We start from the raw sequence: 107,165 nt of genomic DNA, 5'->3' as shown, positions 1-107,165 counted from the left end.
GGCCAAATGATTAAAAAAAAAAGCCCTCTTTTCTTTAAATCCATAACATTCTGCCTGAGCCGCATGTAAGGTGTTGTTCAGGAAATTGATAAATGTTATTAATTCAGGTTTTGCTTCCACCGGACCCTCCTTCCAGCTCTTTCTGGCCGGGAGAGCCCGGCACTGCCCAGTAGAACCACCAACGGCCCCACGGCACGGATGGGGACGGCACCCTGGTATTTCCGTGGACAAAGAACAACCCAGACTCATTCCAAATATATATATTTTTTCTTTTTTAGGGCAATAAATGCCCTGTTGAAGGCCGAGGAGGTGTCTGCCTGTGTGTTAAGCCTCAGGAGGAGGGTGGGGTGGCTCTGGTGCTGTCCCCTGCTCTGTGGAGGTGCCCGGAGGAGGCAGCACCAACTCCAACAGCTCCCACCTCCATGGCCCAGGGACCACAGAGCTCCCAGGCTCCGCTGGAGTTTCTGAATTCCCAGGACTGACCAGTAAAATAAGTAGAAATCCCACTTTTAAAGATAGGGTGGGTAAAGGGGAGCTGTGAGACCTTCCCAGTGCAGCTCATTTCCCCCACCTCAGGTGCTCTGGGTCTGGTTTTGCTCAGGAGCTCCCAGTTGGGATTCAGCTGCTCCTCACCCTCACGGCAGCACCAGGACGGGAACGAGCAACTTCCTTCACTTCCCTCGGCCAAACCCAGACACCAACAAGGGACGGACACAGAAATCCAGTGGAAACGTGCGTTTGTGGTTCCTATTTTTAATTCAATCCCTTACAGCACCCTAACCCGTTTCTGCCAGACACCAAAGGGACTTTTCTTAAGAAAACCTGACCATGGCTTCCTAACACAACTCATCGCCGCACAACCGTATCAAGATACCTCAACAAGGCCAGATCTTTTGAAGGCATCTCCACTATGTTCCAAACCCCACCAAGCTGTTGTTCCAAGCAGGACACACTGGCACCTCCAGCGTTACCGTCAACATCTGGGGAAGCAGAAATACAAACGAGCGTTCACCAGAGACCTGGCGGCCACGAGTCCTCCAAAAGGACGTAGTGACACCAGGTTAAACAGCAGCAGAGACCTCCTGATTGGTTTGTTAAGCCATACAATCATTTTTTAAATAGATAAAGCCGAAATAACATTTTCCATACTGCTACATTTAACAGACAGAAGAGGACACAGCAGAGATTTATACATATTGTCCCAAAACGTGGGGGAGGAAGAGATGGTGAAGTTTCAGTACCGTACGCATCCATCTTCCCTTCCTCCAAAACACTACGATGAACTGAAGCTGGAAGAGCATTTGCCTCGGGGGTGAGGTGCAAATCCTTCCTACAGACCAGCCCAGAGCTGACAGTCGAGGCATACGGCACCTCGCTGAATCACACAGCCAGAAATACAATGCAAATGGCAAAAAAAAAATGCAAATGATAAAAAAAAAACCCACCGTGGGCCCTGCAGATATTACCCAAGGGATATTTTTAGGGGCTGGGGAGGAGATGCTGAGGAGTTACCTCCGGAGAAGCGGTGCCAGCTTTCCGTGAGCCGCAGGCAGGGTGAGGGGTGCCGTGATCCTCCATCTCCTGGAGCCCCATTTTTGACCCAAGTTTGCCCTGGGGGGTGCTGGGGTGTCCCTGGTTGCCATGTGGCCACCACCACCTCGGGACAGAGCTGGATCTACATGAGCTTTTCCACCACCCCACCAAAACCCCCTTTACAGCCTCATGAGGCTGGTGCTCCAGCACTTCATACCAGCAAACAACATGGATTTGGGGACAAGACCCTGACATTTCAACCCCCAGCCCTCCCACCTCAGTGGGACGAACAGCCAGAAGGCAAATGCCTCAGGAGAAGACGGAGGAGGGACAAGGGAGCGACATCAAAGCAGAGTAAGTTTGGAGGACTATTGCCAAGAAACCAACAGTACCTGGAGCTGCAGATCCACCACGCAAACACGTCTGACCTTCACCTGCTCCAGCTCACCTCCATCCATGGGGAAAGAGAAGCCCCTTGGTGACGCTGAGCCCCTGCCATGGACCTGCCCGGCCACCCCTGCACCAGCAAGCACAGGACAAAGCAAGGACCTGGAGCGAAACAGGAGCAGAAAGTGGCATCAGGTGTGTGATTCGGGCAGCAGAACAGCTGGGTGGGTCTAACGGCCCCTTCCCAGCCTCGAACAAAAGAATTAATGTGCTTCTCTGCTCTGAAAGAGAAAATCTGCTACAGCTGTCACACAAAAGAAAAGATCTTAAAAATGTTTAGGAATACAGTTCCCAGAAAACTGCACTTCCAAAATTAAAGGGAAACTGTTTGTTGACCCTCATGTTCCCAGCTTTGGAGGCTGCTTTGTTCCAAAGATGCTCCTCAGGCTCCCAGACGCTTTAACAATGCTCACGGAAGTGTTTGTCTGGCAGGTGGAGATGTTCTGCTGTTCCCCAGGAAAGGAGGGACATTTCTGCTGAAGAACAGGGCTCAGAGGTGACCGGGCAACTACTGCAAACAATATTCATAACCAAGCTGAGAAAGCGCCAGAAGTGAGTGAAGAAAACCCACAGCTGCGGCATGGCAGGAGGGGGGGGGTTTCCTTGTCCCTATGGTCTGGTCAGCCAGGTTGAGCAGATAGAAACCATCTGTGCCACCACCAAGGAAAATGGGACCTCATGACTCATCTGATGATATACCTCTGCTGTGGGGACAGGCTGAGAGAGATGGGGGGGTTCAGCCTGGAGAAGAGAAGGCTCCAGGGAGACCTTAGAGCCCCTTCCAGTCCCTAAAGGGGCTCCAGGAAAGCTGGGGAGGGACTCTGGATCAGGGAGGGGAGCCCTAGGAGGAGGGGGAAGGGTTTGACACTGAAAGAGGGGAGATTGAGCTGAGATCTGGGGAAGAACTTCTTTGCTGTGAGGGTGGTGAGAGCCTGGCCCAGGTTGCCCAGAGAAGCTGTGGCTGCCCCATCCCTGGAGGGGTTCAAGGCCAGGTTGGAGGGGGCTTGGAGCAACCTGGTCTGGTGGGAGGTGTCCCTGCCCAGGGCAGGGGGGTGGCACTGGGTGGGCTTTAAGGTCCCTTCCAATCTATACCACTCTGTGATTCTATGATATGGGATTAGGTGAATTTGGGACCAAAAGATGAGCTACAGGGCAATACGTGTCCGAGAGAGCAGAGCTTCACCAGCAGACTCCAAGCGGCCTTTAAACAAAGCAATCGTGAAGAACCTGCTCACCTTTGGCGTGTTCCCTGCGGAGCAGAACGCTGTTCAGAGTACAGCCACATGCACGTTTTTAGTATTTCCGTAGCTCCACGTGTTCAGCCCCCGGGGACGATTTGCAGACGCTCACCGAGGGCTCACTCCAGCTCCGGATGAGAGAGGCAGAGACAAACGGATCCAATTAGCACGGCAGACCGGCATCAGCATTCCACAGGTGTCCATCTGGAAACACAAATTTCACCCTTTTAAACAAGAAAAAAATGTTTCCACAATGTTTTGGCCTCAAACGTCTCGCTCCCCACCTCCCAGTTCCACCCCATTGCATCCAACAACCTCCTCCCTCTCCTGGGGGCTCTCAGACACGGGGCAGGGGGGCAGTTCTTGTGTTTGAGGACCTCACCTCTTAGCTATAGAGAAATTTTTTAGGTTGAAACCTAAAGATAAATCAAAACAAATTACTATTCCACCAGGAAAAGCAGAGTCAAATTGCCGCACAATTTTTTATCTAAATAATGTTTAAATTTAAAAAAAGGGGGGTGGGGAACTAATTACATCTTTGTGTGGAAGCTCATAAATCACATAATTACAATGGGAACCTCTGCATCTTTCCACCAGACTAAAAGCAGACTACACAAGTTCTTATCTCATTACTGTTTAATTAAGAATTATGTTTGAGCATCTTCTTTTTAATTATCCCGGAGCCCAGATGACTTCTAATCTCTTTTTTTTACCCAAAATGAGGGAGGGTGCGGTCCAAAACGGGCACTAATGAATTTACAGTTTATTCTTTTGGGAACTTTAATAAAATTACTCCACGTAAAAGATTAACAGTGATAAAGTGAACTTCCAAAGAGAACATTTGGTTCCTTTCAATTACCATCACCCGACTGTCAGGGGCTTGTAAGGAGGATGCTGAAGTGTTACTTTTTGGGGCAGGGATGGGAATTTTGAGGTAGAAGAGAGAAAGCGGAATCCCTGTGAATCCCCACGAATCCCCGCAGAGCTCCAGGCCTGTGGCCATCCCTGCCCCCCAAGCACAGCCCCATGGGGGGCAGCAGAAGCCCCCCTGCCCGCACATGGCCCCAGCCCTGCGAAGAGTGAGAAGACTTGGGAATGGCTTCTTGCCCATCAGATGAAAAAAAATCAGATCCTAACACAACACTTCATCCTGCACTGAAATCAAAAATCTTAATCAACATCCAAAGAGAAAAATCTCAGGATTGCTGTATTATTTTTTTTTTTTGCTGGATAAATCCATTTATCAAGGCTGCAGGTGCTTCACGTCCATCTACACTAGACCGGGTACTCATGACAACCGCGTCGGAGGCCGTGGGATTCCTCCAGCTCCTAAAACGCTCCGGTTCCCTCCTCTTAACTTCAGGGTGAAAATTTTCCCCATAAAACACTTTGCCACCGGGGGTCTCCGTGCTCAGGGCCACCCTCAGCCCCGCCGAGGAGCAGCACCCCAGGTAAGGAGTTGCAAAGAGCACACCTAGATTTGGTTTTTTTAAACCAAACCCACAGCGAACACCTTTTAATTCAATTGGTTGAATCGACACGGAGAGATTATTAGTTTTCAGTAAGATTTGATTCAATTAATTAGCCTGAAAATATCAGCACAGCCAGGCAAGCAAAGAAAACCAGAGATAAATCCCTGCCATAGCACTGCTTCATCTTTTAAAGGCAATTAACTCTTAGTTATTAGCTTTTAATTAGGGAATAATAATGACACCATTAATACAGTTTATTATACTTGTCAGCAGACAGCTGTTCCAAACAGATTTTATTATCAGATCTTGGCGGGTTTTGTCTGCGCCCGTGTCCGTGGGGGGGGAGGCAGGTCCTTCTGCCCCCGGCCCCTTCCCGAGGAGGGGTACGGAGAAACCTCAGCCCCGTCCCGGACTCCAAAGCAGCCTTAGATAATGTGCAGGGATTTTATTTTTTTCTTTTTTTCTTTTTTTTTTCTCTAAAAAAACCCCATCTAAAAATGGTTTCTCTCTCGGAGAATTCTGGTGGCGGCGGGATCCAGCCTTGACGGCGCGTTTGATGTCTCTCTGGTGGTGATTCTCCTGCCTTTCCTGGGGGGGACACACGCTGGATGGGCACCAAGGCTGGTTTCACACCTCGGCTCCTAACATCTGGGACGGCACCCGACTCGTGAAACATTCACCGTGCCAAAAAAAATTCCCTGTTTTCTTTTGTTTCCTCCTGAGCTTATCCACCTCTTCGGAAGCGCAGCGAACGTTTCGAGCCCAGCAGAGACGATTTGGAAGCAAATAATCACTTTAAAGAAATTAAGCATTCCGAATAAGTTTACCCATTCATAATCTCATTCCATCCCACTGCTGGGTGCGTGGCTCTGCGAGAAGGCAGCTGCGAAGGGTGGCAGAAATACCATGTAATACCCTTTCTTCTTGCCCCAAATTTACCCTGAAGATGTAAACTTCAAATCCTTCTGTAAGAGCAACCGCTGCCGCATCAGCAGAGGCAAACCGCCGCCGGTTTTCATTGATGCTTTATTATTTCTTTGTCTTCTGCCTCACTAAAATAAAATATCCAGAAGGCTCGTAATTACACGCGCTGCAAACGACATGTTCTCATTATTTTCACCGTCATCCTTTTTCACCGTGTCCCAACCGGAGCTGCGATGTCTCCCCAACGGAGACTGCAAACCGGGGCACGAGCCTGCCTGAACTCCGCTTTATTATTCCTAGATCATAGACCCTTAATCCCAATGGGGTGTGCAGGATGCCACTGTAGTACAAAATACAAAAATGTCATGCAAGAAATGTCCCTGATTTACTTCGGAGTTAATAAATCATGAAAACACTGAAATAAAAAAAAAAAAAAAAAGAAAAAAACAAGTGCAAAATGTTGTGCTGGGTTCCACTACCTTGATTTTAATATTATTTTTTCCCTCGCTCTGGACTGGAGGAAGCCCCAAGGGAAACAGCAGGAGCTTGGAGGAGGTCCTCAGCACCTTCCTCCTCCTCACCCGACACGGTGCAGTCAAGTCCCGAGGAAAGGAATTAACCTGGTGTGGGAATAAAGCAGTGGGAAGAATCTATTTGCAATTTTCCACAGGGAAGCAGAGAGCAGTGAAATTGAAAGCAAGGCCGGTCAAAAGAAGAAACTTCCCCTACTGACAACTAAGACGGAGACGGATGGGGGGGTTATAACCGTCCCCCCACAGCCCTAGGACCCGAGGCACAGGAGAGGGAGATGCTGTACCCACGGCAATGGCAGGACGAGGGTTGGTGGCAGCGAATGGCACGGGGACCCGGCCGCTCTCGGGGAGCCAGCCCAGCCCGGGCTCGGGGGGGGCCTCCCAGGACCCGGTTTAATTCTCATTTTCATCCCTGTGCTGACAGGGGCTTCGGTGCTGGGGGCGTTCTGCACATCGGCACACAGCTCCCAAACACCGGAGCTCCCCGTTCCGTCCCACCGGTGACTAAGCCTGAATATTTTAGGAGAAGCTGTTTTAGAGATCTTGGTGCAACTATAAAAACTTCTCAGCTGAGGGGTTTTTTTTGTGCTCAGCTGTAGCCTGGTAGAAGTCAGGAGAGGAAAACCAACAGAGAAATCGAATTTCATCAAACTTTGTCTCCGAAATCCATCTGATGCCTGAGATCGCGAGATACTTCAATGCTACTTCCCTCATGTAGCAATAAACAGCTCGAGATGAGGGTTCTAAGGGGACTATAGTTGGTGCTCTGGTAGCACTAGCACTGCTGAGAGCTTGTGGCAATTAGCCTTTAATTTAAGTGCCACCGTTTGAGGTCGCACAGCCATGCTGGGAGGGCAGAGCCTCAGCCCAAGTCCCCTGAGGAGGATGGGTTTCTCTTGTTCTTCAGCGAGGAACGTCCAACAGACGCCACCAAAAGGGATCTCCCAAGAGCTGGGTGGCAGGAGGGAATTAACCTACCCGTGATCGGAGCTGTGCAGCGCATCTTCCTGTGGGTCCCACACACCTTTCCCTCTCCTGGTGGGTCTCTCTCACCTTTCTCTGTGGGTCCCACACACCTTCCCGGTGGTCCCAGGCTCAGCCTAGAAGTGGTCCCTGCCCTGTGTAGATCCAGGGGGTCCACGCACACGTGGGTGTCCCCAGCGGGAACACGACACATCCAAGGCAGGGGCGAATCTGCGGGGAGGAGCAAACGACAAGACCAGTTAGTGTTTTCCCTTTCTCAATTCCAACAGGGGACAGGGGAAGACAACTTGGCCGTGGCTCCGGGGCCAGCCTCGGTGAGGGGAAGACAGCCCCGGCCCCCGGTGCGACCCCCCGCTCCCCGCGTCAGTCTTGAGCCGGGGGATTAATTTCCAATTTTACTGCTGCTCTTTTATGGGAGAGACAGCTCCGAAAGGCACAAATTCTCTCCCCAACAATGGACCTGTCACAATGACAATTATACTTAATAGCGGCGGCTCAGCCGTGCCTTTCGGGGGGGGCCGATTACGGCAGTAAATAGAAGCACATTAGAGAGGTGACAAGAGTGACAGGCTGTACTCACACTGGGAAAGGCCCAACCACGCTGTGGTCTCCACAAAAGACACCCAAGGGGATGTTCCCTTTTATCGGGCTTTTTTTTTGAGGGGGAGAAGTAGGAGCAGGAGGTTAAAAACCCTCTGGTCTAGGACCCGGAGGAGCCGAGAGAGCCCGGGCTGCGAAGGGAAGCGCGTAAGGAAAAACCCGGTGTGCCAGAGGAAATAGGTTAGTGCTTTGTTTCCCCTCTTTGCAGTCAATCACCTGCTGGGGAGTGAAATATTGCAGCAATTCTAGCCCTGCGATAACGAGACAGGAGGTTTGGTCTTAGCGCTTAAAGAGGAAATCTTTTAAATTAAAACATAAAATGAAGTCCGAAGCCAAGGGAAACACCTACAAGCGTAAACGGCAGTGGGGTCGGGAGGGTGGATGGCGGGGTTCCCTTCCCAGCTTTATCACAGGGTTTTTGGGAAATCTCTGGGTTTCAAAATAAAAAAAAAAAATGAGGTTCAGTGCAGCCGCTGCAGTGAGTCCGGAGCCGGTGCCACCGCGGAGACCATCGCACCTGCAGGGACTCAGCCGCCCCGAAACACCACCATGGGATGGGCTGGGGGATGCGTGTGAACGCCGGGTTTTAGGCCCTCGGGCGTGAGCATCGACATCTCAATCCCAGCTAGAAAAAAATAATAAGCGAAGACATCTCTTACTACCGAGAAAAAAACGCAGAGAAATTAATTTGGGCAAAACAGACCAGGTCCTTCATTTGAGAATGTCACAGAAGTGAGAGAAATCATAGGGTTTAACAAGCAGCCAATTGTCTAAGCTCTGAAGCAGTAAAAAAAAAATGTTACGATAAATTGTTCCTATAAAGCAGAAACGTCCCCAAGCAGTGGGGTCTCACACAAACAGTTGCAGTCGGGCAGATTTTTCACTACGAGCTGACAAAAATCTCACGCTAATCACCCAGCGCGGGACACAAAGCTACTGGATTGCAGTGTTAATTCCATGTTATATCTGAATCCCAGATTAATCAGATGCACCACTTCTTCTTCAGCCCAAATATTCTCTACTGGCTCCACGCTATTAAGATTAAAAAAAAAAAAAAAAAGGGGGAAATAAACCTCAGCTCTAAGTGGAGACACGAGGAAATGGAACTTGCACAACAGCCCTTCTCCCCATCTCATTGCTTCTCCACGTAGAAAATTGTCCAGTGACCCTTCTGTACCTACAATCAACTCGGATTTGATCTTTCTGGGCAGGCAGATGAATCCCTACTATTCTAAACGGCAGCAGCATCTTGGCTTGTATCATGGGTAACTGACCATTCGTTCCTAATCAAAGAAAATTTGCTGTGTTTTCGAGAGATGGCTCCGTTAAATGAAGCGGATGAGCAGTGGATCTGTCCATTTATTTATTTTTAAACCCTGATCTGGGGCACAGGGGAGGGTATCGCTCCCGCTTCGGAGACAGCTTGGCTACGAGCTCATTTGCTGGGGGATATTAGCAGCTGGCATCTGAAATGGCAAGGCTAGGGTATAGAGGTAAGCCAAAGTCAACGGGGCTGAAACACAGCCAAATTCTTATTTATTCCACAGGAAAAGTGGCTAAGCCGTGGCCGCTGTGTAATTCCAAACAATATTTGCACAGTGACCTTTACATTTCCCCTCTTGGAAACAAAAAAAATTAATTGTTTTGCTCCTCTAATGCAGAATAAATAACTCCCAGTGATTTTCTATTGGCGTGCAAGTAAACCAAGTAGTTATCTCTTTCTGCTATCAAAGCTGCCAAATAATTCTAGCTCCACGTCTCCAACTCATTCCAGTCTTGGTGTTTTGCCAAAGTTGGTTCGTTGGGGTGGTTCTTTGTGTGTGTGTATGTGTGTGTGTGGGAGTGCAGTTGTTCACAGGACGGAAGCAAGAAGGGTGACCCAAATGTGGGACTGGCAATTGGGAACCCACAGGAATTCTTTCCCAGCGCTTCTCCTGGGATCTCAAATCATTTGTTCAGTCTTTATTCCTGTTGGCAAACTCAAGGAGCGCCGGCAGGTATCGCCTGCGTTAGGTGCTCTGAAGCAGAGACTGTTTAAATTTCACAGGGTTAAACTCATTGGCAAGGTCTCCTCGTTAACCTGTAACGAGATCAAAGGACGAATTGTCCTCCAAGCCCAAGAAACTGATGCCACGGGAATGAACAAGGGTCAGGAGAGGTGCTCGTCAGGCGGCTGCTCCGTGTGTCCCGCAGACGGAGCCGGGCGAGCGCCCCGGGAAGCAGCCGGGATGTGTCAGAGAAGGAGAGAGGGTGGAAATAGCCGTGGGCAGCGGCTCTCACACCTACCTGGGGAGAGGGACGGCTCCGGGGCTCGGCAGGTTCCTCACAGACAGCGCTGCTCCGTGCTTTTATCCGTCAAAGTACAATCCCGTGCCTGAAAAAGCTCTTCAACAACCCTGCGCTCCTTCCAACTTGGTCTTTGTGCAGGTCAGGACTTTGCAACCATTTAGTTATTTCAAAAAGGGTGTAAAAAGTTTATTAGCCCGCATTTAGCTATAGGTAGGGCAGGGAGAAGGAGCCCAAACAAGAAAAGGAACAAGGACTTGCCCACTGCAGCACCAGCAGAGGAACCTACTGCAGGAAAGGTTTCACCGGATGCTGGGAAGAAAGCCGAGCCAGAGGGAGAATGGCCATAAGCAACGTGAGGATCTACCACCGTCTTCCTCTGAGCCCTCAGTCGAATGGTGCCCACCACCACAGAGGACATGCCCTCACGAGAAATTCCACTAGTTGGCCTCAAATTGTAATTAAACTAAAACAGCAGGCCCAGGTTCAAAGCAAAGTTTAGTTTAAACCATAAGTTAAAACTCCCCAGATTTAAACACTCCAACCACAACAAGGGCATTCTTCCAGAAGGGAATTGCACCTGTTTAATGAATAGTTTTATTAAACTGGTGCAATTTGTTCAAGTTGAAGGAGAACCACTGATGAAGAACTAATATGAACAGCGAGGGAAGAGGAACGGAGAAAAATCCCCACAGAATAACCTCAAGAAATAGAAGTTCTGCAAAACTGGCCAAAGCACAGATGTCTACAGCATGTGACAAGGTTTTTCCATCATCTGCTCTTTCCCTAAACTGAACAGTCACAGAAGTAAAGCAAAAAGGAAAGGAGCAAGTACAGCAAAGCTCACTCCCTTGCCTGGAAGCCCATGATGTCCTCCCACGTGCCGGCAGCGAAGCTGGAAGCCAGAAGGAGAGGCCACGGGTGAGGAAGCCACAAAACACCACGTGGGAACGTGGTGATGGAGACCCGCGCGGTGGAGATCTGCAGAAACGTGTTTGCAAGAAGAATTGTTTCAGTAGGACTAGAACTTACGGCAAGTCGTCCAGAGTGAGAGAACCACGAGGCAGAAAAGGACAGTGGCAGACATCTACCCAAGCTTTTTTGGAAGTTGGGGTTGTCCAGTCAGTCCGACCACTCAATAGCCTCACCCCAGTCAACACTGCTATTTCAGTTTTCTAAATAATCTTGTCCTTTACAAAGAAAAAATAAAAGGAATTATCTCCCCCATTTCTTCTCACTGAGCTCAAGATCTTTCTCCAACCAGAGAAGGAGTTAATGAATCTCCATCCACTGTTCCTCTCTCCAGGCACACGGCCTCTGCTGGCCTCAGAGTCAGAATAAGCAGCCTGTTGATCCCCATCCTCTTGTTGCTGCCAGCAATTATCACAAAATGACTTTATTGCGCATGTGACAGTTGGTGACACTGACTCAGGGAGTTTTATCAGCTTCTGTGCTACAGGTTTCAAAACATCTGCTTGCATGAAGGCACCCTGCTGTTCGCCAGCCCAAGATCTGCGAGGCGGCGAGGAGGAACCGCAGTCCTTTGCGCGAGACAAAGCATCACGTATGGATGTCTGGTCCCTACCGTGGCAACCCAGGTCTGCTACGGCTGAGCCCTACGCAAAGCAGGGCAGGAGGGAGGGGACAGCAGGTACCAGAGCAGGAACGTGCTGTGCGGGGCCGGAGGAGAACAAAGGGGCAGGACCCTCCAGAGGATGGAGCTGCAAACGGAGAACGTGGAAAAGCAAAAGGAGGAAACCCAACCATGCTTTAGTGAGAGATGCAGCTGGGCTGCACGGGTTTGAGAGACACACGGACCTTCTCTCCAGGGATAAGACAGAGGTGGGAAGAGGTTAATGAGTTGTGCTCACCTACAGCCTTTCATCCAGCCCCAAACTGTACTCAGGCAGAGGAACGTGTCGGAAGCAAAGAGCGCTTCACTCCAGCCGTTGTATTATTCACACCATCTCCCTGAGGACTCCCTGGGCAGAGCGTCATTTCCGATAACCCTACCCCATCTATATCCCGGAGCAGCAATCCCAGCCAGTCTCCTGGGGGGGGTTGGGTGGAAATGTCTCTCCCACCCCGCGAGGCTGCGACGGAGCGAGAGAAGGGTTTGATCCCTGCCTTTTGATCACTGATCCAGGCAGTTACTTGGAAGTATGTTCTGCTTCTTAAGACTTATCTTTAAAATTATATTAGTTCTTATTACAGCACCGCAGCAGGCCTTAAATTCCAAGGTAAGCTTTGTGTGGGTGTAAATTCCAACTGACTTCGTATCAGCAGCTTCTTCCCACCGGTGCCATTCCTCAGATTACCTCAAGAAAAACTATTAAATTGCAAAGGACTGGAAGTTGGAGATTTCTTTTCTTTCACATGATCTGCAGCACTAGCCTCATCCTGCAACAACTGGAGAGAAGTATCGGGGCTCAGGATGGGAAATGAAGGCGTTTAAATGCAGGGTTGGGAAGATGCTACTTTAAGAGGTTCAATGTCAGCACGACCTCCAAGGGCTGGGAAGAAAGGTGACTGGAAGGCGACTGGGAGGCTACGAAGCGGACTCCAAAAAGGCAGGAGCAAACTGGTGATTTGAAAGAGAAAGGATTTTAGAACCACCTCTGGCTGTTCAGCAACCACGGTTCTCACGAACGAGCCGGTCAGAGCAAATCCCGGACCTTGGACAAAAACGCACTGCAAGGTTGGTTCTTAATTTTGGTGCAACGACAGACCTTTTCTCCTGCACGGATAGCAGAGAGGAAGGACAGGACCACGCTCTTCTTCCTCAGCCTCAGCTTCTCTTGGCTCAGTTTTACCAGCTCTACCAACCCGACCTGGGAGCCGCCTTCTCCTGCAGTACAAAAGACTTTAAACTTAGAAATGAAGAGACTTCAACCCCCCGAAAAGTGTAATTCTGAAGTGCTCAACAGCCTTTAATTCATTATGAACCTAGAGGCAGAGAAAAAAAAAATACGCAAAGAACACATCACATCCTTAATCTAGGGGGAGAAAAAAAGAAATCATTATTTTTATCGCACATAATCAGACACTTACAAATATATTTCACCGGAGGAAGGGGAGGGGAGGAATGTGCATTTCCTATTTCCTTTTCAATGCACAGAGGCCATCGACATGGTCATTAGAGATAATCTGCACAAGTCATTCCTAAACCAAAAAGAGGGATTTAAAATTAAAAAACAAAACGGGGGAACCCCTGCAACAAGGAAGGGCATTCTACAGTTCCAGGTTCACGTTAAAACATAACTCAGCATCTGAATACGGGGTGAGGAAACACACTTTGTTTTTACAATATAAATAGTATTTTAAAAAGGTACTACATATGAATACAGTAACGGTGCTATTTCAGTCAGGATTTTAACATGCAGAGGAAATTCCCCGTTGCTCACAGCCACTCATCCCATCCCACCCTTCCCCTCCCACCTCCAAAAAAAAATCCTCTGCTGTTTAAATTCTCTTTCAATTGTTTTAAATATTTCTCTTGTGGCCTGGCAACATTCTCATTTCTTTTGTACAAGCAAGTTTTCTACTAAATCATGTCTTAACCGACAGGAGACAGCTATGTAGGAGTAACAACCGAGGCTTTTAAGAACCTTGCCAATTTTTAAAACTTTTATTAGTCTCAGTTTGTTTTTATTCTTGGAGACATCTATTGAAAACGTCAAAAACTCAGAAATAAAAAAAAAACAAACAAACCCTGTTTCAAACGTCTTACAAACACGCACGCGTGCGCACGCACACAGACACCCACACACCGAGAAAATAACCCGTAGCAGAGGCAGTAAGGAACCAAGGGAACTCCAGTTCTCCCGAGGGAGAACAAACCCCAAAATAATAAAAAAAAAAATAAATAAAAAAAAAATTCCTTTATTCTATCTCCACTCTTTCACTAGGACAGTTTAATACCCATCAAGTCTCTTAAGATGCTAATCTACCATCTGCTAGCGCACAAATCCTTCCCACTTATTCCCTTAAAGATCCAGCCACAGCCTTGCTTAAAAACCTCTCCGCAGAACAGCGGCCACCTTCCAAAGGGGCTTAAAAAAAAAAGCAACAAAACTCAAAAAACTACAAAAATTGTCTCTTTCTGTCCAGTAATTTCAGGGAATTAAGTGGGAAAGATTCTGTGCGGCATTCTGGACAGCTCTGCTCTCTGAGCCCGGCTTCTGCCCGGCCGAGGAGCGGAGGAGGGGATGGAGTCGGGATGTGCCCTGGCTCCCTGCACCCGGACACGGTGGGAGCCGCGGCCCCAGCCCAGCTCCGCTCTAGGGCCACCTTCTCCTTCCCCCCCCCTCCCCGCCCCCGAAAGGGATCGAGGTCCTCCAAAGAGACTTTCCAGTGACTTCAGCAGGGTTGGGGCTCAGGCTCTGGTCACAGAACACTGCTCCGTAACAGCTCTTCCGCCGGAGGTGATTTTTGAAGCGTTCAAGTGGGAGCTGCCCACTCAACGCTGCAGGATTTATTTTTGCCTTTAATGCTCGTTCAATTCTCAGTGAACTGAGTCCAATCAAATGAAGGGCTTGAATTCCTCTTCCCCAGGAGTATCTCAAAGGCTCAGTCTTTACTTAAGTAAAGGATGTCACAACAATCAAAGACGTTTGGGGAATTTCTTCTTTAATAAGATAAAAGAAAAACATACAAACACCTCCCAGGCTTCTGTCATGGAATGATTCTCACAACTGTAAGGAGCACAACTCAAAAAAAAAAAAAAAAAAAAAATAAAAAGGAGACAAAGAAAAGAAAAAGGTTCCTATGGGAGACATGCCAGAGAGCATCTACCAGAGAGCCAGAGTGATCCCTCCACGCTCCAGGCTGCGGCGGGGAAGGGGGACGGCTCGTAAAGGAACTAACACAAGAAGCAGCAACAGAACACTTGCCAAAACCGGGTGGGATATTGGAACTGAAAGCCATGCTGATATTTTTAACTAGAAAGCAACCGTGATGGCAAAGATGGGGAAGGAAGACGACAAGAATGACCAAAATCTGGCCATTTCTTCCCTAAGTCCCTTCCTGGTGACATGGCAGAAACGCACACATCTATCACAGGTCTTTAAGAGAACTAACGGTAAGAAACATCTCAGCTACGAAACATTTCTTTCCCCATCTTCCCCAGCTTACAAAGAAGATAGTGTTTCTTTACAAAAAAAAAAAAAAGAACCCAGAACTTTCCAGGACATCTGCTCTTGTTCTCTCACTCCCCGCTGTAACACCAGTCACATTTCATCTGGGGGGCGAGGAGGGGAGGATTTTGTTTATTTTCTGGTTTAAAGCCATAATCTAGAAAAATGTTTTGTGGAAACTTTTGTTTTCCTATTTTTGTTTGCTTTTTTTTTTTAATAATGCTCATTTATAGAAAACTTCACAAAGGTGACATCTATGTACAGAAAACACAATTCCAAAGGCTGCTTCAGTAGTCAATGTAATAGCACCTTGAAAGACAAAAGAGTTTGACATATTTTTAAAAAGTCATTTTGTCAACTGTTAACCCTTTCCAAGCCTCACCAAAAAAGGAGCCAGCCACAAAGCTCTGTTAGTACAAACTCCTCCAAAGTCTCCGCGTGAAACGCTGCCTAAAGGTTTCTCAAGCTCCCTACTCTATGGGTCAGCAAGGTCTGGCAAAGGAGAGGTAGCGTCGCAGCCAGACGGGGGGTTTCTCGCAGCTCAAACCAAGAGTAGATGAAAAGAATTCACAGCAGGCTATTGCACAAGGATGGTCTTCTATTCCACAGTTTCCTGGTTGTTTTTTTTTTTTTTTTTCCCACAGGCTTGAAAAGGGTTAATTCAATTTTTTTTTTTTTTTTTTTTTTTTCCTTTTTTAATTAATCCTGGTTAAAACATGTTGCTCTGAGTTCCAGGCTGGTACTGTGTCTGCAACAGGCTCTCCATAAAGGCCAAGTAATCTGGGTTTTGTCCGTATTCTTCAGGATTTCTTGAATTCCCCAGCCGGGGGCGCTTGGCTGGTCTCACCTCATCTCCCGAAAATACATCTTCCTGAGGGGCCCCAGTGCTGAGGGACTGCGGGAGACACGAAAGAGCAATCGTTAGAGGTAGGTACGGCAGGAGAACGGGGGAGCACACTGTGGAACAGGGCGAGCGAGTCAACAACTGGCTTCAGAGCATCGCTGTAGGAAAAGCCAACTCCGAAACATGCAAAGCTCACAGCTGAAATTAAAAATACTGGGCTTCTGAAACCAAACTGGAGGGAGAAACCCTCGAGTCGCCTTCCTTCTGTTTCAGAATATCTCTCACTTCAGCTCCTGCCTCGCTGGGTCTCTGTTTACTCCTACCCTCCTCTGCCTCTTCAGGTTATTCATTCCTAGGAGAAGGCACGGAGGAAACTGGGGCTTCCCTAATGCCTTTAAAAACCAGACCCAAAGAAAGCATTTGGGGATCACTGTGCAAACAACTGCTCCTGGTCGTCCTGCTCTCGCACTCTCAAATGAGATGCATTTCTTGGTAGAAATTATTATCTCCTATCGCTTTGTTCCTTTGTTCTGCTGTTCTGCACTAAAGCTCCGGGAGCATCCTCTCCACCGAGCACGCTCTAACGCTCCTGGCAGCAGAAAGTACCCGAGAAAAGCTGAAGCTTTCAACCAGACTTGAAATTTTTTATTCACTTTCCAGCTGGAAATTCACTTTATTCACTTTCTCTGGAACTGTTATAAAGCCTGATGTCTCCGCTGCTGAGAATACATTTTTTTCCGACTTCTGTATTTCAAGGCTCCAATACATTGTCTGTATTATTAGATAAGCTTAAATAAACTGCTTGTGCAATTAAACAAACTATTGTGCACATCCTAGAAATTAATTCTAGGGTGCTTCTTTGCCACTGTAAGTCTTTCAAGGATAACAAGGTAAATTATTAACCTCTAAAATTTATGCCATGAGGTCTTATTGAGATAAAACAACCTCAAACAAGATGGAGAAGCGCTTCAGAGCTACCTTACAGAAAGCATTTTGTAAGTGGGTTTTTGGGTAAGACCCTTGAAGATTTTTATGCAGCAGCAAACGACAGTCTCCTCCAAACTGTCATCGGTTCTTCCGCAGACCTGCCCATCACCAGGCAGGTTTTGAGCCTGCGCATCTCACACTCCTGGTGTGGCCACGGATTCACAGGGTCGGTGAATCAGGGGTTTAACGTGGCACAGCACTTCAAATATCCTTAAGGGAAGGCTTTTGTCTTGCGAAAGAGACGGAAGCCCACAACCTTCTCCCAGGGTAACTCTGTGGATCATGGTTGCCATAAGAGACATTTAGAATGAAGAGGAAAACTGTATATTCTCCATTTGCGTACAAACCAGACTCATCATTTGTTTAAACGAGATGGCTTTAAAGGTTAAAGCACCAGGTTTGAAAACACCCAGCAAGTCTGGAACTATGAAATAAAGCTATGAAATAAATCCCTCATATTTTCTAGGCTCGGTAATTCCATTGTACGCAGTTAAAGACAGCCTGATCTTTTAGATTAAGAGCTTTATAGGTAAGAGCTATGTTCTAAATCTCCTATTTGGTGAGAAACAGGGGTTTCATCCATGTTGCTAATCGGTTCTCCAGAAACCACTTAGCTGTGGACTGATTCACCTCCTTCTGATGAAAGGCAGCATTCAGGCAGGACGGCAGGCCGTATAACTAAATTCATATGGTGTAAAATGAGATGAACATAATCTTTTAACCAGAGAAACCAAAAGTCAGATCTGAACATGTGAAAGGGAAAAATCATTTCTACGCTTCTCAAGCACTTACATCAAGGATTTCTTCTACTCTACATATTTTGTGAATGACGAGTGGTTTTACAGCCACATAAAGTGGAGGCTGCATTCACCTAATGCCTGAACAACACGCTCAGAGAACACGAGCGCTGCGACCACAGCCATTCTGATACCCACCAGGCGAGACTTCACTCTCTTGGGAAGCTCTTCCTCCAAGGTATAAATATCCCCACGCTTTACCATCAGCTGGGAACCATCTTCAAACTCGACCTATAGAGCAGGCAGAAGAGGAAATAAGAACTTGGCCTCTACATTTGCAGAAACTCTACAGTCCATTCCCCGACTGTGCCACGTATGGTCCCTTCATGGGAACGCCAAGGAAGCATCAAGGGCCAGCTCAGAATACCAGAATAATGTGGGGTTGGCAGGGACCTCTGGACATCATCTCCAACCCCATGCCACAGCAGGGTCACCCAGAGCAGGTCCCACAGGAATGTGTCCGGGGGGGTGTTTGAACATCTCCAGAGAAGGAGACTCCACCACCTCTCTGGGCAGCCTCTTCCAGGGCTCTGCCACCCTCAAAGTGAAGAAGTTCCTCCGCATGTTTAGGTGGAACTTCCCATCTTCAAGTTTGTGACCGTCACCTCTTGTCCTGTGCCTGGGCACCACTGAAAGAAGACTGGCCCATCCTCCTGACACCCACCCTTGAAGTATTTATAGGTGTTGATCAGATCCCCCCTCAGTCTGCTCTTCTCCAGACTGAAAAGACCCAAGTCCCTCAGCCTTTCCTCATCAGAGAGATGCTCCAAGCCCCTCATCATCTTTGTAGCCCTCTGCTGTACCCTCTCCAGCAGTTCCCTGTCCTTCTTGAACTGGGGGGCCCAGAACTGGACCCAGTGCTCCAGATGGGGCCTCCCCAGGGCAGAGCAGAGGGGGAGGATGACTTCCCTCCACCTGCTGGCCACACTCTTCTTGATGCACCCCAGGATGCCATTGGCCTTCTTGGCCACAAGGGCACATTGCTGGCTCATGGGCATCCTATTGTCCACCAGGTCTCCCAGGTCTTTTCCCCACGGACGATCCCTGTCCTTGGCACTGCAGGTCCCTAGGACCCCTGTAGAATGGAGCTTTTTGAAAATCCCTGAAGCGTGGTAAAGATGCTGAACCCAAAAAGTGCTGCTCAGGCCCCCCTGTCCTATCAGGCCCACGCAGGTCCACTCAGTGCTCCCATGGATCCTAAAATGTCTCTAATGCAGCTGGAGCTCCATGTCTGTACTACAGTCAAAGCACTAGAGATTTCTACTGATTTTTGATTCAAACCCTGAAAAAAAAGCAGCTTTTCACCTACAACAAAAGGCAGCCCTGTATGCAGGCAATATGGTAATAAGAATTTCTTTCATCTTAAACAAAGCATTTTCACACGTCACAAGGAAACAACTCCAACTACTAAAATACATTTGTATTTTAACAAGCAGAAATAGTCAGCCAGGTACAAAACCCGGTGGTAACTCCTTGCGTCAAACCTTTTCTGCTCTGATTGTGTCATGAATTATGCATCGGCTCTTACAGGAATGTTTATTCATGGCAACGTGCATCTAAAAATGTTAAAACTATTAAAAGTTTTTAAAAGATTCTCATTTCCTTTGCTCAAGACTTATTCTGGATAATGTAGGAGGACACAGACCACGGCTTAATAGGGGATGGCAGGTTCAGAGTGGACAAATGCAGGAGGAGGAAAGCATCTATGCTCAAACTCCTCCTCCCACGCCGCCCGGGTCTTGCAGTCCATCATTTAAATTCCAAATTAGCGATATGGGTTATATATCAGTATGAACACACATTGGAGTAAATTAAAAGACAGTCATTTGGGCTCAATTTTTTAAAAAATATACACCTCTAATCTTAGCACACAAAATACAGACTTAGAGATGTGAACTGGGGAGCTACTGCAAAATAAAACAAGTTTAAAATGCAAAAGCTAATCCAGGCTGTCTTCCTGTGAACACACTTATTTCATGACAAACCTGTGTTTTTAAATATAATCCTATTCCAAAACAGATAAAAGAGATGCAGCAGAAGTACTGAAAAAGTACGTAGGGAACCAACGTGGAAAGCTTTTCAGGCTGTTTTCCCCATGGAGAAGAGCCTTCCATACAGATAACTGCATGATTTGAAAAACACAGACTCCTCACGCATATTTTTCTGTCATCGGGCACCACCAGAGGAATAGCCTGTTTCAAATTATCCTACCTTTGAGAAATCAATGACAATTTCCTATCCTGTGATTAAAGTGGAAAGCATGCATAACAATAGATCTTTACGGAACTATATATTGTACTTATTCCTAACCAGGGTCAGCTCAGATCTCATCTCCTCTGAAGCAGTTAACACCCATTAGACACACCACAAAGACTGTTAATTGACAAAGTGGATTATTGGGCTTCACACACAGGTGTGAAACACTCCGTGTGGAAAGGACAGAAACCAGAACCCCATTTCAAACAAATACACGACACAGGACTTCCTTTGCCTTTTGTCCAGGGGCATTAATAGCTTAAAAATAACAAATATTTGCAAATTTCAGCGTGTATTTTTCAAAACGATGTGCACAAAGTATGCTTCCCGAAGGACTACAATCTTCCAACTTCTTGGTACCATTTTAAAAGGATTTAGTTAAATGAATGTACTGCATTTTATGGAACCTTCTGTGCTGAAGTCCTAACACTGTGTACCAGGTTAAATCTTCCTTTACTGACTATTAGAACCTTCCACAAACAAAAATCCCAGATGTGGAACAGACTCAAAGACCCAAAAAAACCCCAAATGGCTTCTGTTTTTTCTCACCTTAAACCCAGAGATGGTAAGAGTGTATGAGACCAGAGATTGGAGGTTTCCAGTTCCTCCCACAGCAGCAGCAGGACATCACTCCCACATGATGCTGCTCCACAAGGCACCTTGCCATGACCAGAGGATTATTTTTTCCCCACCTTGAAGTAGTCTCCTGACCCATAGCTTCCCTTAATTCCTCTAAAAGCGTTGAGGAAAGTTGTAATTACCGACTCATGGGGAACTACAGATAACGAGCTCGGCTCCAGCCATAGGAGAGCCAGTTCGAGTAGGTCACTTCTGACCCAAGTCAGATCTGAGCTATGAGGAAAAGGGCAAATTTATTTTGTATTTTAAAAGCAGATACAGTCTAGACATACATCTATCCATAAATCCACATTCTGCCACAGAAAATGTTACCCTGATCCTACTGCTTTAATTTCAGAAGGCAAATTCTCCCTTGATGACCAGAGCGGGCACTCAAGACCAGTGCGCTATGCAACTGGGGCAACCATCAGACACGTTGACGTGAGGTCCGTGGGTCCTCTTTCATACTCACCTGGTAAATCTGACTGATCTGGGCTGCAATAAACTTGGCCTTATAGACGATTCCGTCCGTCCACTGCAGCTGCACCAACTCGCCCTCCGGAGGGGGTCCCATCTGGATGCAGTCTCTGCTCTGAGGACACAGAGTGGAAGACGTCAGTCAGTCAATGCGGACAAAGCTCAGAACCAAAGAGGTACCTTAAAATCACTGCTCAAGGAAGTTGCTACACAACACTATCACTAACTATAAGGGATTTTCCGCGTTTGTGATTAATTTCAGTCATCTCAAACAAAGCCATTAACCAGTGACAGAGCAGAAATAAACACCTGCGCCTCCTTCTGGTGCCAGTACCCGCTTCTAGGAAATTTCTCATTACAAAACCTGAAATATCAACAAATATCAACAAAACCAAGTGGGGTGATCTGCTCTGTTTCACACGGTGAATCAGTGGCACAATCAGGAAGGGAATGCAGGAGCTGACAAGTCAGCCTCTTCCAGACATTCCTTCTATTAAGTGAATTCCTTATTTTGAAGCAGAAGTGCTTACAGACAACCTGCTTCCCCCATGAATCACACTTGCTGGTTGCAAAATAAGAGATTATTCAACCACAAAACAAGTAAGATGCAACTTCAAACAAACATGGCTTTCTGTTCCGTCATCTGCGTACAGCAAAATCCCATCTCTGTAAAGGACTGAAAAAATGAAATGAGATAATGTCATAAACAAGGAGAGTAACGAAGAGCAGCGTGAGTTCTTCTATGCAAGCAGGAATTTTACTTTTTAAATTTATTCTTTTTTAAGTTTTACTTTCTTGTTCCACCTCAAGCTGCACAGAAGAGGAAAGCATGCGTTATGCTTTGTACTCATCTCTAAGGGTAATAGTCTCCACAGAGAGCTGCTTACAATAATGCTTTCTGGGTAAACGTTGTCACTGTATGAACCATCGTCAAAGTTTACTTCGTAGAAGGTCTGCGTTGTCATGCCGATGACTTTACATCTGTAGTAGAGTCCATTCCGGTTCTTCGTGATCACAGTCTGTCCGAGAGTCACCTCCCTTCGAAACGGAATCTGTGTTGTGGAGAAAAGGGAATAATTCACAATTTTCAATCATAGAAGCTATCCCAAAAATACAGGCACAGAGAAACCGCTCTACGCAAAAAAAAAACCCCACAAAACAAACAAAAAAACCCAACCCAAACCTAAAAAACATACATTCTGGTTGGCTGCTTTGTGTTTGAAGCAAGTGATGGACACGACATAGGGCCAGTCGTCGGGCTCCATGGGGACGCCGGCTGCGTGCGCGCAGGTGACGTGGAAGGAGGTGGAGCAGTGCTCGTAGGAGCACTGGATGCAGGCGCCGGACACCTTCTTCATCCGCTTCCGGCAGTACACACATTTCTGAAACAAAACCCGGATCAGTGTTACACAGGCAGTTGCAGCGGCTGTAATGCACCGTACGGCACCGTCACCCGACCGGGAGAAGTCTCTGTCATTGGTGTCCAGGGCCCAGGAGCCCCTGCAGAAACGGTGACATTTCCTGCTGAGAAGACAAGGCCAGTTCTTCCAGAGTTGCCCATTTACTCCTGCCTGGACTCACTCATAATGCAGGAAACTACAGCAGATACTAATTTACCATTCCCTTGGTTCAAGGCCAGGTTGGACGGGGCTTTGAGCAACCTGCTCTGGTGGGAGGTGTCCCTGCCCAGGGCAGGGGGTGGCACTGGATGGGCTTTAAGGTCCCTTCCAACCCAAACCAGTCTGTGATTCCATGATTCTATGCCGTCATCTGCCAGTGGCTCAGCCCTCCAGACCCAGGGTGGACACCGAAATCCAGTTTGTGCCTCTGTTCTCTGGCCAGGGGGGGTGTGAGAAAGAGGGGGTGACACCAGCCACACGTGACAGCGTTATTAGGGAACTGCTCCAATTCGATACTGCTCCTCCTCAGACACACCGAACGTCCCTGTGTTAATTCAAACAGCAGCCAGGTCGTCACAGCTACACTGCTAGAAAATAATGTTTTCCTTTTTTGAAAGAACAGAACGCCGAGTAACTGTGTAATAATTTGCTCTATTATATTTAATGGAACATTATACCTATTACCTCTAACAGAATATAATTTTATATAATGGAGCAAAAATATTGCATGTTTATTTTACACACAGAAATATATCAACCCTAAATGTTTCGCTGGTGTGCATGTCAGATTAGCTATCGGAGTTAACTCAGTCACTGTTTTGCAAATCAAAGAAATAAACACATTGTACCAAACACCAGAATTAATGGGGGAAATAAAAAGTTATGAAATCTTTTGGTATTTTTTAAACTTTTTCAAAGCAGATGCAGTTATTAGGCTAATCCAATCAGACAGCACTTTGAGGGGACAGGCAATCAACTACGATCCCAATCTAATGAAATTTAAGTCGGACACTTGCGTAATGTTCCCAGGGCACTATTTGGAAGCACCGTTCTTAGCTTTTAACATTCCAAGTCGAGGGAACATGTCACTGAGCGATGGCAGCTGCTTCACCTTATCTGAGCCTTGGATAAGGCAAACAGGGGGGAAATTAATATCACACATGAGAAGAACACGCGTTTTACTTGTTAGAATGAATGGCTCGTACAAATAAAATCCTGAGAGATATTATATGCCCATGAATCTGACTGTACAGCTCCATAATTTATTTATTACAAAGGAATAACTTCCACGCATAAGGAGGAAGAGAGGAAACAGTCACCGTTAGTGCCGTTTCCAGATGCCCGTCTCCAAACCCCACCGCACCGTCCTTCCCGGTCCACCCACTCAGTGACACACGTCTCCTACAGACATACTAGAAATGACAGATTCTTTTTCTTTCTGTGGTCTCTGATATCAAACAGAGCCTTTCTCCCCTCCTTCACTCCTCGTGGCCTCTCCTTTCCCTCGCTCCCGTGAAAGCGCTGCTCGGGGTACACCACATTACAGAACACACGACCTAAATTTTAAGATCCGTATGTATTGCTGCATCCCACGGGATTAGGAATGTAACATAAGCTGCCCGAGATCACACAATAAGCCAATACAACCCCCAGAAGTGCAAAATTCACTCTGCTTCCAGATCGGAGCCGTCTTAAAATTGTACCCTCAAAAATATGAAGAGTGGCATCATATTATAAACTATCCGGTAAATGGAAAGTAAGATTTGCCACATTTCAACATTGTATTTGTGTCATCACACCTAGGAGCCAGGGCCCCACTGCACTAGCCACAACACACTGCCAAGACAAATCGATGACCAGTCCTCCTCCAAAGAGTATTTCCCTTTTCCTTGAAAGGGAGGTGCATTCCTCCCCATTTCTGGGCAGCATCACCCCCTTCCTGGACTGGGGCTGCCCCACGCGTGTATCAAATAAGTCAAGTTCACTTCCTCTGAATTAACTGAAGTCAGTATGTTTATACCAAAGATTAATTTGGCTTTTTTACTTAAACTAACAAAAGCCAGGAAATTCAAAGCCAGAGCCTCAGTGTTGCCAGAATGTGTTTTTTTAGTATTTAATAAGCGATGCCTTTATCGCTCTGTAAACCGTGTTCAAAAGCCAGATAAGCAGCACAGCAAAGTGCACAGCAGGAACAGGGTGCTGAAAGCAAGTCAATAGCAATGAGATCTCATTATTAAACTGTCAATACCTAATTCTGCCGCCGGCAGGGCCAACCGCTGATATACAGGGTGCTCGATACTGCCTCCGGGGAGCATTCACCCTCCCGTATCAGGAATCTGCCTTTATTGATGCGAACGGGGTTCTTCCAAGCCAGAAGGTTTAGCATCACAGCCCAGTGGCAAGAAAAACTCCCCGTGACAGGCAAAAGAGCTACACCAATGGAATATTCAGAGGAAATACGATCAGAGGATAAAGAAAAACGTGAGTTACAGTGAGACCGAAATGTAGAAGATGGTGGAAGGAGTGAAAATGCAGAAGATCTGGAAGTGTGGGAGATGGGATGGACGGAAGCACCGGTGCCAAGTGCTGTGGTGTAAAGCAGCACATGTAGATTTAAAGATATTTTCTGCATGAGGGGAGGCGGCAGGAAGGGAGAAGGTCTAAAGCACAGGAGACAAATCTTCAGAATAAATGCCCACCGGAGAGTCGGGTCATAGCGGAGCGTAAGGAATGGGCTGTCTCCTGCATGATGAACGCTGCAATTCATTTACTCCACTGAGGAATGACAGCTAATTATTCCAAATTTCCACGTCATAAATAATTTACGCGCGCAGGCCCGTAATACACCATTAATCAGGAAGCATGCAAACTGCATTCTTTAAAATGATGCAATACCCCCAAATGGGCTGAAAAGTCTGTGCTTGAAAGGGGAGGCTGGTGCACGCTCAGAGAACAGGAGATACCTTTAAACAGATCATTGCAACTCCTTCTTACCTCTCACAGGAACTTGAAACAATACAAAGAGATATATAAAAATAAATAATCACAGATAACCCCTACCCCTCTTCCCTTCATCAGCTTCATTCATTCACTTCAGCTGTCCCCAACCTTCACATCATTCCTTCTCTCCTTTTCCATATTTTCCAGCGACAAAGGCCATCTCCCCAGTTTTATCTGGTGCTGCATCAACCCCGTCACTGCCAAAGGCATCAGATCCAACGCCACCTCCCTTCAGTCACCTTCGGTTCATCTCCTAAATGCAGCTGCACCCCTCCGAAAACCAGACACCACCTCAATTCCTCCACAGACTCCTCATGTGCTCCATGAATTACCTGCAGATTCCTATAAAGATCCTAAAACTCTCCACGATGGCTCATGAGTGTGTTTCTCCACACACTCTTACCCAATTTAAATCCCTTTTGTACTTCTTCACACACTCCTCCAATGCTATAAGCACCACACCCTTTATATTCTGCCAGCCAAATTAATATTTTTTTTAATCTTTACCTAGTTCATAACTCTAAAACCTGTTTCAATTTTAGCTCGAGATAATTTATTTGCTTTCTTTCCTGGAGCAAACGACACTCATAAAGCCACAATGTATGCGGTGACAAGACATGGATGGAGGATGCATACACATGCTCTAAAGGTGTTCACAAATACAGACCAACAGAGCAGAAAGATTTTTATAATCAGTGTAAATACAACACTATTTGCCTGATGACATTCTTGAACCCAGAGTAATTAGGCTGAAAGTCTACTTCTTACATGCCAGCAGCTGGGCTGGCTCTATAGGGCCACCAGGCATCTTACAGAGGGATCCCAACGCCACGGGATCACGGAATTCTCAGAGTTGGAAGGGACCTCTAGAGATCATCTAGTCCAACTCCCCTGCTGAAGCAGGGTTGCCCAGAGCACATCACTCAGGACTGCATCCAGGCGGCTCTTGAAAATCTCCAGAGAAGGGGACTCCACACCCTCCCTGGGCAGCCTGTTCCAGGGCTCTGCCACCCTCACCGGAAAGAAGTTTCTCCTCATATTTAAATGGAACTTCCCATGTTCCAGCTTGTGCCCATTGCCCCTCGTCCTATCACTGGAAACCACTGTAAAGAGTCCAGCTCCATCATCCTTCAACCCACCCTTTAGGTGGATTGAATGCCAATGCCACGGGCAACTCAAGACCAAGACCTGAACTTGTGTCCAAAGCTACCTGGACCGGGCAACGTGCCCTGCTGGCAGCGTCCTACAGATCCCAGTGGAAATAAAACAGCATTACACCTCTAGAACAGTTATGATGATGATGATGATGATGATGATGATGATCATGATCATGATGGAGTGTGCTTTCCAAGAGAAGTGCTTAAAGCCCGGCTTTGGCAAGAATCGAGCTACAAGCCAAGCTCCTGCTAACTTTAAGGAGTAGATGCCTGTAAATCACATCACTAGACTGTGTAAGTCAAGGTACTTCATATAGAAACTCTTTACCTTTCATCAGACATGAAGAAAACATGAGGTATGAAAGGAATACAGTGCTGAAGAGATCAACAAAACCATGAAGCTTTGGTTCAGGAAGAAAAGGGGAAGACACCGCGGGTCTGTGCAGAGGCTGGGGATGGCGCAGCCAGGGCTTTGGAGCAGAATGAAGCAACAGAGTTTTACGTACGTTAACGCCGCCCTGGGTCTCCAGGATGGTAAGGCAGGCACAGAAGAGTTAAAGAATTAAGTCATGTTTCCTTGTGAGGCTCCATTAAGCAATACAAGTGAGTCTTGTGTAAAAGGATTTTTAGTTCATCGTTACAAGTGCGGGTAATGAAGAGGATGCATGCTGGAAATGTCAGATGATCCATAAAGAACCGCTGCTGCAAGATTTATCGCTCTCACATCACACTGCTCCATCACTCCACCTGAATAATGAATGCTTTTTACGTTCACATTTGTGTACAAAACCCATTTGCACAACAGAGAAATAACTCTGGAAGCAGACAGAGATTCTTCCTCATCTCTCAGCCGGGCCCCGGCTGCGCTGCCCGCACCGAGTGCCTGCGCAGTTAACGAATACATCAGCGCCCACCAATGCATCACCTTCCCCGGACCCACTCCCAACCGTCTTCGGTCGGAAAAAAGCAGCAAAAGCACAATTTATTTTGCAATAACACACTATAGTGATGGGGCATTAACTAACATTAAGATTAATTGCTCTGAACTAATGAATCATCCATTACTAATCCCCTCGGATGAAGCTACGCAACTAAATAACACACTGTAGCTGGACTTTTATTAAATTCTTGGCAGAGTCTCACCTTGCAGTCGTGGTCACAAAGAAATGTTTATTAATTTCTACAAGAGATTTCTTGATAGAAAAAGAGAAATATTGTAAAGAAACATGAATCAAATTACAGATGAACAAGGGTAGATTGAGCTGAGATGTGGGGAAGGAATTCTTTGCTGTGAGGGTGGTGAGAGCCTGGCCCAGGTTACCCAGAGAAGCTGTGGCTGCCCCATCCCTGGAGGGGTTCAAGGCCAGGTTGGAGGGGGCTTGGAGCAACCTGGCCTGGTGGGAGGTGTCCCTGCCCAGGGCAGGGGGTGGCACTGGATGGTCTTTAAGGTCCCTTCCCACCCAAACCATTCTATGATTCTTTCTAGTTACCACATCTCTTCTTACTCCTGCCATGCAGGACTAATGAAGCTTTGGGGTAGTTTAGACCCGACTGCCAGGCAGGTCAGGGTCCCAGGCTCTGCCCAGGGTAAGAGCACACTCCTGGAGAGTAAAGGCAGACCTGGTAATCACAACTTGCTTGTGTGTCAAAGTACTGAGGCAGCACCTCAAAGACATCCAAATTTCACAGCTTCCTGGTGCATTTGTTGGAAACAGAGTGATAACATCACCTCCAACCTCAGCTACTTTACGATCCCACACAATGTTTTTCCGTCTAGTTAAAGCCTTTTTCTTTGGCTCTCGTTCACAAACACTCTCTACAGGTAAAAGCCACCTACCAGTTTCCATCTCTGCTCCGGAATAGCGCTGATATCCACAGGATGACGCTCTATTACATTGAGAAAACGGGCCTCGGGTACAGCAATAGCACAGATTATATGGATCCACCTGGAAAAAAAAGTTAAGAGAGAAATCAGTGCCTACCATTTTCTCAAGAGGGCAGTTAACATTTCTCCGACTCCCCCAGTATCGAGGTATATTTATGGTTGTTGGCAGCCTTGGCAACATCACCGACTGATTGTTAATCCCCGTTGCACAAGGTAAATGTCTCTGGAACAACAGGGATCAACCTTCTCATGCATCTGATCTTGCACGATACTAAACATCCTCTGAAAAGACTTTTCTCGGAGAATGAACCAAATTTAAGAGTGTTCAGAGCCACATTACCGCTGGTACTGAAAAGCCTAGTGCAGGGTGTAAGACAGCAGAGTTATTCAAGCTCATCCTGCCAATTCAGTGAGAAGGAGTTACCTCCACAATGCCAAAACTACACTGGGCATCAAGACCAAATTCACAATGCTAGAACGTTAGGTGCAGTACAGAAGGACAAAACATTTAAGAACATCACTTACCGCCCATCAGTGGTCATCTGAAGGGCTCCTCCCCTGAGATTACAGAGGCAACATTCCTGTAGGAACAAAACTCCTTCAGAACTGGACCGAAAAGCTCTCTCAGACTCTCTGCCTTTCACAAAACTGACACATCTGGGATGCAAAGGCAAACCCTCCCACCACCCATCTCTGTTGAAGAATCTAATTAATTCCCACAGTAGGTTTTCTTCTGTCTCCAGAAGAGCGATCCTTACCGCTGCCCACGCATTGGCCGAGCACCGGGAGCAAGACCAGCTTTCATTCACCAAATCTGGACGTATTCCGTAACAGCCTGAAAGAAAAAAACAAATTTATATCCTTGAGTTTTGCGAACGTATCTGCAGTATCGACTTGCTGACTTGTCAATTCAGCAGCATCTTTGAAATCAGGTGTAGCATTTGAATTCAAAAGTCATAAGAAAAGTCATTCTTGGGAAGGGGGAGCAGAATTTGGGACCAGAAGGTCTGAAAACAAACAAAACCACACACAGGTAACCCTCAATACTTTTTTTTTCCCCCTTTTGCAAGGATTACAATAGCAGTGCTTTGATTCTTCAGGCAAGAACTAGGCTCAAAAGTGATGCCGCTACTGCTGGAATGCACTCACATGTCAAAACAGCTCAGACCACCAAATTTTAGCACGACCGAACCAGTCATCTTTGCTCAGTGGTATTATGAGGAAGGACAAACCCAGTAATACTGCAAGGAAATTAAATACACGCATTTCACATATTTAACAGTATTTCATCTAATACTAATTTCTGGTTATATGAAGTGTTAGAAATCTCTGACTTCACAGAGCGTCAATGACTGCAATACGCAAGCACCAAATCCTCCTACGTACTTCTCCGTGGCACCAAAATAGCAAAGTGGTATTATACTCATTATAAAGACAGGGAAATAAGACCAAAAAAGCCCTTAAAATTCTGTAAAAGGCACTGAAGTTTGCCACTGAAGATAATAGGGACAAGACACACAAATACTTTGGAAAAATGGGATCTACGTGCTTCCCGCAAGCTTGCAAAGAGAGCCTGGTGCAGAAGAATTAAACATAGCACAAGTTGCTGGCCAGCATCCTGCCTAAACAGAGTTCACCCCATGGCCTTCACCTATCCCAACAAAATGGAACCCAAAATTTCAGCTGGAGAGTCTCCAACTACTCAATTAAACTTAAAAGAAGTTATTCAGAAAGCACCGAGATTGCCACAACAACCTGATTTATAAAAATCATCCACTTAACCAGATAAACACTATGTCAGAAGAAGTCAATAATATAGATCCAGAGCTGTCGACCACACCTGAAGTCTCCGTTCATCATACGGCAAACCACGAAAGCGGATTCAAACCAGCCCTAGGAAAGGGGCAGGGGCGTCGAGTCTAAGACTGAGCTGGAAACTGAGCTGAAAGGGAACAGACGCCCTTCACTGAAATACTCAAAAATGCTCCAAATGCCGTAGAACAGGCTGAAATTTCAGCACTGATTTCTTGCCTCAGGCCCAGAGGCAACTGGACCGTGGGATCTGAGGGGAGAAAGTCCCACTTACTGAACACCAGATCGTCCCGTAATGATGATCCTAACGGAACAAGAAAAGTATGCTCTTTTTACGGGTTTTGTCAACGTCTTAAAAGCCCGGAAACCTTCACAAAAGCTTTCGGCTCTGCACGTCCTTGCTGCTGCCGTAACCCAGCACAGCTGGCTGAGGGCACCTCTCCACAACCAGGAGGCTGCCAACCGGTTTTACAGCGTGCTGTCGGATTAACCAAAACACACCTCACTGCCCCAATCCCATAATAAAAGCAAATGGATTCCCCGCAGCAAAGTCAAAGGAATATCACAGTCCGGAAGTACAAGCAGAGACAAGGAAAGAACAAGACGCTGGAGACCACATGAGGCTAGACTGAGCTTCTACCCTACCCTCAAGGGTAGAGCACAGCAGAAATAGAAAGCTGAATTTCTGAGCCTGCAGATGACCATCACCTTGTCCACATCCCTCTGTCCCTAAATAGAATGTGGCCACTGAAACCATTTTGCCAGACTGGACTACTGAAGACATACAGATGTACAAGAGGCAGCATTCGGGTACAGCAGAGGGCTACAAAGATGATGAGGGGACCAGAACATCTGTTATGAGGAAAGGCTGAGGGACGTGGGTCTTTTTAGCCTGGAGAAGAGCAGACTGAGGGGGGATCTGATCAACACCTATAAATACTTCAAGGGGGGGTGTCAGGAGGATGGGGCCAGTCTTTTCTCAGTGGTGCCCAGGGACAGGACAAGAGGGAACGGGCACAAACTTGAACATGGGAAGTTCCATCTAAACATGAGGAGGAACTTCTTTGCTGTGAGGGTGGCAGAGCCCTGGCAGAGGCTGCCCAGAGAGGTGGTGGAGTCTCCGTCTCTGGAGACATTCCAAACCTGCCTGGACACGTTCCTGTGGGACCTGCTCTGGGTGGACCTGCTCTGGCAGGGGGTTGGAGGAGATGATCTCCAGAGGTCCCTTCCAACCCCATATCATTCTGTGATCTCTATTCTGATCGCTACAGAGATCCCAATTTGTGAAGTAAGAAAGCAATTTTATCCTCCCGCTCACTCTGTGGCACAGGCTCGTTCTGGCCAGAAGTGCCCGTCACCACGGATTCAGACCAGAACTAAAAGTTTCATTCCATTTCTCCAGGAGGGACAGTCCCGCTGAGCCGTGCGGTGACCTGCCGACTATAAAATTGGAACAACAAAAGTAATTCCAGCCTATGCAAGTCAAATAAGATTTCCCATCTGTCAAGATCAAAGAGCTGAACAGGAATTCGTCACATCCCCCAGTACCAGTGCAAATGTTAACGAGATGCCGTCCAATCTCCAGCGAAGGTACACTCTGCCAGGATTAATCAGATCTGCTTTTAGACGTAACTATCAGGGAAACAAACAGACATATGTTCCCTTTGTAATCAAGTGCCGTTCCTACAAACAGTAACACAGACACTAATAAAATATATCTCAGGAGCTACTCCCCAATCTCCGATGCACGCGAGAACAATACAGCCGTAGCCGGCAGAGCAATATTTGAACAAGCAAAAAGAGGGCGATCGGCCTCGTGATTTCTGCTTTATTATGAAAAAATGAAAGATAACAAAAGAAAGAGTCTTTTCTGTGGGACAGAGAAGAATCAGCCAACAAAATAAATGGTCAAAGGAATATTTGTTTGTGTTTTTAAGATCAGTGACTGCCAGGATGGACTCGAATGTATAGATATATGAGTGCCAGAGAAGGAAAAAAATGGGAGTGAAAGGTATAACCAGCACGTCAAGAAGGAATTCAAATATAGGCAACATAGAAAGAAACTCGTGAGATTCTCAATACCCCAAACGCTTTGGTGAAGGAGGAAACACTCACTAGCATGAACCTGCAGGCAGCATTTGGCACAGGATATCAAGGGACTGGTTCCATCCTCTCCAATATAGGAATTTGAAGGAAGGGGCTCCGTGTTTTCGCCGCTCGAGGTAAAGCACATCTCCGGGATGAGAGGCTTGGTCTTTTGTCCGCACTTCGAAAGGTGGACGAAAGAGGTGGTCTCCCCAACAGAGACTGGGACAGCTTCCTTATCCATCTGTAAGGACTTCAAAAGAAAATACCATCATATGGAATTGCCTCTTCCCTGGTCACAATTTTAACCTTAAAGGTGTCCAACACCTGACACCAGGCAGCACAAATAATGAACTTTAAATCCTGTCCTCTCCTGCAACCCCCGCCCCTGCCTTTTGCTCCTCTCTCTCTTCCTTAGGCCTGTACTGGGATCTGTAATTTATTCTGAAAGTTCAAAGAAGCATTAGAATAATGAGGAGTTTTCCCTGTTTTTCTTCTGTAAAAATCTAAATTCCTGAATTGCAGCTGTAAACACCAAGGAAAAAATAAAAATTAATAAAAGCAAGACCTTCCCTCCCCCTCTGCCATCCTTTTGGCATCTTTCCCTACTCTTTCTGCAGGAATTTCTCCAGAAGGGCATTTCAAGGTTTCTGGTAGCAAACCAGAGTTAAAAACAATGGATTAAACCAGCCCAGCTGCACCCAGTTTTCCTTACACCAATTATACATCAACACCCAGCAATCAGAACAGATATTTTATTTTTGGTCTCTATAATAAATCAAGATATTTTATTGAAGGGGGAGGCGGGTTCTGCTTTTCTCAGAAAAAGCTCCCAAGATAGATAGATATATATATATATATATGCATCTGCGGCACGTATTCCTAGTGGACACACAAAGCCAGATTTGGCTGCAGAAGGATGCAAGAACAAATTAATACACAACTGGGCAAATAACTAATTCATCTGATAAATTCTGCCTTTCTGCTCGTAACGTATCCCAAAGCATATTGGCGGTTTCCAAAAAATGATGTATGTGCTTACTCAGTGAGTTTTTATTTTGCTGCTTGTTTGCATATATTCCGAAGTCCGTAGCTAAACAGGAGCGATCACACGCCCAACGTGGCACCGTTTCTCTGCGGGAAATAGTGTTTGCAGCACAAAGCTCTTTATGCGCGATTTAAAAAGCGAAAGCTGAGAACGCCAGAGAAGCCAGGAAAAAATGACAAAAAAAAGGCTTCATCCACTGCCTCTGCCAAATCCAAACACGCTGCTTTGGTGTGCAAATCTGTATGAGCCTTTTTTCTTTATTATAAAGGTCTGTATCATCACTCAAACAGTAGCCACCGCTCGGTAGCCACCGCCGATGCGTCCGTCAGAGCAGGATCAGGAATTACCTGGTTGTAGGGGTAGAAGAGGGTGCAGACAGCACAGTATGGCTCACTCAGGGCAGCAGCTGCGTTGAATTTTCTTTCAGCTGGGAAATTATGGGCTTTATTCTTCCACTGGAGGGAAAGTAAAGATTTCAAAGCCTCCGGGTCGCTCATATCTTCCTCCCCAGAAAATGGAAATGTTTCTAGAAAGAAAAAAAATTCCAAAACAAGGGACAGTCAAAAGAGTCTGTAGAGAGTAGAGGCAAAACGCAGCAAGGTAGGGTTAAACAGTTAATGTTTCAGCAGCAGCAGAAGTTCAATATATATGAGAACATACAACTCATCTGTGGTTCTTCATATGTGTATATGGCTCAAATACTTCCTTTAATGGATATAACCAATTTATGGGTGGGACGGACAAGATAGAGACACCCATCAACTAATGGAACTGGCCGTGAGAAAGAAGAAGGAAGAGAATCTGGATGTATTGCCCTGGTAACTCTGCTTTCTGGCTGTGGGAACCTACAGCATCCTCTTCAAAATGCCTGATGCAAGTGCGAGGAAAAGTCCCGTTCCTCTCTCCAGCAGCCACATGCTCTGGAAGATGCGCCTGCAGCTCGTGCTGGTTTGGCGAGCCCAGTTCCCAGTTCCCACTGGTCAGCAGCCAGTCTGTTCCACCTTCCCAGAGCGCATCCCGTACCTGTTTCTGCAAACACAAGTCTCGGCCGTGAGACAGCCTGGGTTCCAGTGCTCATTTTGCTTTTCTGAGCTGCTTCACGGCTGCTTCCATCGAGTGGGCACCCCTAAGCCTTCCATTCGCATTCACCACCAGCTTCCCCTCTGCCAGAGCTCCGATAGGTACCACTCCTGCTAATTAGTTTGCTAATTCTTTGTTTTTACAAAACCTCTAAAAGGCCCTTGGCATTTTATGATTAAACCACCGCAGACTCCATTTGTGTCAGTCTGGGGCTCCATGTTTCGTACCGTTCCTCATTAAGGAATTTTAAGTCACTACAAGCGTTAAAGACATTTTCCACGCCAGACTAAGTGGAAACCACTCATGTCATTGTCAATCTGCAAAGTTTCCAAAAGAGCAGCTTTGGCCAAGGGAACTCAGAAACATCTTAGTGGAACATTATCACCAGAGCTCAGCACATTAAACCCAACCGCTCACTGCTTCACTGTTAATTACTGGAAATACGCAGTTAATGTTCTGCTCTTGACAAGCCCAAGCCTCCTCCCCATTCCTACCTCCCTTTTAAGATCTTCAGACTCTTGGGTTACCAGAAATGCTAAAAGGAACTTGTAGTAAAACACTGATGGCTACGTTTACATCTCAGATTCTAAATGTTCCCCCTATATATATATATATATATATATATATTCCGATATATATTTGCCAGACAATGTGGGAAATTTTATTGTGTTTAATTAATCAATCCCTTTTTTGAGATGATGAATGCTCTCCGTGTATCTCCGTCACACTTCACATGAGGGTTACTTCCTAAAAGATGTCTTTTCTTCCTATATTTTTATTTTTATCTTGGTATCCAAAGGCTAACAATAACTGCTAATACCACGGCCTTTTCCCCAGCCCTGCACAGGATCCTGCTGGAAAGGGAGAGAAGCAGGAACAGCCGGGGGTGAGCGAGGATTTCCTTCCGCGGGGAAAGCACAGCCCACGCCAGGAGCTGGCAGCCAGTTCCACCAGTATCCGCCCAGCACTGGGCCTCCTAACAGAACTGGTTTACAAGAATGTGTTCTACAGTCGGAACTTCAGCTACATATTCTTACACGTCCACACCTCGGGTAAGGCACAGGCAAAATTTAAAACACACCAGTGACCTCAGGTCTGCAGACTGACACTTTCAAGATGCCTTATTTTCAAAGCAGAGCCCATCCCTCACCCTTTGAAGAAATCAAGGACCTTTAATGACATTTTAAGACAGGAGCCAAAAAACCAACCAAGTTTTCCTCCAAATTTTAGCCAAGGCACACCAGAAGACAGGCAAGGATTTATGACACCAGTGAAATCAATGAAACCAGCATCATAATCCAGAGTGACAGACGGAGAGAAAAAAGGGAATTTCTGTTGTATGTTATCATCACCTTCACTCATCCCAGGACGGATTCGAGGCGAGACACAGCATTGAGGATGGCTCCAACATTTCAAGCACGTTATACACAAGCAGAAAAGGCTAACGCTAACACAATTTGTCTCAGCTGAATCTTAGCACAGCATATGCATCCCCTGCGTTTCCATGCTCGCTCTTCCTCACGGCAGCCTCCAGACCATCCTTCCACATCAGCCCTGAAAAAGCGAGGAGCGCAGGGAGCTGCTGCTATTCCCTGGCAGGGAAGGGAAGAATCTGTTTGATCACATTTTGCCCACCAGTGCTGTAAATCAGTCCCCAAGAAATGCCAGCTTTCACAGAAAGTTGCTCCTGAGCCAGGCAAGTCCCCGTACACCATCCAAGTCAAAACACTGAAAAGCATCTGTCTAATGAGGATCCTTCAGCACAAAGTTTGCTGCAAGGTCTCACACCGAAACACGAGAACTAGTCTCAACGGCCTTTCAAGGCTTCTTTCCACGTTACACATACGTGAGAAGATCAAACGCAGCACCCCTGGTGAGGAAATGGAGCTGTGGATGCGCAGAATATCCCCCTCCTACACCAAGTTTCTCTAAAACCAATGATATATTCTCTGAAGGAAAGCGAACACGGAAGACATTGTCTTTTTGAATATGAAGTTGAAAGTTCCTTGAAAGCAGGGACTGCCAACTGCACCCTCACGTACTTGCCCCACCACATAAACCTTCTCACCGTGGACTTTTCTATGTTCTGAGGACTTTATAACGTGGGCATGTCATGGTTTCACCCCAGCCAGCAGCTAGAACCACGCAGTCGCTCCTCACGCACCGTTTCCCCCCAAGAAGAGCGGGGGGAGAGGGGAAAAAAGCAGGGGAAAGGGGGGGGGAGAAAGTGGGGGTTGAGATAAAGACAGTTTAATAGAAACAAGAACAGAAAAGGAAAAATAACAATAATAATAATGGTAACTCTCACCACCCGGTGGATTGGCACCACCCCAGCAGTGACCCCCACCCCACGGCCAGCCCCATTCATATACTGAGCAGGTCATCTATGGTATGGAATATTTCACTGGCCACTCCATCTTTCTGTCTATACTGCTATGGGAAGCCGAAAAAAGGCCCTGAATAGTGTAAATATCCCCTTTCACTGCAATCACCAGAAAGAAAATTAACTCTTTCCCAGCTGGAACCAGGAAAGGGCAAGACCCAGAAGTGGTAAATTACACCACACAACAGAAGTGAGAGGTAAGAGCTTTTCTGGGTTTTTTTTTTTTTTTTTTTTTTTCCCCTAGAGTGTTATGGCATTCGCAGTGACTGGAGTGTGGGAGAAGGAAAAAAAAAACCACCAACAGGGATGTACAGTTAAGCACTGAGAGATTTTCTGCTTCTCATTTCTGGATCTGCCAAGAAAAGTTGGACCTCGACATTCACAGGAATTCAAAAGCCAACCAAAAAATTAGAATTAACTTTCCCTACACACGTAACAGCAGCCCTAACCTCCACCGCTCTCCGAGGTGAACAGACCTCATCTGAATGCAATATCTAAGAAGGAGCTTTTACTTTAAGATGTTATTTTCTGTGAACTATTTTTTTCCCCCTTTGCCCAAAACGCTGCCTCATTCTGTAGCCAGCAAAATATTTTTCTTGAGAGAAAAAAGGGTGGGAGGTGAGAAGGGACACCTCCCACGGATGAATTTTATTTCCAGCTGGGTTATCAAAATGGGAACACACTGCATTGCTGCATTTTCTATCGGTTAAGTGTAACACAAAAAGTTTCAGGCCAGTTATGTTAACGACTTCAGCAATTTTTTCAGATCACACCAGACGTACGAGCACTCCCGATGCTCGCGCACTCACCCTCGTCGCTCGAGGTCTCCTGTTTAACCACTGACAACGGGGAGCGCGTTGGGGGTTTGCCCAGTGGGTGACGACGACTCTTTTTTATCTCCATCTTCATTTTTGAAAAAGCAGAAGCAGTCTGTAACGAAGCAAAACAAGCGGGATGGGAACCCCAAAATACCTTGGCAAGCAAAGGGGAGTACAGGGCAACTGAGGCAGAACCTTTACCATAAAAAGCTCATGAATTTATACAGCAAACTTTTCACTGCTGCAATTAAGCCTCCCAAGCAAATTACTGTAGTAGATAAAGCCAAAGTTATCTCTTCAGATGTTGGGTGAAGGTAAACTACAGTGGGTTTTGTTAAAATAAGAGTAGCTTCAATCCTGCCAATTCCTTTAGCTTATGAGAAGTCTGGTCAATCACAGAAATGCTAAGGAGCTCTAGCAGGGAAATGAAGTACAGAGCATATAGGACCAGAAATATTCCACTAGAACACCAGAGTGCGTTTTACGACAAGCGTGTTTATACTGTACTGTCCCCACTGCCCCGGGTACCAGCCAGCACTGGAAATACTGCATCCATCCTCGCCACAGGGGCTCAGAGCCCTCCCCAGGGCCGGGCACCGAACGTGTTACAGGTGAGTGAATTTGCACGGGAAATCCCCAGCACCATGTGCTTTGGTTCCCAAACACAAGCAGCAGAGCTGCAGCGCTGAGAGTGAAATCCAAGCCCATTCCCTGTTTTTCAGGAGCGAGCAGAGATGAAGGCAGTAGAGCAGCCTAGCGTAGCACAGTGGGTTTTTCCTCCCTCGTCTGCAGCCGTTATCTTAGAAAACTGGAGATGAAAGGCAGGTAATTGTGCCATGCTGGTGTGGCAACGCACACTTCCCCCCCGTCCCCACCGCTTCTAACAGCGCTTTCCCATTCCCTCGGCTCCTTCAGCAGCATCATGCAGGAAAACAGAGCTACAGCCCGTGGCTCTGACTTGCTGCTAATTCCTAAACATTCCCCTCCTTCCTTTTGTGGAAACTGTCCTCAGGAAAACACTCCCCAAGGAAAAGAGATGCCTGAGACAGATTACGTGTCGTGAACTCTATTGTCCATAAAAAAGTTTTCGGCTAACTTTTCCAATGCTAGATCTCCATGATGGAAAAGATCCCCAGGCAACACTACGGAGCAGGCCAATGCTTGGAAGCGTAAAGCACACGCCATCAGCTGGACAAGTCAGAAACAAGGGGGAAGAATTATTGAAACGGTGTGATCAAAGCTCCCCTTGGGACTGCCTGGTTTTACCACTCAGAATATCGCCCTGCAGTAACCACTTGCTCGTGCTGGGTCTGCCTAGTGCTTGAGTGATCATTTCAGTAAAATCTGTCTTATTAGTAGCAGGAAAAGAGATTATCTTTTGAAGACAGTAATGACTTTGATTAATCAACTATCATCAGTGCAATGATGGACTGAAGTATGGACTGAACTGGGAGAAAATACCCAGTCCCTTCCAGTAAGAGCACTCTATGGCTCACCCACACGACACTAGTGCACTGGAGCCTCGGGCACAACCCAGGACTCCTCTCCTTCCAACTTTGCTCCTCAACTTGTTGCTTAAAACTAACAAACCTCACAGTCACCTCCTTGGTCGCGCCTACCTGTAAATCACTGACCTCTGCAGCGAGCTCTGTGTTTTCTGCTTCTGCGTTTTCCTCCTCCTTCACGGAGATTTCCATAGGGACCGTCTCCTCCTGCCAGCTCGGACTCTTCTGGGTGGCGAACTGCTCAAACGCCTGCTGGCAGGACATGCGCTCCTTGTCAAACACCACCTTTTTGGTCCGTGGAACCACGTAAAGCATGGGAATGATGGGCCGAGGTTTGAAGTCCTCTTCCTCCACCGGTGCCTCCGAGGGCTGGATAATGTTCAGGGGAGCTGGGGGCAAGCTCTTTTCTGCCGTGGAGGATGTGGGACCTGCTGGGGGTACTGGTGGCCGTGCTGTTGGTGCCTCGTCCTCTGCCAGCGGCTGCTGGGGTGGTGGCGGCGGTGGCAGCAGTGGCTGTTGTGGCAGAGGAGGCTGAGGAGCTTGCAGATGGTGCTGGTGTTGATGGAAGAGGTGCTTCTTCTTCCTCTCGCCTTTGACTTTCGGAGGACGGGCCTTTACTTTGCAGTCACCTGTTTGAAGAAACAGGCAACATTTAGCTTCACAGGCCAAGATTTCTGGGCATTTCATATTTTTCTCCTTTAACCAAAAAGCTCCATTTTGGGGGCTAACTTATTACACCATGGCATTATTCTTCCCTTCAAACAGGCAGACTGAAGGCTGTAGACACATTCAGTTGTACCTCAGCGCTGACTTGGAGAAGCCCACTTTAGAAATAAAAGACTTGTGTCATTTCTATGGACTATTTAGTTCTTGACTGGAGCAGAAAGGCTGCCAAAATGAAGGTTGCCTGGAGGGAAAATGTCTAAACCCCTAAGAAACTGGACAGTGTGCCAGAAAACATGTATTATATTACATTAGCCATGACCCTGTGTTTCAAGTTATCTGTAGCAGCAGTCTCCAAAGCGGGGTTTGCAAACTCACCCACCGGGGTGCAGGAAGAAAATATTTTTATACCATTAAGAAATAAAATATATCTTTAAAATAGTGTTTTATCTTTAGCTCATTCATTTTACAATTTCTGGTTTTATGTATGTTTTATAATGTTCGTAATATATTAGCACAGTAATACCTGTATAGATTGGGAGGTGTGCCCAAAAATTTTGTGCTAATGAGGGGCACAATCAAAAAAGTTTGGAGACCACCGTTAAACCTCTGGACCTGCCCCCCCCTTTACTGTTCCCCCTGCTTGCAAGCACAACCCTTATCTGTGTGTCAATGCATTCAACAGCCCTGGGAAATGAAGAATTGAACAAAGATACCTGAGTCATTATTACCAAAAGATTTCTACTGTAAGGTCTTTTTAAAAGATGCCTTTACAACATAAATCAAGCAGAGCGTTGAAGGAAACCCGTTCCGGACACCGTGCCAGCGCTCGTTACTGAGATATCCTTTCCTAACACTTGCTCCATTTGTCCTTGTTCCTCCTACCTTACGGTCATTCATCTTATCTGCATGGTTCTGCAGGACTCTCGCATGGCTGTGACAACAAAAACACTTCAGGAACAGCTAGACGTCTCAATATTTTTACCAGAGGCAGTAACGACCCATAAAAGTCTTCCCCACCGATCTTCCCAATATAACTCTGCTAAAGAATCCACCCAGTCGGATTTTACAGCAGTAATTAAAATTCCTACCAGCCGCCGAGCGAGTGTCTCTAGGTTAGGGCAGGAGATGCCTTCACATCTTGCCTCGTTCCATCTACAATGATGTATGTTCCCTTTGCCCGACTCTTCCCCCACTTCATGAATGAAGTTATCAGTTCACTCGGAGCAAAGTAAATAATGGCTGTTCCACAGACAGATGCCAGCGCTCAATTTATTTCATAAGAGATTGTTTTTCACCCGCAGACGCTATGACTGGATGACTCTGCTGCAAAAGGTCATTCTCCCACTATCAGGATGGGGAGGAAGGCTGATGGCAACGAAACACAGACAGACTGTTCACCCTGTAACGATGCTTCACCAACCCCAACCTACTCAACCTCCTCCGTTAAGGACTAAACCAAAGCCGACCAGCCAGACCTGCACACAGAAAATCAGATAAACCATCGCACAATGACGAGGGACCTGCAGGAGGAAGGGTTTGAAAAGAGAAGGTGAATAATCCCACAATAAGATAAAGCGCTAAAATCCCTGCTGAAATCTTCTAGGGGACACCTCAACCTCAACATTTCCCAGAAGTCTGCTCCGATGACTTTATTTACACGAATTTATAAAACAGGGAACAAGTCCAGCCCAAATAGTTCTTGTACTTGTGCAGGCAGTCCCTCAGATAAACTGGTTTGTTCTATCACAGGAAAGGAATATTGAATTTCCTTAGAGAAACAAACATATCGAATGAAAGGCAAATTGCATTTTTCCCCAGTTGCACAAAACCAGATCATATTTACTCTCTATACACTCGGAGAATTCTCTACCCAACAACAAAACAAATGCCATTCACCAGCTTTATTGACTTCTAAATGGGTAATTTGACAGCAGCTGGCGTGTAGAACTTTGTTTAAAAGTTTTTGCATTAAGATGGACAAACCAGTCTGCAAGCGAATCTATAAAATCAGAAGCCAGGAAAAAGCGAGGTAAAATTCCAAGCCCCTATCTGGATCTCACGGATACTTCCAGAAAGGGAAGGGATCTTTATGCAGAAATCAATACGGTGGGTTAACGGCAGAATGACTATCCGTGCTCCTTCTGCTGAAGAAGAAAGGCACAAGTAACAGAGTCAGGACACATGGAAAACTGCAGCACGCCGCTGGTTTTTTCAAGGTGTGAAAACTTGCTTGCCGAGAAATAATTTGAAATACAATAGGGAGCTCCCATAGGAACGTACACCATAGCTCTAGGCAATGAGATTAGAAAAACTGGGGGAGGGAGCAGGACTTCACCTGGTAGAGCAATATCCCCCGGTACAGGGCAAGGACCAGTAGAGATGGACTTCAGTAATTTAGCCACAACTTTAGTTAAATAATTTGTACTGTCAACAGTGCAAAAAGCAACTGTAAATTAGACTTATTAATCACCAGAAGCACAAACACATAGATAAGATGAAATTAAAGGCAGGAGAAAACAGGAGAGTTTTGCCAGTGCATCTCTAATACAGCACCGCGTCACAGAATCACAGAATTACAGAATCACAGGATGATATGGGGTTGGAAGGGACCTCTGGAGATCATCTCCTCCAACCCCCTGCCAGAGCAGGTCCACCCAGAGCAGGTCCCACAGGAACGTGTCCAGGCGGGTTTGGAATGTCTCCAGAGACAGAGACTCCACCACCTCTCTGGGCAGCCCGTTCCAGGCAGCCTGTTCCTCTCTGGGCAGCCTGAACCCTCACAGGAAAGAAGTTCCTCCTCATGTTTAGATGGAACTTCCCATGTTCAAGTTTGTGCCCGTTGCCCCATGTCCTGTCCCTGGGCACCACTGAGAAAAGACTGGCCCCATCCTCCTGACACCCACCCTTGAAGTATTTATAGGCGTTGATCAGATCCCCCCTCAGTCTGCTCTTCTCCAGACTAAAAAGACCCAAGTCCCTCAGCCTTTCCTCATCAGAGAGATGCTCCAGGCCCCTCATCATCTTTGTAGCCCTCTGCTGTACCCTCTCCAGCAGTTCCCTGTCCTTCTTGAACTGGGGAGCCCAGAACTGGACCCAGTATTCCACACAGCGTCCTTCAAGAAGAGTCTGTGTTTGTGTAATGGCTGCACTCAAGGGTTTTCTTCAATCCACACAGGAGAGCGTGTGGTGGATGAAGTCATCACAAAGACGATTCCACCATCCCAAAGTTCCTCCTAAACACCGAGTTCACTTAAACACCATTATGTACTTTTAGGAAGAAAACATTACCCTCAAGCACTCCCTGCATCCCGGTGTTGGATCCATCACCTGCGCAAACAGAACACACCAACACCACTGGTACAAGAGGAGAAAGCAAAAGTGGTAAGAAAACACCTTCTACTTGCTTCTGGGAGTTGTGTCTGCTCAGTTATTACCAGAACTTCATACGGCACATGCTACAAATACATAGATGGCCACAGCGACTGCCAGGAGATTTCCAAAAAGGCTCTATTTTTTTTTCTACACGATGCTAGAAAAGTCCAGAAAGCCTCCAAGAGAAACTTTTGTGCTATGACATTGTTTCCTGATGATCCTCCCATCACATTAAACAGTCTCATCCCTTAATGACTTTACGTTGCCAGATTAAGCAACACCGGAGAAAAATCAGCGAGCCACGAGCCACTTGGCTAATGGCCAGTTCTTGAAATCTTGCCTGAATTGAAAAAACCTCACGTAGCAAACGGTCACCTAAAAATCAGGTATGCACCAATTTGCTCTTACACACAGCTAAGGGCAGAGAAGTTTTCGGTTCTGGTTTACTGGCATCTCGATCACAGCGTTACTTCACGTAATTATGTACTTTGTTTACAACTGCAACACTCGAGAGGATACGTGGGAATGGCATTTAATGAAACGTGGTGGGAAATAACACGCAGCTATTTTGCAATTAGGCATTTCATCGCTTCTTCTCACATTGTTTAAAAAAATAAAATAGAATCCTCCTGTAAGACACCTGGTTTGCAGCCCAAGGCCCAAGTCTGCAGGACTCGGAACAGGCACAGCATCGGTGGGTGACACCTGCGGACTCACGGGGTGTTTTTATGCTGTTTATCACACCCAGAGAAGAGCTGAGCTTAACAACTCTCTCCCTTTTAATTCTAAGTCCCAAGACAACCTGCTAAGAATTCTAAATGTATTAATAGTAACATAATAAATTATGAATATGAAGCTGAGTCATAAAAAACAGAAGAAAACAACGTAAGGTATCTGGGTGAGAAATCCTGAAAACCTCACGTTATTAATACCTGGCCAGTCCAGCTCACCAACACGAAGCACGAGACCTACTTTGAAGCTACGAATGATTACTTTGAAATCTCACTCTTCCTCCTTCTCTAGGTCATCTCTTCTGGTCTAAGTAGAAAATCAAGTCAAATTACAACCAGAGGAAGACAAAAAGGAAGTGAAGGAGGGGGAAGCTAAATTGTCATAAGGAGGGCCATCCAAACAGATGCTATGTTCTTTTTCAAGATGAAACTAAGACACTTGGGAGAGGTAACGCAGACAGTAGGATGGAGAAAACTGGAGAATTCAGTGCTATTTAATTGCTGTATTGCATTAGGAAACTTGTGTATTTGCCAACAGTCACACTGAGCACCAGACCCCGCAGAAACTGTAAAGCAAATAGTCTAGTTCTCGTGACACTTTCTGTAATGGTGCCGAAAATAAGTTTTTCCCTCTTGTGCTAACAGTTAAAGAGCTCTTAACATGTAGTCTAAGTGTATGATCTGAAACCTATTCGTCCAGAACAGAGTTTTTATTGTTTCTCTGCCATTCTAAGGATCTTGGATCTGTCCTTGTCACTTATCTCTTGTCTCCGAAGAGGTATCAGCATTTTGGGCCATTTATTACAATAACCAATTGTTAAGCTCCTACAAGAGCTAAGAGCATACAATTTAATACACCGCTGACGCTTTCAAGCTTAGGGCAATAGAAATTAACTGTCTGCTCTGTGCTGCTCCTGCTCGGTACAACAACGATCTTCAAACTCCTTATTTCCCCTGAAAAGAGAAAACACACCGTCTAGCTAAGAGAGACTCTGGGACTGAACAAAGACCTCAATTCTTTCCCCAGAGCTTCCACAGATTTCCTTGAAGATCAAGGTTCTCTAAACAGTTGGCAGCCTCAGCTTTCTCCAAATGCTAAACAAATAATGGATATGTACAATATATGAAAATGAATTCACTGGTGTTTATGAAATGCTGGAGAGTGCCTCAAAGAGAGAGTGCATCATAGAAACATCAGCTACTTAACCACGCACATTGAGGGGGAAAGAAAAAAGCAGCTTACTCCCAGCAAGAACTGCAATCTTTCATACAGAGGCGAGAAAAAAAGAAGTATCACCAAGAAAAGCCTCCAGCAAGACGGCTGCGGTCAGGCCTTTGGACTAACTATAGGCAGAAGAAACCATAAAGGACTGGGAGTTGTATTGGACTGGGCTGGTATTAACTTCAGCCACGCAAAGAAAGCTGAAAAGCTTCCCTCCTAGAAAACCAAACCTGGAACTTGCACTCCCACAGCAGCCGTGGATCCCACACAACCCCACGGCTGCCTCTATTCCCAGTTTTAAGAAATGGGGAGGAAGGGAGGGAAAGGGGAAAGATTAATTGCACAAGGGAGTGCACAAATCATTCCTTTTCAGAGCAGGACACAATATATTTATTTGTTTCTCTATGAAATATTTAAAAATATTCCTCCCGTAATATATATTTTTACAAACCTGTAATAGTTTTGGCAGAAATTTCAAGCCCTGCCAAGAAAGCTATTTGGACTGAATCCTTAAAGAGAGGGGAAAATCAATTGCTGCTGTAAATGATGGTGTATTTCAGTGAGCACAGATTTAATATTGGGAAAGACTCCGCTGATATTTCAAAAGAAATAAACAACAGCAGACAAGTTATTTACAAATGTGTTTTAGAGAGATAGCTCGCCCCAGTTCCTCACTGAAGTGATGTGCCATCAGCGAGCAGGGCCCTCACCTTCTCCCTCAATCCCTTTGCTTCTCTCCTCTTCCTCCAGATCTGCCCCTCTTTTCAGCTCCTCTTTTACTTTCACATCTTCCAAGGCAGTTTCGATAGCCATGACGTCCCCGAGAGACTTCTGATCCTCCGTTTTATGTCTTCTGGGCTGACTCCTTTTTCTGTGAGACCTAGAAGTACAGAAGTGTGATTTGACATAAAAGAACAGCCTTCAATATATAAAACGATCGCCGACTTAAAAAAGCTGAATACAAAACAAAAGGATCTTCTTTGGAGAGCAAACACAAGGTAGCCAACAATAGCTACAGGGCAAACCGCGTATCTGAAAGGAAACAGATGAACCTTGCATAACACAACATTTAAGATCCATTCACAGAAGCCATTAATTGCCCCGATTTCTTGAAGAGCTTTTCCCCACCATTACTAATGTAAGCTCACGAGCTGCAGTTTGAGTCATTTTAATTGTATTTTAAATCTATTTTGCTTGCATTTCAAAATACAGATGAAAACTCGTTATAAACCTTCCTTTCATCCTCTTGCCTCCGTTCTATCATTTCTTTTCATTCTGTACGTGCTTCCCTTTGGCAAACTGCTGGAAGTCTGCAAAGCATCATCTTCCAGCTCCGAAATACTCCCCAGCGCTGCCAGTTTCTAAAGGCCCAGCAGAACGAATGCGTAGCACATAATCAATAGGCAGGCTATGGTTTTTCAGCAATATAATTCACAGGGTCCAAGGCCTATGAAGAAGTCTAACTAAAAGAAAACCCACATATTAATATGGTCAGACAACGCTGTTCTTTCTAAAGAGTCAACGCCGCTAAAACAAAGAGATTACAGTAGCCACGATGCAAAGAAAAATGCAAATTCAGAGTCAGGGTAATGTCTTTTGGTTAGGAACCAAGCACCTACACAGCCACTCACTCGCTCCCCGCCTCTCGCAGAGAACAGGGAGTGAAATCAGGAAGAACAACAGCCAGAAAGGCTCTGTCGGGACAGGGACAGTTTAACAGGTGACGGAAAGAGGAGAGATTAAAAAGAGAAAGAACTAAGCCCGGGAAATCCACTCACCGTCTCCCACGGGAGCCCAATGCTCAGCCAGTCTCTAAATAATGGCCACCTCAGAAGCCAAGCCCCTCTTCTTTCTCTTTACCCCAGTTTTTATTGCTCAGCGTAACATTTTATGGTATAGAACATCCCTTTGGCCACTTTGGTTCAATTGTCCCAGCCGTGTCCCCTCCCAGTCCCTCACCTACCCCCAGGGCACTCACCGGGGAGACTGGGAAGAAGATCGAGCCTTGACACTGGGTGAGCATCACTCAGCAAGAGCCAGAACCTCGGTGCCTTATCAGCACGTTTTATTTGTACCCACAGATCCCAAACACGGCCCCATGGGCTGCCACAAAGAAAGTTAACTCCATCCCAGCCAGACCCAGTACAATTTCTATTTTTTTTTTTTATAGGACCTATCAAATAGCTCCTTGAATGTTGGGTTTAAGTCTAACAAGCTCTCAGAAGACACTGCTTCAGAGACCTGCAATTTTTACACCATTTTTAGCACGCAGAGATTTTTTTTTTTTTTTTGAAAGCAGCGTTTTCCATATGGCCTCCCTGTTCCAGGCCGTTGCATCTACCATCATGTAACAAACTGTAAAACACAATCGCACCGCGCTCATCGGCCCAAACCGCTAGAAAAGCTGAAATTCAGCTTCCCAGAAGAAGTTTCAGGGCCCAGAAACTCAGCTGCTAATTAGATTTGGAGTCCAATGAAGTTAAGAGCCCTTAATCAGGTAACCAACAAAGAAAGAAGGAAAAAAAAAAAATCAACCTGAGATGAATGATTAATAGAAAAGAAAGTTGATCCATATGCAGAGTGATTTATAATTGCTAGACTCTAGCCATATGGTAGCCCTCCAAGCATAGATGTTAACTTCGCACCTGCAAGACATTCATTAGCAGGAACACAGAGCTGAACCCAGAAGGATCAACTTTTCTCTTCACCCATAGCCGAAGTACAAGCCACCTCCTCCGCGTGGGAAAAGCAAGGTGGGAGGAGGAGATAAACCTGTAAGACTTTTCCAGTGCAGCTGGAACTTTCCATAGGTGGTGAAAGCATCGGAGGAGAATCAAGTGTTACCAGCTATTTTTAGTAAAGTGTGTGTTTTATTCCCGTGGTGTAGAAATGTCAGGCAAAAATTAAATCACAGAGCTTTACTCACAGTAGATAAAAAAGATCTTTTTGCAGTGCTCTTCTCACTCTGAAGCTGTGGGAAAATGAAGAGAGGCAGAAAGCACATCATTTAAAGAAACTGTGTTTCCAGAACGACAAGCTGAAGGCTGTACATTTCCAGAGTGAAGATGTTCTGTATCTGACATAATTCGCCTACCAGAAATGGGCTTTTTGTGGACTACACTAAAACGGTCTCTCGCTGAAGCCATAAAGTAAACAAAGTTGAGTTTTTCAAGGTAACTAAGTATGAATGACCTCAGAGAAGAAATAACGTATCTCCCTGCAGAGTTTAAAAGCTACATTTTCCAAGAGAGCTGGCAAAAAAGCACAGCGTTTGTACTCTTTGAAGAACAGCCCACAAAGTGACTTAAATTAAGCAGACACAACTGTGAAGAGGTTTGGGCAGAGGTGAATCCCATTCTTCCACTGAAGTCCATCCTGCTGAGAAAAGTCAGCCTTCAAGTAAAATTAAGTCTTTCCAAAACATAAGCATAGGAGAGACACTCCTGCTAAGCGGGATTCAACAGCTTCAAACCCGCTTCGGGATAATACCAAAATAATCTAGGAAACAATAAATAGATAAGGAAAAAAAAAAAAGCATCTGGATCCTTTGCAATAGCTCAGGTTAAGAAAGAGGCTTCTCTGCTAAGCAGAGGGAAAATAATCCTCAGTGTTTGTATAGTACCTTACACTGTGCAAATATTACATATATCTAAGTAACCCTTAATAGCCATAGGAAGTAAAAAGATTCCCAGTTTCCAGATGTGGAAGGAAAAGATCCAGGGACTCACTGGAGTTCCAGTCATTGCCCATAGGGCAGGAATCGCACCTTCTGACTCTGAGAGTGCACCGCTTTTCCTGAAGCTCACTGTAGAAGGGATAGTTGAAAGCATTTTAGAAATACACCCTCTGGAGTGGAAGATCAGTTATCTGCCCTAATACCCTGTTTGTTATGTTTTTTGGAGCACGATTTCGTGGGGAACACACTTTCCCATTTCAGCATTTGTAAAATAATGGACTAATCATTCCACGTAGAAAAGGCAAGACACGGAACCACCAGTCCAAGGTAACACTGGGTGACTGAAAACTCCTGGAAGACAATAAACACCAGTGCTGGAGAAAGACAGACACTCTTGCTAGTATGTTAGCTCGTTCTCTGCTAGAATGCCTAAATAAGTCAGCTATCATCAAATTATTAGGTCAATAGCTTTTAAACTGTTAATCAAAGTCCCTGTCAAAGTTGGCCCCAGAAAGCTAAAGTCTATTTAAAGCTTTTTTCCTGGATTTCAAATAATTGCTATTGGAACTGAAGTTACAAACAGAATATTGCATCTGGATGAAGCTGCACAATTTCCAGAGACCGCCAACCCTCACACCAGAAATTCAACAAATACCAGATGAGAGCAGAAAGAGGTATGGCTGCGTGCTGCACTGCAAGTGCTTTGGGTAAGAGGCAGATCAGGAAGGAGAATGATGTAAAAAAGAAGGGTAAGAGAGCATATGGAAGGGCACACGCTCCGCATCTGCATATGTTAAAGCCCTTTGATAATTCAGTTTCCTAGAACATAGAGCCTCTTTCTTCAGGCAAGCTTGGTGAGGAAGGGAAGTTCTCCCATCGGCAGCCCATGTCTAAAATACTCTCGTTCCATTCCACTTCCTGAGAGAGCAGCAGCGTTTTATTAACTACCTGCTTTGGTGACCAGTTAGCTTTATCCACAACCAGTTCATCATTACCCATCGCTACTAATTCAATAGATTAACTGCACGCTCCAGAACAGACGTGACTCAGCTAAGGTTCTCTAGTGATGCAAGAGGAGATCTCGGAAAACAACACAAAACCAAGATGAATTCTACAAAACCTCGATGCTCAAGGGTTTTCCGTGCCCTTTCAAGGAAGCAGACATGAAAAAACCAACCGAAAAAGGAACACACTTTCAGTTACTATTTTAAGAAACTCAACAGGAAAAAAAAATGAAGTCATTTAAGTTGATGAGGGAAGTCACGTACCGGTGTTTGTTGTCCTCTTCCTCATCTCCTATCCTATAAAGCAAGATTCCAACAGTAAAAGGTTACATGCCGGATTTTCGATTCAAGCATGCTGTAACACACAAACCCCACAAACTTGTAGAAAATTAATACAGAGATCAAAGGAAGCACAAAAAGACATGCATAAAATCCCCTTTGCAATTGATGGGGTTTTTTTTTTCCTTCTGCTTTCTGATAAGTGAAGCTATAAATGTTTACTATAGATTTTTTGTCTTCCAGGATAAGAGATGAGACGTGAGGGGGCACACAGCATCCTACTTTCAGAAAATATGTGCTTCTGTAACATTTAAAGGCAGCAGAACAATGAGGGAGCACGTTACCCCAGAGAAATTACAAGAGGAATTGTAAAAAAAAAAAAACAACAAGAGCTTGAACTATCCGAAACTAAGAATTACAGCATTTAAAATCTTAACAATTAAAATCAAACACAATGCTCAGACATAATGTTTGGTCTTTTTACTTTCTCTTTACCTGCGAAGCAATTTAGCCTTCAACTCTGCCTTGGTCTCATTCCAGGCATCTAGTTCTGGACTAGTCAGGGCTGTAGGTTTCATGTGGTCCAGGACAGTATTGTCTTTTCCTTGTTTCCATAAATCGTAACGTTCTGGTTGCAGAACCCTCACAAAGACATCCATGGAAATCTTCACCATGTCCTTGCGGCAAGTACACTGCAAGAGAAGCAGACACCACATCAGACCACAGGAATGCTTTTACTTTTCGTCAGCAGAGTTTGCCTTCCTCCAGAGGCCAACCGATGCTCTACTGGTTTTCTCCACAAGGCCTACGGTGGTTACTGGGGCATAGGATTCGCACTGGCGCATAAGTGGGTATCTCAACAGGATGGAAAGCATCCACCCGCCCTTGGCAAACACGGAGACAGCACAAGCTGCCACACTCTCAGACAGCAGTTGAAGACTCCGTTCCCAAGAATTTCCTTCTCCCTCTAAGCCCACCCACCTCTCTGGGGACTGACACCCAGCACACCCTCATCTCCTGTCTCACAGTCATTAGACAGTAATAACTTTGGCCGACATAGGCCAGGTCTGAGTCTGATCTCAAACCTATGTTCCCTCCACCAGCCAGGCTCCCGTGGAGTTTCTCAGGCTAAAAAGAGATTATTAGTATCACTTCATAACTGAAAAAAGGCCTTGAAGGAACAAAAGATTAACCTAGTGAACAAGGCAGTTAAACTTCATAATTATACATCATGATGTTGCACATAAATCCCTCAGAAGAGTGCAGAGAAATAAAAAAGGCTACAGCAATAAGTACATTCTGCATCTAAACCACATATACCTAAGCCAAACAAAATGTGCATTATTCATTTCAACTAACATAGGCTCATTAAAATGAACCTCTGGAATTACACCCTTGCCATCGTACGTGCCTACACAAAGACAACTTATGGGCGTTTTTACTTGGGTATCCCTTTGCTCCGACAAAGCACAGAATTAACAGACCGAGTCCAGCAAGGGGATCGTCACCCAGATATTGGACAGAATGAAAATCCGGGTCTTTATCAAATTCAACCCAAAAGAAGGCAGGGGACTGAAAAGGACACAGCAATTGCAGAACATCTAGAACATCTCTCTGATGAGGAAAGGATGAGGGACGTGGGTCTGTTTAGTCTGGAGAAGAGAAGACTGAGGGGGGATCTGATCAACACCTATAAATACTTAAAGGGTGGGTGTCAGGAGGATGGGGCCAGTCCTTTTTTCACTGGTGCCCAGGGACAGGACAAGAGGGAATGGGCACAAACTGGAACACGGGAAGTTCCACCTAAACATAAGGAAGAACTTCTTCACTTTGAGGGTGGCAGAGCCCTGGAACAGGCTGGCCAGAGAGGTGGTGGAGTCTCCTTCTCTGGAGACATTCCAAACCCGCCTGGACACGTTTGTCTGGGACCTGCTCTGGGTGGACCTGCTCTGGCAGGGGATTGGAGAAGATGATCTCCAGAGGTCCCTTCCAGCCCCATATCATCCTGTGATTCCGTGATCACCAACCCCCGCCTGAGGCTGCAGCCACAGCTTTGCTGCTGTGGAAAGTTGAGCCCCTTTCAGTTCTGCTCCAAGGTGCAAAGCTTTGCTTCTATGGACTGGCACTAATTGTTTTTCAGCTTCGAGTGGAGGATGAAGTAATTAGAGTCGCTTTGCAGGGCTTTTTTTTCACCCTCCCTCCACACCTTTTCAGAATTATTCTATCCTTTCTTTTAGCATGAAATTAAACTTGCTTCTCCCTTTCCTTCTTCCATTTTTCACTGCCATTATTAAAAGATTTATGGCCCTAGTTAAGAAGCCACTGAGAGAGAGAGGAGAGAGTCTTTCTGTGCCGTTCCTGGCCACCCCACTTCCCTCCCAGCTCCCGATTTTCATTTTTTAGAGCGCGCTGGCTGCCTTCTGCTCTGCCTGGGAGAGCCGCAATAACCCCAGCGTGCTGAGTGGGAAGGAGTATTTATGGACAGGCACTTTCAGGAAAACTCAATTCATTTAATGAAAAATAGCGCGGGACGGCAAGGCTGGAAATGCAATTTGGCTGAAGAGCGGCAGGAACACAGCTGGTGCCCAGGTTTCCCGTTCCCGGCCAGGCAGGAGCTTCTCACCGGCACCTCCATCAATACCGGCTTAAGGGATTTGTATTGAGCACATTTTCAATCACTTTTCCTAAAGAAATTTTAAAAGCACCTGTGTGCTGCTACAAAGAGGAATACAGAAGAGCACCCCACAGCACGCACCATCAATGAGCTACGGAGATTGACCTCCTCTGCCTTTACAAACTGGGAAAAATGGCTTAAAAGGGGATCAGTCCCTTTCTGATCCTACCCTGGACCCAACGCACTGCCCCACACAGATGTCAAGGCCTTCCAATCAAGCGGAGCAAATCCCGAGTCAGACGGGTCTAAAGGTCTCCAGAACGGTCTCCAACCACCGCCAGCTTAAGAGTCTCACAACAATGTAAAGTATACACAGATATACACAGCACTGGGGAGGCCACACCTGGAGTCTTGTGTCCAGTTTTGGGCACCTCAATCCAAGAGAGTTATGGAGGTGCTGGAGCGGGTGCAGAGGAGGGCGACGAAGCTGGTGAAGGGCCGGGAGAATAAATCGTATGAAGAGCGATTGAGGGAGCTGGGACTGTTTAGTTTGAGGAAGAGGAGGCTGAGGGGAGACCTCATCACTCTCTATAACTACTTGAAAGGACACTGTAGAGAGGTTGGTGCTGGTCTCTTCTCACAGGTAATTAGCGATAGAACAAGAGGGAATGGCTTCAAGCTGCAACAGGGTAGGTTTAGACTGGACATTAAAAACAATTCTTCACAAAAAGAGTGGTCAGACACTGGAAGAGGCTGCCCAGGGAGGTGGTGGAGTCAGCATCCCGGAATGTGTTTAAGAGTCGTTTAGATGTGGTGTTGGGGGATATGGTGTAGGGGAGAACTGTGTAGAGTGGGGCTGATGGATGGACTCGATGATCCCAAGGGCCTTTTCCAACCTGAATGATTCTATCAGGAAACCACATCCCAAGCTATCTGGATGATGCTCAAAGGGATGCCACCAGGCTGCAATCTCCAGCGTACCACACCACCAGAAGCCAGCAGCAGCCAAGTTCCTTTCTTTACACAAATCTAACATGATGTATGTTTATATTTCAGTTTTAATTTAATTTTATTGCTTTCACATTAGTAAGCATGAATAATTTACAAAGCCTCTTTCCTTTGAGGCTTCTTCCGGACCATACAGTTATATTTCCTCAACTGCTGCAGTTGTGTCACGTTCCCGTTCCCATCATGGCCGGGCTATTTTTCCATACCCTTCCCTCTGACACCACTTAACGCAGCAGATGCTTCCACTACAACTGCAGAAAGGAATATTCATGTGTGAGGGGTGGGAGACGGAGGAGAATGTGGGCAGAGAAGGGCAAGAAATTTCCTTTGCAATTAATTACCTTCCCAATTCCATTAGAGCAGGACAAAAATAGCAAGCTTGTGTTTCCCTGTCAGTGATCCCATTTCTATGTATTGCCTCCCCTTCCATATACAGAGTCGTATTTCTTTCTAAGTATTTAATTGTGGTCATAAACACACGTATTTCCTAAGAGGTACTATTCCTACATCCCCACTTCTCTCTCCCCATCCCAATTTCTGCAGAAAATATCCTTGCATACTCCATTTTCCCCTCTCAACTTCCAACACTTCCATATACTGTTATTATTAAACTTTATAGAATAAACACGACAAATAAAATGAGCATGCCTACACTTAAACACCACCACTAAGGAGAGATACGAAACCTCGTTTTGTTTATGTGGGACAAAACCGAACCACAAAGCCCCAATCCAGGTACTCACAGGACTCCCACATACCAATAGACCCGAGAAAGATTTAAGAACGAAATGGCCACCCAAAACACAGACCATGACGAAACGGCACCATGAAGGATATGCCTCTCATGTCACAGTGACAGCTGAGAAATGTAAGGAACTCTGAGATCTAATCAAGTATCTTCATGTCTCTGCTCTGTTGTCACCCATTTGGTAGCCGGACCACGACGCCGAGCTGCCCGGGAAGAGCGAGGGTGTCAGAGCGACAAAGAGCAGAATAAAGCCCGGAATATTCATAACTGGGATCTCCATGGGTCGACTGCAAGTCCTGAAAATGGGGGTGGGAAAAACCGAAACAAAAATCAAACCAGTTTTAGGGTTCGCTCTTTGCCTTCGGTTACAGGGGATCTGAGATCCAGAACAGCAACAAGCCAAGAGCAGCTTCCATATTCACCAAATCTGCAGGAACTTAATTAATTAATTAATTGATTGATTAACTTAATTCCATCTTCTGAGGGCTTTTCCCGGCCTTAGCTTTCCTTTTTCATAAGCTAATGACTCTGTTCACCATACGGGATAAGAACATGCAAAGGCAACTCACAATCAAAGCAAAAATACACCAAGTGAACACTTTTCAAACACAGAAACCCACCGTTCTCCCTCTAGTTATTATTTTGTTATCTGCTACTCAAAATTGGAGACTGTGGTAAAATATCTGACCACAGCAGGAGCCCTGTCCCATCCATTATAACTCCAAGACTGATAGTGGGAAATTCGTGGCTACTGAATACATAACCGTTATCTTATTTGCCTTTTTTTTTTTTTTAATAAAAACATTAAGTCGTCTATGTAAAATAACAGCCAAGTAAAAAGACTGTTTCCTTGCAGTAATAAAATGAAATGATATATGGAAAACCCCAGCCTCATTCAACCTCAACCTTCAGCATCGTTTTTGTAAGGATATTTCCCTCACTTCCCAGCTGTTAACACTAAACTGAACTCCATCTGTTCCATAACGTATAAAAAGTTAACGTAAAATAACTCTTCTCCTTATGTAGAAATAGTCACAAAAATGATATATGTCAATTGGCACCTCTGGTTCTCATGGAAAAAAACCTCACGTTTAGATGAGATCCGGGCCCTCTGCGCAGTCGTAGATGACTCCGCTGGGCTCTGCTGCACCTCAACGGAAATTTAAATGTTAAGAAACCCCAATACGCCCAAAGTTGAAGTTCTTGCAGCCATTATGCCATCATTAAATGCCAGGCCAAAACCTTTGCATAAAAAGCTTTTCTATCTGCTTTTTCATAACAATGAAGCCTGAAAGCAAGTTACTGGGAAAGAAAAATGGTGACATTCAAAAGGCAGCTGAGAAATTCTTGTATATTCTAGGAACAAATATTGCTAAGGCAGCCAGCTCTCCACAACTCCTCTCCATCAATTCCCTGGACAAGGAATAAAGTTTCAACTTTTGGGAGAAACACAAAGTCCTCCCAGTATAATACTCTTAAATCCAATTTGTTACCGGATTACAGATGTTTTACTTGAGATCCCGTTAATGCTCACCCAGTACGACAGAACAAACCAGTCTGGGCTCCAGTTTGATCTTCCTTCCACTCAGCCCCTGGACATGCCCACGCTGACAGCCAAGGTTTCAGATGTCAATGGAAAGACCAGCAGCAGGAATTCCGCAAGTAAATGAAGAGTTAAACTTTGAGAAGAAGGAGAAAAAAAACCTAAAATGGATAGTTTGTGTGTTTAATGGTTGGTAGTTGAAAGCTTGTGGGGAAGAAGATGAGTCTTGACCCCCTGTTTCCAGTGTAATTACCAGCATCGCCCTAAGTCTCAACAACAAACCAGTTCATTAGGAAACCCACTGGAAACCCTCTACAGAGTTTCATAAACAAAACAATTAGGCAGAGCTTTCCGAGGCCTCCCCCGGTCCCTGGCTGCAGGGCACGCTCTCTCCACACTCCTGAACTTGCTTCGTAGCCTTCCATGCGGGTTTCTGTGGGTAGAAGAGTCGGGGACTCAGATTTACCCCGCTCCTCTCCATTCGTAACAAGGATTCCGGTTCAAGATATAATATAAAACGCTATGTGACGTGCTTCATTTTAGGCAAATAAAATAATAACCCATGCCAACTGGCATCAGGCTTCTGCTGATGTGTCACACGGAGATTATTTCTTCTTTTTTTTTTTTTTTTTTCTTTTAGCAAAGCTGTTTTGCAACCTCTGCCGGAATTCTGTTTTATCTGTGACTATTCTGCGGACTGCAGCTGTAAGGACACCGACGACTCCCGAATCTCTCTCCAATAAACCCAATCCTCATTGCTGCAAGACAAACGCCAGCACAGCGAGGGGCAGGGGGAGGATCGTTCTCAGTGGGGTCCCAAGTTCCGTGCCTCGGATGAGGCTGGAAGAGCACAGAAGGGAATTCAGTGCCCTCAGCAGCACCCCGAGAAGGGGATTCAATGAAGAATCAGTCCTGTTTTGACAGACTCATTCCAGCACAAGGGATAAACAAAATAAGACTGTTATCCAGTGGTTATGATGTGGTGAACATCACTCTGAGGTTATCTCAGCATCGGTCTCTTCTCCCAAGTCACAGGACAAGAGGAAACGGCCTCAAGTTGCACCAGGGGACGTTCAGATTGGATATTAGGAAAAATTTTGAGGCTGAAAGGGTTATTAAGCCTTGGAATGGGCTGCCCAGGGAAGGGATTGAGGCACCATCCCTGAAGGTATTTAAAAGACGGGTTGACATAGTGCTTAGTGACATGGTTTAGTGATGGTTTTTATCAGAGTTAGGCTGATGGTTGGACTCGATGACCTTAAAGGTCCCTTCCAACCTGGACAATTCTACAATTCAAGGTATTACTTCTTCTACATCATAAGACTTGGTCCACCAGCGAGCACTCTGGGTGGCAGAGAGCGTGTCATGTCAGCAGGTCACATATGAAGCAAGCGGCGAGCACGGACCAAGGTGGCTTGGGAAAGATCTACAGCTCTGAAGTGCCAGCCACATGAGACAACTCAGGCTAAGTGACTAAAGTTATCCTTTTATCCCCCCGTTTGATCATCTGTACTTTATTCATTTCTTTTAAAAAGCAAGGTGAATGCTGTGCTGGGTTACACACCTGGAAACCAACAGAGGAAGTAGTAAAATCCACCATTCCGCATCCCGCATACGACCAAGATCTATAGGCGGTTTGTAGAAACATGAATAATTACGTTTGGTGGAACATGAAGTGTCAGTATCTAAAGTGACAAGCCAAGATTTGCTTCTAGCACACTCTGAAATTCTTTCCCCTGATAATATCGAGAACTCTTCGGTAACATTTTTCAAAAGGATATGAAGCTGAAATATATTTATTGAAACTCCAAACGCTACAACTTGGAATGAAGGGAGGGCTGATGTGTAAATAAAGGAGACGGCATTGTATAGCGATCCTAAAGGAAACAGCAATCGAGACCCTTCTGCAAATGGGACACCAAATGAAGTGCTTCTGTCTCTTCCCTGGAATGATTGAGACCCACCTGCGGGTATTTGGGAGGCAGCCAGAGAGCAGGGTGAGTACAGAGCAGGAGCAAGGTCTGAATCCTGATGGCTGAGACTGGGAAGCGCCCAGCTCTGAGCCACCCCAGGAAAACCCTGAGACTGCTAATGCCACCAGGGAAGCCAGCTGGAGGAAAATTAGAAGCGTGACTATCAGGAAAGACAAATAATGAAGCAAAATGGAGTTGAAAAAAAAAATAAAAATTAAAGAGGCTGTTGATAAGCAATCTACTCTCAATGCACAATAATAAATAGCGGGCTTTATTTTTCAAGTGTTCTTCCTGCACAAAGTGAAGAGGCAGAAGGGTAAAAAACGCTGCCTACACTAAAGGAATCTCTGTGGAGGACATCAAAAAGGAAAGTACCTGATGAGAAAGCGTAATGTCAATTCACAGCTACTTTACGCTTTTACACCGCCTTTCAGAGCTCACCATTCCTGCAATTCTGGCACAGAATGCACTATTTAGTTATTTATTCTTAGGTGGAACATAAGACTGCTCTTCTTTCTGCGTGTCTATGCCCCCATGTGTCACCCCCGAAGCAATCCCCATGGAGCAGCACCAGCTGGACAGGAAAGCACAATGCTAAGGCAGCTTTGAAGAGGGATTTTTGATGGCCTTGCCACACTGGCGTCCCCAAAGCACGATGACCCTTAAGCCTTGGCTCTGACACATGAATGATTGGGGCTGGGAGACTTTATCAGGGACTCCTGGATGACAGAGAAGCTGAACGAATAAGCTGCAGGGAGCACATTCTTCACATCGCTATTTACTGCGGCCACAAAGCACAGCACAACCTCCACGCCATAAATCACGGGGTTAGCGAGGCAGAGAGAGAATGGGGGACTCTATCAGCCCGGCAGCATCAGGACTCCACGGACTGAGGTCAGTTTTCCATCCCAGGTTCCATCCCAGGCTCTCGGAGAGTCACCCTGAGCTGGCGAAGTCATTACTAAGCAGCATTCAAAAAGTCAAGAACAGCATGCTTTACACCTCGCAGTAATTAACCTCAAGTAAATTAGGCTCAGTAGCATAAAGAGGCCTAGTCTGTTTAAAAAACAACTGATCCTTCCCAGTTCATTGCTCCAAGTGTTAGGCCAAACACTGAGCAGACAGGGAGGTTGAGCTGCCTGAAGTCATCTGTCCCCAGCTAGAAATGTCTGTGAATCAAGTCCTGAATGGTTCATCATTACATTCTGGATTTAAAAACAGACTCTCAGATGCCTCTTCTCAAGGGCAGGACATCCAGAAAGGACAGACCAGATCACAGAATCACAGAATGGTTCAGAATGGACAAGACCTTGAAGATCACCCAGTGCCACCCCATGCCCTGGGCAGGGACACCTCCCACCAGACCAGGTTGCTCCAAGCCCCCTCCAACCTGGCCTTGAACCCCTCCAGGGATGGGGCAGCCACAGCTTCTCTGGGCAACCTGGGCCAGGCTCTCACCACCCTCACACCAAAGAAGTTCTCCCCCAGATCTCATCTCAATCTCCCCTCTTTCAGTGTCAAACCCTTCCCCCTCCTCCTAGGGCTCCCCTCCCTGATCCAGAGTCCCTCCCCAGCTTTCCTGGAGCCCCTTTAGGGACTGGAAGGGGCTCGAAGGTCTCCTTGGAGCCTTCTCTTGTCCAGGCTGAACCCCCCCAACTCTCTCAGCTTGTCCTCCCAGCAGAGGGGCTCCAGCCCTCCCAGCATCTCCGTGGCCTCCTCTGGACCCGCTCCCACCACATTCCTAGTTAGTGCCCATCCATCCACACAGACCCCAGTCTTTGTGTCCTGCTCCAGACAGGAATCCCGAGGACTGAAATCCTGGAAACCCCCAGGGTATATTTTTTCTGTTGACAGAAGTTAATTGTTCTTTCTTCATTAACAAAAATGATGACAAGAAACCTCCCAATCCCTACTTCTGAAGGGAATTTCGGAACAAGACTGATAAAAGGAAGCTCCACGACAGTTCCAGAAAAATAACTGTCTCCTTTCCATCTGAGCATGAAAAACACTGTAGAAATTCCTCTTTATTGCCCAGAATCAGTGCTTTGTTGAGAGTAAGGTATTAGGGATGTTTACAAATAATAGAAGAAAACAAGTACCAAAAAAAAAGGTGGAAGATTTTGTACAAAAGCAATTTTGAATCTGACAAAAACTAGGGAAATGCTATTCCACAATAGACTTTTTTTAAGTATTCTAAGCTTAAAAGGTCTCATTAGAGTCAGTTAAGGCCCACATGCAAAATGATGCAAAAATACAATTCTGATTTCCCTTACTTCAAAGGCCAATTTTACAATATTACCAAACGGTTTCTGCAAAAACCTCATGAATTTTATTTTCTTGGAAAATAAGGACATCTTTTAAGAGAAAACCTACTAATATCTGCACAGTAAGAAGTAAGCTTCAATTTTACAAGGCAAATTATATGCTAGGCAACTTTAAATCACAAATACTCCAAATGCAAAGTTGAGATTTGTTATTCCAATATTATAACAAAAAAAAACAAAACAAAAAACAAACACATGTGAGGAGAGGGTTCAGAAGCAAAAAGGTGTGTAAAGGACTGAGATCCATAAGGCACCTCTCTTGAAAATGCCTTTATATATCAGTAAAATCCCAAACAGAAGAGTCTTACTGGTCTTCCCCTTCTCCCCAGTGAAATGACTGAGCAGCAGAGTGGGACGGAGCGGGGTCTGTGCGGGAGGAGAGGAAGGCTACTATAAGAACAAAAAAAAAAATGTAGGATTTTAGGAAGGAAGGGCAACTCAACCCCATTTTATATTGAGATAGATAATTCCAGCACTATCTCTGGAGTAAACAGGAGATAAAATGAAGGTATGAAAATGTCAAGTGATAGTACCCCAGACATTATCATCCAGGAGCGTCTGCTATTAATATAAAGGAAAGTGCAAGAAATTGTTCCCCTCCCATCCACTTATTGCCAGTCCAGTTTGCTAAAGAAATAGAAAAGCCAACCTCTGAGGTACCCTTGAATTTCTTATAAAATTGTACACTCTGAAAGCGTCTTTTTTGAATACCAGGAGACTTAGAGGGCACCTCGACTTCAGGAAGGACACTTTACTAAAACACTTGGGTTTGAAGGGGTTGTTTAGTCAAATACACAGCTGGTAAGACCCTCTGTCTGTTGGCGGTTGCAGCCAAGAGTTTCCAGAAACAAAGTGAATAAAAGCAGTAAAGCAGAAAGGAACCACAGGCTCGTGTGGCAAAACAAAAAGGGAAAAAAAAAAAAAGCAACCTGATGGTAAGGAATGAAAATTACCATTCAGAGCCTTTCACTCCCCAAGCCTTCAACAACCAAACAGAAAAAACCCAACCAGGACAAAGAGTTAATGGAAGACAAATGACTGAAGAACTCCAACTATGGAACACAATGGAAAGTATTTCTCCCTAATTTTCTAGGCTCTGCCTATGCAGGTAAACATTAACTACAGTATATAGAAATAAAACCACCCCTATTGAAATGTGTTATTTAACCAGTAATGTTCAGGTCTAAAGCAGAGTATTTGGGTTACAGCTGACTCCTCAAATATTGTGCCAGGATCTCCAAAGCTATAAAAAACCCTTTTAACTCATTCCTAGATCTGTTTTTCCTTCACACAGTGTGACAGATTGATACTCGTTTTAGTCAAATAGGACTGCATCTTAAAAAAAAAAAAAAGACATTCCCTGCCAGAGTCTGATCTGTCCAAAGAATGCTGAAATTAATTCCCATCAGGGATCTGGAAAGACCCAGTGACAACACACCGGGATCATCTACGGGAGCCCCACGATGAACTGGAGGTTTCTCTCCCACCCATAGATGAGGGGGACAGATGTGTTGTTCCTGCACAGTTTTTCCCACCGATGAGGAGGAACAGACAAACTGCGGTTGGCCTCAAAGTCACCTTGAGTGGAATGAAGTCAGCTGCAACACAAGGTTCCTCCAGGACAGATGGAGACATTTACATTGACAATAAATGGGATAACAGTTAAAGAGCTGTTAATTCTTACACTTCTGGGCACAATGTCCAGCTGTAGGCAAGACATCTATTTCCCAGTGGTACACCACCATATAATTAAAGATGTGAAGTAAAGGAGAATGTTATACCCTTCCTCTGAATCTGTGGAGATTGGCATTTGCTAAGAACAGAGAGCAATCAGTCCTGAGGATTTATACACATCACGAGAGGTGACATGAATTTTGTCTGTCACAGACCAGCACTCGGCACCGAGGCTAGAGAAGCAATTAGAAGGATCAGCAAATCAGACTTAGGAGGTGAAAACCTGCTGTAACTAAAAAGCTGAAACAAGACCAGGGCAAACCTAAAGAGAGAAAGCCAAGAATTCCGCTCAACGTTTGTGGTAACCCATGTGCCAAAAGCTACCAGCCCTCACACTGCCCACCCGAGTCTGTCTAAACAGACACTGGGGACATCTGCTACTGCTGAAGACACAAATTTATCTCTGTGTATTGGCCCTGTGTTTAGTTAATAAAGATGTTCTGGTCAACATGTTCTTAAAATAAGAGGCCACTTGTCAGCAACGGTTACAACTTCCAGCTAAAGACATGAAACCCAGCATCGCACCAGAGTTACCACTATATCTATATATACACGCCCTTCCAGTTGCTTCACATCGACAACTTCTAGGCAGTTCGGAGACAGGCTCCAAAACCTCTCTCCAGGTTATCAAAAAGCTGGTTTATTCACTTGGGTATTCACCAAACCAATTTCCACCTGAATTTTTAAGCCCTTGTTATATGCTGGTTACAAGTTTACACGGATACAAGCGTATTTACCCACTATTAGTTTCCTACAAAACTCCATTGCTTTTTATTTCACCAGCGTTGATCCTGATTCTACGATTAGAGGAACCAGTGTTTAAGAAGTTGATCTTTAAGCTTCAGCCCAGTTATTCTGTGTTTTTTACAGCCCCAGCAGGTTCTGCTGCGGTTAGCGGAACATCTCATCCATCTGGCAGGCAATTAGCACGGCTCCGGCTCCGTTTCTCCGAAGTGAGCCATTACCTTCCTGCGCCAGCTCCCTCTTACCTTACGCCATTGACATCTATCGCTCTCAGTGGAGCAGAAACCAAATTTCAGCCCCAGGATAATGTCCAGGAGAACATTTTAGACTGGACATTAGAAAAAAATTCTTCACAAAAAGAGTGGTCAGACACTGGAACGGGCTGCCCAGGGAGGTGGTTGAGTCACCATCCCGGAATGCGTTTAAGAGTCGTTTAGATGTGGTGTTGGGGGATATGGTGTAGGGAAGAACTTTGTAGAGTGGGATTGATGGTTGGACTCGATGATCCCAAGGGCCTTTTCCAACCTGAATGATTCTATGATTACAACTGGCTGATTCGGACCTTACCTTGCCACCAGTCTCCCGGGGACTGGTCAGGCAAGCCGCACTGCCAACCCCAGGAAAGGAGGAGAATCCCCTTCCAGCCACCCGGCTCCGGCGCAGTGAGAGTGTGAACCCACTGAGTGCCCCCGGCCAAGAGCTTCCGAGAACTTTATAAGCGAGTATGTGACAAGAAAAAAAAAAATATCTGCTTGATGTGGGCAAGGATAATCTAATTGTGCCTGACAGCACAGAAATCAATATAGCTATTTTTAAAATCCACTAAACCCGCAGTAGTTAACCAAAAATCACACACTCCAGGATGTCTCTCTCCACGAATTCTCTCTCCACAAACGTGCGGGCGGCTGGAGTGTACACACTCAGACGATATTTCATTAAGTCCCTGTTTAACTTAAAATGAGATTTAAACAAACCTTTTGCCCTTCTGGTGTAACAGCATTCACACCTCATCTGGAACCTCATAGTAAGGTACCAAAGGGTTAATTAACACGTATGCAGTGTGCGGTTTAGGCAATATTAAATGGAAATCTCTGAACAGACAAGTGTCACCGAGTGCAATGGAAATAAATTGGGCGTCTCCTTCCACACTTCAACTTTCTCTCCCCAGCTTTGCTCACAGCTCTCTGTGCTGCTTGTTCAGTAATTTCACGCTACGCTGCTTAACAATGTAAGCACGGAGGCTCAATCTAAACCCGCACATCCCAAATGTCACTTGTTTGTGAACACATGGCTGAACCCAAAATTGCTTTTAATATTAGAGCAGTGCCTGCTGGCATTGCTGTAGTTAAGGGTCTGTCAGAATTTCCATGATAAACCCCATTTTCTGGGGTGTAATACCATGACCATTCGCTACAGATAAACCTGCTGTACAAGGTCACAGCAGACAAACACGATTTTTAAAATTTTCAAACCAAGTTTGCTTGGTTATTTTTGCGTTTAAGACACTAAACTGCGATTCGAGGCCTTTTACGGTTCTAGGTTTTTCTTATCGTCCCTTTAACTCCAGAACAAATTCAAATGCCACAAGGTCCGGTCTAAGGGTGGGACACACAAAGGGATTACAGACACCAAGGGAGGGTTCACTGCTCAAATACTGGTCGGGGACAGAGAGGACAAACACGTAACTTTTCAGCGTGAGGATTTTTCTGTTGTGAGAGTAATTTCAGTTGCCATTCGTAGCAATTTAGAGGTGTTACCCCACTGGCACAGTGAGTTCGCATATTTGATATTTCATGGCATATTTCATTTTTATATTTCATGGCCCAGCCATTAGCACGTCCATCAGAAAATCCTTTTATACCACTGTAGTTTCAGAAATGTAATAAAAAAAAAAAAATCTATTCCTTTATTTTAGAAAAGGAGAGAGCTCAAAAGGCCAAACCTGTTGGCTAACAGTGGAGTCCTTTAAACTCTGGGCTGAATATTACTGAAAAAAAAATCAACAGGACACTTCACCTTTCAGGAACCAGATGGGCTGAGCTTGTTTTCCATGGGATGAGCTTCTCAGACACCAATTATTGTGCCATCAGACAGTCAAAGCCTGCCTGCCTGCATTGCTGAGGGATACAGAATACCAAAGAGGGGAAAAATTCTAGGAAAAAAGGTCCTGTGGGGCGACAACCATCTTCCTTTTCCAGTTGGGTTAATGATGTTCACTTAGTAAAAAGGAAAAATAGGAAGAAACGGCATGGGGTCTTTTTGTGATCCGACAAGATCCCTTGAAGCCTGCAGTGCCAGAAACAGCACGAGCCTCCAGAAGCACAAAAAAAGGTGACTTGCATTAGTCACAAAGCGGCCACTTGGGCTGATTAACACACAACATTGATCGCTGCAGAAAGTTTCAGCTTGACTCAAAAATGGCCAAAGCCATTACAGTGAAAAGCTGGTGAGTTAAAGAGGGGGGTGTCAAGGACCCCAGGATCCCAGTGTCACCATTTGGTAATTGTCTACCTCTTACTGCTCTCAGAACATAAACCTGTGTAAAGGAAAACCAGACATCACTACATCGTGACACAGCCGTGCCTGCAGTGCCCTTTCAACAGTTGGTTTTGTCCCAAATGCATTAGGATGCATTCCAAAAGTGACAGAGTCAAGTTGAGCTGACAGAAGAAAAATAATCAAAGGCGATATTATAAATGCTATTCTAGAGTGAAAACTAAGTCTGCCTTTCTGGAAAGGAGCATCGGGGGCAATTTTCAAATGCTACCCCCTCTGTAATCACTTATCCTTTTCCCAAAGACTATGTGGAACCGATCCCCAATTTAAAAATTCACAGATCCTATGGAATCAGTTATGCTGAACGGTTTTACTTCTCTCTTAAAAACAGAGAGTGCAGTACGTGAGCTGTCCTGGAAACCGTCACTGACTTCAGAACTGTCAAAAGCAACAAAACACACAAGAAATTTGCCCTAATGAGAAATAGCCACTTGAGCACAACTCTCCTCTTCAAATGTAACTGAGTGCACAGATTAGAGAAATTCAGATATTTTCAGAAGGTTATTACCACAGTCTTATTACAGCTTGAAAGTATTTCCAGCTTATTCCTTCCCCTTCAGTATGTACCTAATGAATTGTAGTCAGTTACATCAGTCACCTTACTCACTGTGAAATGCAGTTTGGATGCATCAGAAAACTAATCCCAACTTACTAGTCCCCAGACAACCTCTTCACAAGGTGGATGTACCATCTAGCATTTGAGAAAGTCACTACTACGCCCTCAAAATGGCATGAATTATCAACAGGCACAAACCAGCAACGTGGCACAATGAAAAAGCACATTGTCAAATCAAAGGCACGTTCCATTTTGTTCCTAAGGTTACGTCTCTCGTTCATTTGTCTGTATTTCAGGAGTGGTTTGAAATGACCCCTCATCCCAGCAGACGCCTACCTGGGTTGCCATTTTTCCATAGTCAATCCACCGCAAAGTGGCAAAGTTGGTAGACTCAGCACAGTTGAAGCCATGGTTGAAGCCGGCATGGTAACCGTAAGGAAACGTGATCATGAACTCTCCAGCTTCCTGGGTGATCTGAAAAACAAAAAGGAAGAGATATCCCATACATCAGTCGATGTAGCAGCTTGAGAACAGAGACCCATAAAAAAAAATTTCACTGGTTAAATCCCCCTCAACTGGAGGGTAGGCAGAATAGCCATTGCCAATTCTAGGCTAAACCTAGAACAATTTCTTGTTAACTGCAGAAATACCGAAGTTTTTCTATTAAGGGAAAAAGGCAGTACAATGGATGGAAGGGGTCACAAGATCTGAACTATTTAGACTCACAGGCTCCAGTTACAAAAAAGGTCTCAGGCTGCAACATTCCAAAAGATAAATAAACCTTCAGACAGCGACCACATTAGCTTATGGCAAGTCCAAACCTACACTCCCACCACCACACTGGTGGAGCCAAGAAAACTGGATTTCCCTCCCAGCGTGCACTCTCATTGCAGGGTCCTACCGACCCTTTCACTGCATTTCTTTCCCCACTCACATTTATCAGTCTTACTCCCATTTGTTCACCCCTAAGTCAAACAGCCTAAAAATTACAGCCCACCATTCATCTACTTAATTAAAATTAAAACAACACTAAGCACTATGGACATTATTAATATAAGGTTTAAAAACTCCGAAGATTACAGCTGTAATCAGAGGTCAATCAACGTGTGATGCTTCTAGTAAGCCCTCTTTTTAAATATTATGCAAAGAAGACATTGGGGAAAAAAGTAATTTAATTGTTAGAGATCGTAAGAGCAACTCGTGGTGATACAGCAGGCTTGGAGCAGCCCTTCCAGTCCGGCTCTTCAGCTGAGCAAGCCTTTGACAGCATCTCCCTTCTAGGGATTAGGAAGGAGGCAAAATTCGCCCTTCCCTGTCTTTCCAACCCAGAAGCGCTGACAGACCTTTCCGGGCAGTCACACACCAAGCAAATCCATTGGGATTCTTTCCCACCAGCAGTAACTCAACAGAGCAGGTCAGAGCCTGCAGAGATTTCAAAGAACCTGCACCTACAAACACAAGGATGGGTCCAAATAGGAAATGTAAACAGACATTAGCAGAATAATTTAAAAAAAAAAAAGAATAAAAATTGGTGTGATAATCCAAGAGGCTTCTGCAGTATTTTGGGATGAGAGGTGCCGAGTCCAGTCTGCACCCAGCTCCACGGAGCACCCTCTCACCCAGCCCCCTCCATAAATCAAAGCGGAGCGGGAGATTGCTAACTTCAGAAGACGGAAAGATTATGTTTCTGTCAGGAAATCTACATTCTGGTGTCTTCATTTCGAGCCCGCAGTGTATGTCCTCCGTGTCACTGCTGTCAACATTATCCCTACAATAAATTAGAAAGCACTCAAGATGATGGATAGGCCATGCAGAAAAGTAATAACTATTGAAGGAAAGCCAGCACAAGCTGCCACTCATGGAGAAAGCCCGAAATTTACTGACTTCTGCAAGCTCTTGAAGAATAAATGGAGAAATCAATAGGAGATTACAGAAATACACATTTTTAATTATTAAAAAGCCCTAGTATTGATCTGTTTCTTTTCTTCCAGAAGTAAATACCATTACAGAGATTTATAAATGCGTGCCTATTCATTCCATTGAAATCTGCCAAGAATGTAGATGAAGGGATCCTATCTCTGTTTCTAAAGAAAAATGGCACGTTCTCTGTTTCTGAATAACAGCGATCCTCCTCCAAAAGCTACTATTTCAGGACAGGAGGTATTCACATACAGGCTGCTCCAACTAAAGAGATCTCCTCCTCCTTTTTACATTTAAAAACATCCTTCCAGCGAGTGCCACAGAGCAGAGAGAAGCTGTCATAAAGAACACACTCCCCCCCGACTCTGTAAATCGGGATTGGGAATGATACTGAAGTAACGTGTTAATAACCCCCCTTCCTTTAAAATGTTTGGGTTTGACAGTGACATAGTCCTCTAGGTGTACACTGACCTCTTCTATTTTTTGTAAAAAATAGGGAGACTAGAATCAGATTCTTAGCATTAAAATGCATATTTTGAAGATTTCTATGTATACTCAGTACCAGACATCAATCTGCAAAAAACCTTCGTGTCACAAATCACGGTGGGAAGATTCACAGTGGGAAGCCCAGGTAAGCATGAAAAGACTTTTTATCAAGCAATAAATTACAAACTCCCTAATTTAAACCACTTAGTACCCATCCCTATCACCATACAGCCCAGCAAAGCCGACTTGGGATAAGCTTGGGAGGAAAGTTTTTCTCCGTTGCCCTTTTACAAACTCCTTCGCTCCTCTTGGTTGGTTATTGATCAGAAATCACTTAGTATATAATTCCTAGTCAATGCCACTTTCCTCAGACAGATGGAAAAGCAAACATACAGCAATATACTACTCTGGAGAAAAATATTCCCACCTACAACATTCAAGCGTCTGAAGTCCTGCAAGAATTTCCCTCGCTTTCTGAGCCCCGGCAGAGCCCGGAGCACGGCCCCAGTGAGCTGCTGGAATGAAATGGCAGAAATTAATTCCCATTTCCTATTCTCCTCCATTCTGAGGACGACTGCGCGTCACCAGAGAATCGCATGGCAAACTTCATTTAGAACAGCTAGTGTGCACCAACAGGTACTTTTTAAATTATTGTTTTCAGCTTCTTTAGATAAGCAGCGCACGCTTTTTAGGCTCTGTTCAGCCAATTACTGCGCCATTTAGGGCTTCTGGTTAAGACAACCTCATCAGGAAAACACTGCAAGAAGTAGCAAGACAACGTTCAACTGACACTGGAGCAGAAAGAAGTATAAAAAAAAAAAGCCTTAGACTTCACAGTTTAGGACAATAAATAAAGATAAGGTCAGACAGATTTTTCAGGAGCTTCCACCAGCTACAGTTTTTGTACTCTTTTCCGAATATGGTCGGGATAGAGAACGTCTTTTATCCTCTGTCAAAAGTAATTTCTCAGGGGGGCATCAATGCATTAAACTGAGATACATCCCATATTCCAACCCACACATCCACTCCCCTGAAATTTGCAAAGCAAAAATCCTTACCAAAAGAAAAAAAAAAAAAAAATCAGATCCCACGATTGGGTGTTTTTGTTATTATTTTCAAGCGCGTGTGGCAGCTAGCTGAGTTTTCACCCTTGGGAATTAGGTTCCACAGGTAGAATTACAAGAAAAATGGTTTGTTGCTCTCTACGAACAATTTAATATCAAGCCTCATGTGCAAACGAGGTCGGGTCTGGCCACCCAGGTTGAACCATAAGCACCACGTTGCTCCGTGCAAGTCTCCACTGCACTGACAGCAAGCTCATCTGACAAGCCAGATGATCACACTTCAAATTTCATTCATCATAGCCTTCCACTAGGAAAAATGAAAGTCCCTGGAGCAGTAAATTGAATGAATTCATAGTTTTTATGCTATAAAAGAGCCAAGATCTTTTACTTCCATCTCAAGGAATCACCAGGCTCATCAAATAGGTGCTGCGCTGTCTCAGGTGGACTGACTCTAGCAAAATCATGCTAAAAAAAAAGAAAAGGATCCGAATTTGAGAGTTTACTTAGAAAAAGATGGCCATAGTATCTACAGATGGTGATGCAAAGGGGATGGGGAAGGATGGAATCAGTTAGAATCAGGTATTCTTTGACTCTTCCCCCTGGAATTGAGTCCTGGTGCCTCCAAACCCAGTCCTGTTCCCCACTTCCAGAGGCTCTGTGCCAGTAACACACAGCGGCGGCGGTTGTTGGACCAGTTCTGCGCAGATACTAAATCCGTGGTAAGAATGCTCGGCTGAGGAGATTTACTTCTTGCCAGAAGACTTTAAGAATAAGCACATTAAAACGATCATACCAAATAAACATGACCTCTCATTTCAAATAAGAGGACTTAAGAGATTCCTGGATCCGTACTGGCTTAGGCTGAAAGGAACACTTACACAACAGAGAACCAGCACGGCTCACTCCAGCTTTATTGGTTCATACTGGATCCAGGAGAAAAAAAAAGTCTGCCTTCAAGAGTTACCAGTGAGTTATGCTGCCTATTGATAAGCCACAGCATCTGCATTAGTTTGCCCCCTCCCTACCTGGAGAGGGTCCCTAATTGACAACAGCAGTGCTAACGAAAGCTTTTATGGAGAGAAGCACTTCACAGCAAGTGTCTTGGCCAAACCACAAATCCTCATTTACAGGCAGCCACCTGCTATAAACCGATAGGATACATTTAGCATAATAATGCATTTAGAAATTAAGCAAATTGCTCCCCAGTGGCTTGCAATAAATTGTTTCCTTAAAAGAGGGGTGCTGTGCTTCGTGCACCTCAACAACCGGCCAGTGTCTTCAATGTGTCCTTCGTACGTACCCGGTCGAAAGGAATGCCGTACTTCTTCAGGATTGAGGGCGAAATGAGGGTCATCTTGTGACGGAGAAAAGCATCACATCCCTGAGAGCTTCCTGGAAAAAATCCTGTGGAGACATTAAAAAGAGGAGCCTCACTATAGGAACATTCTATCCAATCATTATTTAAGCAGGGACAAGCTGACAAAACGAAAACCTGCCTCAATACTTTATAGGGATCAAAACAATAGGCGTACAAGCGAGGGTGCAGTAATTAGCACATCCCTCATTGTTTAAAATACCGGATAAATTTCGTGACAAAAACTTGCACATTGAGAACCTGAGGCTTCTATGTGTGGGAATAAGCAGCTTGGCCAAAATCTCAGTGAAACCCTAACAAATTAAGACACAGAACTTGTCTGTCTCAAGTTTGGGTGAGTACCCTAAGCCCTGAGCCACCCTTTGGCTGAACAGGGACAGGGAAAGAGTGACAAACACGCGCCACCTCCTCCAAACACCGCTCCGTCCCTTCTATACCTTCTCTGGCAGGCAGCTTTCCCGGGAAAGGTATATAACTTGTAAGATTCCAGACCAACCTGCCCTATATATCACCCTCTAAAGGAAAAAAATAAGCATATGCAGTCAAAAGAAAGAAAGGAAACAACACGTATCGGTCACAAGGAAGGAGAGACACTCGTTCACTGGCCACAGTGGTCACTACTGGGTCTGGCAGAGACACCATGATCCCACCCAGCACCTCAGCACGATGGGGCGTGAAGTTCTACCACCGCTACGAGATCCACACCGAGCTATTCAAACAAATCACAAATCACTAAAAATACTAACGGTGTGGTAAAAACTGAACAAACCTCTCCATGTCAGCACTTCGCTCCCAGAAATGTCAGTTAAACCGACGTAACACCATTTTGTTCATGCCCACGTGTTCCACTCCAAGAGGGTGATTTAATAACAAATTATGTGTTTATAGGGATTGAAAAACATCACCATTTAGGAAAATAAATAACCCAAGCTCTGGAAACAAAACTAATTGATGAGACATAATGGAAGGGGTTTCAGAAAGTGAAAAGGATTACTGGATTCCAGGTTTTCTTATATTTTTGTACTAAAAGCATTTCAATTAAAATTATGACTGTCTGCTACCCAGTCTGTCGTCCCTCTCTGCAGTTCCTCTTTTTAATGCACAGTTTAAGTGGCTCTCATTAAAGCTACTAATAAAGAAGCACATTTTAAGTGATTAGCACCAATAACATGGCAACACATTAACATTCTCTCCATGGGCTCCACCGCTCTCCCAGTGAGCCCATTTACAGCTCAGCTATTCATTTTCCATATTAATTGCACACTCATTTCTCCACGGTAAACTCCTTCATGGTATAGACCAGGGGGGCACAGGACAGGGAGAACGTCCCAGCAGTGACACCGCTTCGCTGTGGCTTCAAAACATCACCCAACCCAACTTCCAAAAGGTACCAAGCAACAGAAAACTAAAATAAAGACGAGATTATTGATAATTTGCTTGCGATATATACATTGCCAACCATCGGTGTGTCTCGGAAACCGACCATCAGTAAAAATAATTTATAAACAGCAAGAGACTTAGTCTTCCTGATGCCAGACTTTGGTGTGGTATTTCAGATTCTACAGAACACAGGTCATCTGGATTTATTGACTTTTTAACAGATGAAAAAGTAACTTTTAAAGCCTGGCAAATGACTAAACTGAACTGCAGCTTTGAAACGCAACATTTCCGAGCAGCAATTTTCAATATTATTTGTATTTAGGAATCATGGCTCTCAGTGTGCAGGAAAACAATACTGCCGTGCCTTAGGACATTTATGCCCATTTATTCTACATTTATCCTACACAACCAGTTGCTCCCTTTGACACCTTCCCCTTTTTTATTCAAGTATGAACAGTCACTAGAACATCAGACTGTCAGCAAGCAGTGCCATTACTATGAATTTCCTTACTTTCCCGAAAAACAGGATCGGAACTTTTTTTCATTTTGCATCAGAATACACTCTTCCAGATCTTCCTGCCTGTTTCTGCTGCACTAACCTCACCGACAGATTTAAATCATTAAAGTATGCTTCACTGAAGATGAAACACATAGATTTTTGAGTTAATTATTCTGGGACAGGAGCTTTTTTTAGCTGGGCAGCACCTGGAACATTTGCAAGTGAACGAAAATAGCAACAAAAAAACCAAACGCAGCATCAACAAATTAAAAAAATATATATTTCTGTGGTCAGATATCTTCCCTGAAGCTTCCAGCGTGACCACCTGGAAATCAGCAGAAATGCCAAGGACAGGACGCGAAATCTGTGCCTGCTGCTCCTGCTGGGGCGGGTGACTCTTACCCAATGACCTTGGCTGGGAGGCGGGCAAGGACTCAAGACACAAGGCAAGGACTCAACCACAAGGTTTTTGGCAGCGCTTTGTAAGGCTACGAATTTACAGGCAGCCTGGTGAAAGGTGAAAGTTTATCACAGCTCCAGCTAGCCCTGCTCTTTGGAGGATGAGGCTAGAATGAAAGGGAAGCCACCAAACACAGCGTGTGTCGTTACAGAGCAAAGTGAGAACCCCACCAGCCATTCTCCATGAACGCTGTTGCTGAATTTCTAAGCACTTTCCCACTTCAGACTGAAAGTAATCAATGCTAATACCGGATATGTAACATTTATAGTATAGGAAGAAAGAATAGTTCCTACCACCCTTTTTTCTGCAGATCGGGGTGGGGGGGTGTCAGGAGGACCCCCTGGCTGCACTTTGGCACTCTTGGAGCAATGGTCCCCACCTCACAGTGACACACCTTCTGTTACACACCGAGATGAATGACAAGGCTCTTATTAAACCCATTTCCCTGACATGGAAGCGTTTGGTCTCAATCCCTCAAAATTCAAGGTGTTTTCTATCATAGAATGGTATAGATTGGAAGGGACCTTAAAGACCACCCAGCGCCACCCCCTGCCCTGGGCAGGGACACCTCCCACCAGACCAGCTTGCTCACAGCCCCCTCCAACCTGGCCTTGAACCCCTCCAGGGATGGGGCAGCCACAGCTTCTCTGGGCAACCTGGGCCAGGCTCTCACCACCCTCACAGCAAAGAAGTTCTTCCCCACATCTCAGCTCAATCTCCCCTCTTTCAGTGTCAAACCCTTCCCCCTCCTCCTACGGCTCCCCTCCCTCATCCAGAGTCCCTCCCCAGCTTTCCTGGAGCCCATTTAGGTACAATTTGAGTTCAGGTCACAGTGCGTCAGAAGACTGAGGCTTTGAGAGAAGAGCTGTATTAGTAGGAAAATTCACTGACCAGTTTTCTGACTCTGAAGCTGTTAACAACAAGATTAAATGATAACAGCCAGTTCCATGTCGATTCTTTATCAATCCGTTTAAACATCAAGGGTAGGATTCTCCCCAGTTTTCACCAAGAACACACCCCTGTGTCTGTCCGAAGCTCACCTTTCGCCAGGCGTTCCAGCCTCTTGCCGTGTTCCGGAGGTATGGCGTACCTAGGAGAAAGGTAACACAAAAGAAAAGAAAAAGAAAAATCACTATAACCTGAAAACAGTGAAAGAAAAAGGCGGCCGGCAACAAGTGTGGGAATAACTTTTAGAGCAGCAAACTTACAATTAACATCTGGAAATACAACCACCAACTTAGAAGTCTGCAAGGTATCAATAACACATAATTATAATACATGGAAGAAAGCCAGTATTTTAATAAAATTCCTTAGACATGTTATATGATGTGTGTTATTTTTCCTGCTATTCTTTAAAATCGGTATCACAGAAGGAAAATCGAGAAGACAAAGTGATGACACAGCACTGGAATACCCAGAAATAAATCAGTGTAGGGAAGAGAGGGCATGTTTTCCACTGGAAAGAGATCTGCAAAATAAAACCACGAGGCTTGTGCTAAAGATTAACAGGCAAAAAACTTCAGATGGGCTGAAAAGGTGTGAAGGAGGGTCTGTGTACGTTGGAAAAAAAAAAAAAAATGCAGAAAAAGCCTTCTAATAGTTGCAGAAACAGTGCTGTGTGTGATGTTTATTTAAAAAACAAACAGAAAAGTTTCAAATAGTTGGTTTTCTTCCCCAAAAGTTGTTCCTTATCTTCCTGCTTCGATGTTATACCGCCTCAGTATTCTCCGAAGCAAAAATTGGGCGATGAAGATTTTATGCGTTCAGGTTGTAACGAGGTAACTAAATGCCGTGATACGCTTAAACATGTTTAACATGATGACACACATAACAATGTCAATAGAATTTGGTAAATTATTGTTTACATACTGCAGCAAATTAAATGTCTCTCTCATACCATTTTTTATAACAGTGAATTTTGAAAATTTACATTTGCGAGAATGACATTTATTGCCAGCTATAACTTCTGTTCCACGTGAATAATAAAAAATGCATTATTTTTGTTATTTCCAATAAAGATGTCAAAACCAGCGCGTCTCATTGTAACAAGCTGAGAACAGGATATTGTCGCAGGCGACTGCGCGATCTCAAGAACAGGTAAATAGTATTGCTCTACTTACCACAGGATCTCTCAAAATACACCTGATTTTAGAGGACTTTCAGTCAATCCTTTTGCTCAGTTTCTCAATTTTTAAGTCTAAAGTTTATCTACAATGTAAAGAGCAACAACAGAAGTTATATCTCATATTGGTTTTGTACAAAACCAAAATTTACCTGGTGTGGTCTGGCGGGTTAGAGAAGATAATAAAGGACAGAAATCATACATAGGATGCTGCAAGATTTAGACATTAAGCCGATTTAAACTGATGGCTTAAAAAAAAAAAAAAAAAAACTAAAGGAAAACAGTATGTAGCACCTAATCTTGTAAAATAATAAATATTGCAATGGGCTCCCAACATTCTCCGACCAAAGTTTGACAGTGCCTTAAATTGCATAGTTATCAAACAATTCAATTTCATTTGTCTGGGACAAAGCTAGTGGCTTTCCTTTTACAAAGACCATTCATCACTTACATAAACGTGATAAAACTAATCCCGATCCAAAGCTCCTTTGTGGGATTAATGTTCCTTAAAACAGGGAAATGAGACATTCCATTCCTTCTGGGAAAAACGCTGAAGGATTGGGAAAGAACTAATTTATGGCTACAAGGCTGCCGATGATTAATGTAATATCCCCAGTCTACAATGCAACCTTCACTTAATTAGTGCCTGTAATTGGGAGTTGTAAAGATAAGATTAATTGAATCTTGAGGATGTTAAAAGTTTAATACATTGGAACATGGTTATTGTGTTATCTGAAACTGCAGACTGCAAAAAGCCAAGCGGAGCTCTTTAGAGAGCGGTCCATGGAGAGACAAAGAAAAAGGACTTGCTTGGAGAGAAACCAGCAGGAGAGGAGGAATTTCCAGCTTATAGAAAAGAACTATATGTAATAATATACAAATCAGAAAACCCTACCACAGAACAGCCTCTTGGTAATAGCTGACTCCAATTATAGAAATTAACTTTTTTGTTTGGGTCAGTCTTTTAGGAAGCAGAGCCTGTGACATCCTTATACGTTTATTCTTAGGAATTCACAAAATTAACTGCAGGAGAGAATTAAAAGTGGGTCAAATTCTGCTTTTAATTTACACTCCCAAATCTGACTGATTTACATAAAGATAGGCAATAAGGAAAGAATTTGGGCTGCTATTTAAAACCAGTAAAAGAAACAGAAGGCTCCTGCAAGGATGGCACAGATTGAGCCAGCTCAATCTCGACAGAAAATGATTGATTATAAGGTAGAATAACAACAGAGGCGACAGGGAAAGATTAGAAATTGCTGCAATCAAAGGAGGACTGTTATTGAGCACCGAAACATCCACCAGGGGCTGGCTTTTGTGTACGACCTTATGGTACCATCCTCCTGCTCTCACCCATGACAAACGGCCGGGCGCTTCGTGGGGACGAAACTCCGAGAGAGAGGGGGAACCGACAAAACGCTGTCATTCTGTACGATTTGTTACCCCACCTCTCGCACCCACGGCCGGGCCTCGGAGCAACAGCAAAACATCCTCAATTCCAGAGACAACTGACAAGATTATGCACGGTAAAGCATATCCAATAATTTCTATGTCCATGGCTTTGAATAATTTATTTTTTTCCCTATCAAATAATATGGTTATTTTCCTTTAGTACCCCAGCCTGAGTACTGAATGTAGTAGGTTTCCTCTAGAAAAATACCCCCAAATTCCACCCTATTAAAATCTTTTAAAAAAAAATTAATCAGAACACATGTAAAACTACTTCCCTTCTCTGCCCCATTCAGCTCATAGCACAAATGCATTCCACAAAGGAAGATTAAAAAAAAAAATAAAATTTCAAAACCAAGCAAAATACCGATTTCATATCAAAATAGACTATAATATCCCTGAATTGGGCTGTTGAGACTGAGAACTGCCTGATGCTTCAACCCCTGCTGAGGAAAGCAGTCTGGTGACATCCCTTTGCCCCGGCAGGACTGAATTAGGTGTAGACGAGGACTCGCTTCGATCCGGCCCCGAGCAGACACTTCCTTTTAACCACAGCAAAGACGGAGCAAGGATTTTCCATCGCCCCAAACAACCTAAAGGGAAGTGATGGTGGCAGCATAAATATTGTAACAGCCTTTCTTAAGAACCATCTTTTTATAGGCTACTTCTGCTTCAGAGAAACCATCTGCAGCAGCCCCCAGAAAACACATCAGCGCCCAAAACGCTGACCTTCAAGCGCAGAATCCGTCCCTCCTGCTTCAACCTGGTTGCCCAATAAAAGCGAAGTTTTACTTAAATAGTGCTCAACCAGCAACTGTTTTAAAATATATCCAACTGCCAAGAAACTGGGCTTGCAAACACACCGAGAGACTAATGCCCCAAGGACGTACGGCCCAGGGTCAACCTTGCAGTGGGTGACCAAGACGAAGGGCTGAGTTTAAGCTGAAAAGCCGCCACTCAGCGATTTGTGGGATTACAGCGTGAATAACGTCTCCGGCTGCTTCGCCAGGGAACACAAGATTTACACAACAGGGGAAAAAAACCTCAAGATATAAAAGAGTTCTAGCTACACGACTCAAATGTCATCTTACCCCGAAGTCAACAATCTGAAAGTAATATATTGATCCTGTTAAATTACTTTTTCCTACTCTTTCTACCAAAACAAGAGAAGGTCCCTGAAATGGATTAAGTATCGCTTTTACAGATTCGGAACTTACTGTTGTACGTGAAAGACTTTCAGCTTCCAAACTCGTTTCGCGAAACCTAATCCATGCATATCTGATCTCTACTTCTGCGTAGTTTTTTCCAAGTTCTTGAGTATCCTGCAAAACTGATTCTGTCATGGGTCCAGAGGCATCTGCCCCAAAGCTACAATGGCTCAGACAACCATTTCCCTGCAGTCGTAGTTTGCTTTCGTTACCATAAGTTTAACCGGACAGTCCCTTTTTCACCCTTAACACAAAAGAAAGATCCTTCCTATTTGCCATAAAGGATGCCATTAATAGTGTAATTTTCTTGGTGTTTTGTTTATTCCCCTGGAATGGCTTGATGGATGCGGATAATTATCAGACTATAAAAGCCAGCAAATGTGCTATTTTCTATCGCTCTAAATCATCAAACAAATAAAGTGTGAAACAGCATTTTTGAATACAATTTTCCCCTCTAATGGCTTAGAATTATTATCAGGAACAATGAAAATAAATAAGCAAATGTCTTGTGAGTTAAGAATTAAATGAGTGTGTCAGTAAAAAAGAGCAGACAGATCATCCCAGGATATGAAGACCAGTTTAGAAGCCGTTAAGAGATGACATAACGGGGAAGTCACTATGGCAGGGACAGGTTCCAGCATCAGGCGCTCGTCAGGGACTTTCCAGCCCAGCTCAGACTCTGTCTCCTCACCACTGTTTCTTCAAAGGGGGTGCAATTCCCTTTTGTCGTCCTCTTGGCCACTGAAAGCTGTTAAGAACTTTATCTGTAACGAAGGCAGTCCTCTGCTGGTTTCTCTCCATTTAAGAAGAACTTCAGGAAGAAATTCTTTACTTAGGAAAAAATTCTTTGCTGTGAGGGTGGTGAGATCTTGGCCCAGGTTGCCCAGAGAAGCTGTGGCTGCCCCATCCCTGGAGGGGTTGAAGGCCAGGTTGGAGGGGGCTTGGAGCAAGCTGGTCTGGTGGGAGGTGTCCCTGCCCAGGGCAAGGGCAAGGGGTGGCACTGGGTGAGCTCTAAAGTCCCTTCCAACCCAAACCATTCTACGATTCTACGATAACTGTCTTCCCCTGAAACAATCACTAGCTTTGGCAGAGACCAGACCGTCCTGTCCCTTAGCTCAACCTCCCCCCAAAGCTTCCAAGACCTTTTCTTCCTACAGTTGTCACACACACACAAGTTTTTGATAGTTCCAACACCTTTCCTCCCCACCTCATTACACATCAGCCTCTCCCTGCACCCACACAGAGCAATTAAGCAATGATTAGGTTACTAAATCTCTTGTACCCACTCTCTACTAGAGACTGGCCACCACGGGCAGGAGGATCGACCACAAGGCTTCGGAAATGTCACTTCAGTCCGATTCATGGGAGAAGGTAAGAAAGTTAATTTCACAGTGTCTGCACAAGGTCTGGCCAAACAGGCCCCACGCAGTTTAACAGGCTATAATTACCGAAATAAGGAACAGAAACAAAAAGAGAACAGCACATTTAAAATGCCTAAGACCATGTGTTGAGCTGGGGGTTAGCTGTCTGTCTTCAAAGCAGATTTAGTTGTGCCAAGAATACTGACCCTTTGAAGATGCAAATGCCAACCTACTCTCAGCCATGACAGGCAGAATAAAAAGCTATTATTTCAATCTCCGTAAGACAAAGTGTGCCCATAAACGCATAATCTGAACCCTGACCCTTCAACATCTTTAGCCCCTGTGGCAGCATCAATGCCTCCAAAGAAAACCCCTTAGTCCATCAAGAATATTTATCACCCAATAAAAGCCATTAAGAACCACTACTACATACAGGGTAGTCCCTCATTTGCAAAATTCATATCCTGCTTCAAAGGCCTAATTTTTCCACAAGGTAAAACCCCTTATAATACTACATCTCCTAGCAGTGTCAGAGCAAAGCTCAGAGCAACACAAGTAGGTTTTTCCACACTATTTTTAAGCTGTTTTGCAGCCTGTGTGGGAAAAAAAAAAAAAAAGGCATACCAACAAGAAGAATGGATCGCTCCTCTGTCGATAGCGCTGTCATCTCCCTCCCTCTCATGGTCACCTTTCCTCCATGTTTCACCTCCCTTCATCCCTCTCTCCCTCCCAGTTTGTTAAAAGACAGAAATCAACTCCCTTTCTTCTTCTCCTCATCAATATCCGAGGTTACCCCGCAGTGAATTTGCTGTGAAGCATCCAGTTTCCCTTCTCAAGATCACCGTTGGGAAAGGAAAATCTCCGGCCTCCCTCCTCCGTCCCCTCCTGTTGTGGCTCCTTCACATCAAGAACGCAAACACGTGCTCCGGAGATAAGATCACACATGGATCAGAGAGCTCCTTGTTCCTGGGAAAGAACCTTTATCGAGTGTCTGCAGTTTTATCTTTAATGGATCATTTTACGGGACAATAGATGATGGAATTCAGTATCTTTAACCAGCAGTGTCAATGATTTCAAATAATGACATTTTTATTGAAATACACATAGGGAGAAAGATAAACACAGAGGCTGGGGAGTATCTGCTCAGAAAGCCATAATAAGGAGTAAATAGGTAATGACAGAACAAGATTACAACCACACAAACACACCAAATCAACCTGTCTTCTAAAGCTCAGAGAAAAATGAGCTCTGCAGACAGCTGCTCAAGCACAATCCTTTGGGAACTGGCACAGGAAGAAAATCAGGACAAAACCCACTCCGAAAGGGCCTGAATACCAGTAAGCACTCCCAGCACTTACACCACGGAGCCCATTTCACTCAATAAAAATCTCTTTTCCATGTGCGTAGCTGCCTAATTATCAACCCCATTCCCGAGCACAATGCAAAGAAATGACAAGCAATTTTGCTGCCGAGAGAACAGTAAGGAAGATGAGAAACTTCCTCCTTCCCTTACAAAACTAAACTGTCTGCAATTGCAAACCCACAGGTTGTTTTCCAGTAACACCAGGCAGAATATCTCCGGTCACTCCAGAGCTGGGAGCGAATCCTTATGGATTGGCTGTTGATGATGAGAGTCAAATCTAACTTGTACCTATTACATTAACCCTTAAAGTTGCCATGAGCTAGAAATAGTGTTAAAGAGGCATTAGTTTCAAGAAGTGACAACAGACAGCAGCTTTTAAAACTTCGCATTTTAAAGCGATACGAATTTTCAAGAGGAACATCTGAACTCGTAACTACAAGACTTACCCAAAACCACCCAGCAATTGGCTACTTTCACATTGTTTCACTAACCCAAAACTCAATGAATACAAAAAGGAGATTTTTTTTTTTCCCCAGAACTCAAATGGAATTTTTAAATACTATTTGAAAACAGAGAGTTTAAAAATGAACAACCATCTGCTCTTGGAAGGCCTGTCAATGCACCAGCCCAGGAAAAGCTTCAGAGCAACAAATGCCAGGCACAAAGCACAAAATTACCAATTGCATTGGAGTGACTCTCCTTCCACACGAACAAAATAAACGCAGAGTCTGTGGCTGCACTCAGTGAACGAGCAGTGGGAAGGGGGTATTTTACTAAGAAAAGGTGTTTTGGGAAAAACATTAGAAAAATCATTTATTCATTCAGTTTGGCCAAGAAGATAATTACTATACAATTCAACGGAGATGAATGACTACAATATTCATTCCCTTGCCATTCTCCCTTATTTGTTTTGAAGAACCTGTTCACATCAGACTTATTTCCCCAAACTGGTAATCAGATTATTAATTACTGGTTGCTTTTTGTAGTGGATACCGTACTAATATAAGGAAAAGAGAAGATTATGCTTCAAAGACCTGCCGTTGTTAAAAAATACCTCAGTACAAGTCAAGAAACAAGGAGAAGAGCCATAACCAGGGGAGATCACGGATGTTCCTGTCTTGCACCAAGTGGCCTGCGAGAGCTGCCTCCTTTCCCGGGCACAGGGACACGGACGCTCCTGCTCACGGCTTTTGGAAATAAATACGAGTAATTGCCTTCAGTAGAACAAAAGAAATCAGCTCACTAACCATGAAAGATACCTTTGGATTAGGAAACCCCTTGTGCTAGAGGTGCAATGCCTCTACACACACGCGCTTTTCTTTTTTGAGGGAAAAAAAAAAACAACCATTCCAAAGGTTTCATGCTCCTCATCCATCACGCTGGATTGTTTCAAACTACAGCTCCTCCTTTGAAGCCGGGCGCCTCTGCTCTTGTCAGCATCAAAGCCACAAGTGTTAGAGCTAAGATTTGATAAAGATCAGTGACATAGTTTGTAAAGTTTCCTTTATTTCTTCTACTTGATCTCCTTTGTCACGTTGATTGGCCAGTTAGGAATGAAGGGGATAGAAACCCAGCATATGTACCACTTGGAACATTAACTAGTTAACAATCGCACAGCGCTCAGACGAGGCCGAGTGCTATTTAAGTACTGTCATTACTACAGGCTTCTGTTATTTTAAACTACACTTGTGCTGCACTTGGCATCACCCAATGTCAATTTTCTCTGCTGAGTAAAGAAAAAATCCCCGCTGATTTCTGCCAACGTGTTAACAAAATGTGAATAAAGACAAAGCTCTGCGGCACCACCGTTGGTTCCTTCTGGTCCTTCCAGCGCCATGCCAAGCCAGAATTTGCGAGTTTGTTCTCCCACAGGGCCCAAGTCAGATCAGGCTGAAAGAGTTATATGAAGCATGGAAACACATCTCCCTCCCATCTCGTCTCAGTGGCAGAGTGCACTCTTCAAAAGCCTCAGTTATTAAAACCAATCTGTGATCCTGTCAGACTTCCACAGATCTTCATTTCAAATCAGGCCTGAGCTTTGAGCAGACACTTTCAAAACGCAAGAATGAGTTGCAGCGAGAGCCTTCTTGGATCAAAGACGTGCTTCTCTCAATCCAGACTGGGACTACTGAGCTGTGATGAATTATTAGTGCTGGCGGAAACAGCAGAACACGCATTAAACACTGGCACTGGAGCAGGAGCCCACTCGAAGACACTGCTGTAAAGACGAGGATGCGGTCACAGATCAGAGAAGATGCCCAGAGAAGCTGTGGCTGCCCATCCCTGGAGGGGTTCAAGGCTAGATTGGATGGGGCTTTGAGCAACCTGGTCTGGTGGGAGGTGTCCCTGCCCAGGGCAGGGGATGGGACTCGATCTTTAAGGTCCCTTCCAACCCAAACCGTTCTATGATTCTATGATCAGCATCATCACCTCCCAAGAATCTTATGGAAAGGTACAAAGATGAACGACAGATGGGAAGGATCTCCTCTTACCTTAGTTAGGTACGAGTCACAAATGAACCCCAACCTCTAAGAGTTTATAATTTCAACAAACTAACGAAACAGGCCCAATAAAGACGGGACATAAACTGCACAGACCGAAAACTAAAATGGCAGCAAAGTGGGCACTAACACCATGTCTTTCTTCTGCGGTGGATTTAGGCAAGAAAAAGAAACAGAAAGAGAAGAGGACTTTGGAGGGGGGGAAGTCCATGCACAGCACAGAGCTGAGAGGAAGGAGGAGGGAGACGGAGGTCATCTCATCTGCTCTTACACAGCAGTGCTCCCTCCTCAGACAAGTTCCGTAGTTGATCCCATCAGTCCAAGAGTCTGGCTTGATCTTCAGTGGCCTGTTGTCTCAACGTTAGATAAGGGTAAATGAAGAAAGACATGAGTCCTACCTCCCCAGAACACGGGGCCTCCTCTGCATCGCAAAAATTATCTTTTAATAACCTGCCTGCAACAGCATAATAAAACACAACAAAAATCTAAGTCTATTAGAAAGAAAAATCTCCACTATTCCAACTGCAGGCACCTGATTGGGAAGATAATCCACATAACACAAGTCAGCACTCATAACTCTTCATATAGTTTGGTTTGAAGACCTAACCACATTAAAACCACGCCAGTCGCCCAAGATCCAATCTCTGTACAATACGCCGATCCCTTGGATTTTTAAAGCAGACTCTCAGCCAGCACTGCTCCCTCTCGAAGAGATTTACACCGTCCTTCACCCACAGCACCACCTCCAGGACGAACGGTGCCCTCAGACCGAGGGGAGCCTGGAGAAAGGCTGGTTTGAATATTAGTAGTATTAGTGTGGGTTGTATTGATTAACTAATGACTGCGGTATATGAAGCTTGAAAGGCTGTATTAATAACTCACTGCTGCACTGCTCTCATTTATCAGGGAATTACAGGGGGATGCAACCCTGCATCTCAATATATCACCGCTTTCACCGATCTCAGAGCAAATCAACATGCACAGGGACTCTCAGTGCTGAAAGCCTGTTCCAAAGCAGCTCTCACCTAACGGCTTTGGAAGAGGTAGGAGAGCAAAAAGCTCTTCTGCCTGGCCATACTTTATCTCACTTTCCTTTTATTTCTTTTAATGAATATCACTGTTCCTTCCTCTATCCCTTTTATCAACAGAAAAGGGTCTTGCTTTGCCAAATCTGCCTGAGAGCAAATGGTGTTGCAGTTAATCTATAAATCAACCATCACCATAAATTCTACTCTTTCGCCATCCAAAACCGCAGAGCTGTAAAACAGATTACATGGGACAGCAGAGGCAGGAAGGAAATTTGTGAGCTGCAAGAAGCCCATCACGGCCAAATGGCCTTCCCCTGCCCCTCCTTTCTCCCCCTCTCCACCCCAACAAACCTATAAATCTCTGCTGTCAGGAGCAGAACACACAAACAGCAAATATGGGCACATACTTAAGAGCAAGGCAACCTCACACACTTTGCGTGGAAGGCTGAGGCAGACCTTGGGGATTGAGGGAGGAAGGGCTGTAGAATCTTCTTGCAAATTCCCTAATGCCAAGAATTAGGAAAAGTAAAACTCAAGAAAAAAAAAATTTCTCCATATGGAGCAAAAGGGAAAGTCACAGTGAAACAAATTCAGAGTCCTCAGTTCCCTTAAGGGCAAAACGCTGATCTAGCTTTAAGAAACTCACAGGATCTCCAGGGTGCAAAGGTTACTAAGATCCCAATAATCAAAACTTATAATCACATCTGATCAATTTAGCAATTCAACTGCCTTATGCAATGCCCCCTGAGGGGACGTAAATAGTTAGAAGGCAATAAATGATGCAAGGGACAAGGGCCCTTCCCCCCTGCTGCCATACAATTCAGTATCAAACATTAAACCCAGCTGCTTTAAATGAGGTTACATCAAGCTCGCAAGAAACTGCAGCATACGTGAGAGTGTGTTAAGGCAGAGGGATGGTGCAGAATTCCACATGGGGGAATGGGGATACGGACCCGGCATCCCACACTGAAAATGGAGAAGGAGAGAAGCTGGAAGAGTTAAGCTCCACAACTGTATTAGGTCATTCTCCTTCTCCAAGATAGTTTTCCAGGGATTAACATTTTCTATCCTGGGTGGAGGACAGGGCAAGAGTTCTAAGACAGCTGCAATGCTCCCTAAGACAACAATGGAAATAAGATCAGCAGCGAGATCCTCTGCACTCCCGTATCTCCAGCTGCTTTACTGTATTCTTTTGGCCAAGAATGAAGAGGGCTCCTTTTCTAATCCTTTCCTGGGGGAACAATCAAGTCTTGCTTTAAATCTCCCCATCATAACGCTGTTAGAAAACGTGAGGTTTCCCTATCGATGGCGGCGTCAGTAACAGATACTACAAATGTATTCAACTGTAGATGTTACAAAAGCAAGTCCTCCTGTGGACTTGTGTTCCTCCAGAGAGACTTACCCTACCCTGGGAACCTCGACAGACACCTGGAGGAGAGAAAGCAGAAATTCTAAAATACTTTAACCAACAAAGTTCTGGGGTAACTACGGACTTTCGAGTAAGCGGTCTTAAGACTTTTACAGGAGAGAATTCCAGAAGTGCTTTTTAAAATGTAATTGTACGTGCGGCCAGTGCTTTCAACTAATCATATTATTTTAAAGTTCCTTTGGTAATTTGTCCTTAATTCCACATAAACTGCTGTTCTGGCATAAAGTGTACTTTGTGATATCAAAGTCAAACAGATTAGGCATGATCCACTTTCAGCAAGGGAATGTTTTGGAGAGGAGACCATGTAACTTAAAAGCTAAAGCTGGCTCCCTGTTTTAATTAAAGGGGATTAAACATCCATCATGATAAGGAAACAGGGACATTTTATAAAATCAATTACCATCCTCAGTGTCACTCTGGTTTAACACCTGCAGTTTTGGAGAGAGAATACAGTGTAACATCCCATTAGTACTTACAGGAGGTATATTAAATATTGTTGCTCTTGCAGCAAGATCAGCCACAAAATATCTGAGAAAAATAACCTTATTACCCACGTCAGGTGTTACAGTGTTGACAAAACAAGTCGGAGACATCACACCTCCAAAGTATACCCAGCAAATTCACATTCTTGAGATTCAAAGTTTCTTTCAGCACTTCCCCGGGAGGCCCTCCAGGTAAGTATTGCACATTTTTACAGGGATGAAACGAAGTGATGGCGGAGCATCTCTGCATTTAAAAAAAATATGCTTTTTTGAAATTGCAAGGGCTGAGACGCACACGTTCCTCAATAAAATGCCATAATCACCATGAAGTACGAGGCCCGGCATTCAGTTTTGTTGCTTCTGTCATTATAAAAGTCAGTCTTCTGTTAGCATCATTTGACAATATGCTCTATTTTAGGTCTCAGCGAATGAATGTATCAGGTAATTATACATAATGTGTATAATTGATACAGTAAAAACTCCTACCACAAGGTTTAATATAGGGCTGCAAAATGAAATACATTCAAACTTTTGAAAAAACCGAGGAGAGACTATGAAAAGGTTGTAATTAAACTACTAATGGGAGAGGGCCATTTTATTGTAGTTTGAGAAACAAGCAAGTGCTGAGCCCGGCAGCTCCCGGCCCGAGCTGCTCCACGGGGGTAACGCAGCAGCTCCGGCTCCCGGTGCTGCCGGTGGGAAGCGCCCGCAGCTCCCACGCCGCCTCCTCTGCCCGAAAAGACTCATTTCCCAGTTAAAAACAACAACGGTGCGTCTACAGCATAGACCAGATGCATCCGCCCGAGAAACGGCGCGGCAGAAACGATGATCATTTTCGATGGGAGGCATGTGTGACCCCAAAGGGACAGCACAGGGATCTCTGCAGCAGCAACCGTTATGGCTGAAGACACAAACGGTCCTCATTCTTCTTGGTGCCACAAGATAGAATTTAAGAAATAAATGGGTTGCAATCTACAGGCATAGATAAATCACTTAATGAGACTGGAAGCAGGAAAAAAAGCTGTCTTCCATTACCCCCTTTCCTCTCCCTCATCACTGGGTGACCCTTTACTGCTCAAGAACTTCACTTAGCGCTGAACAATTTCTTAACCTGCCTCCTCAGTGACACAGCTCCGTGTAGAGACACCTCATGTCGCTGCAGCCTGTTCTACTCTGCTGATGGAACAGAAACAGGATGAGAAAGTGTTGGCAGCAGCACTTCTCTGCAGTGACAGAGACACACATTAATCAAGGAGTTGTATGACCCAGCAGATGCTCATTAGGTTGTACAAAGAAGCCATCTTCAGTTGTTGAGCCACAGACATTTATTTTAACTGTAATCCCAAGTCCCCAAAGCACCTGTTTTGTAAGAGGTAGAACCCCAAAATTCCAAAGACAGAAACGAAAGACACATAAGGAACAGTACTTCAGTAACTGTCCTCCCTGACCCATGAGAGACAGCTTATCTGTCTTAGCTTTTCTCAGCTTATCTTTGTCCACTGAGGTGGCTTCTCATGGTCTGAACATTTCATCCAGACCTCCCTGAGAAGGTACTTCACCTCTTCCACAGCAAATAAACACAGAGGTTTCTTGCAGAACCCACTCAAATGAGGTCTGAGAGGCAAATCGGCCCGATTCCTTTCTCACCTTGCCTTTGGAAGGAAACGGAGATGGTGGCTTCTCACCGCTCCTACATGCTAAGCAAAAAGCAGGGCTTTGGCTGCACAACCTGGATTAAAGTAGCCTGAGATAATTTATGGGAGACATGAAGAAAGAGTTACGGTTTTTAAACAGAAAATTTTGAAACGGAATACTACCAATATACAAGGTCCCTGGTTTCACTATATAAATATCTCTGACAGCCAAACGATAAGTCTGCCTCTTATTTTAGAGCTCTACCCCAAACTGGTAGACTTCGTAACTCTCCACACTCCTGCTATTCCCCGAGGTGCTTCTAAGATGATCACTGTCAGAGTCAAAGAGTCTATAAAAAGGATGAGGGAAGCTGGGAAATTTCCACAGAGGTGATGCCAGAAAAACAGAACCAAGATTTTAGCCATCTTTGAGTAAAGCCAGGCTGCACCATCGGAATTTCATCACCGAAGTCCAAGAGCTCCCCCAGCTGAGCTCTGGGATGACTGCAATCACAACCAGAAAACAGGTGATTTCCTGGGTACCTGGAAAGTTCCACGTCTGCTCCAAGGGATATTGAGATTTACTTCTCAGAAGCCAATGCTTGTTCACAGAAGAGCTTGAGAACTCATTAACAGAAGCTCTCACAGTGAGGAACAAAGAAGAAATGACTTGGGCATGTGGCATACTCCTGCCTGATGCTTAAGGGAACAGCAGGGAGCCTGGCCAAACCAGCAGTGGCATCCTGTCACAATACATCTAGGTTTGTGTTACACACTGTCATCTGTACAAGAAAACTCAGCTGAATGGGAAACGTTTTGCCCAAAACATGGTCTGTCCTCAAAATCCTCATTTTCCCCAATCGTGTAAGGTTTATAGAACTAGTTACTATAAAAAAGAACTATACAAACACTGAATGGCTGGATAAAAATCCCCCCCTCCTTTTTAAGTGGGGTAAAAGTAACTTAAAAAAAAAAACCACCATAAAAAACCCAAACCAAAACCTAAACAGATGCAGAGCATGTTCCTGTTTTAATTTTTAACCAGCAACACCTGAACTCCTTTCCAAGAAAATTTTATGATTTCTCTTCTCTATTCCAATAATAAGCAGTGAACTCTTCAACAACTAAGCCCCTCTTAGGGGAATATTAGGTGTTCCCCAGCATCCCCCCAAAATCCTCAGAAGATCTGACAGAAATAAAAACAAGAACTTCTAAGATCTGATATTTGCCAGATCCAACTACAATTTCCACTTCTTTCTGATTCTTAACCTTCACAAAGGTGTTTTGGGTTTTACTGTTTGGAGGTTTGTTTTGTTTGTTTCTCTTCTATGCAATCTGTATTTCCCACAGAAACAACAGCAAACAGAAGGACATAAGGAAAAAAACTGTTTAGTAAAAGATGAGGCAACAGCTTCATACAATGAGTTTATATCCTAAGGACGATAAACAGCATGTGGATATCCACATATTGTATCTACAATATTAATTCCCCCATAAAAAAAAAAATATCCCCAAACCACCAAAAAAAACCAAAAAGCACCAAACCCAAACCCCAACGTGAAGCTCCTAGGATGAAAGCAAGAAGAAAAACAGTTTAGGTCAGGCCACAAGTACCCCGTGTACACTTCATTTAGCATCTGTTCTCGAACTTTTGCTCACAACGTGAAAGTTTGCGGAACAGCCATGACTTCCCTGCTGTAACCAGCTTCTCTTTTCAAGGTAATCTGTTCTTCTTTCTACTTTTTGAAAGTGATAACCCTCTATACTGGGCCGGGAACAAAAAGCAAGCAGAAGAGAGATGAGGCAGAACCAATTAACGGTTCATTAACGATGAAAGGAGCGGTCAGACACAGACATGATCTAACGCAAACCTCAGGTCTGTTGCTCGTACAATCCTCAGAGCAGCCACCTCTCCTGTGCTGAACCCACCGCGCTAAGGAGAGACCGGCTTTGCTGGTGGTGACAGCACCTTATGGGCAGAGGAAAGGATGCACTTTCCTGTGCTGGTGGCACCATCTACTGGAGATGGGGACAGAATAAAAACGGGTTTGATTAACTGCTTCTGAAGATGAAGGAAAACACTGACAGTATCTCAATTGAGAACGTGTCACATTTCATTCCTAATCCACAGATCTGTTTCTCGACATCAAGCTTGTTTAACAGAGGCATCATAGGAGATTCTGCAAAATCCTTGTGTGCCTGCCTGAAAGAGGGAGACTAAGAACCAGGTATGTTGGGGAAACAAATTTTCTGACACATTGGAAAGATTTTAAAAATTCCCAGTAAGACTGTAGCTGAATGTTACAGATTCAGCCCCTCCTTTCACTCCTTTTCGAGACCGTACCAGAACTCTACATCCGTTCATTACAGTCCCTCTGCTCTTGGTAGCTTTTCTTTGCCCGCAGGCACTACCAGCCCGGAGATACTCGGTGTCACCAGGGACTCATATTGCAGAGAGATGGGAGGATCTTGTCTGCCACTGCCAGGGCACAATGACAGCAGCTTCACAGTGACATTTAAGCTCTATTTTGCACGCAAATGTCAATATTTATTAGTCACATCAAGATCTTCAATAAAGCTCTTCTGGGTTGCTAAGTCTCTCTGGTTATACTTTTAAATTGGAGGCTTGAGAAAAAAGAAGACTGGTTCTCAGTAACTTATTTCAGATTTCTTAGCTTCTTAATTACACCCTTATCTATTGATTATTTTTGTGGAAAGTTATTTCCAGTCAGTCTACGCATCAACAGTGCTGAAAAACGCTTATTGTTATTCTAAGAATCAACCATGAAAAAGTAATCCTTTGACCTACCTTTTCCCTGGAGCTGTAAGAATATTTACATATTTAGATAATGGAAATTTTAAAGTAATAGATGTTTCCTGCCTACAGCTCGATGCAAGAATAACAGTCTTTCACTATTAAAGTGCACCTGAAGCATCCATACATTCCCATCCCCATTTGCTCTCCCAGATTAGTGGGAGGGCTCTCCTGTGCGTGTTTTCAAAAAGCCCCAAGTGTTGAAATCTGGTTTTGATTGTAATATCAACAAGTCTGCCTAATTCTGCTGCTGTTCTAGAAAGTCAAGAATTAGGCCTCTGAGCAAGACAGCATGAAAGAAAGTAAAATTGCTTTCGAATGTAGAGTAGGAAAAAAATGGGAAGTAAGCAATTAGGTAAACCTGATGGAATTAGGCAGACCTAAAGAAAAGGATATTGCAGTGGTTTCAAAGTAGAGGACAAAGGTATGTACCCACCATCTATGAGCACTGTGTCACTTACCAGGATTTTGGCTCCCCAAAATGCAGGTAGTTGATACTGTAGAGATCCATGTCCTCTGTGTGCCAAGCAAACGTTGTCTTCCACATCCCAAAGTAGAGGTAGGGAGTGTTCACGCCTTCTATGATAATGCCACACTCGTGTTCCACCATGTCCAAGAGGGTGTTCAGGTTGCCAATGTTCCATTCTTCCACGTCCTGTAATTCAAAAAGAAATGTTTTGTACCAGAACATATCAGGACTTGGTATAGCAGAATAATAGCCCGCGGCTTCCTTTCAAAGCCTCAAAATGTGAATGCCCTACTGTCATCTGCATTAATTTAATTCCACCTGCTTCCAGAAAGCTTACTTTTAACGTTCATCAATAACCATGAAAAAGATGTATTACTCCTGCTTTGTGGCAACGGGATTGATTACTGGCTTCTCACTAAATGCGCTCGCTGAAGAGGCACTTGTACTATGTGATACTCTGCCATTAAGTAACTGTTCTACTAATAAACATAAGGTAAACTGAGGGTAAAATACACTTCTCTCAATGACATATTCCATCCAGACGTTCTTCACCTGATGAACACGTATCAGCTGATGAGAAACACTAGATTTCAGTGGGGCCCAAGCGGCAGAAGACGCTACATCAGCTCAGTGCTTCAGGTAAAGAACAGGACAGACAGTTTTGTTACTATCAATATTTAAACAGAAAGAGCAATAAAAAGAAGCTCTAAATCCAATAGTTGGTTTTCTCCAGCGTGAAATAGAAAGAGTCACATAAACTGGTGCAAATCTTTAACCTTGAGATTGCCTGAAGAGTAACACAGTCTCCAAAAGGAGACGAACCGCCTCCTTCCCACCCCTTTTCCCCAGGGCACTCCACAGCCACGCGAGCAATCCCCATGTCTGCTCCTCCCTGCAGTAACTGCAGGACAGCGAAACTCAAGCTGCTTCATCTTGAAACTTTCTGAATCAACCTGGAAAAAAAACAAAACCAAACCACGGGGGCAGGGAAGAAGCAGCTGAGAAGCGAGAGGAAGAGGAATGCAGACAGAGAATGTTCTTCACGACTCTGGCACCCCAGTGCTCGCAGCAATGTCCGTAATGGGACAATAGGAAATGTTCTTGAAGTCTGACTGGTAATTCAATTATTTCATTTCTGCTTATAGGAACTTGAGGAAACTGCAGGAAATGCACTGTATATTCAGTACATCACAGAAGCTATGTCTCCTAAAGCTTGCGTTTGTGCCTGGGTACGTCACCTTCTCTGATCACACCACTGACAAGAATACGATACTCCCATCAAAGCACCAAATACTATGGATAACTTTGATGTCCCTGGCTGCGACGGCCTCAGATATCTCTGTTAACTCCAATTAATTAAACAATACTGATAATAAAAAAAAGCACTTTTACATTAACACACAGTTTATACCGCAGACAGTCAGACAACACTCGAAAAAAAGACCACTTTCAACTCAAAAGAAAACCTCTGAGGAAGGGCAGTGCTTTAGATTAGCTGCCTGAGCAGAGGAAGAAGATAAGGAGCCTTTTTCATTTACAGCAGAAGAAACCACAACAGAATTACTTAAAGCACAGGATGCAATTTCAGCAAGGGAAAGAGCTTATACAATTTGAAACGTAAAATGATTTAGCACGCAGGTGCATTGTACCCTAATAAAGTTGCCTACAAAGAAAAAATCCAAAGGCAAATATTTTAGTTGAGCTAAGAATCCAAAAAAGTGTATTTGACGAAGCACCCAGTTCCTTGAAATGCTGCTTGTTTTCTGGCTCTTTAAAGTGCTTCAGCAGAAATCTTTTTAAAAAAAAAAAAAAGAAAAGAGAAAAAAAAATCAAACCCTAATATGATAGAGATCCGGATCAGCAGCTTACTTTTAATTTACCTGCATAACATCACATACACCTGGGCACACCATTATGAGACCGGTCCAGTTTTCTTTAACAACCTTTTCTGCAAGCTATATACAATGTTTGGCCACACGCTTTGTAAGAACTCATTTAAATCACCTTTATTTTTTTCATTTCTCTACTAAAACTAAGCTTTTCACAGCTTCCAGTGACTCTATTCTCCTGAATCTCCAGGGAAGGTGGGAAGTTTAGTCACACTTTTGTAATAAGGGAAAAATAAAGACATTATTTGCCTTTTTTTTTTTAAGGTTGCTAAATCAAATAAATCCTTAATTACTGTTCCCTAATGAGAAAAGAGGAATAAGGAAGTCAGTATCCATATTTAGAACAAATAAGAGAGGAGCATTTCACTTACTGCATCATACAGTGAGCCACTGATATCAGCCCCGTAAATTGGCGAGACAAACGTGAGATTCTTCCAGTACTTGCGCTCCAAGTCTTCAAAATCTTGATGGCGCGGAGTACAATACCTGACAAGAACATGGAGAAGATAAGGCTGTAAAAAGTCCTAAGGAAAACTCACCACAGACTGATAAGCGACTGAAAAGGTGCGTTTCAAAGCAGGCACACTCAGGAGGTTACTGAAGGTGCGTTTCATTTTTAATTCTACTCAGATTTGTATAATTTATCACCTTTTAAATCTTTCTACAAAACCTCTCGGTGCATACTGACACATGGGATGTGCGCTTCTATGAGGCGCCAGGTCCCCATCCCGAGGATGCACAAGACGGAGTTATTGAACAGGGAACTGAGGGCAGGTAAAGCACTTGTGGATATGCTGAATCAGCAATATTTCAAAGTTGGTTGCGTTGAGGTCAGTATTGCTTGTAGCAGTTGGCTTGTCCCAGCCACCTGAAGTGCTTTGCAAAGTTCCCAGTCACTTCAGAAGATGCTCATGTTATTAATATTGGCTCAGGCACTCCAAGATACTTGTATTTCTGCCTCAACAATGGAACACATTTTCCAGAACAACCATTAATACACAGAGAGCTCTTCTCCGAGTCCCAACCCATTCTTTTCAGACAGATTCTTAGCCAAATACTGACTTCAAAGAATCTTCCTATACCAACTCCCAGAAAAAAAAAAAAAAAAAAATCTAAAACACACCAAAAGCCATCAAGTTACAAACTTGTTTGAGATTCTGGATGCAAGCTTTCAAGAAAAAGCAGTTTCCTCCAAAATGCTTCCTATTTAACAAGACTGCATTTTCTTTTCAGCTTGTTTCTAGAAAGGCTTTCCACACGCCTCGCCCATTCACAGTGTAAGCACATCACTTAACACCAACATACTTCTCGCTGTTAGCCAGGCGCCGGTATTCTCCCACAGTCATGGGTTTCTTCTGTATATTATACTGAGTGAATAACCCCGACTGCCCAGTAACCACTTGCTGGATGGGAGCTGGGATAACCATGTCATCTATGTCATCGTAGGTTTTTCGGGGCTTCCACTCCTTAGGAGGAATCACCTGGAATTGGAAAAAAGAAAACCAAACTTCACGTTCCCAAGAGGCAAACACAACTTCTACCGAAGAAACAAAACCCGTTGAAGCGGGAGGTATCTCACCCCGCTGCTGAGGTTATCGGAGAACAGCAGCAGCTCAAATAACCAGCGCACGGGACATGACACCCGTTATGCATCTGCAGGGGGACAGGACAAGGGACCGCCGCTAGCAGTCCCTTCAGTGCGGTGTCAGAGAAGGCGGCCAGTGACGATAAACAGAGATACAGTTATGCCAAGGAATGACACCGCCTGCCAGAAGGACTGCACATGCTCTCCCTCCAGAAGGGTGTTCCTCTCACCTACCGTTCCACAAAGCTGCATGAAGACTCCGGCAGCTTTATCGGTATGTTGCATCCCTCCATACCATTTTACAGTAGTCTAAACTACTACTCCATCTAGAAGATCACTTACATTTGGGTTTTCTTGAGGGGTTGGGGGTTTTTTTGTTTGTTTGGGGTTTTTTTTAACTACAAAGGCGCAAAATCCTCTTGCATTATTGCTGTTGATATTTCTTTATTTGTAGGTGACACATCGGGAACCAACTCCTTAAATGAAAAGGGGGGAGGGGTAGAAAAGAACAAAAGAAACCAGTGGGGAACGCATCCAGAGCTCTTTCCTCACTCTTGGAGGCTGTGCAAAACAACTGCTGCAAAGCAGTGCTGAATCTAGAAGAAAAAGCTGTAATTTTAAACAGAAGAGCCGCCAACAATTCTAGGCTCAAGATCAGAGAACAATCAGCGGGCATGTGGAATGAAAAAATAAAGTATCTGCTATCTAATTTGGTGTAAGGACCAACCAAAAAAAGTTACGGGAACTGGAGCGCAAGTTACTGATTTTCGTGGGCATGGCTCCTCCAGGATATGGTGAGCTCTACTTCCATTACAAGGCTCTGAACTGCAGTTGCAACAGAGACACAAAAAATAACTTGAAACGCTCAGATTCAGTCCTACGAGTAGAGTAATTTCTTTACAACATCTGGAATTCACCAACAACCTTTATTAAAATAATCTACCCTAACGGACTCATGGAATGTAATTGCCAGTACACTTGAGTGGACAAGAAAACATTTCAGAGAGAGCTTTATCAATACCCAGGCTCTATTTAGAACTGTAATAAAAACAGTAATTGACGTATGTTTTGGAAGAAATAAGAATTATTTCACGCCTAACAGCTTTATCTCTCTGCTGTACTTTATTAAGTTCTGCTAAATACCATACGTAACAACTACCTTGTCAGAACAACTCTCTCCCTCAGCCTATGGTGCAACATGACACAGTCACAGAAATACTTTTTAATCACTTAGTCCTGCATTTTCAAAACAGTTGTATGTCAAGTACTGGAATTTAGAAGCTTCACATGAAGGGTTCTCACAATGTTTTGGCAGTTTCAGTGTAAAGATGCAGATGGGAAGGAAGCGGAAAGATGTTTTAGAGCTGGCTAGAGAACTGGTTCTTAAAGGTCAAAAAGGCTTTTGGGTATTTTGGGAATCACACACACACAGAGGACACATGTGTCTAGATTCAAGCCAGCATAAGGTGGTAGCCCAGAATATAAAGATCTAGATTCAAGCCAGCATAAGGTTGTAGCCCAGAATATAAAAAAGGCAAGAGTAAAAAGTCTGTCCCCATTCGTATACATATTATTTAGCCCCTCTCCCCAGTCAAAACCTATTTAGACTCCAAAAGCTTGATCCTTTACCCTGCACTCTGGGGGAGCTGAAAACCTCGCACCGCCAGCCCTTGAGGACCACGGCTACCACTCTCTGTATCCTCACCAACAGAATCAGGACACAGAAATACCCTTAACCCATTTCTGCAAGGGCCGGGAACATCCTTGTTTCCCAGTTATGGATCAGGACGAGACAGCCTGAAATAAAGCCTTCTTTCACTCTCACCCAAAGCCTGTAACTCCTCTGCCTTTCCTCTCTCGTTCAACCAAAACAGAGATTGCAAGTGCAATTTTCAAACGCACGCTCTGGACTACATGAAAGGAAAGTACTTCTGAGCGATGTAACTTCACGGAGGCCTTTATGCAGAGCAGAGCCTGGGGCAGGCAGCCTGCGGGACGCCTTCAGCTGCCTGAGCCGGGGCTACTCACCTTGGCCAGCCCTGCTCGGTGAGCTCCTTGTGATTCCATATAAGCGATGTACTTCCCAAAGTCCCGAAACTCCTCAAGGGTGGGACGAAAGGTCATGATCTTACAGCCAGGGTTCTGCTCCGACCCCATATTTATAGTACGGCGGCAGCGCCTGAAGAGGGGAAACGAAAAGGGAGAAAAAAAAGAAGAGAGGCAGAAAAAAAAAAAATATTGGTTAAAAACCTTTGGTTTCTTTCTACTTGCTTTAATGAATTTCACAGAAAGGCATGGATATATTCTTCATTTCTCTCCCCTGTTCCCCCAAGAAGTATTTTTAAGTACCATCCTCTAACACAAATATGAAGAGCTTCTGACCAAAAATCCACTTAGTCTATTTGTCAGCAGGGTCAAGTATCAGGGAATTCCCGATACCGGTATCATCTGAGAGATCAGACAGAGCCTAAATATAGAGCTCAGAGTGAACACTGTCCCCTCCATTCATCAAATGAAGCTGGAGCTCAGCAGAACAGCAGTCACCAGTATCTAGGCTCAAAACCAACAGCTTTGGCCAACGTTTGGGTTTTTTTCATGTGCTAGACTACGTTAAAAATTAAAAACTTATGTTTTTTTAAATCTAACTTCATTACACTTTGTATTCGCAATGTACATAGACAAAATGAAGGGTCAGACAATTCCTAAAAGAAATGTAGATGCACCATTTCAAAACATCTTTCAATGTGAAAAGCAAAATTCTCAATTTACTTCAAAATTTGCAAGGAAAGAAAAATTCAAAACAATTCAGTATGAAACTACAATTTTTAAAATGGACCTTTGTAGGGTTACGCTGGAAACTTTTAAGGCAAATAAAATGTTTTAATGATATTTCAGCTGCAAACATAACTACAAAAACATTCTCCATGTCAGAAAAGCAGCCACAGCACATACAATACGCTCAAGCTATCAGGAGATGGCAGTACGGGGCTTTTAAGGAATAAAAGGTGCAGCAACACTTTGTCAAATGTGACTTCTAAATCACAAGCAGAATATGTTCTGATTTAAATGGATTTCAAACTAGGCAAAAAGTGTTCCAGGTACTACTAAAAGTACCCTCCGTGTTAGGAAAAACAAAACTAACCTGAGAAATACTGTTATATCAGTGTTTCAATCAGTGAGCAGGGCACAAAACTCACACTTCTCCAAAGAGGCAGCAGATACTTTAGTCTGTTCCTACAATTAAAACCAGCATTACGCACTAATTTGGACAGACTCAACACCCAGCTCACTCAAGGCACCAAGGTTCCCTTTACAATTTCAATTGGGTAAAACAGTTGGGTTTTTTTTCATTTCACAATCAAATAAACAGTTTGGACTTGAAGTTTTAGAAAACAGAAATTTTTAGAAACGTTCAGAGAAACTTTTATGTAAAATTTATTTCAACACAGTGGTCTGCAAGCCTAAGCCCTTCCCCAAGGCAGTCTGTAAAGGAATTTCATGCATAAAATCGCAGCCTCTCGTGTGCTCGTCCTGTCCTCCAGCATCTGCCCCGTGCCTCCTCAAAGGTTCCTGTGCCCTTAACTAAAGGTGACATCCAAAGAACTCGTCCCAATCCAGAAATGCAATAACACTCCATAAGAAAATCAAACTATAAACCCCAATATCGCACAATATCCCAGAGCAAAAAATCACTCCTTTCACTCCGACAGATAGTTCTAACAACTGCATTTCCAGCAGAAACTGTTGCAATCTTAAAACAAAAAGGCCCTTTACCTTTAACCAACCCCTCAGCCTTGCTGGAAGAGATTTCCAACCTCGCCATGCAGCAAAATAAATTTGCTACGTTTCAGGGTCAGCACTTTAAGATAAGAAACATACTCGAACTATACCCACAAGAACAATTTACTACACAAATGTTTTGCAGAAATACAAAAAAAAAAAAGGAAACAGTTTCTCCCGTCCCCAAACCGAACCACAGGAGCTGATAAGCTCAGGGCATCCATCTGCCGGAGGTGTCTCCAAAATTGCTGAAGAAAACATCGTTCACCAGGAAAACAGGGCTGATCCTGGTGAAGAAAAGTGCCTGTTGAGAAGTGGGACGGGGACAGAAACCATCCCCAAACTTTTATCCCAACGCAATCCTATCGAGAATACTTTGGCTATTTTTAACTCGGGTCGAGAAATGCCAGGGAGGTTCAGCGGCGCGGGGAGCCCCGAGTCGGGCTCTGAGCGGCACCGGCCCATCGGGGCATCTGGCTCGGGGAAAGGAACTTGAATTCCATCCTGAGGAGGATCCCTGCCAGCACCATCTGCTCCAGGGATGCCTTCCCAGTATCCGCAGCTTTACCCACAACCAGGCAAAAAAAAAAATAAAATAGTCAAAGCCAGGTTTTATCCCATCTTTTCCTCAAGATCACTTCCAGCAATCCCAATTTTTATTCTGTGAACTGAGAGTGAATAGTCAAAATACATGTTCCAACATGTATTTTGGGATCAAAAACTACTTCATGCAAAGCTTAATTAATTAATTAAAGGGTCTACCTGCCTCAAACTGGGCACTCTGGAACTCTGCAGTGCAGATACAGCAAAGTACAGCAGATTTTTCCATGTTAAATCCCACCTCTTTATTCTAGGAACATCTTAATACCTACCCTAGATAATGTTTGCTGCAATGTATGTTCATCCAACTAAACTAATTAAGCTATTACAAAAAAATAGCCACGGAGCACACGGGAAGGGAGAATCGGTGTCCAAAGCCCCTGCCTGTACGTGCTGCCTCCCAGGGAGCTGAGAGAGACAGCAAAAGCTTTGGGAGAAAAGGATTTCTTTCTTAACCACTTTGCACACAGCAGCACTAATGTATTTTGGATAAATAGCGGCAGTATTTACTGTAAACTCCTTCCCAGCTCCAGGTATCACGGAGAACAGCGGACAAGTGACAGGAGCCTGGCTCCCCTTGTGGGAGACACCTCGATGAAAGCTCAATGACGAGCTCAGCAGCATCACTGGGGGTTTCACGGCAGAATCCCACTATTCTGAGAACACTGAAAGCATTTCGCTTCCACGCAGGCTCCACCGTGCAGCCGGGCGGGTGGTGACAACGTGAACAAACTCTTCTCTCTTCACTATTAACACTGAAAAGGATGATTTTGCAGAAAGAGCCTAAGCCCCCTATTAGTTCTTGAAAAGAAGTATTAGGGTATTTTTCTCTGCTGGGTGCATTCTGTTTCTTTGTAAGAGAGAGTAAAGACCTGAAATATTATGAAATACCTTCTAATTTGCAACCGTGCTAAGGAAATACTAAAACTTGTCTCCAGAGGGGTGATCTCGGTGGACACAAAAAATGGGGTTTTTTATTTCAACGACTTTTACATGAGACTTTTCCCTCTAAAATTGATGTGAACTAAAGATACTTTTGTGACTGAAATCCCACACCTGTTGATTGAAACCTTTGTACGGCAGAGAAAAAGCCCAAGAAACCCAGCCGAGATCAACCGCTCGCGCTGGCGAAAGGACTTCCAGGATGGGGAATCTTTTCTCCAGGGAAAGGCTTGGGACTTTCAAGCAGTTCCCCGCTGCTCCGCCGTTACTGATCTCGGAGGAGAGGATAATTCCAACTTGTTCTCCTCCGCTTTTGAGTCAGGGGGTGACTTTGACTGAAGGAAGCAACTATTAGTGGAAACGAACCTGCCTTTAGGCACCAGCGCTGGAGATAAACCCAGCACGTACACTCAGGGCACAGGTCTGCAAACCAGTCCTGCCGGTCTGCTATAAACCCTGTTATCAATCCGGATTTGAACAGTAAAAACAGGGCAGAATTTATGACAGAAGACTCACTTTGTTTATACAGTAACACTAGAAGACCATCTTTAATCTTGCTAAATAAAAAATAAAATAAAATAAAATAAAATACTCTCTGGGATTATCAGTTTCTTCGACAAACCAGAAGGCGTTTACCTTCAGAGCCCTTTAAAGAAGGTACAAGGTCTAAAGTGCTCGTCCCCAAGTGCTATACGTCCTGCTGCCACGTACATCACACTGCACACAACTGGCAAAACCACTTTGAACCAACTTGCTGTCTCTCCAAAGGTGCAGTTCTCCACCATCAGCCCCAGAAAAACTCTTACTAACTTTTTCCCTCGAGGCCAGATAACCAAAATTCAAGAAGAGGAAGGAAAAGGCGCTTCGGAACATATGCCTGGAGCAAAAAAGGAGAAAGTAGGCGTTCAAAATCTGGTAGACAAAACCATTGCATGGAAGCCACAGGAAGCAAAAAATAACTTTGTGAGAAGAAGATACATGGGATCCACAGTGACTCCGCAAGATTTCACTTGGCTTGTGTTGGAAGGGGCTGAAAAGACACAGGGAAACCTCCTCCCAAGCGCACCCCACGACCTGCTGCCGACTGCGAGCAGAAGATGCACAGTTCGCCTGCACTCACGGGTGGTGGGCGCACACGCTGGCACCGGTACCGCACCCTGCCGAAGGAAAGAGAACCACAGCTATCAAAATCTCACAGAATAAACAAAGTGCTGGCCACAGTTTGAAGCAGGAGGAAATTTCACAGCGGTACCAACTTGGAGAGCTACCGCGCTCCCATCCGCGGCCATTTGTTCTTCTCCTCTGCCAAATACGATGATTTGTGGTGCCACGGTGCAAAATGATCGGGGAGCCGGCTCTGGTTACACGGCTGGGCTTTAACACAAGCGTGTAGCTGCCGTGGTGGGACTTCCACAGCAATAGTACCTAGCTGCCACCTCAAACCACAGCCTCAGCACGCGATAAAGTGAGGTTCAAGTTGTGCAGTTCTGGGCTCCCCAGTTCAAGAAAGACAGAGAACTGCTGGAGAGGGTACAGCAGAGGGCTACAAAGATGGTGAGGGGACTAGAACATCTCTCTGATGAGGAAAGGCTGAGGGACTTGGGTCTTTTTAGTCTGGAGAAGACTGAGGGGGGAATCTGATCAACACCTACAAATACTTAAAGGGTGGGTGTCAGGAGGATGGGGCTGGTCTTTTCTCAGTGGTGCCCAGGGACAGGACAAGAGGGAACGGCCACAAACTTGAAGATGGGAAGTTCCATCTAAACATGAGGAGGAACTTCTTCACTTTGAGGGTGGCAGAGCCCTGGAACAGGCTGCCCAGAGAGGTGGTGGAGTCTCCTTCTCTAGAGACATTGAAAACCTGCCTGGACACGTTCGTGTGGGACCTGCTCTGGGTGGACCTGCTCTGGCAGGGGGTTGGAGGAGACGATCTCCAGAGGTCCCTTCCAACCCCATATCATCCTGTGATTCTGTGATTCAAAAAGCTGAAACAGTTACAAGAAAAGTCTTAGCGGATTAAACTTTTCTACAAGTCACATTTATAATGAATTCTCCTCCTACAACGTATTCTCTTTTCCCCGAACAGGAGAGCTTGTTGTCTCCCACCTAAATTGGAGTTTGCACACATCTAAAAACAGATCGAGGGCTACCCGGGCTCTTCAATCGAATTGCCCTTTTATTACAGAACACTGAACCTACTAACTCTTAATCGAATCAATGTGGACAACAAACATCACTGTGCTTGTAACACCAGTAAAACCGCTGTTAGCAGTTAAGAAAATTAAGTTCCACAGCTCATTACACTAGTTAAGGACTGTGAATTATACACCCTTGCAGGAGACCGTCTAAGGACAACGCACGCCAAAGCAAGGCAGGAAAGTGTAATAAGTCCCAGATACCGAGGAGGAAAAAAAAGAGGAGATATAATGAGAAGATCTAAATGAGGCACATCTAAATAGCTTAGATAATTGAAGACGTAAAGAAGATGTATCCAGCGCAAAGAACAAAAATCATTAATATATAACAAATTATTCATTCCAATGCTGAAAACAGCAGCTCGCTCTTTGGGGAAGGAATTCTGAGCGCATTCTACTGCTGAGTGGAGGAAGCTGCTATCAGGCAAATAATTTACTGTTTTAATACTTTAGAAAGATAAAGAGAGATGTCGTATCTTAAGCAAGGTTTTTAAATCATAACAACAAAATCTTAAAACCTCCCTTGTCCTCCATTTTTCATTATAACCCTCTGGATGTGTCAGAGCACAATCAAAGCCTGTCAGCACCACGTAACACAATGGGAAACTAAATATCAATGGTAACAAATTCTCTAATCTTGTTTCACCCAAATTGTTCAACCTTCTGTCTTCTTGCCTCACCGGGCAATTTCCCTTGAAAACTCATGTTTATTGATCCAAATACATCCATTAAACCTCCACAGCCCTTTCAACAATAACTAGAAAAAGAGAGGTTTGACTCTTCCTAGGATTCCTCCTCCCAGGGCAGGCTGGATGGATTATGAAGAATTCCTCGTTACCTGGACATGGCGTCCACCAGCCAACACGACGTGCTTTACTTCACCGTCATTACAAGGAAAGGCTGAGGGACTTGGGTCTTTTTAGTCTGGAGAAGAGAAGACTGAGGGGGGATCTGATCAACACCTGTAAATACTTAAAGGGTGGGTGTCAGGAGGATGGGGCCAGTCTTTTTTCACTGGTGCCCAGGGACAGGACAAGAGGGAACGGGCACAAACTTGAACATAAGAAGTTCCACCTAAACATGAGGAGGAACTTCTTTCCTGTGAGGGTGGCAGAGCCCTGGAAGAGGCTGCCCAGAGAGGTGGTGGAGTCTCCTTCTCTGGAGACATTCCAAACCTGCCTGGACACGTTCCTGTGCAACCTGCTCTGGGTGGGATGATCTCCAGAGGTCCCTTCCAACCCCGTATCATTCTGTGATCATTAAGAATCGAGCTACCATGCATTTACTACTGTGCACTCTTCAGAAACTCCTGCAGAACGTTCAAGGAAGTCCATCCTTACCTCATGGATTACCTCAGGGTGCCCTGTCTCTGCAGCTGGACCCAGAGCCGCTCTTTCAAGATGGCGAGACATCTTTGTTTTCCCCACAGGAGGGGGCAAAACATTAACACAACTACTTCCGTCAGTGCTTGAAAACTGAAAAATGACCAAGTTTAAGTTCTTTGTTCAGGTTATCTCATCGTCCTCAATTAAACTGTCAATCGGGTTGGGTTTATGCCCATTCCCAGGGAGATGGGGCCAAGCCAGGCACTGGTGGAGGAGGCAGAGCAGCCTCCCTCGCCGGCAGCAATGCACCATTCTCAGCAAAACCAAACCCATGTCATGGAGCCGATGGGACAGCCAAGAGGATGAGGAACTGGGATTCACAGCCCTCTTCCGAAGTTTTTACCTCCCTCTGCTCCATCAGAAGGGCTCCCAGAAAGGCCATGGGGGACCTTCTGAGGAGCCACAGCCCCAGGCTCCGGCCTCCGACGAGGCCTGGCCCGAGCCTCCCTTCAGGGTTAGAAAACAGGAAATTTGCCTAAATCTGCTTCAAAACCCTGACAAACTTGACAACTAAATTTAGTTTCAAGGAAAAAAATAATCTGATCATCAACTGAAAATACTGTAAATTTACTAAATGAAACCAAAACCAACAAAATACAGGTTTTAAGAGTGCCTGAATTAACTTCTTGTTCTGACTCGCTTGGTATTTCTGAGGCGCTTCCGATACAATAAGAACCTCGTTAGTGAAAAAATCCTTTAATTTTACTCTTAACTCATTATTTGACTACAAAGTCCTGCGCACAAATATTCATAGAAACCTCATGTGTTTATTTGAAATGGCATTTTTTGGATGAATTAGGCTGGAACACAGAGGGCAGATTCTTCTATTTCCATCTACTTCCTTTCTCAGTAAGCCAACTAATTATACCCAAATTTACATCCAGATTCTCACGGATCAGGCACTATCAAAAGTTACTTAGCAGAACAAAAGAAAAACTTTTCTGAAACAACAATTGCCTGTATGAAATAGGCAATAATACATCACTACTTTTAGAGAACAGTTAAGTGTTGTGAGCATGGCCAAGACAACTTTTCTTTTTTTTTTTCCCTTTATTCCCAAGAATCAGATTACAGCATTTAGACAAAAAAAGAAAAGTGTAAATTTGTAAGTTTGTGGTTCGTTGTGGTGCTGCTCAGCCCAGGTTTTAATGACTGTACCATTACGGCAAGAATTTTAAACTAACACCTCTCCCTCAAAATTATTTATATATTCAATTCATGACATTTTTAACCTCCAAATTGCTTTGAGTTTTGTATATCCTTCATAAAGTCTAAGTAAACATAAAAGAAGAAAGATTTAAGGAAGAAGAACAGGATGCAAACATTCCCATAGAGGCACAGCGGGACCCACCAGCCGAGCGGGTGAAGATCTACAGTGCTTGGGATTTGACAAATTAGAGGATCTTCTATTAAATTTTACACTCCACGAGGCTTCTCCACAATTCCTGTACTTGAAATCAAGCAGCATATGTAGCTCATTAAAGTAAAATAAAATTTTCCCTCACAACATCCTGGTAGCTATATAAATGTACAGTTACTCATACATTTTTTCCAAACTGCAGCAAAATTATTTAGTCACAAACAGCATTTAAAAGCACAAGAAGTGTTTAGATTTAAGAGCAATAAATCTGTAAGAAATTAAAACAGTTCATTATGGCTTGAAGCGAGGTAGTCAACACGGAAGGCTTATTCCTGACTAAATTCAGAATCAGTACCCAGCTGCCTCCTTCCTCAAATTCAATTCAAAATCCTCCTCAAATTCAAAAATTTTACTGGACAGGCAAGAGAAACTCATACTAAAACCACACAAATCAGCGAACCACTACTACAGAGGCAGAATCTACAACCAGGTATCTTACAAACTTCAATTTGCTGGATGACACACGTTCAATGTCTTTTATTATCTTCACTATATTTACTGCAAGGCTACAGATTTATTTTATTTTTTTTAATAAAAAGGCATTTAATCTGGACTGGTTCTTCTCAGCAGCTCTACTGTGACTTGGATCTTTGATGCCAGGAACACAAAACTACTTTGGGTTCACCCTGATAGAATGTGAAGAACAGTATTTAGGAGCTCATCATCATTTCAAACTGTAACAGCACAGCGAAAGGAGAAAAACCTCCTGCCCAGACCTGGAGTAAATGAGGCAAAAAAAAAAAAAAAAAAAAAAAAAAAGTACCTCTTTTTAATGTATTCTTGTTCAATCTGAACAAGAATTCAAAGTCTTAACCCATAACACCTGAATTCAAACCTTAAAATGCTGTGAAGTAACCCAGAGTCTATTATTTTTATCAGGAAGTGTCTGCGTTTCAGAAAACTTGATTATTGCACCGCTTTGTGCAAAAAAGCAATTCCTACATCAGATTAATACCTTAATGAGGACTAATCCCCAACAGTCTTCCTTCAACAAACCTGACAGAACTACAAGCCTGCAGCGACGTTCTCCGTAACTTGCTCAACTTCCCTGCGTCGCCGCAGGTGTTTGTAACGCAGGATTTCAACAAACGTTTGTTGATTGTCGTTGCTTTCTGACTATTTTGCCAAGGTGAAAAATCAAAATCTTGGTTGCTTTTTTTTTTTTTTTTGCAGAAGGTGCTTTAGGTGCTGCCCGGAGTGGATGTGACACACTGACCCACATTCCAGCAGTAAGAGCAGCGGCGTTGCCAGAAACCCATCTGCCAGAGGGAGAGCCAGGAGGAGGAAGGACAGGACCAAGAGGAGGAGGAAGGACAAGAGCAAGAGCGTAACACATCTCAGAGGGCTCCGGCAGTGCCCTTCGGCAAGAACCACTACCCTCAGCTACACCTGGAAGCAACCTCAACATCCCTTCCGCACCCAGAGAAGCGGAGGGAACACCACGGTCTCCTGTTGGGCATTTTGGACCCATTTCAGACTTATTAACCAAAATTACAACTGAAATGAGTGTCAGTTTAAAACCTAAATTAAAGCAAAACCCAGGGGAAAACCAAACTACTTTTCCATCAGCTTCAAGGTAGCATCAGACAATTTTAATCTCTCCCAGCTCAATTTTATCCAGTTTTTCTCTCTGGAAGCTCCAGCTCCAAACCTTAACACAAACATCACAGTCAAAGCTGCACCGCTTGTTTTGCCAAGGCAGAACTGAGAACAAATAGGGCAAACTTCATCTAAACTTCTTATCTACAACAAAAAAAAAAAACCCACAGAGGCTCACCAAAATCCTCCCCCCTACTCTGAACACAGGGAATATCAGAACACCTCGGGAAATCATCTTAAAACACCGCCAACTTCCAAATTGTCTTCTTCGGCCATATTCAAATACAGTATTTTTAGCAAATAGGTTTAGGAAATCCTATATTTTCCAGGCAATTAGGAATTGTGGCTTGTTCACAAGCCTTCTAAAACAGCAAATTAAAAAAATAAAGGATTAAGTAGCAGGTCATTTCTGCCCTGATCGAGGCAGGCACAGACTAAGGACCTCGCACGGCACAAAAATATTACAACCAAATACAAACGCGTTCTCCCGCATTAACAGCCATCCAGTAAGAACATAATTGAGGAACTGCTTAATTTATAAAAAAGAATAATTTACTCCATGAAAATATAAATGAAAGCAAGCACCTTAATTAAGCCATGGTAATAAGTGGCTTTATCCCTAAGTTGTGACAAGACAGAACGTATTTGGTCCAAACCAGAGATTTTTTTTT

General features: G+C 44.6%; 1 protein-coding gene across 3 annotated transcripts; it reads right to left on the bottom strand.

The window, feature by feature from the left end:
- Positions 1-15,436: 15,436 nt before the first annotated feature.
- KDM4B (lysine demethylase 4B) lies at positions 15,437-96,730 on the bottom strand. 3 transcript variants are annotated; one of them, XM_074163963.1, is made up of 23 exons: positions 96,602-96,730; positions 94,294-94,469; positions 93,360-93,474; positions 91,092-91,285; positions 74,279-74,328; positions 70,825-70,928; positions 66,391-66,528; positions 50,750-50,946; positions 50,240-50,272; positions 46,006-46,175; positions 44,145-44,147; positions 39,434-39,933; positions 37,791-37,911; positions 33,866-34,044; positions 32,501-32,723; positions 29,332-29,408; positions 29,099-29,154; positions 28,526-28,634; positions 22,328-22,513; positions 22,019-22,183; positions 21,127-21,246; positions 17,919-18,011; positions 15,790-16,047 (listed from the first exon to the last, which is right to left on the bottom strand). In XM_074163963.1, exons 1-23 carry the CDS (start codon positions 96,728-96,730, stop codon positions 15,862-15,864), a joined length of 3,324 nt encoding a protein of 1,107 aa, XP_074020064.1. In that variant the 3' UTR covers positions 15,790-15,861. The 3 variants fall into 3 exon arrangements, with proteins under 3 accessions (XP_074020063.1, XP_074020064.1, XP_074020065.1); XM_074163962.1 differs by lacking the exon at positions 44,145-44,147 and having other exon boundaries at positions 15,437-16,047; positions 39,419-39,933; XM_074163964.1 differs by lacking the exons at positions 44,145-44,147; positions 50,240-50,272.
- Positions 96,731-107,165: the final 10,435 nt, after the last annotated feature.

Source organism: Numenius arquata, chromosome 25, assembly GCF_964106895.1.
Source record: "Numenius arquata chromosome 25, bNumArq3.hap1.1, whole genome shotgun sequence".
In the NCBI taxonomy this organism is placed as follows: domain Eukaryota; kingdom Metazoa; phylum Chordata; class Aves; order Charadriiformes; family Scolopacidae; genus Numenius; species Numenius arquata.
The sequence above is the reverse complement of the archived record's forward strand: the minus strand, read 5'-3'. Positions and strand labels throughout refer to the sequence as shown.

Bases quoted from the DNA above. Each gene is read 5' to 3' on its own strand.
- KDM4B (XM_074163962.1), bottom strand. From the start codon at position 96,730: ATGGGGTCGGAGCAGAACCCTGGCTGTAAGATCATGACCTTTCGTCCC. The intron at 93,475-94,293 runs GTATGTTGGTGT...TGTTCTTGTCAG, and splicing joins CGCCTGGCTAACAGCGAGAA to GTATTGTACTCCGCGCCATC. The intron at 91,286-93,359 runs GTAAGTGAAATG...TTTGAATTACAG, and splicing joins GTGGCTCACTGTATGATGCA to GACGTGGAAGAATGGAACAT.